Consider the following 116,322-nt stretch of genomic DNA (forward strand, 5'->3'; position numbering starts at 1 on the left):
GTTCTGTTTCCTTGGAGATATTTGTGCTTTTGCTGGGGGTTTTCTTTTGTTTTTGTTTTGTTTTGCCTGGTGGGAGTCTGCCTGGAGTGGCTGTAGGACCACTTGTATGATTTTGGTGGTCCTCCACTAGGTCCCCATGCTTGCACATGTTGAAGGGGTTCAGCTTTTAGTTTGTTTGCTTAGTAGCTCTGAGATAACCGGTTAGCAGTACCTTGCCTGGGCTTTCATTATCAGTCAGCCTAAGGGCCCTGGGAACCCCCTTTGGGGCTCATTGGTTCAATAGAGGAGACCTCTGAATCTCACCTCGCCTTGTGCGAGTCTAAAGGTTGCTCTGTCCCCATGTCCCACGGTGATACTCACCGTCTTTGCCTCCACCATGCTGCCTGTTGGGTCGCTGACACTTTTGACCCGGAGACCTGTGAGTGGTGTTCTCTGTTTCTACTTCAATTAACCTAGTCCACTGAGACTGATATTCAGGTGCATGCAAGGTTTAGGTTGCTGCAACGCACGAGGTTGGTTGCCTTTCCGGATGCCCCACAGCTGCCCCACTTTGGTTATAGGGACCCAGACTTGGGGTGTTAGTCGCTTCAACTTTGGTTTTGTCCATGCCCCCAAGTCCTTTCCCTGCTGTAGCTCCTCCCCCTCCCCCCTCCCTGCTCTCGGCTCCCAAATGTCTGAGGGTTTCTAATTCGGGGCAGGGTTTGCCTGGTGACGAGACTCGGGCGGCTTCGGGGATTACCCCTTCCAGATTGGCGGCGGAGGCATTCTAGCTTGTTCTTCCGGCTGAAGTTTTTAGGTCACGCCAGCGGATCTCCTTTATCCCTGCTTTTCCGGTGGACTCTGCTTTTTTTCTCCAGAAGCACAGGGTTTGGACGACGGCTCGGCCCCAGGTCCTGATGTGGAGGATCCCGGGGCTGGGGGAGGAATTGACTTGGGGGGGGGGGGGGCCTGTTTGACCTCACTTGGGTGTTGGTACCCTCAGCACGGGGCTATTATTACATGGGGGAGGGGTTTTCTATCTTCCCCCCCACTCCCTGTACGATTTTGATATGAGTTCGACTCCTTCTCGGGGTTCGGTTCCGGGTTTCCTTGGGTTCATCGGTTCCCTCCTTCCAGAGGTTTTTGGTTTCTCGCATCCCACCGAGGGAGGTGTGGGAGGCCCTAGCGGCTTACCTCCTGCAAGACCTGGATTACACCTCTTCCTAGCTGGCAGACTGCCCTTTCTTTTCTTTGGGGGCTTGGTATTCATTCTGTCGAACTTGCAAAGACAGCTGGAGCTGTCTTCGGACTAGCTCTCGGAGGATGTGGAGAAGCTGTGTTCCAGGCTGGTGTCCGGAGCGCTTGCCTCAGCAGCTCAGGCGTCGGCTGCATTGTTGAAGTTGTATGTGCCGATTCTGAAGGAGGCAGTGTCTCTGTTCTTTGCTTCTCGCTTCGCCTGCTGAAAGGCGGTGCTCGTTCTCTCTTTGGAATCAGCTTGGGCCCTGACTCTTAGATTTTCATTCCCCTTTTGTCTGTTGCTGTTAGCAGTCTGTGGTGGTGCATTTTCTGCAGGTGGCTTTGTCTAGTTGCCAACCTATGTCAGACTTGTTGGGTCTCCTGGGAGGCCGTGGTGGTCCTGCCTGGAAGGGTCGTGCCAGGGCTCGGAGTTCCATCGGTCGTTGTAAGCCAGTAGTGCCAGATTAGGGGCCAGCCCCTCCTGCGGAGCCGTTGGCACAGTGATTGCTCTGAGTGTCAGCCGGGCTTTGGTAAGGGTTGTCGGCCCTTTCGCAGTTCTCTCCATTGGTGGGGCAATAGGGGGGAGGCTCATGCAGTTTGCTCTCACCTGGTCCCACGATTCGTGGGCTTTTTGGGTCGTTTCCTCTGGCCTGTAATTACACAAGTGTAATTACCCTAAGTGTAGTTACAGGATGAGAGTTAAGCTCATGGTGCCCTGTCTACCCAGCACTCTTTGTCATATAACGCTTTGAAGCTACTGACGGTTTTGGCCTCCACCACCTTCTCAATTAACTTGTTCCAACCGTCTACCACTCTGTTTGCGACAGTGAATTTTCTTATATTTCTTCAGAATCTTTGTTCAGTTAGTTTCAATGTATGACCTCTTGCTCTTGAAATTCCAGGTCTCAGGAAATCTTCCCTATCAATTTTATCAATTCCTGTTACTATTTTGTACGTAGTGATCAACTCTGGTTGATCACTACGTACAACTCTCCTGGTGTTCTGGCAATTCTGTCTCTCCTGGCAACTCTCCTCCCCTCTGGTCAGCGGTTTTTGCATTTTTTTGACATCTAGCCTCAGAACTGGTGTGTGGGTAGCCGGCGTGAGGGTCTGGAGCTTCCCCTTCCCCCTCCCAGGGAGGGGGGGGAGCTGCGAAGACAGCTGCAAAGACAGCAGCGTGGCGATGTAGTGACGTCGTTCTCATTTGCTAGTTTTCATTTGGGGAGTTCTGTACACAAGTTTGGCTCTCGGTAGCAATTCTTACCCAGAATGGGGGTTTGTTTTGGGGTGCTTACCTTTCTGGGTGCCTGACCCAGTTGATGGCAGACATAGAATGCTTCCAACCACACAGGGTTTTTATAAACCATTGCTCCTTGTGCCTCTCTGAGGGGGTCAGGTTCTGGCTCGTGGTCCTCAGTAGGCCTAAGAACTTCATTCACATGACTAATGCCAAAGTCTAATATATCCATATCAGCCTGGATAGCTCCAGGGAGCCTCCCAGGGTCTGACCCAGAAAATAGCATTTCATTACACTCAATGCTGGGTTTTTTCTGGACTCTGTAAAGTGAATAGTACCAAATTCTGCTGTCTGATTGTCCATTATGTCAACATCTATTTCATGGTCCACATACAGTAGTTACAAAGTACCATTTAAACAGGAAGATGGGTTGATAAAATATGCTTTAACTCTCCAGGAAAAAATCAAACTCATATTTCATACATCATATGAGTCGCTGGAATTTTGAATAGGAATCAATCCTACTTTAAGAGAGGCATGGGGATTGACTCGAAACAACCTATAATACTCGCCTATACAATCATAAATCACAATGTAAAATTCTGTGAGGCTAGCCCTAAAGAGTCTGGCCTCCAACATTGGACAAACTGACAGATAGACATTATATTTTATAAATGTAGTTGTTGTTATTATTTGCAGAAAAACAGTGGAAGTAATAGCAGTATTTCATCAAGCAGTGGTCTCATAGGCACCTCAAACACTGAGGAAGTTGATGACAGCTCACCCCGACCTATGCGAAGAGACAGAGGACATACCATCTCCGATATGAATCCTGCTTCTCGTAAATTGCATGGAAGGGCAACAGGTGCAGCAAAGAAAAAGAATTCTAATAAAGACATTAAGGGAGGCATTTCTCCAGGGTAAGCACATTTATCTTCTGCAGCAGATTATCTATCCATGTATTGGATCCAGTTTCTGAAGGAGCTGATTGTTTACATAATTTGGGAAGCATTGCCACTGGTTACTATACTGTTATCTGTTTGGTGCACTCTGCCTTTCTGGTGGTTTTCTCTTGAGCACTGTAGTTGATCCCAGATCTCCAGACTCCTCTTCCTCTATCGAGGAGACTAGATTCTAGCCCTGGTTTCCAATTGACGCTTTTGAATTGATGGAGTCTGGTGCAGTTCTTAAGTATAGTATATTCACTAGAAAGGGGGGTCTCAAGAAGATTACAAGGGGACCCCTCTGAGCATCTAAATTAAAAGTTAAAGGGTGTGAATTCTTGGTTATCACATTATTAAGTGACAGTCTTTATTTAGCTGTGGTTTAGTATCACTTATATTTGCGAACAGATATGTACAGTAGTTAAATTATTTTTTACTTGAATGTTTTGGCAAGATTCATACATGTTTTAAAAGTCATCCAAAGTACTAATATACAAGTTTGCAATAATTCACCAAAACACAAATTTTCAGTTATTTTCTGGGGGAAGCCCCTTCGGCTCACTGGAGCTATCCAGGCTGATAGGTATATCATTAGTCTTTGGCATCAATCAGTGTGAATGGAATTCTAGGCCTACCGGGGACCACGAGCCAGAACCTGGCTCCACTCAGAGGGTCACAAGGAGCAATGGCCTATAGAAATGCATGTGGGATTCGGAGCATTCTATGTCTGCCATCAACTGGGACAGGCACCCAGAAAGGTAGCGCCTCAAAACAAACCCCTATTCTGGTTAAAATGACTGAAAATAGTCAAACAAGAGGACAGAACTCCCCAAATGAAAATGAGCAAGCTAGCATGATGTCACAAGAGCCGCGCTGCATGTCTGCGCAGCTCCCCCTCACCAGGAGGGGAAAGGGGTAGCCCCAGACCCACCACGCCGGTGATCGACCCTTCAGTTCTTCGGCTGATGTGATTGTGGCATGGTTGTGTGGTTTCAGCTCCAGATTCTTCTGTGTTGTGCTGTGCCTGGGGCCAGTACTGCTCTTACGGTGGCATGCGAGCTGAGAGTAATATTCACAGGTACTTGGGCTGCATGTGCTTAGGGTTCCGTTCCCTGAAGTACCCTGTAAGTACCACCCTTGGGGCTAGGGGTTATCTTCCACAAGTCACCTTGGGGCTAGGGGTTATCTTCCACAAGTCACCTTGGGGTCTACCTCTGTTGGCCTCTTGCTGCTCGGTGATTGAACGCCCCGAGTGTGTTGGGGGGTTTCCTCCCATGTTTACCTTGGGGTAAGTGGTAGTTTTTGCGCTGGTAGGGGTGCGGTGTACTGAGCAGCTAGTTTTCACCTATAACAGTGGCTGGCTCTGTTCCTTCTTAGTATGTTGTCCTCTTGCTGGGTTTTTCTTTTCATTTTTGTTTCTGCTTGGTGGGGGGGGGGGGGTTCCATTGTGTCCCCTTCCCCCAGTTATATTAGGGCTTGACCTCCTGTGTTCGGTGGTACCCCCTGCTTGGCCCCTGTGAGTGGACACTTCCTGGGGGGTTGAGGTTTAGAAGTTGGTTTTGTAGACTTGGGTGCCGGTTAGCAGTAGCCTGCCTTGGCTTATCCTTAGCGATACCAGCCTAAGGGCCCCTGGGATACCCCACGGGGGCGCTCGGGGTCCAATAGATGCGACCCCTGGGTCCCCTTTTGCCTTGTGCGAGTTTGAGGGTTGCTCTGTCCCCTCGTCTCAGGGTGACGCTCATTGTCTTTGCCTCTGTCATGCTGCCTGTTGGGTCGGTGACACCTTCAACCCAGAGTCCTGCGAGTTTTGTTGCTAGTTTGACTCAATTCACCCAATCAACTGATGACATTATTTAGGCGTTTCGTGCGAGATATAGGTTGCTGCAATGTGCTAGGTTGGTTGCTTCTCCGGATGTCCCCAAGGCTGCCCCGTTTTGTTTATAGGAATCCGGACTTGAAGGTGTTGATTGCTTCAGCCTTGGTTCAGTAGCTGGCTGGACTTATAACAGTGGGCTTATAACAGGTCCAACAGGGCCTTGGGCCCCGTTGGACCCCGCCTGGGTTTTCCAACCCTCAGAGCAGGGCTTTCTGTTATAAGGAATATGGTTTTCTTTGCCCCCCCTCCTTTGCGTATGAGTTGGATTTGGGTTCAGCTCCTCCCCAGGTTCAGTTCTGTATTCCTGTGGGTCCTTTGGTTCCGTCCTTCTGGAGGTTTTCGGCTTCCCACGTCACGCCTACTGAGGTGAGGGGGGCTATTGCGGCTTACCTTCCCAGGGGCTGACTTTGCACATCTTAATGAGTGCCTTTTTGCTCCTGTTCTTCTGCGGGATGTGGGCGCGATTCAGCTTCACATGCAGGTTCCCTCCCTGTCGGCTGCGCTTGTGACTGAGGACTTGCGCACTCATGGCTGTATGCTACCTCGTGAATGTTCCTGGGCCTAATTGGGCCTGTGTTGCTTTGGGTCAGGTGGTTGCAGCCTGTTATCTCAAATTCGAGTTGAGGTGCGAGCACGAACCGCCTTCTGCGTAAGTCCCTCTAATTTTCGTCTTTAGTGATGTAGCTCCGGGGAGCCAAAGGTGCTTCCCCCAGAAAACCAGCATTGACTGTAATGAAATGCCATTTTCATTACAGGTGAGCCTCTGGTGAGCCCCAGAGGTTCCCTGGCAACCTTCCCTCCTTCTGGTCGGTGTTTTTTTCACAGTGTTTTTGACATCCAGCTTCAGAACTGCAGGGTGGATCGCCGGCATGGTGGATCGCCGGCATGGTGGATCTGGGGCTACCTTCCCCGTCCCGGAGGTGGGGGGGGGGGGGAGAGGTGCGCAGACATGCGGCGCGGCGTGGCTCGTGGGACGTCATGCTAGTTTGCTTGTTTAGGGAGTTCTGTCCACTCGTTTGTCTATTTTCCTCATTTTAACCAGAATAGGGGCTTGTTTTTAGGCACATACCTTTCTGGGTGCCTGGCTCAGTCGATGGCAAACATAGAATGCTCTAAGTCTCATGTGCATTTCTATAGGCCATTGCTTCTCATGCCTTTCTGAAGGGGCCAGGTTCTGGCTCGTGGTCCCCGGTAGGCCTAGAATTCCAATCACACTGACTGTTGCCAAAGTCTAATGATATACATATCAGCCTGGATAGCTCCGGTGAGCCTCCAGGGCTCACCCAGAAAATGGCGTTTCATTACATTTAACTTTTTTTTTTTTTTTTTTTTTTTTTACCATTTAAGAAATGTTTTTGAGTAAATTGTCGGTTTTATAATACAAAAAATTTCTGATGGATTCTAAATGTGTTGTGAATATATCTAGATCAAGGATTGGTATGCACATAAATTAAAACATGTCTTTATTTTTGACAGCTTTGTGTTCCTTCAGCTTTACTATGAAGGGACTCCTGAATATGGTAAAGAATTACCACACTTACTTCCTACTCATCAACCTGAAATACAGCGAGCAATGCGAGTACTTGACCTTATGAGGCATCAAGAAACTCACAAAATAGGGGTATTGTATGTGGCTCAAAATCAAACTTCAGAACAAGAAATTTTAAGGAATTCATGTGGTTCACTGCGTTACATGCATTTCCTTCAGGTAAAGTCCTTGAAAATAAGTGAATATTATGTTGTATTTTTTTAAGCCTTCCAAATACCATTGGCATTTTTACTTTAGTTATTTCCTTTAGTAACCTTTACATTATTGTCTTTGAGCAAAGTTCCCTTGGTAACTTTCCTATCCCTATGCACTGAACTAGGCTACAAAATGGTGTTTCATATCCCTGGAACAATAGTTTTGCAAGGGGCTGTTGCTTTGTTTTTGTTTCATTTATCTTTCTTGATAGTGTTTTATACCCCATATACTTTGTTATTATTATTAAAAGTGAACAAATTAAAAATAAATATTTTTATATATCAAAATTGATCAGATGTTAAGCAAAAGCATCCTCTTGCTTATTAGGCTAAGTAGTGTAGCTCTGGCTAATGGTTACGATATTCATTCATACATACATGAACACATATAATGCTGGATTTGATATTCATCTGAAAAGAAGAAAATATATCTGACATTCAGTATCTTCCTTTCTTGGGCAAGAGTGACCATGTCCTTTAGGAAATAAAATATGCAGTGTGTCATAATGTAGATTATGGGCTTCTTGATGACAGTAGGGGAAATGAATGGGGGAAATGAAACAATAAAAAACTTGATTTTATGATAGGAAAATATGGGGAACTTGACAAGTTCTTTAATGAATATGACTGGAAAAAATTTTTGTTAAGCAAAAAATACATGAGCTGTATGCCATATTTTGTGAGATACATGATGAAAGTACAGTATAAGAAAATGTATATGAACACAGATGGAGAACTAGACAGCAGCATTGTTCAACATTAATTATGACAGGGCCACAGAACAAAAGACGAAAAACTGGAATCAGTATAGGAAGTGGGCTAACTCTCAAACATACCAGGAATTCAAACGCGCAAAGAAATAATTACATGGCAGTGAGAAGAGAGGCAGAAAGAAACTATGAGGAAGGGGTTGTAAATCTGATAAGTGTAAAACAGAACAAGCTTTATTCTATAAACTCATTAAAAACAAATTGCAGATAAAGGAAAAAATTAAGAGACTGAAAATGGAGAATGGATTCATGGAGAATGAATATGTGAAACTCTAAATGAACATTTCTAAAGTGTGATTGTGCAAAATAAAGTTGTTAAAGAACAAGACATAATACAAATTTCAGAGAATACCAGAGTACATAGTCTTGCGATGAAGTTGAACAAATGCTTAGGAGCTAGGTAGAAACAAGTACTGGGCTCAACTGGAGATTCACTTTGGGTTCTCAGAGAATGTGCATTTCAGCTCTGCCTTCCATTTCAAATGATTTTTTATTCACTTTCTGAGGGGGAGAATGAAAAATTTTATTCATTTTTGTATACGTTCTGCATACAAGACATTCTGCATGTTCTTGTATACGTTACGGCATACATTCTATCGGTCCCGCACACTTGAGTGCTGGGAGGCTCAGACGGCATTGCAGGTTTTCCTGGATGGGGAGGAAAGGGCCAAAATTGAGTATCTCAATGTATGCTTGTTCGCCCCTGCCCTTCTGCAAGGATGTTGGTGAGATGCAGTTTCATGTGCAGGTTCCTTCCCTTTCAGCTGCATTGGTCATGAAGGATTTGCATACACGTGGCCTGCTGGCCTTGGCCCTGCATTTCTTCTCCCTCCTTGAGCTGTCCTTGGACTGGCTTGAGATGTATGTGGAGGAGCTTGGGGCCGCCTCTGGGTTTGGTGCGTTGCCCTTGCTGTTTCGCATTTTTTTTGCTTCTCGACTTTCGTGTTGGCAGGATGGTGCTCGCTTCTTCCTTGGAATTCACTTTGGCCTGGCTCTTAAACTGTCTTTGCCTTTTTGTCCATTGCTGTTTGTTGAGTCTGCAGTTGTGCAGTATCTGCAGGCAGCAGACAGAGTGCTCCCAACCACATGGGGGTTTCTATAGGCCATTGCTTCTCTTGCCTCTCTGAGGGGGGGGGCCAGGTTCTGGCTTGTGGTCCTTGGTAGGCAAGAGCTCCATGCCCATTTACTGATGCCAAAAAGCTAATATATCCATGTCAACCTGGATAGCTCCGGGACTCGCCCAGAATATGGCGTTTCATTATATTCAACACTTTTTCTTTTTTTTTCAACATGCAAGTGGCTAATTCAACCTCTCGTTCTTATTTCTCCTCCCTTTGCTCTTTACTATATCTGTTTGCCCTACTAGATCTCCTGGTCATGATCATCAACTGGTCATTCATGCATCTTTATGCCTGTAGGGTCTGGACTTACCTTTCTGTCAGTTTTAGAAGGCGGCTGGTTATATTCTGGTCGCTTCCTTGCCATCTTGACCTTTCATTATCAATATGAAGTGGTATGGAGATCTTTTCAGTACTTCCCTTGCTGTTTTCAAGTGTCTTCTCTCTTGGTGGCTTGCCTCATTATGTGTGTTTTAGTTATTTGATAAGTCCTACCTTATGTCCTTCACCATTATATCATAAATGTCATTTTGCAATATAAGTCTCGTCATTTCAGATATTTTTCAAGTGTGTAATTGTGCACTTACGTGGTGCATATTTCCTGACAAATGTTTTTATACTGTATGAGGTCAGTAATCCGAATACCAGTAACCCAAATCTTCAAGTAATCTGAATGAATTCATGGTCATCATGCAAGGGTAAATGATGGAAGTAAGTAGATAAACGACAAAAATGTGTAGGTAAACAGTGAGAGTGCACAGGTAAATTTAATAATAATAATAATAATAATAATAATTTTTATATAGGGAAAAGTATATACTGTACATACAAAATGAGGGTAATAGAAGAATGTTAGATTTCTAAGTAGGGCAAGTAAGGGATAATTAAATTGAGAACTATGCCTAAAGCCACTAATATGCACAGCATTTCGAGCATACCAGAAATGCTGGGAGTAACTGGGTTGTGGTACAAAAAATTGCAAATTTTAAAATTTTAGTACATTTCTGCCAAGTATTTTGACTAAATGGGGGTGGGCCCCCATATGCTTCAGATTACCAAGTATAGACAGTATATTATTTATTTAGGTACTGTACTTGTGACCAGAAATACCTATGATCATTGTTTTTGGAAAAATGGTAATATTTTGTTTTCATTGTCATTACAGGGTTTAGGTACAGTCCTTGAGCTGAACTCTGTATCACAAGATGAAGTATTCCTCGGTGGTCTTGACACCAAGGGCAACGATGGCAAGCTAGTTTGTATTTGGCATGATGAGGTTATGCAGGTTTGTTTCTGCTGGCTTTTTTTGTTGTTGATTATCATTTTTCAGTGATCAATAGCTCTAAGATGTATGATACAATATTTTACAACACACAGTCACAGACACTCGCACAGTAACAAATAGACCACGAGGGAGGACAACACACCAATATATGATTATTTCAAAGGATTCCCACCATAAGATATAATGAAAGGAGGTTTTCTTGGCAGGTTAGAGATTATCGAGGGAATGCTAAAGAAGTATGAAGATAAAGTAACTGAAATTAGAACAAGACAATGCAATTCTCAGGCATGAGTGTCACAATTTAACCCCTGGGCTGCTCTTGCAGTTATAGCCTGCAACACGCCAAGGCGCAAGAAATAAAAGAAATCACAAAAAAAAAAATTGTCTTATAAAAGTGTTCATTTGTTTCCTGATCATGGGAAAAATAATAAACAAAAATCTTAGGTGGTATATTTTGGCCACAACAGGGCGGAGAAGTCTGGCAAAAAAAAAAACATTTTCTGGGTGAGACCCGGAGGCTTTCTGGAGCTATTTTGGCTGGTATGAATGTATCAGATTCTGGCATCAGTCAATGTGCATGAAGTTCTAGGCCTACTGGGGACCATAAGACAGAACCTGGTCCCCTCAGAGAGGCATAAGTAGCAATGGCCTATAGAAATCCTTGTGTGGTTGAAATTATTCTGTCTGCCATCGACCTGGTCAGGCACCCAGAAAGATAAGCGTACGAAAACAAACCCCCTATTCTGGTGAAAATATTGCTACCGAAAGCTGAGCTAGTGGCAGAACTCCCCAAATGAAAATTAGCAAACTAGCATGACGTCACCACATCGCCGCGCTGCTGTCTGCTCAACCTCCTCCTTCCTGGAAGGGGAAAGAGGGAAGCCCCAGACTCTCATGCTGGCTACCTACCCTGCAGTTCTGAGGTTGGATCTCAAAACATGCAAAATCACCGCCGACCGGGAGAGAGGGAGAGTTGCCGAGGAGCCTCCGGGTCTCACCCAGAAAATGATGTTTCATTACATTCAATGCTGGGTTTTCTGGGGGAGCCCCGTCGGCCTCCCGGAGCTACTTGCCCAAAGACAAAGACAAAGAGGGACTTACCTGGGAGGTGGTCGGCTCTCGCTCCTCAATGTGAAGTCGAGACAACTGGCTGCAACTGCCAACCCAATGCGACACAGGCCTAGGAACATTAATACTTTTGCACGGGGACGACGCAGTATTTCGTCAAAAATTTATTAGACGAATATGTGGTAATGACGCATCGATGCGTCAAAAATTTTAAAATTTTGCCTGCTTTCGGCTTGGCTGCAGGTGGGGCGCGCCACAGGTTTTGTACATTATATGCGTATACTCTTGTAGAGAATTCTATTGTGAACACTTTGATACCAAAATGAAAGACCTAAGACGAGAATTGAAGGTGACCAAAGTGAAAAGAGCATACATATTTTATTGCTCTTGCACGCTCACGGGTAATAACGGGTGGACCAATTTCTTGGTTTGTTGCAGGTGGTAATCCTGGCTTTTGGACTTTATATGCATATACTCGTGTAGAGAGTTCTATTGCGAACACATTGATACCAAAATGAAAAACCTAGGACGAGAATTGATGTGACAAAATTAAAAAGAGTATACACTTTCAGTATTACGGCATGCTCACGTGGATCATCTTGGAGTGGGAGCGCAGGAGAAGAGGCCTGTTCACGCCAATCTTGATCCCCCATGAAGAAAGAAGAGGCCACCGCAGGCTACATGAAACGACCCAAAAGGCCCACAAATCGTGGGGCCAGGCATGAGCAAACAGAGCGAGCTTCTCCCCCCCCCCCCTCATTCCATCTCCCCGTCAATGGGGTGAACCGCGAAAAAACTGACGCACCTTATGAGAACCTAAGCGGCGGTGCACAGATCGATCACCATGCCGACCAGAAAAAGATGGTACCGAAGGCTGTGTTGGCACCAAAATTGACACCTCTGGCTTACCATGATAAGAAGAACCCCAAGCCCTGGCACGACCCTTCCGGGAAGGGCCCCCCCCACATTCCCCCAGGAGAACCAACAAGTCCAACATAGGACGGCAACTAAACATAGCTGCCTCCAGATACTGCACAACTGCAGAGTGCAAAGAGCAATGGACAAAATGGTGAAGACAGCCTAAGAGCCAGGGCCCAGGTGGATTCTAAAGAAGCAAGCACCTGCCGACACGCGAAACGGGAAGTGAAAAACAGTGAAATCGCATCCCACAGGATCGGTGCAAACAACTTCAACAATGCAGACGACACACGCACAGACGAGGGCAATGCACCAGACCCAGAGGCACCCCCAAGCAGCTCCACATCCACCTCAAGCCAGTCCGAGGACAGCTCAAGCAGGGAAAAGAAACGCAAGGCCGAAACCAACAGGACCATTGGTTTCGGGTACAAAAGTGACAGTAGGGAAGACCCCCTTAATTATAGACCTGTATCATTGACAAGTGTAATAGTCAAAATATTGGAAAAAATAATTAAAACTAAATGGGTAGAACACCTGGAGAAAGCGATATAATATCAGACAGACTATGGTTTTCGATGTGGAAGATCCTGTGTATCGAACTTACTCAGTTTCTATGATAGAGCCACAGAGATTTTACAGGAATGAGATGGTTGGGTTGACTGCATCTATCTGGACCTAAAAAAGGCTTTCGACAGAGTTCCACATAAGAGGTTGTTCTGGAAACTGGAAAATATTGGAGGGGTGACAGGTAAGCTTCTATCATGGATGAAAAATTTTCTGACTGATAGAAAAATGAGGGCCGTAATCAGACGCAAGGTATTGGATTGGAGGAATGTCACGAGTGGAGTACCAAAGGGTTCAGTTCTTGCACCGGTAATGTTCATTGTCTACATAAACGATCTACCAGTTGGAATACAGAATTATATGAACATGTTTGCTGATGATGCTAAGATAATAGGGAAGATAAGAAACCTAGATGATTGTCATGCCCTTCAAGAAGACCTAGACAAAATAAGTATGTGGAGCACCACTTGGCAAATTAAATTTAATGTGAATAAATGCCATGTTACGGAATGTGGAACTGGAGAACATAGATCCCACACAACCTATAAATTATGTGAGAAATCTTTAAAGAATTCTGACAAAGAAAGGGATCTAGGGTTGGTTCTAGATAGAAAACTGTCACCTGAGGACCACATTAAGAACATTGTGCGAGGAATCTATGCTACACTTTCTAACTTCAGAATGGCCTTTAAATACATGGATGGAGAAATACTAAAGAAATTGTTCATGACTTTTGTTAGACCAAAGCTGGAATATGTAATGGTTGTATGGTGCCCATATCTTAAGAAGCAAATCAACAAACTGGAAAAGATGCAATGACATGCCACTAAGTAGCTCCCAGAACTGAAGGACAAGAGCTATGAGGAGAGGTTAGAGGCATTAAATATGCAAAAACTAGAAGATAGAAGAAAAAGAAAGAGGCGACAAGATCACTACGTACAGAATAGTAACAGGAATCAATAAAATTGATAGGGAAGAATTCCTGAGACCCAGAACTTCAAGAACAAGAGGTCATAGATTTAAGCTAACAAAACAAAGCTGCTGGAGAAATATAAGAAAATTCACTTTTGTAAACATAGTGGTAGACGGTTGGAACAAGTTAGATGAGAAGGTGGTGGAGGCCAAAACTGTCAATAATTTCAAAGCATTATATGACAAAGAGTGCTGGGGAGACGGAACACCACGAGCGTCGCTTTCATCCTGTAACTACACTTAGGTAATTACAGAAACCCCAGCCAACTCCAAGGGTAGTCAATCAATGAGCAGCAAAAAAGACAGCGGAGGTAGATCCCAAGGTGACTTGTGAAAGGTGACCCCAAGCCCCAAGGATAGTACTTACAGGGCACCTAGGGAACTAAACCCTAATGCATGCAGCCCTTGTACTGAAAAAGTTACTCCTGGCTCGCACACCGACAATGAAGACAGCACCACACCACAAGGCACAGAACTGAAACAATTTCTGGAGCCAGAGGAACACGACCTTGCCAGTATCACATCAGCCTAAGAACTGTAAGGTGGGTAGTCAGCACGAGGGTCTAGGGCTCCCTCTTTTTCCTCCCAGGAATGGGAAAGACAGACAGGCAGACAGCGGTGAGGCAACTTGGTGACCCCATGATAGTTTGCTTGTTTTCATTTAGGGAGTTCTGTCCACTTGTTCGGCTCTTTGTAGCAATGTTTTCACCAAAATAGGGGTTTGTTTTGGGGCGCTTACCTTTCTGGGTGCCTGATCCAGTTAATGGCAGACAGAATGCTTCCAACCACATGGGGGTTTCTATAGGCCATTGCTCCTCATGACTCTCTGAGGGGGCCAGGTTCTGACTCGTGATCCTCAGGAGGCCTGGTCGACGACCAGGCCGTGGGGACGCTAAGCTCCGAAAACACCTCAAGGTTGGCCTAGAACTCTATGCACATTGACTGATGCCAGAAAGCTAATATATCCATATCAGCCTAGATAGCTCTGGGGAGCCAACGGGGCTCCCCCCAGAGAAAAACTTAAGAAAGGGATTGGTGTAGTAACTATTACTGTATGATATAAAAAGAAACTTTTGATATTGTTTTACATTTAGTTAATGGTCTTTGTTTATGTTTTGTAGGTTGTTTTCCACGTAGCTACTATGATGCCAACAAAGGAATCGGATCCAAATTGTAATGGGAAGAAGCGTCATATTGGTAACAATTATGTGACAATCGTTTATAATGAGAGTGGCAAGCCCTACAATATCAACACCATTAAGGTAACCTTGTATCTATTAACATACTATGTATCTTTGTCATGTTGTAGAAACCATTAAAACTTTGGATATTAAATTTATATACAATGCTAAATTTATATACAGTGCTGGGGCTCCCCTTCCCCCTCCTGGGAACCCCAAACCCCTGCGGTGGTGATCCATCCTGCAGTTCTTCGGCTGATGTGAGGCATCACGGTCGAGTGGCTCCATCTCCAGTTTTCTTGTGTTGTGCTGGGCCTTGGTTCAGTGCTGCTCTTACGGTGGTGTGCGAACTGGGAGTAATATTCCTAGGTACTCGGGCTGCATGCGCTTAGGGAAGGAAACTAAGTGCCTTGTAAGTACCGCCCTAGAGGCTTGGGTTTCTTTTCCACAAGTCACCTTGAGCCTACCTCTGTTGGTCTTTTGCTGCTTGGCAATTGACTGCCCTGAGTGTTTTGGGGAGCTTCCACCCTTGTTTACCTTGGGGTAAGTGGTAGTTTTTGCACTGGTTGGGTGCGGTGTACTGCGCAGCTAGTTTTTACCTATGTCAGTGGCCGGCTCTGTTCTTTCTGGGTACATTGTTCTCTTGTGAGGTTTTTCTTTTACTTTTGGTTTTTTGCCTGGTGGGGGGAGGGGGTCTGCCTTGGTGTCTACTACCCCCTGTTATATTAGTGTTTGCCTTTTGTTTGGTGGTTCCCCCTGCTTCGCCCTTTTGAGTGGACACGTCCCAGGGGTTCAGCTTTAGCAGTATTTTTGGTAGCTTGGGTGCCAGTTAGCAGTACCCTGCCTGAGATAACCTTTAGCAGACCCAGTCTAGGGGCCCTGGGAAATCCCGCTTGGGCACTCGGGTCCCCTGAATCCCCTCTCGCTTTTTGCGAGTTTGAAAGTTCCTCTGTCCCCTTTGTCTCAGGGTAACACTCATTGTTCCTCCATCATGCTGCCTGTTGGGTCGGTGACACCTTCGACCTGGAGTCCTGCGAGCTTTGTTGCTTGTCTGTGACTCAGTTCACCCAATCTGATGATGATATTATTTGGGTGCAGGCATCTCACGCATTGCAGGATAGGTTTAGGATGTTGCAACGTGCTAGGTTAGTTGCTTCCTTGGATGCCCCGAGGCTGCCCCGTTTTGCTTATAGGGACCCGGACTTGGGGGGTGTTGGTTGTGTCGGCCTTGTTTCAGTCTGCACCCTCTCGTTTTTTCCCTCCTGCTGTTCATTTGGTCCCCTCCCCCCCCCTCCTCCTCTGCTTCCAGGTCTTAAGCTTCTGAGGGCTTCTGGATCGGGGCAGGGTTTAGAGGTTTCTAAGACTGGTAGTTTCGGGGGTGGCGACGGAGGCATTCGAGTCTGTTCCTCCAGCCATAGCTCCAGGGTCTGACCAGTGGGCCCATCCTCTTCCTGCTATTTCGTCCACCCTGACTTTTTCTTGTAAGGCCAGGACTTTGAAGGACGACTCGCCTACCGGGACATGACATGGAGATTCCAGAGGTTGGGGAGGAGCTGACTTGGGGGCCTTGGGCCCCGTTGGACCCCGCCTGGGTTTTCCAACCCTCCAAGTGGGGCTTACTTTTAATAGGAGTGGGGTTTTCCTTTTTTCCCTTTGCGTACGAGTTGGATTTGGGATTCGGCTCCTCCCCGGGTTTGGTTCTGTGTCTCTGTGGGTCCTTCAGTTCTGTCTTTCCGGAGGTTTTCGGCTTCCCACGTCTCTCCTGCTGAGGTGCAGGCGGCCATCGCGGCTAACCTCCTGCGCGACCCTGAGTATGCCTCTATAATGGCTCCGTCTTCCTTCAGGTTTGAATCTTCGTCTCCATACTGGGTTCGTTATGAGGTTCCGGCTTGCGGGGGGGTGACTTTGCACAACTTAATGAGTGCCTTTTCGCTCCGGCTCTTCTGCGGGATGTGGGTGCGGTTCAGCTTCGTGTGTGGGTTCCTTCCCTGTCGGCTGCGCTTGTGGCTGGGGAAACTTGCGCATGCTGTGCTCGTTGGCTTTGGTCCTGCATTTCTTTTCCCCTCCTTGAGCTGTCTTTGGATTGGCTTGCGAAGGATGTAGAGGCACTTGGGGTCGTTCCTGGGTTTGGTGCCTTAGTCTCAGCTGCTCGTGCATCTTCTGCTCTTTTGAAGCTGTTTGCGCCGATCCTGCAGGATGCGCTGTTGCGGTTTTTCGCTGCTCATCTCGCATGTCAGCAGGTGGTGCTCACTTCCTCTCTAGAATCTGCTTGGGCCCTGGCTCTTAGATTGTCTTTGCCCTTTTGTCCTTTGTTGTTTGCGGCCCTCTGCGGTTGAACAATATATGCAAGCAGCTTCCTCCAGCTGCCACCCAATGTCTGACTTGTTGGTTCTCCAGGGGTCTCGGTTGGGTTCCTTCCAGAGAGGTCATACCAGGGCCCATGGCTTGTCTGGGTGGACCACAGATGCCAGGCCTTCACCTGGCCCTTCGGAGCCGGTGCCGCCTTCAGTGCTTCCTTTGTGTGCAGGTCGGGTTCTTGTAAGGGGCATCGGCCCTTTCGCGGTTCACCCCATTGACAGGGCGATGGGGGGGGGGGGAAGCTTGCTCTGTTCACTCTCGCCTGGTCTCCCAATTCGTGGGCTTTTCGGGTCGTCTCTCGCAGCCTTCGGAGATGTTGGGTGGCTCTTCCTCCTTTAGGAGGTTCGGAGCTGGCAAGGCAGGCCTCTTCTCCTGCACTGTCAGGTCGTCTTGAAGTGGGTGCGCTTGGGCGTAGTCGAAATGACGAAGTTCCTCAGGTGGGTTTCCTGCCTGTTTCCAGTTCCGAAATGGGACTGTGCGGACCTGTGGTTCATTGTGACCTTATCCCGTCTGAACCCCTGGGTTTTTTGCTCCTCCTTTCAGGGTTTTTGCTCCTCGAGGGTCTGTGCGGGAGCCTGAGCTTTGCGATGATGGTCTGCCCGTCGGGTCGAGTTTGGCTTCGTCGGCTGTTCTGGTTCCTTCGGGGACGTCCCTTCCGCCTCTTTCACGATCGCTAGGTTCGACCCCCGGGAGCCTTGCGTCGGCTGCTTCCTCTTCGGGTTTTTCGGGGTTCAGTGCCTTGGTGTCTTCCCGAGCCCTTGTATGATGTGTTCTCGGACACGTCGTCTCTCAGCTGGGGCTTTGTGACCAGTGCTCACCAGGCAGTACAGAGGAGTGAAGTCCGTTCTTCCGTCGGGCCCACAGCACGGTGCGGGAGTTTGCGGCAGCGTGGTTTGCACTTTGGAGGGTTTGGGTCGCCTGAGGATCAACGATCCGGCGCCATTCGGACTGCTCCCCAGTGGTTCATTGCCAGAACCTAGGGGGTTCGATGCAGTCCTTGGCTCTTTGGGGCTGGTCGCTTGTGATGACTTGTCTGCTGAGTTCTCGGGGTTTGACAACCTGGCGGTTCATGTCCCGGGGGGTTCTAACGTCCGGGCCTGGTCTGTCCCGGATTGTTCCCCTGTCCACAGAATGGACAGTCAATGCCTACTCATTCAGTTGGCTCTGCCAGGCGTTCAGGTGCCCAGAGGTGGACCTCTTCATGTTGGTGTGGTCGAGGCGTCTTCCAGTATATGTGGCGCCCTTCCCCAACCGTGAGGCCGTCGAGATCGACGCCTTCCGGCAGGACTGGTTGAGGAGGGAGGTTTTTCCGTGGCTCTGGCTCTTTCAGCATGTCGGCCCAGTCCATTACGAAACTGGTTCGGTCTTCTCCTCCAGTCTTCGCGTTTGGTATTTTTGACTCGAGTTTACCACCATCTGTATGGTGATTAGGTGACTTCCTTGATGGTGTCCCACCTGCAGGCTTTGTCTCGGAAGCAGTATGAAGTTTCCTGGCAGTCCTTCTGTTTTTTTTTTTACATTGCGTCGTTTTACTTCGCTTTCTATTCAGGTGGTGGTGTCCTTTCTCTCATGGTTGTTCCTGGACCGTCATCTTATGCCAAATACTGTTGCCTCATATCGTGCAGCGCTGGCAGAGCCGCTGCAGCTTGCTTTTGGTATCGATGTTACTTTTGCGCCGTATCGCAAGCTGTCTCGTGCATTGTTTCACCTCTGGCCTGCTCAAGAACCTCACGCACCACCTGAGCCGTCCTGGTCTTTGGATAGAGTGCTCTCCTATCTCTCTTCTCCTCAGTTTGTTGTGGCCCCTTCAGTTCAGGATTGTTTTTCTAAGGCTCTTTTTCCTGTTGGCATTAGCCTCTGGTGGTCGGGTCGGAGAGCTTCATGCTCTCCTCCGGCGCAGGGGTTTCTGCTCTTTCGTTCGTCGTGATAGGTTTGTTCCTCTTCAGCCATCTCCTCCTTTTCTGGTGAAGAATGAGACTGCTGCCTTCCGGAGGGGTTCTTGGGTTGTTGCCTGGTTGGTCAGGCCGGGGTGCATCATGTCCGGTTGCGGCCCTCTGCCGTTATTTGCACGCCACGGCTACTGTGTTTGTGGACGCGCTTTCTGTTGATCCGGTTTCCCTTCTTCCCTGTTCACGGGTACGGGTCTCTCAAGTCGTCCACAGGGTTATTAAGTCTAGCCAGCCTGCAGTCTATTCCCGTCCCCATGACGTTTGTAAGTTTGCTGCTTTTACTTCCATGTTTAGTAACATGTCCTAGGCTGACATTCGGGCATGGGGTTTTTGGTGGTCGAACAGGGTCCTGGCGCATGCTATCTCGTTAACGTTCCAACAGCCTCCCAGGTAAGTCCCCTTTTTATTTTTCATCTTTAGTGACGTAGCTCCCGGGAGCCGTAGGGGTGTCCCCAGAAAACCAGCGTTGAATGTAATGAAATGCCATTTTCTGAGCGAGTCATGGAGGTTCCTTGGCAACCCCCTTCCTCCGTCCCTCCAGTCGGGGGTTGTTGCATATTTTGATATCCAGCCTCAGAACTGCAGGATAGATTGCCGGCACGGGAGTCTGGAGCTCCCCCTTCCCGGGAAAGGGAAAGCTGCGCAGACATGCAGCGCGGCTCATGTGATGTTGCTCGTTTGCTATATTTCTTTTGGGGAGTTCTGTCCACTCGTTTGTCTATTTTTGCCGTTTTTAACCAGAATAGGGGGTTTGTTTGGAGGCGCTTACCTTTCTGGGTGCCTGTCCCAGTCGATGGCAGATACAGAATGCTCCTAAATCACATGTGCATTTCTAAAAGCCATTGCTCCTCGTGCCTCTCTGAGGGAACCAGGTTTTGGCTCGTGGTCCCCGGTAGGCCTAGAACTCCACCCACATTGATGCCAAAGTTAGGGATATCCATATCAGTCTGGATAGCTCGTGGAGCCTCCGGGACTCGCCCAGAAAATGGTGTTTCATTACATCCATCACTGTTTTTTTTTTGCATTACATGATTTGATAATGGTCCAGGATGGACTGAAATGTCATCAATTCTACATTTTCAGATTGTAGATTGGGTGTCCAGGTATATATTTTCTAAATATTGTAACTTTTTTCAACAGGGTCAATTCAATCACACAGTTGTAGAAATAGTTCCAGCAGACTATGCAACTAACAGCGTTGGTGTTTTGGGCCGCCCAGAGTTGATGGAATTTGTAGGAGGAAGCAGTGATTCTAGGCTAGTTTCAGATACCAATCTGCCAATCTTAGTGCGACAGCTTGCTCTCCATGCTGATGTAAGTTTAATACTTGTGTACTGGTAACTAATATTTTGCATGCTTGGCTTTAATAAAATAAATATTATATGCTTAACTTTAAAAATTATATTTATTTTCTGGCATTTTAATTTTGTTAGAAATGTGCATTAACCCGCCTAACAGCTGGGTGGACAGCACTTCGGATTCGTAGTCCTGAGGTTCCGGGTTCGATCCCCAGTGGAGGCGAAAACAAATGGGCAAAAATGTTTCTTTCACCCTGATGCCCCTGTTACCTAGCAGTAAATAGGTACCTGGGAGTTAGACAGCTGCTATGAGCTGCTTCCTGGGGGTGTGTAACTTAGCCATCCCCGTGGGGATGCTAAGCTCCGAAATCTTCTCAAGATAACCCTCAAATTGCAGTTATCATTATACAGTACATCAATTCACGAAGTAATCCAGTTATCATCATAAGTTGGTTAAAACTTTTATTATTTGGTTTTATACCAATGATGTTAATATGGATATAATAGCTCTGTATAGATGCAGTGGCATTTACCTAGTCCCATGATAAAACCCAGTGTTGAATAATGAAATGCCTCCTTCTGGAGGAGCCCCAGTGGCTACCTGAAGGTATCTTGCCGATTGCTCCAAACTAAAGGTTCACATCAGCCACAGAAGTTCTGTTTAGCCTACCAGGGACTAAAGCCAGACCCTCTCCCAACCCTCCTCACTGAGGCACAGGAGCGGGTGACAATCCACTACCCCATTGAAAAATGCCTCCAGAACGTTAGCGAAGCTTAACAGACTGGAGGGTTTACAGGAAACGAAGCCCAAACAACTCCACAGGTGATTCACACAGAACAGAAAGATTCACCCAAACTAGCTCAAAACTCATAAGTACTGATAACCGATACCAGGCAGCCTAGTCCCAGCCCTCGGTCAAGTCTCCACCTTAGTTCATTGAGAGTTGATGAACAACTCTCAATGAACTGACAAACCTGAAGTGTTTGTCAATCCAATAATAAAATGTCAGGCAGAGGTGAATTTGTTAAAAAGGGGTTTGAATTTTGATGGTATGACTACAGTAAATGGTGTTTTATCTACTCCCAAAAATATATTATTTCTACTATAAAATACTGTAGTGAGATGATAATGTTTGGATGTAACAAGTTCTTTTGCAGTGGTAGGGATTTGATGCAACTCAATCCATCTGAGTAAGATTCCTCTCTGTATACATGAAGTTACAACCAAGAATAAAGTAACCTGATGATACAAATTTCAAAGAGTATGTGTGTGTGCTTGTTTTTATAAGCATTGGCAATTTCCTTATCTAATCCATTCCATCTATTTATAATATGTTCTCTTGTTCTATTGTTCCTTGTTTTAAACATTGTTTCTCTGTCTACTACGTCCATTTCCTTAGTACCTTGCTGTCATTAATATGTCTGTCCTGTTCCAGGCCCCATTTCTCAGCCTTGGCATATGTTGTAATTGCAAAGGGAAGTGCAGAAAAAAAGTTTATTTATTTAAAATATTTATTATTAATTATTCATAACATTTAAAGAAAAAAAATGTTCCAATAGATATAAATGAAAATATTTTTTTTTTTTACAATGAGTAAGAAAAGATATTACTGCATTTCATTACAACAAATTATTTTTTTACTTTAAGCTTGCATCCACAATCTGGGAGTCGCTGAATCGTCCACCTTTCAACCCATATGCTAGCAATTGGGTGGAAAGGATGAGGAAAATTAGAAAGATCCGCCAAATGGTTGTTGCAGAAAATGAAGCTGCAGCAAACCCAGCATTTCATGGATTTCACTGACTTGACAGACCCAGACAAAGGGGATAAGGGTAGGGGCGGTGGCTCTGGATACTGGCATCAGTTCCTAACTAAAAGTTGAAAAACATTCTGTAGGAAGATCTATTACAGTACTCTTATATTGGCCATATTAACAGAGGTCTGCATAATACAGTGTATGCATGACAGAAAGGAGATACTGGCATTGATGATAAGCATTGGGTCCTAAATTAGAACCCAAATGGCCAATGAATTGTTGCACAAATCTGTTGAAGATATTCACTAAGATTTTATTTACTTACGAAATATGATTTTGTAATTTTGTAGCATAAAATTTCTATCTATCTCTTAAATGGAGTGCGAATTTTAATAACATTTATATGTCTGGAAGACATATTTTATAAATCATTTATTCTACTCTTTTTTTTTTTTTTTATAAATATTATTGAATATTGCATATTTTCTAAAACATTTCATATTCACTGTTTTGTCGCATTATTTTGTTCATGTTTTGTACTGTGCAACTTGTCCACCACTTCAAAATAGGTATTTTGAACTGAAGTTACCACTAGATATTAAAAGTGTGATTATACAGTATCTTAATTTAAATTTATGCTAAACATTTTCACCAAGTAAATATGTTATCTAAATTGGGGGTTTCATTGTCCTCTTTCTTTAGCTAATTTGCAAAGATGTGGATAATTCTTTATTAACGGTTAAGCCTGTGAATGTTTATTGAAATTGAATAATGTAAAAGTAATTTAAAGTCTTCTTGAATGATCATTGATATTACAATACTCTGCCCTTTGTTAACAGAATAGACAATAAATTTATAGGTACTATATTAGGAAGAACATATTTATTAATGTACTCTAAAAAAAACTCAGGATACACAGTTGAACCTTAATAGAACAGCTCCCAGTAGAACAGATTTGTTAACAAAAAACTTGTACTTTAATAATTTATTGAACTTTAACAGAACATAATTGTTAACAAGAAGACCTTATAATTTAATCATTAATTGATTGTGTCAGGGGATAGGCAGCCAGTGGACAGAAATGTCTACTGGCTGCAATACGTTAGGCTTGAATTGAGGTCCCCCCCCCCGTCCCCAGGGTTGAATTACTAACCCTCCCCAGGATGCAATCCCAAAACAAGCTGGCTAACTCATAGGCACCTATTGACTGCTAGGTGAAAAAGAGCTTTAAGTGATAGGAAATATGCCCAACCATTTCTGTCTACCCTACAGTCCTCTTCAGTTCTTACTCTTTTCATTAACTTTGCATTCTGACTATAACCCTTTTCTTCCTGTCTGTCAAGTACTTGCGTACTCAAGTCCAGTGCCTTTCTTGGTATCCCAGCTTCTCTCTCCATCTTTTGTATTAGTCTCTTGTGAGGAACTGTATCTGCCTGAATTTACCTGAGAGCCACTAATGCACTAGTGGCCTCGAAGAGGACAGGAAGCCGATGGCTTGTCAAAGTCATCATACCGGTGGCCTGGTTTTGTACAAAGTACAAGTCACCAGTACAAATCACAAATAGGGTGGATTGTGCACACTTTGTACAAATCACCCTATTTGTACTGGTTATTTTTTCAAGCTGGATTTTAAAATTCAGCAGTGTTGTGCTGTTTACTGCTTTGGAGGGTAGGCTGTTCTCTGAGGTTATAACCCTATGCTGTGATAAAAAATCTCCTTTTGTCCTGTATTGTGACTTGTTAAGCTTGAAACCAATGCTCCTTGTTTATGCTACATCTGACCTCTTGAAGAAATTGTCTGGATCCTCCAAATTATTCAGTATTTTAAAAGTTTCTGAGCTTTTTACCAGTGTAGGAAGATGCAGTCTACCCATCCTTACATGTTTTGTCTTATTTTGGTGACCATGTCATAGAATCCATCCAAGAATTTTAAGCATGATTTTTTTCTCTGGAGCCTCTGTTATAAAATTTATTCTCCCCAAATGATGTACAATCCTTTATCTGATTATGTGTTTTAAGCATCTTGCATGGAATGCATGTTAATGACACCGATTTACAGTTTAGTTCTGGTGCCTGTTCTGGTTCCTTCGAGGGCATCCCTACCGCTGGGTTCGAACCTAGTGGACCTTGTGTCAGGTTGCTGTGTCGCCGGCTTCCTCTTCGGGGTTTTCGGGGTTCGGTGCCTTGGCACCTCCCCGACCTCTCGCTCGTTGTGTTCCTGGATGCATTGTTTTTTTACTTTTTTTTTTTTACCTGTGCTCAATAGACCAGATAAGGACGGTGGGCTCAGCCCTTCCGTTAGGCTCACAGGGTGGTGTGGGAGTTGGCGGTGGTCTGTCCTTAACTGCGGAGGATTTGGGTTACTTGGGGCTCTACAGTCAGGCTCCCTTTAGACTGTGCTCCAGTGGTTCATTGTCTGAATCATGGAGCTCCTTTAGGTCATTGGCTCTTTGGGGCTAATCTCTTCAAGTGCCTCGTCTGCTGGTTTCTTGGGGCTTAGCTCTCCATGCAGTTCGCTTCCAGTGTGTGTCCATCTTCCAGGCAGACAGCCTGTTCCAGTTCCTACCCCTGCCCAAGGAATGGATGGTCAACATCGACTTCTTCGGCTGGCTTTGCTGGTCGCACAGGATCCCGTAGGTGGAACTCTTCGCGTCGGTATGGTTTCGGCGTCTCTCAAGATATCTGGTGCCCTTCCCTGGATGTAGAGCCATCACATTTGGACATTCTTCGTCCTGGTCCTTGGACAGGGTGCTCTCTTTTCTCTCTTCTCCTCAGTTTATGGTGACACCTTCAGTTCGCATTTGCTTCCAGAAGGCTCTGTTGGCGTTGCCATTGGCCTATGGGAGTCGGGTCAGTGAGCTTCATGCTCCCCTCTGGCACAAAGGTTTCTGCTCTTTTGATCCTAGTGGATGTCTTGTTTGGTTGTAGCCGTCTCCTTCTTTTCTGGCTAAAAACGAGATGGCGGGCTTCCGGAGGTGTCTGTGGGTTACTGATGCTTGGTTGGTCCGGCCAGGGGTGCATCATGTATTGGGTTCGGTTGTAGCTCTATGCCTGTTACTTGTGCGCCTCACAGCCTTGCTTTGAGTTGATCCGATTTCTCTTTTCCTGTTACAGGGCTTGGGTCTCTTAGGTCGTTTGTAGGATTATTAAGTCTTGCCAGCCTGCAGTCTACCCTCATGCCCATAATGTTCATAATATGCTGCCTTGACTGCTGTGTTTGGCTACATGTCCTGGGCTGACACTCTGGCGCGGAAGTTTTGGAGGCTGAAAAGGGTTCTGGCCACCCGTTAATTGGTAAATGTTCCTGGTCCCAGTCGATCGTGTATGGCTTTGGGTCGTAGTTTGCAACCAGTCGTCTCATCTTCGATTTGATCCACGCTGTGTGGCCTCCTCACGAGTAAGTCTCTATTTTTACTTATCTTTGGTTATGTAGCTCTAGAGAGCCAAAGGGGCTCCCTACAGAAAACCAGCATTGAATATAATGAAACTCCATTTTCTGGGCGAGCCCCTGAAAGTTCCCTGGTACCCTCCCTCCTTCCAGGTCGGCAATTTCAATTTTTGATGAATTGAGATGCGAGTAGCCGGTGCGTAGGTCCGGGGCTCTCCCCCTCCCATTTCCAGGGAGAGGAGGGGCTGCAGGGGACAAGCAGCGTGACAGCAGTGAGTGATGATTGCTTGTTTGCTCTTTTCCTTTGTTTTTGTTTAGGGAGTTTTCTTTCTCTGTTCGATCTTGGGTTTTTGCAATTTCCTACCATGTGGGGTTTGTTTTGAGATGCCTATCTTTCTGGGTGCCTAACCCCGGTCAATGGGAGACAAGGAATACCCCCAAATACAAGGTGGGGGAGGGGGGTCTCCTTAACCCTTTAACAGCTAAGGGGTCCTTAAGGCTTCCACAGCCCAAGCTCAAGAAAAAAAATTCTAAACAAATTTTGTCTTCTAAAAATGTTCATTTGTGCTCCCTAAGCACAGGAAAAAATAATAAAAAAATTATATTGTACTGTACTTAACAATGACATAAATGAGCCGAGAAGTTCACCAATGACGTGATGGAAGATGATCGCCCAAGCTTGCTGCATCACGGAGCTGTCGCATACGGCATTCAAGAGGCCCGAGTTGCCACAAATTTATTTCCGCTGTATTATTTACAGTATCTATGGCACATTTAACAACAATTTTTTTTGCTAGTATTGTTCCAATTATTGTCACTTGATGTTGAATTATAATACAACTGCTATAAATTCACTTTGCACTCACATATTAGTGTCACAAATACATGCACCAAAATGTTTTATTTTACAGGAAATACACAATGTATTTGTTTTCTTGTTTTTCAACGTATACACTCATTCACTCGATATGTACATGTTTTTACACAAGTATTGGACATTTAGTAGTCCTGGAGACTGTGATACTGTGCGAAACAGTCGACATATAGCACAAAGGGACTGCACACTTTTTGCACCATGTTAACATCAATTTACATTTCGGTGGCCTCATTTTTGTGGTGTTACACACAATGCACCGATGCTGGCCTACTGCACGCAATCCAATTGGTAGTAATTTCTTGATTTGGTGTACCAGAAAGGCCTCCCTGTAAGCGAGCCTGGGTGTGGGAGCATGGTGCAATATTGGGTCCGTAATGGGTCTTTGTATGCCAGGGGTGTTCTTGCCAAACTTACCTAGTAATTGTTTCACAACTTGAAAACTACGGAAATGTGGTTTTCTACCTGTTTTCACAAGATACATGTTGCAACTGTTAAGCATTGTTACATCAACAAGGTGGAAAATCATCATATTGGTCTACTTTACTGTTTTCCATTCACACACTACAGCATCCACCATCATTTCACATTTATCAACTAAACGCATGTTGATATTGTAGTCCATCACACAATCTGGCTTATAGATTATTTGTTTTGTGGTTCTGTTCACCTTGCCACTGTCCACCATTATACCAGGGTGAATGGTGGTCAACGTGTTCACTTCACGTCTGTCTCTCCACCAGACTGGAGAGAAACATACAAAATAACCCCCAGGACCAAAGAAGCAGAACCCCTTGTGTCACAGTAGAACATAAAGCTCCCTAACCCAACCCCCAGAGGCAAAAACCAATGCCAACAAAGCCTTCTGGAAGCAAACGCGAACCGAAGGTGTCACCATAAACTGAGGAGAAAAAAGAGAACACCCTGTCCAAGGACCAGGATGAAGAATGTCCAAATGTGATGGCTCAAGCCATCACATTTTTCAAACCTTGAAAACAAGGTTTTCAGAAAACAATCCCAAACAGAAGGGGGAACCACAACAAAATGAAAGGAGGTAAGAAAAGAAAGCACCGAGTTCAATGACCAAAATGGGGCAAGCGATGCATGAGCAGGCTGGAGGTAAAAAATACACGGGAGAGCTTGTGGAACAGGGGCAGAAGTGATATCTTCCCTGAATACAAGCTGGAACAACTCTGCCAACACCACACGATAAGAAACGACAGTATTTGGCATGAGATATAGTGGTCCAAAAAGTCAAGAAAGGACAAAACCACCTTTACAGACACCAACAACACCCTCCAAAGGGAAAGGAAACGGCGGAAAGATTGCCAGGAGACTTCGTACTGTTGCCGAGATGAAGACTGCAGGTGGGACAACATCAAAGAAGCCACCTGATCACCATACAAGTGGTGATACACCCACGTCAGAAAAACCAGACGTGAAGAGCAGAAGAGTAAGTTGAACCAACAAGGTACCTCAGTGGCCCAACCTGCTGAAAAAGGCAGATCCACGAAAAGACTCCCGGGTTCGGACACTGAGCAAGCAGCGCCTGAAACCACGGCTGGGTCAGCCACCATGGGGGCAGGAGAAGCACCCCTTCCCTGATAGGATTCGAGCCGAGCCAGAACCCAAAGTGCAGCAGGCTGTCTGCCAGGACGCTGGACACTCCCCAAATACGTGCATCAGTGAAACATGGGGACAAGAGGACATAACAGAAAGGGAATTATTTCTCCCAGGATACCATCCACCCTTCAGAAAGGACAGAACAACAAGAGCAGGTGTGATAATGCTGAATGTGAAAGAGAACCTGGATGCAACAAACAATGAGAAACTGAACACCATGAGATCATCAGAGTACCATAGAGTGTATGGTACAACATATTAATTCAAGATGGAAGCAAAATCACAGTGTCAACTACAGGGCTGACACAGTAGTGGCAGAGGAAGTTGCAGATCTGCATAATGTGATCAATGCAGCATCAGAAACCCAAACCCTAATAATGGGGAACTTTATCCATGAAAACACAGATTGGGTAAATCTAACATCACAAGTAGGAGAACAATTTCTAAATCTGGTACAGGACTCCTTTCTCATACAGCATGTGGTAGAGCCACATGCTGTAATATGGAGCGTGTAATATGAAACGCAACATGGGTTTCGTTAATAATAGATCCTGCCTTTCAAATATGCTCGCATTTTTGGAAACGGTAAGCCCTGAAATCATAGCAAGGTAACTGCAAGGTAAGGTAGTTTCTTACCTTATGCTTCAAACTCACATTGTATCTTGTACTACGCACTTACCCAATATTAGTACTTGACATATATCTTCACCAGTGTAATCATCTCACTGGTCAATTTATATTGTAGTTATATGTTAATATAAATTTTGCTACAATGTACCTTTTCATCTTACCTGATATGTTAGATTAAGGACCTGCCCGAAATGCTCTGCAAGTTGCAAAACCAGTGGGGGCTGTAGTACAAAAAAAAAAAACTAATCCCTGAGAACAATTGTGAACTGTAACAAATATACTGTAGCAAACCACCTTAAGCCCATCATCACCCAGCAAAAATCTGCTATCAGAATAATAACTCTGCTTTCAGACAACACTCAGCTCCCTTGTTTAAATCCCTAAACTTGCTAAATATTAACTCCCTCCACACATTCTCTTGTGTCAACTACATTTACAAAACCCTGTTCTTAAATGCAAACCATGCTCTGAAACTTTTCCCTGGACAGATGTAATAGGACCCATTATCACCACACCAGGAATAAATATCTCTTTGATATCCCCAGGGTCGAACTTAATCTGTGTAAACACTATGCAAATTAATTTTAAGGGACCTAGTCTATGGAACTCACTCCCTAGTGAATTGAAAAGCTGTCAAACTTTTGCCTTATTTAAAAGCAAAACCAAAAAGTACCTAATTTCATCTTCTTAGTTTCCTACACTGAGCTTTAAATTTGCTCTGTATGCTTTAAATTTGCTCTGTATCTAGTATTACCCAATCTCCCAATTTTTATGTACTTAACCCAAACAACCTTATCATTGTGTTCATTGCTGTCTTCTTTTATGTGCTAGCCATATGCTGTATTGTGCCTACCAATTTTTGTCAACTACCATTCAAGCTGTCATTGCAATCAATCTGAGCTACCTATGTGCTTTAATATACCTACAATTTTCTCTCATCTTTTTTTTTTTCTTCTTGCCTTGTAACTGTTATCATTTTTTATAAATTTTGCAAATATTTACCTACTTAAAATTTTCTTAGATTAAGGACCTGCCCGAAACGCTGCACGTACTAGTGGCTTTACAAGATTGTAATTACCATATTATGTATCCTCACAATCCCAATGTACCTTCTTGTATATATATAAATAAATAAATAGTTCATACAATGCCTAAAGCCACTATTACGCAAAGCGTTTCGGGCAGGAAAAACACTAAAGGCTAAAACTTAATACTAATTAAGATTAAAGTATAAATTGTGTTGAGAAAATATAAAAATAAAATAGGGGGAACATGGCAGAAAAATAGCAAATATACAATTTGGTCGACAAACAGCATTGTTTAAAATAGCAGACATAGGTTGACATTTTAGAGGTAAGGTAGGTTACAGGGAATTAATTAGGTAGTGCTTAGTTTTTATCTTAAACTGGTTAAGTTCTCTTATGTAAGTACCTTAACCTAAGTACATAAGTACCTTATCTTAAGAACTGGATAGGTACTCGGTACCTAGTTGTGCTTGCGGGGGTTGAGCTCTGGCTATTTGGTCCCGCCTCTCAGCCATCAATCAACTAATGTACAGATTCCTGAGGCTACTGGGCTCTTATCATATCTATATTTGAAACAGTGCATGGAGTCAGCCTCCATCACATCACTGCTTAATGCATTCCACCTGTTAGCTACGCTGACACTGAAAAAGTTCTTTCTAATGACCCTGTGGCTCATCTGGGTACTCAGACTCCACCTGTGTCCCCTTGTTCGTGTACCTCCCGAGTTAAAATGTTTATCCTTATCTACCCTGTCAATTCTTCTGAGAATTTTGTAGGTAGTGATCATGTCTCCTCCTTACTCTTCTGTCTTCCAGTGTCGTGAGGTGCATCTCGTGCAGCCTTTCCTTGTAACTCATGCCTCTTAGTTCTGGGACTAGCCTAGTGGCATACCTCTGAACTTTTTCCAGCTTCACCTTGTGCATGACAGGCACGGGCTCCATGCTGGGGCAGCATACTCAAAAATTGGTCTTACATATCCGGTATAAAAGGTTCTGAATGATTCCTTACACAGGTTCCTGAAGGCTGTTCTGATGTTAGCCAGCCTCGCGTATGCTGCAGATGTAATTCTTTTTTATGTGTGCTTCAGGAGACAGGTTTGGTGTGATATCAACTCCTAGATCTTTCTCTCTGTCCTTTATCTCCTGTTTGGTATCCTGTGTCTGGCCTCCTGTTTCCACTGTCTAGTTTCATTACCTTGCATTTACTCGGGTTGAACATTAGTAGCCATTTGTTGGATCATTCAATCAGTCTGTCTAGGTCATGTTGTAGCGTGTGCGTGTGTAAAAAAAAATAATAACAGTTGATTAATTGACAGCTGAGAGGCGGGCCGAAAGAGCAGAGCCCAACTCCCACAAGCACAACTAGGTGAGTACAACTACTAGTAGATGAATCTAGAGCAGACATCCAGGGGCCGGATTCAGGAAGGTACTTACGAAGGTTTTTCCTCTTAGCTACGAATGTTTTCCTTCTTAGCGCCTTCGTGGCGGCTACGTCGGTATTCAAGTAGCTACACTAAGTGGAAAAACCTTCGTAAGTTCATTCCGGGATCTAAGTGTGGTTTCGACCACTCATAGCTTTACGTAAACTGGATATAACTCAATTTTTCTCTACTACACAACACTGGGATCGATTTTAAGATTTTGGAACAAACAAAAGATTATAAAAATTGTATCTAGTGAAGATGAGTCCTTCGTGTTAGTTATATATGCATTCTCTGCTTGAAACTTAAAGTAAATATGTCTTTTATGATAGTAGAATTAGTTTTATAATAGCAAGATATTATACCCGTAGTTATTAAGTAAATAAACACTGGTGAACATGAAATATGAGAGAAGGTGATGAGCCCTGCCTGATGGGATCATTTACTATCACCAAATGCCCCTGTTCACCTAGTAGTAAGGGTGTACCTTAACTATACATACCCATTTCTAATTTATTTAGTTTGGTTTTATTTTGAAATTAAATCTGGGCGAGACATAAAATAAAAATATGCTGCACAAATGATGTTAGGTAATGAGAAGGGTAAAAATGTCACAAACTTTATTCATTGAATACTAAAGCTATAATTATGACTATATAGACTATTAAAAAAGAGAGGGAAGTAGGTGTCCAAGACCTCTTCCTGTTATACAATTTGGGTGTGGAACAAGTAATTATCAAAAGAAGGCACCATGCCGGGAAGGCTATGTAGCAGTAAGGCAGTGAGGTGAGGCAGCTACTTATTTGAGAAATGCTTATTTTATTTACCTTATAAGCTGAGGCAACTTATTTTATTTGAGGAATACTCAGCTGATTCCTCTACATTTAGCATGGAACAAATTTGTGTCCAAGACCTCTTCCTGTTACACAATTTGGCTGTGTGTAACCAAACTAGAAGTGCTCTACAAATCAAGGGACCCAGAATGTGAATGACCTCCCGAATCATGTCAAAGGCTGTACCTCTCTCAACCAGTTTAAGAGTTAAACCAAGTACTGCCTAATTAACTCCATGTAACCTAACTTACCTCCTAAATGTCAACCCATGTCTTGCTAATTTTTAAACAACGCTGTTCACCAACATGTGCAATTGCTGATTTATGCTAGGTTAACCCCCCTTTTTGTATTTTTTATTCCTTCTTTCAACACAATTTATACCTAATCCCGATTACTATTAAGTTTTAGTCTGTTTTTTCCCCCACACCTTGCCCGAAATGTTATGAGTATTAGTGGCTTTTTTGTGTGTGTACTAGCTCTGTCTATAAATCCAACATTATGTTTGTAAATCAACTGTATGTACTTTTCCTGAATAAAATGTATTTATTATTTATTTTTTAATCAGTAAGTATTAAAAGAAGGCACCAAGCTGGGAAGGCTATGTAGCACCATTGTGTGTAACAATAAACCAATTTTTTTTTTAACAAATAATGCACCTATATGGTAAAACAAATCCTGTCAGCTGTAAAAAATATTGATGCAGTTATTTAAATGAAAAATATAATGAAAGAAATATTACTGGTTTATTTTTATCCTATCTTTTTGTACTGTACAGTATATCCAAGGAAGTGAAAAATTGAGACATAATGCACAATTTAATGAATGATTAGCATGGATTAGCAGTTCAAAAGAAGTATGACTATTACATATCAACATGAGATCTTAATGATCCATGGTCAACATGATTTAATAAGGATAATACAGTACTGAATTTGTAATAATACAAACTATAATTTAAAATCTTTATTACTGATTTTTTGTTATTAAGAAGATTAGGTATACACAGCAATGTACTACTACCCTATTCTATATGGAATATTACACAGTGTAGATAAAAAACTAGCTATAAGTTTATCTAATACTCCCATCTCACAGGATGGTTAGACATACTGTACATGGAATCAAGTTAGAAAATACCAGCCTCAACACAAAAAACAAATCAACTCTGACTAAACAACTCTAAGCAATTTTCACAAGAGGTAAGCACTGAATCATGGAAACATTATATTATAATTACTCTTACCAGTTTCTACCAGACTCCTCTCAAACAATGTATTTTTAAACATGTTTAGGTATACACAGCAATGTGCTGCTTCCCTATTCTGTATAAAGGACCACACAGTGTAGATCAAAAACCAGCTACAAGCTCACCCAACATCCTCACCTCACAGGATGGCCAGTCATACATGGAATTAGGAGAGAACAAAATACTTAATGCTGATCTATTAGCCTCTACTGTCAAAATCTGGGTGCAGCACAAGAATATCTTCCAATATTCCTGAGTGTATGAAGTAATTACAGAGCTCAAAATACCTCATACCATTTGGTATGAAGTCACTGATAACAGGGCAATCACAGATATAGTGTTGGAGAGTATGTTCTCTCAAGTAGGACTGAAAACAGATGTTTTTTTCCACCAAGAGGGCTATAAACCCATGGAACCGCCTACCTTATAAGGTCCTGAATCTAGGTCCTGATTGAGCTTCCACGCTCTCGTCTCGCATCGAGCTCCTCGACTCCGGCGGTCCGTCTAATTACCACAAGCTACACAAGCTTCAGAAAGCTTCCTGGCAATACGTTAGTAATGAATAAATATGATATATTTACTCATTATAATGTTGGTGCTGAACGTACAACACGAAAAAACAATTTTAATCTGAAAAAGTATCTTTTTATAAAGAAATTAGGCGAAAATAAAAAGCTGGTGACGCCAAATCAAGTCGACGATCCAAGCGTTGGTTAGGTTAGGTTAGGTTAAATTAGGTTAGGTTAGGATAGGTTAGGTTAGGTCAGCCTAACCTAACATATCATATTTATTCATTACTAACGTATTGCTAGGAAGCTTTCTGAAGCTTGTGTAGCTTGTGGTAATTAGACGGACCCGGACAAATGGTGGAGGGAATCTTTGACAGACCACTGGGTTCCTGTTCTCCTCGAGTCCACTGAAGTGTTAATGGCTCTCAGGTAAATTCAAGTATTTTGTCTCGATGACTCTCCCTCCCTCCATTAAATCCCGCACTATCTGTTTCTCACTCTCCCTCTCACTCCTTGACACAATATATTCTTCCACGAACAAAGATCACATTCACTCTAAACATCTACCACTTACGGACTACTCATGCCCGTTCCACGTCTTGGGTGGTTTTAATCATAATCATTCAATCAAATAATTCTTGACTATATTCGAAATTGTGACGCGAGACGTGCTCCGTTCATTCACTTGCAGCTCGGAACTGGATAAACACTATTCTAAATCAGTTTCCACAGAATCTAACTTAATACGCTAATATGCGTAGGCCCGGGCCGCAATCATATAAACCCACAATACGTAATAATAGTGACTGACATTAGAGAAATCTCTTGTCAGGAACTACGAAAGCAACGAATCTTAATTCGAAACTTGATATAGTTTACGATCCAGAGTGAACCATCCGGGGCCGGGTGAGTGGCCAAGGTGACGGGTCAGTGCACCACACACACTTGTCCGTCGTTGGACGTGTGCTGCTCGGCTGGTGGTCATAGGTGACTTATTTGTTGGAGTTCTTGATAAGTTGACATATAGATTTGTAATGGAGATACATGCTTAAATCAGGTCTCTACGCTACACGGGCGTGCATAAAATTGTGTTTTAACTTCAGTAATGGGGAATAACATAATTAACAATGAGGACATGAATGTGCTCAAATAATAATGATTCAAAAGATTGTATGCAAGAATGAGTTAAGGACAGGTGTTACATATTAATAGACCATCATTACGCATTGAGATAATTCCAGAATTAAAGCTCTTGGCCCCCCCCCCCCCCCCCACCTCGTTGCAAACTGAAATGACCGATTTTAAATTTGGTATGTAAAAATTTGCCAATCCTTAACTGTAGCCTCTGTTCACCCAACAGTAAAATGGGTACCTGGTTGTTAAACCATTTGGCGGATCGTATTCTGGGAAAACTATGATTAATATTTATATTACCCGGAATACGACCCACCAAATCGTTTAACAACCAGGTACCCATTCACTGCTAGGTGAACAAAGGCTACAGTTAAGGATTGACCCCCAGTAAATCCTCCCCGGCCAGGATACGAACCCAGGACAAAGTGCTGGAAACGCTTTGTCCTTTGTTACTAATTAAATTGCAGCTCTTGACACATAAATACATCCTGCTAGCATGGAAAAAAACTAAAAGTTGACAGATAAATTGATTGCTTCCATGCAGCACTCTTTATTTTAACTCGTATCTCAGGGCCACTATAGCTAAATGGTTCATTTAATTACCCAAAGCTTCCTAGCATTATGAAAGTAATGAACTGAGGTATATTTACTCACTATAATGTTGCTGAAAGTAGAACATGGAAAAAAAAATTTACTGACATATAATTTTCTTATGAAATTAAATGAAACTGACAGGTAATGCCACAGGAAGTAGCTGCTCAAAGCAACAATGTTGTGGCTTGGGTAATTAGATGGATCCAATTTTGTTATAAAATTATTTGAGTAAGTTTTTTTCACGTTCTACATTTAGCATCAACATTATAGCGCATAAATATATCATAGTTCTTTACATGGGTAATGCTAGTAAACTTTGGGTAGCTTTGGGTAACTACAGACCCCAGCTAAACCACAATCCCAGGCAGGGCAAGACATACAGTATGGGAAAGTCTCCTTACACCCATTGCCTCTGTTCACCTAACAGTGATTAGGCACCTGGGCGTTAGTACTGTTGTGGGTCACACTTGGGAAGTGGTCAAATGCTGCATATATCAGGAGGTACTGTACATTCTAATTTCCCACAAACGCCGCAAGGCTTAGCATGAGTAAAATAGCCGGAAGGCTATACATGAAATATGCTGTAAAGCAAAGAAACTAAGAGCCACAAGGCAAAGAGTAGGCCGGAAAGTTAGTCCAAAAAAGGGTTCACTACCAAACTACTGCAAGAGGTGATTCTTTTTAACCTGTATTTTTGTACTTCCTGGATGCAAATTAACAGTATGGAGAAAAAAATAAATTTTTTTCCCAGAATATTTTTGTGCACCACTGGGTTTTGAGCTACTGTATTAACAGGTGTGCAGCCCAGGGGTTAAAGAAATTGGGACGATATAAAATATTTAGGTGATACTCGATTATATATTGAGTATTTAAAATTTGCAATCACAGCAAAAATGTGCATTTTTATACCCAGGCACAGATACTGTAGGCAAAAGTTTGTAGTTGTTACCATGGCACTTTTTACAATTTGTATATGGCAATTTAAATTTTGTCTGAACACATTGCATTCCCATCTATACTGTTCTAAATTTGTTACTTTAAATTGATTGGTGGACTTGTTTCCAATCATTATACTGTAGAATACTATTTTCAGTTTTAAATGCAAACTTGTTTGAAGTCGGCCACAAATGTAATTTTGGGGGGGTCCTGTATTCTCATTCTGAATAAATGGGTTAGCATTTGAGAAAAATGGTTATTTAATTTTCCTGTTGTATTTTGGTAATTCTTTTTATATAGCTAAAAAGTTTATCAGGCATGCTTTTTTTTCCTCTTTATCAATGATACATCTCTAATAATCAAGATACTGTACTTTATTCATAACCTGATTGCTTGTTTGGTTCATAAAATTTATAAATATATACTGAAGTAATTTTTAAATAATTTCACCAATATTTACAATAATAGCAATTTCACTGTTTAATAAAAAATACTTGCCAATTTTTTTCAGTTCAATGAAGTCAGTATGAGTCGAGGCAACAGAAAGAGCTTTCCCGACCGATTAAAGAGATGGTTAAAATTAGACTCTGGAAATGTGTTACCTGATCAAAGAATTTCTTTGACAGAAGAACTTAGTTGTGAACTTGGTGTAGAATCCCCCACACCTACTAGAATGAAAGCCATCAAAGAACTCGATGAATTACTGTCAGTGAAGATTCTGGAGGAGGTGAGTATATTGGTCTTAATTTGAAGTGGCAAAGTTTATTTTTAATTACAGGTATAGAATTGTTAAACAGAGAAGATGGAAATGGGCGATTTGTCCAGCAGGCATCTGGATAGCGTTATTAAAAAAAAAAGAATAGCTAGGTTACATCGGTTCCTATATTATGTAAATGTTGCAGCAACTTATGCCAAGGTACAATACAGTGTATTTATAAAAGTTTGACATTAAAAGTGTTTTAAAAATTAGCTTGGTTGCTAGTTTTTATCATTTTAAAAGGTAAATGAGAAATATTCATGCACACAAATGCCATGGAATTTTCAACAGGCCCTTTGGAATCTGTTGCCTTCTTTAAATTAATATAATTTTAAAGTATGTTGAATATGAACAATTGTAGGTTTCGAAAGACTGTTCATTACATATAACCCATGTGGTATTTGCTGGCAGTGGAGGATTTTTTACATTTATTACTTAACAGTAAGTCATACTACTATTGTCTATATCCCAATATAAAATGAACAATAACTGGTAAAACTTGTACAGTGGACCCTCCAAACAGTTTTGTAGTTGAGCTGGATTTGCAAGCATGTACTTGCCTAATTGTGCTTGTGGGGGTTGAGCTTTGGCTCTTTAGTCCTGTCTCTCGACTGTCAATCAACCAGTGTATTGACTCTTGAGCCTATTGGGCTCTATTATATCTACATGTGTTTCCATATATGTGCCTGTCTTTTATTGGTTATCACCAAATTTTCTAGGTTTTATTGCACCTCACTAGTTTCATAAGCTAGGTGCATAGTGCTGTTCTTGAATCATCATACATCAAAATTAGTTATGGCTGTGGAGAGAAGGAACCCAACTAAAAAATGACCGAAGTGGCCAGCCATTTTACATATCTGGGATGTATGTGTAAAAATTTGTTATGGTCGGTTATGAGTTGGGTCAGAGTAAGTAACTGTTGGAATTAAAGCTCTTGTTAGCCCACCCCCACACCTACCCACTAAAGAAAAAACAGGATACAAATGGAGCAAAAGGTCTGCATGAAGACATGGTGATGCCAATTATGCATGGTTGTGAGACAGGTATGAATATGGAAAGTAAATTAATGAAAATGAGAAATCTGGAGTGAAAATATTGAAATGAGCATACAAAAATGGTTTGGACCGTGTTGAATAAATGGATGATGGTAGACATGAAAAGAGCAAGTAAATTTAAGGGTAGGAAAAGGCAAGCTAACATGGAGTGTAAGACAGCATTAGGTACGGTAAAGGATATGGTAGAGTGGAAGCAGTTTATAAGGAGTGAATATATAGTACTACTGTACTGTATTTCTATCATATGTGAATTAACATTTTAATTGCTCTATATACTGTATGTAGCTTTTTAATGTGGTTGTGATGTGGATAATTTGAATAGATTGTCTAATTTCCCTTCTAACAGAGTATTGAGCACATTATGATACAGTAGTAGTAGGTGTCCATAAGTCTTGGGAGACTATGGAGTTGCACTCTGGTTGTCGGTCTGGAGTGGCCTCTTAAGGGTGCAAAGCCAGGGTAGGTTAATACAGAGGAGCTGTTGTATCAAATATATACTGTATTTGATATAACAATGGTTACAGTAGTTTGATGTGTGGCACGGTCATAAGGGAAGGCTGTAAAGTACAGGTGGTGGCTCAGACCATGGCTGGTGGCAGGGTCTGTAAGGTGCAGCTATAGACCATCAGTCTGAGACTGCTAGGTTAAGGCAGGTTAGTGATACTACTACTGGCTGTTCTGTGGTAATGATCTGATGCTATGGTCAGGTGGTATGTAATTGTCCTCCGGCTCAGCTCGGACCAATCCTGCTTGTTAGTTAGCAGTTAAGGGCAAACTGCTTGGTTCTTGGAATTGTGTAGACATTTGTGTAGTTCTAACCACAGAGGGCATTGGGTGCTTTGTTAGTGTCATACTCAAACGAATAGAATTCCAGCATTCCTGCTTGCTGAGGATCTTTCTCAGTGGGAGCATACCAAGTCTGTTCTGCTGGACTGATCTGGTCACCTTATAGTGTAGCACAGCAATATTCTAAAGTTCAATGAGCCTTGGAGGTGTAATACGTATTGGGCATCAGTCTTTATCAGGTTATAAGGGCAAGATAGCAAAACTGCTAAATCTGAGATTTGTCATCCATAACTGACAGTTGATATGCTCTGAAGTAAAGCCAGGCTGTTAAAACCAAACCACTGACAGATAGCCCTGCTAGTCTAAAATCTCCATAATCTGCATCAACCAACTTGGTCCTATTTGGGCTGCTGAAGCCAGTAGCTTGAATACTTTTAAAACTAAAGCTGCCATCATCTGCAACTGTGATACAATGCTTTCTAAAATTTTTCACCTTGAACATTGTGCACTTGATGCAGTCACTTGCCAACCACAAGATTTTCATACTAAGTGTGGCAAGTTTAAAGTTTGTGAGAATAGTGATTGGTACTGATGTTAACATAAGCCTGGAAGTTTACTTGGTTCTTGAACATTTAGTTGCCAGGTGCTATCTTATCCGATATAAAGGTATATTTGCTATCCAGTTGGTAAATAGCAATGCAGAGACTACATAAAATACTGTACTTGGACACTGTTACCTAGATTACTCTTATGCCCCCCCCCCCCACCTTTTATGCATTACCCAGCAAGTAAAATGTGACTGCCTGATATACAAATTCAGTGATATAAATTTGTCTGCTTGTCTTACATAGGTATATATATTGTATCCTAGAAATTGTGCAGTCTCTATGATGTGGATTATTCTTGAATACCCATCAAGGGTGATATTATCTAAACTGTAAAGATTGCTGTAGCATGATGGGAAAGGGGGGGGGGGCATTATTTCATATCTTTTAGTCATTGTAAAATCAGTTGCTTTATCCAGTGTTGCATTCCATCTATGCCTTGGGACTTGCATAAGGTAATAAATTGACTTTTGTATGTAGATAGTTGCAAATAAACTATTGAAAACAATTTGAGACCCTTAATGCCTGTTGCAATTCGGATTGTTAAACATCTATTTAATTGTATTCTACTAATGATCAGTTAGAAATAGTGCTAGTTACTGTGTAACAGTCCTTCATCTACAATGATTCATTTAGACAAGTCCATGAACAGCTAAGAAGGCATCAGTGTCAATCATTTAACTTCCCTCAAGGTTTAAGATGGGTGTAAGGCTTCAAACTCTGGATTGGCTATTGCCAGGCTATTGTTTTCTTGATTATACATAGATGCAAGATGACCATGATTTAAAATTTTCATGGTTTCTTTAGAGTTGAAGTGGTCTGTAGTTTAATATCTGCACGTTAAATTCATAAAGGCAAGTTTCATATCTGGCACTACTACCTACATAAAATCATTTTGAGGGAACTCAAAAGCACTGCAAACTTCACACCTGAAGGTAAGAGAATCGACAACCCTATGAAGTTAGTGTAATGGCACTGCAGGTTTGGAATTGGAATAACTGATTACCTACAGTTCACTAGCAAACATAAGGATTTCTGCTAGAGTTCCCAGGTGTTTTGCTTGTCTTGGACTTTGCCATGTTTGGGACCCCATTTGCATGTGTAGTAACAGTATTTAGTGTTTACTTCATGTGTGGGTATTTATAAGCCTCACTAGTGTGCACTTTGGATTCTATTAATCTCGAACTGCATGTGCTTAAGGCAGCCCTTCCCTAGGTACTTGTAGATGTTGCTCCTACTTTCTTGGTGGGTATGAGTTTGCCATAAAGGCTGGCCTACTTCTCAGTGACTTGCCCATATTGGTGCAAGGAGTTATCTCCTCGTCAAAGCTCCAAGGGTTGGTGTCATTCAGGGGGTTCAATGATTGAGGTGCACTAGGGTTTGTATGCTTGTACACGAAACATGCTGCAGATGCCTTTTGCAGAATTTGAGCTATCTTCAATGTCTGCTCATCTGGCAAACATCCCTAGTGCCTGGTGTCCTGCTTTGGTCCTTCCCTACAGTCCCTGGCAAGCTCGGTGGGCCTTTGGTGTGGATGACTGTTGATTGGCCACCGAACCTGCTCTCGTTGAATTTGAGGAATGTCCATATGTTTTGATAAAAATAAATGTTCATTTGTACAGTCTTTATCTGCTGCCTGTTGAGTGCTTATTACCCTCAAGCATGTGGTCTGCAATGATTGGAATTGCCAATCTCTAGTTTTAACTTGAAGCCTCTGTCTAACTTCTTGGTTTACAATTTTTTTGTTTAATTTTAATTAAATTTGTAACAGGAGGGAGATTTCTCGGTTCTTTGCCATTCTCCTTCTGCTGCGTATCTAAGTCAGTGGACCTGGTTCTTCCCCTTGCTCTGCTGTGTGTGTGTGTGTGTGTGTGTGTGTGTGTGAATCAGGGCTGCTATTAGCTGTAGATGTTGCTTGGCCTTCTCCAGTGATTGCCCCCCCCCCCCCTTCCATGTCTTCACCAGAGATAGTCGAGCTATTGCTCCTATGGGACCTGTTGCTGTCCCTTTTTGGGTAGGGGATGTATTTAGCTCTGATCCTTTGTGTGAAAACACTTCATAATAACTTTTTGGTCCAGGCATCAGGCATGGAACTCTACTTTGCTCTGGGGTTGGGGAGGTGGGTTCCTGGTTGTCTTAACTTGTCCTGGTCTCTAGTTCCCTTAGCAGGTAGTGGTGTTTTTCAGGACAGGTGGAGTTTTACTTGACCTCCATTACTATGTGGTTCCTTGACTGTTGCTATCTGGAGCATACAAAGCAAAGCCCACACAAGAAGCCAGATAGGAAACATGCATGTGAAGCAAAAATTAAAATATAGAAAAGTATACAAAGCAAATGGCCACCGCAGGAACAAGTCTAAGGACAGCTGGCCCTTGGCAAACCCGTCTGCAGGTTGTATAAAAGGCCCAGAATACTGTCCAGTTGAACATCAGCAACAGAACTTGGTAAGGAAGATGGCTGCACACAGCTGAGCTGCCTGATGGTGACATTTGTGCTGAGTTTTGCTATAATTTTGAATGTTTCTTCAAATGTGTCATTTGCAGACTTGTTTGGCAGTTTTAAGGCTAAAGTCTGTTAACCCTCCAGTTGTCTGGAAAGTTTCAATGACTTTCTGGATGCTTACCCAGTGTGGTGGCGCAGCAGTCACTCATTCATTGGCCTCTGGCTTTGTGAGGCAGAGGTTGGGGTGGGTGCCCACATCTTGTGTGGCCAATTAGCATGGAGCAATCTTGGCAAGATAGCTTCAGGGAGTCACTGGAGGGGTTCCCCAGATTTTTTATGGTTATAAAGTATGCTAGTAAGGTAACCATAATATAAAAATTTTTACCTTGACCCAGTACGGGTTCATGACCAGTACACTGAAGAACCTTGGCTCTAAAGGGATCTGCTATAAGGCAGTCCAAATTTTAGAGGTTTTATCAATTTAATGCCTATATGAATCTGAATATTCAAAATTCTTATTGGATTGCTCCTCCAGAAATTTAGTGGTGTATTATACAGATTTTGGAGGTTACAATACAGCATTAATTTTTTTGGAGGCTGCACAACAATTTAAGACCCTTTACTGCATTTGCATGGCATTTCTGATTTACTGAACGTAGTGATACTGTACCTTCATTTACGAATTTAATCGGTTCCTAAAGATGGGGTCGTAACTCAAATTCGTGACTCGAAACTAATATTCCCATAAGAAATAATGTAAATTGAATTAATCCGTTCCATATTCCCAAAAATATTAATTTAAAAATACATTTCATACATATGGTACAAAATGTTTGTGTATTATGTAAGTTATAGCTTGCCTTTATTGATGACTCTTGTTGGCGTATGGATGAGGATGAGTTGGAGGAGGATGCCTGGGAGGATTAGGATGCCTGGGAGGATTAGGATGAGTGGGAGTAGGAGGATGAGTTGTTGTAAGGGACTCCCCTTACAACATCAGGCAGTGATGACTTCTCTGGGGTACTCTTCTACATTTTGCAGGCATACCACTAGGACCTGGTTGTGGCTCACTGCTTGCTTGTCTAAGAATGTCTAAAGACACTAGTTTTTCCCTACATTTTAACACTTGTCTGTAGTGAGACATCACATTGGCATTTGAAAGGTCAAGGTAACAGCCTGCTACAACTTTATCTGGGCGAGTTTTTTCAACAAAACTTTGCAGTTCTTCCCATACTTCACACATTTTCTTAATGAGGAAGAGACATTCATCTACTGCCTCTACTCACAAATATTTTCTTAGGTTGAACCTTACCACTGACTTCCTTGGGACCCATTGTGTGATGTAGTAGTAATCTGTTGAAAAAAAAAAAAGCATCAATGAAATTCTTTACTAAGAATTAAAGATGCAATAGTCATTAAGCGGGCGGCTCTGGTAAACTGAAGCGTAATCCCCAGTGCCTACCAGGAACCACGTGCTTGGTCGACCCATGTGTATCAACAAAGTCGTAAGTAGAGGCAAAAGTCGTAAGTACAGTAGTCTAATTTTCCTGATGAAATTGGGGCAACTTCGCAAAATTCATAAGTAGGGGCATTCGTAAAAGTCGAGGTTCCACTGTACAGTACTTCAAATTAGAACTCTTAGAGCTATCAGAACAGTATCTTAAACAATTTGGTTGCATCTCTAAAGTACATTTGTATTTGGCATTAGTACAACATTGTAGAATTTTGAAGTTGAGTACAAAATGTAATCCATGACTGTTTAACCTGTAAGGAATTGTTAGTGTTGCATGGTATTTGTGCCTTGCTGCTTATGCTTGACTGCTGACTTGGTTTGTGTACTTTCACTAATGCTTGGGTTACTATTCTAATGTGTGCAAGAACTATGAAACTGTTGGTAATACTTGTAAATGTCAACAAAGGGAAGAAGTTGCATATTTACTGTGTGTTGCATCACTAGATGCATCACTAGATCAGTGGTGGTATTACTAGATTGTTTAAAGTGTAGGTTAGACAAGTATGAGTTTGGGTGGATATAAATGAGCTAACTGATGGTGGAGGATAATTGGCATTATGCAGTTTCCTATATTCTTGTGTTTTTGTGTTTTCAGTTTGGAATAGAGAAGGTTTGGTGCCTGGTAAAGGATCTGCTTTCAGAGATGTGTCCAGCTGAGCAACGTCACACCACACTGCAGATGCTCACCACTCTAGTGTCAACTCATGAAAACTTGGGGGTGATGCGTCAGGTGTTCTTCGAATACATATCGAAGAATTATCAACATGAGGAAATTGAACACATGTATGGTATACCTTTTTTGTGTTGGACACAACTTCTTGGCATGAATTAGTCAGGGTATTGCAAACTAGTAACAAATTGGAGGTGTACTCACTGTATCAGAATGTGGAAATGTGATTACATTTTAAATGCTCTAGGAGCTTCTCATTCTGCTCGGAGATTCAATTGTACAGTATAGTACTATAAAGTTAATTGATAATTTTAATTGTGGAGCCATATCAGTTTACTATTTTTTTATTAATAAAATTTTCATTACTGCTTGGATAAATTTTAAATTTCTTTGGTTTATTGCAGTGTTTAACCATTTAATTTATTTAAACTTTCATCCATCATATAGTGCTTCTAAATATTGTGAAACTTTTTATTTTCTCTAGTGATGGAAATTTAATTTTGAATGGATGTCCTATGACATACACAAGTGACCCTTTCCTTGTCCTTCTCATGCTTTTCTTTCTGCCCTCTTTTCTTTGATGTAGGTTTGATAAGGAGAGCTCAAATATTTTCACTTTTTCTGCTCTTCCTTGGTCTCTCTCTCCATCCTTATTCACCACAGCTTACCAGATGCTGCCCACTACTCTTCCTTGCTGTGCCTTCTGTGGCACACCAAAATGTGTTCCTTGGTGGAATACTGGATCTGCTCATGCTGTGTACACACACACACGCACGCACGCACACGCTCGCTTGCAAACACTTGTATTGTTTTGGAATTGGTTTTCTATAAAACCATTGGTACAGCTATAAGAGTTGGCTGCTTATTTCAGCATTACTGTTGACTCCCTTCTGCCCATATTTGCAAGATCCCTAAGATTACAGGGTAAATTTATCCTTCACCTATCCTTCATTGCCATGGTTATTGCAGATCCAGTGTTGGTTGTGAATAAACTGGGATTGCATTTCTCGGCAGCTAGTTAACATGTAACACTAGCGTGACTGAAGATATGATGACTGAACCACAAATCGGAAAATGAAAAGACGATGTTTTGGTCCATCCTGGACTATTATAAAGTAGTTAACCACATGACATGATAAAGTTCCAGAATGGACCGAAACTGTAGTTTCTTCATTTTCTGATGTGTGGTTTGGTTATATCTTCAGCCACAATAATGCGACTCGTTTACATGATACGGTTACATGTCAGAGCAAGCTTGGTTAGGTGGCCTTAAGTGTAAATGGTTTTTCTTGGTAATTTCATCTGACTAAATTAACCGGTGTACTGTGGTGTTATTAAATATGACAAGCCTCCAAAAACTATAGTACAGTATTCCCAAAAAAGTTTTTCTTGTACATGTATTGTTAAAATACATTACCCGATCATGGGGAAACTTAAAAATAAATAGTATGTGACATACTTTGGCCATGATGGAACAAGTCCCAATATTCAGGCACTGAGACACCATTTGCCAGCTGGGTTCTCACTCAATCCTGGTGTGTGGCATGGGTTGCCACAAATATATTTTTATATAATTCAATGTGAATGGATTTTGTTTAGCATTTTGCAGTAATAATTGTGGAGATATGTGGATAAACTAAATATTTAAATGCTAGTGGACTGTATGACATGGGATAAATATAAATCTTTGGCACAATTCCCACAGTAAGGAGTTTTAAGTTAGAATTAAAATAGAACATTAATTTTAATTTAGATTTATATTAAAGGCTAATATAAATTGAATTATGTGAATTATATAAATTCCCTGCACTATCTGAATGGGATTAGTAAATGAATTTTCTTAGCTGTCTAGGTGACTTCTTAAACAGCCTAAACCTTGAATGGTCATCCATAGAAGAGCTGTCTTCTAGGTAGCTGGCCACCTCAAGTCTGGCACAGTAATACAGATTTAAATTCTCCTGCTGGTGAATCAATCATTAATATCAAAACTTAAAAATTTGATTATTCATTAATATTCAACATGCACTATGAGCCTGGGTTCTTTCTTGGGCTTGTGGATTGTTGCTGTCCTTTTTGACCTGAAAAAAGGCTTCAGACACCACCTGGAGATACATATTCTGTCCCAACTTCGTTCTTTTGGCCTTTGTGGTAATCTCCCTCTTCCTCCAAAGCTTCCTCTCATCATTCCTTTAGCGAGGCTTGGTGCCACTCTCTCTGCCTCTTTTCCGCAACACTGAAGGTGTACCCCAAGGTAGTTTTCCGAGCACTACTTTTTCTCTGGTTGCCCTCAATGGTCTTTTTTCCTCCCTTCCTTCTGGCGTCTTCTCCTCTCTGTTGACGATCTTACCTTTTGCTGTCGAGGTGGTGATTTGCCTCCTTCAACGGCGGCTTCAACTTGCGATTGATGCCGTGTCGTCTTGGCTCGCCAATCATGGCTTAAAGTTCTCTGCGACTAAAACTTTTACTCGGAAGCAAGTCGTTCTTCGTTCCTCTTTGTCGCTTTATGATCATCCCCTTGTGTACAAAGATTTTGCTAAGCTTTTGGGGTTACTCTTTGACACTAGTTTGTCTTGGTCACCACATATTTCTTACCTCCGAGTTGAATGCTCAAAGGCCCTTAACCTACTTAAGGTTTTGTCCAATACTACTCGGGGTGTGGATAGGCGCACGCTCCTCTTTCTATTCCTTTCTCGTACTGCCTAAACTCTATTATGGTTGCCCTGCTTACTCGTCTGCTTCTCCTACTCTTTGCCATCTCAATGCTTTGCACCATACTGGGTTGCACCTCAGCTCTGGTGCCTCTCATTTGACTCCTACCCTTAGCTTGTATGTTGACACTGGCTTTGTCTTTCCAGGACCGCCGTGATTGCTACTGTCTTCACTACCTTGCGTAGGTCCTTAAAACACTCCCTCACTTTCGCCTATGTCGTGCTTTGACTTTTACCCCTCCTATAGTTCCTGTTCCCCCTTCACCACCTCCCTGTTTGTCTGATTCTCACCTGCAAAATTCTCTTTCGGTTAGTATTACCAATATTTCTCCTCGTGTTCTGTCCTTGCCCCTGTGAAGGGTGCCCCTTCCTAAATTTTGTAAATCCCTGACCCATATCACTAAAGATTTTACCCCTCCTACTGGTCTGAAATGCCTTTTCCTTGAACACTTTTCACACTTCTGCTCCATTTCCATCTTCACTGATGGATCAAAGTCTGCAAATGGTGTAGGAAACTGTTTTTCCTGACCACACCTGTGTCTCACCTGCCTCAGGAGACTAGCATGTTCACGGCAGAACTTTATGCTATTCTCTCTGCTCTTCGTCTACTGCTTTCTTGTCAATCCTCCTTTGTGGTTGTAACTGACTCTCACAGTGCCTTCATGGCTCTGGAATCCTTTAATCCAGTCCATCTGGTGGTAGTAGATTCAACATTGGCTGTTTATCTCCAGTATATTTAAAATGGTAGTTTTGCTGGGTTCCCAAGGCATATTGGTCTCTCTAAATGAGCGTACGGATGTTGCCGCTAAGGAAGTTATCCGCACTTGTCCCATCTCCCGTAAAGGTATTCCTCATTCCGACTTTTACCCAGTTATTTCCTCCATCTTTGCCCGTTGGCAGGGTTGTTGGTCTTGTTACTGGTAACAAACTGCGTACTCTTAAGAGTAGTGTCCCTGTGGCCTTTCTCCTACCACCGTAACCGGCGGTGGGAAACAGCAAGGTTGAGTTATTGGCCATGCACCCTTAACTCAAGAACACTTAATGGAGTGCCGCCCTGCTTCTTATTGTCCAAACTGCATTGTCCCTCTTAGTCGTGCATAGCCTTGTTCAATGTCTCAACTTCCAGGATGAGCGTGTCTTGCTTTCCGACCGTCCCTCAGTCACTTGTCCCTCGATAGAATTCTTGGTGAATCGGATACTTTTGATGTCGTTTGCCTTGTGTTTCTCATATTGGCATCCTTGGTGATATTTAGCGCCCTATGATTATTCTTCACATTTGATGGTGCTACATGGCCTTCCTAGCTTGGTGCCTTCTTTTGATAATTGCTTAAATAGCTGAATCTCTTCCAGAATGGCAGAATCTCTTCCAGAATACCTTACAAAGTGATCTTTTTCAAGACTACATTAGAAATTTATCTTTTTCCTATAATCTTTTCAAGACCACCTTACATTTCACAAACTTGTTTACATACTACCTACAGGTATTAAAACCAAGGGTGTACGCGAGTGCATTATTTGCAAGCACACAGAACTGAAGAAACGGGAAGGAAAAATGTTTGTACCTGGTGCGTAGAGCGAAGTTGCACTGTACCATGAACTGCTTCATTGATTAATCACTCTTCTGAAGTACTGTGTGTAATAGTGTACGACTGAATAGTGTGTAAAACTGTAAATGTTCAAAATTCACTAAAATTTCAATAAATAATATTGGGACATTTATTGCGCTGCACATTACTCTCACGTGTATTAAGTTCCATGGAACATTATGAATGTTCTACCACATAAATATTGTAAAGGACACAAATAGTGTATTTGACCAAAGAAAAAAATAATGCATTGGAAATACATAGAACGAATAACTGAAAATATATTTGTGGTAACTTACGGTGCTTGAATGGCCCACGCGACCCTCTGGGAGTCCTAAGGAGCAGGATGAATCCTGTGTACCCATGGGAATTAATGTGCTGCTATGTTCATTTATAGCTGTAAAAGGATCTTATATTATACTAATATTCATTTTTTAATTTTGTTTTGTTTTTCAGGTTTAGATTCTTCTGTGCCGTCATAGGCAAAGGAAAGAAAATTGAACACATAGAAGAATCAGTTGGCATGTTTCTCTTAGAATGGCTTCCAGCTGTTTTAGAAATGCCCCAGGCTGTGGATGGTCTAAATCTTGTGAATACTCTAGTAAAGTTCAATTCTGCCTTCCTGGATGAACCAGTGGTTGTGGGTTTTGTCATGTAAGTTCTGTAATTGTTGATTTCATTTTGCTTTTGTATTTGGATGATTGCTTAAAGATGTTATGCAAAATTTTAAAACATAATTACATAAAAAAAATGTACAGCCAGTGGGCACACTATCCAAGAGCAAAGCTGAATCAACATTGAACCAAGGCCAAGCTTGGATATTGTACCCGCTGGGCAGTGGCTCCTTGCTCAAATAAACCTCTTCACAGAATTCTAGGATCCGAACAGCGTGGTTTTTTGTAAGTTGTTCAATGGGACCAATAGTGAGGATTATTTCCAAAGCTGCTGCCATGCCAAGCCATGGTATTGCAGCAGTGTTAGCAGCCAACCTGATCTACTTGTAAACTATTGTACAGTGAATGAAATCTTTTAAGCAGACTTAAATGACATAATTTAGAAATTCAGATATTACAAATTCCTGAACCACATGGCTTGTCCATGCACAAATGAGCTTGCTCAGTGTTGCTAAAATAATACATTGTGTTGGGACAGGCAGCCAATGTAAGTGTTAGGCTTATCTCGGTAATCCAATGGTGGAATTACTGACCATTCCTAGGATGCAACCCCACAAGAAGCTAACTCTTGGGTACCTTTTACGTCTAGGTGAACAGGTGCATTACGTGATAGGAAATGCACCCAACTATTTCTGTCCAACCCAGGGTTTCAGCACAGGATTCTTGATTGTGAGTCGAGAACTAACCCTGATTGTACTGTCGGCAATGGTAAAGTAAATAAAGCAAATAAACCCCCCCCCCCTTTCCCACTTCAAGTAGTAAGGTAATTTCACCACCCCACTGCTAGGTGGCAGCACCAGGAGCTGAAGGGTCAGGCAGTGAACCACTTCATTCTTGAGGAAAATAAAGCAAATTGAAGGGAAGGAAGGGTCTAGAGAGAGCTACCTTGGACCAACCATGAAGAGGCATTATGGTACATAACACTTTGAAAATCTAGTTTACTGTGCATTACCGATCATAAACTTTCAGAGCATCAACCAGGTTGATGTTGTTCACAGGCCACTCGGTGACTGCTTGAAATGTTTACAATCATTTTACATTTTTGCAGTCATTTAAGAACTTTATGGTTATACCCTGTCAATGTTCACAAATGAATTCTCTACAGAAACTTCAGTAACCAAAAAATGTATTTATAATAGCTTATGCATGAGTGATGACTAAGTGTGTTTATGAATAGTAATATACATTTTAGCATCATTGGACTGTGACAGTATTAAACATAGTATCTGGAGAGGGTCCAAGATGGCTGTTGCTATCACACCAGAGAACAAAAGCATGTGTCAGGAGATGAGGAAAGTAGCAGTGTATAATTACCTAGAAAGGGAGATTAGGTTTAAGCGACCTAAAGCCACACAGACCACTTAGTCCTAAACTTCGCATGCAATTTAATCTAGTCAGAGTTCTGACCAGGGAGGATTGCCTAGTCCCCAGTCCTTAACTGTTCCTCCGTTCACATAGCAGCAACTGGGGTACCGGATTGTGAAGATTGAATGGTTGGGTTCCAAGGAAAACTAGTAGGTAAGGAAAACTATGGCTATGGTAAGGGGATGCTCTCAGCCTGCTAACATGAGTTGGAAGTAGTCTGTTCCTTTACCCACGTATGTACGAATACGTTTACATATGTACACATACAATTTTTTGTTTAAATTGTATCTGTAAACTGAACTCTTAAGATAATTGTATTTGTTTGGTACACTGCAGTGTTATTTATGGTAATGTTCATTATTCATTCCATACGCCCTAAATACAGTAGTGTTATTGGCCTTGTTTATACATAATGTTGGTAATTTTGGTAGGCGTGTTGTGAGTCGGCTGCTTCAAGCCAGGGATGAAGAGGAGGCAGTGTTGTGTCTGCAGGTTCTGGAGTCTATTATTGCCTACAGCAGCCTTCCTTCTTCTGCTCTTTCTCATATCATTTATGCTCTCACTAGGCTTGTCAATGTGCCTCAAATCACTAAATTAACATATAAGGTGAGTATACTTATTTTAGTGCTAATAAATATTCCTACAGTTTTCACAAATGTATCTTGAAGAGGTTTAATTCTGAGAATGCAGTTAATAATATTGAATGTTGCAAAGTCTACTGAATCTTTCAGATCTTGATCCAACTGTTTGGGACACACCATGGCAGAAATGGTTTGTATGTTTTGTGCCAGATGATCCATAAAATGAGTGATCCTCATATTGTGCGAGGTGCAATTTTCTTCTTGGCATCAGTTTTATGGGGAAGTAATAGAATTCCTTCACTGGACTGCAGTCCAGCTGTAGTGCTTCCAACGTTTTACCAGGTTAGTTGAACTGTTTTTGTATTGTAATTTTTTCAGCTGAGTATTCAGTCCTGAACAGCTGAACTAGATGGGTGATCTTGGGTCACTAACTCTTATGGTTTTTATCAGAAAAGCATTGTTATTTTTGCTTTGCACTAGGCTGTGGGGTGATGTTAGTGTTTTAAATATCCATAATACAATTTATGTTGGTGATATGGCAGATCTCTCCTAAAGTGAGAATGAAGGTAATTTTAATATGCTCCATTGAAAAATAGTGTAAATACTACACAGTGTGTGTAAAAGCTACGAAGATATGGCATACATTTCAAATATTAACACTTTGGCAGTCAGACCTCTTCGTGCAATACCCACCATAAATGTCAAGGGCTCCTCAAGCCACTTGCTTAATAGCTCAGCAATGTAGAAAGTGGTTTTTAATCACCAAGTTTTCAAAGTTATTCAATTTTTGTTTAATGGTTATTTTGTTTAATGGTTAATTCAGCCATTGGCTTAATACATAGATTTTTTCCTGGACATTTGATGAGCTTAGTGGCCAAAAAAAAACAAACAAAAAAAACTTTCAATTATGAAAGGATTCAGTTTATAATCAGTCAAGACTACCTTGACTTAGGAAATAAGTACTGTATGTAGAGAAGTTTAATGACACCAATGAATACATACAAAAATGAGTAATATAATATTAAAAATGTTAATTTTTCCAGATGTACTTGGCAGAAAAGTGATAAATGCTTTTTGTTTACATCACTGTTGGCAGTGATGTGCAGAACCTGAAAGAGGAAGTTATCAGTGAATATATAGCTTTGGTTGGGGTGTAATGGCTGAAGTCTTTTTTTTTTTTTTTTTTAATTACTCCTTGCACCATAAGTTCTTGCATAAAAGCCTAGCCTAAATTATTACCGGTAATAAATATAAACATTAAGGAATGCCATATCAAGCAGGGTATACTCTTTAGTTTAATAACTATATATATTGAAGAATGTATAGATATAACTACATTTTCAATAACTACACCTTGAAAAATGTAAAACTATACGTTGCTTATAGTAATATTAGTCACACAAGTTTTATTTAGTGCCAGTCTAATGCCATTATATTGTTTGTAATAATATTTTACAAAATTGTGATCTGTTTTGGCAGGTTAGTCAAAACAGCCATATATTAGTGGTGTTTGAGGTCGTATTGAGTATCCAGAAGTTATTGGCTGTGAAGGCAGACGACATGCATTTGTCTTCCTGGAGCCAACTGTTGGGAACCCTGGCCAATGTATTTAGGCATACAGGTAAGACTGCTCCAGAATATCCATAATTTATATTGTATGATCATGCTGGTAGTTTTAGACAATTCAGTTATTCTCTGAAAGGAATAGTTTCATTTGTTCCTTTCCTAGGTGTAATTATTTATGAAAATTTGTCATTGAAGTTTAAATGAATCTATCCAAGTAAAGGGAATACAGGTATCGAGTCATATTGAACAACTTGGAGCACAATGTAAAAGTGTAATTTTACACCGTATTGTACTTGAACTTAATTGAAAACATTACATTTTTCACCCTCTTGAATATTACATTTAGCATAATGGGTATTTAGCAAGTTATTTGTATTTTTTTTTATAATTGGTTTTGGCACTTGCCATTGGTTAATAGCATTACCTAATAGCCAAATTTTAGTTTGTATAGCTTTATAAAAAAAAATTGCATTTTATTTTACAGTTTGTCTGGAAGATGGGGAAGAGAGAGATACTATTATGAATATTCTCTCAAACATTATGGACTACATTGAAGAACTTGTGGATACCGAGAGATATTATGGTTTAATTGAAGAGTTTCATGTATTGGTTACTACGTATGCTCAATATCGACCTGTAAGTTGGGAAATAACAATCGGGCAGTGGCTAATGCAATGTATTAATTTCTTGGTACATATACTGTGGTCCTGTTTTTAAATACTGTATTTTACTTGCAGGTAGACTCGGTCCTCAAAGTGCTGAATTATCAGGCAAAGAACATTCTTCCTGTTGATCCAAACTGGCAGACAAAATTGGGGACACTATTTAGTGTTCATTACCACCAGGGCCAGAGACTCGGAATAAGGATGAAGGCATTGGATATATTGTCGAAGGTTTTCATTCACTACAGGTTATAAATTTTTTTAGACTGTGAGCTTTTCACTGTGATTAAAGCTGCCATAATTTATACCTCATAATTATCTTCATTTATTCACAGTAAAATAATTTGATGTAGGGGTTTGCATAAATGTTGATATATCCTTCATGTGTTAATCTGCACCTCTGGTTAACTAGGTTTAAATGAAACTTAAGAAAATTACACCATTTCTTTGTAGTAGGTATGTGCAGTACTGTACATCTTTATATGGAGAGGGTTTCAGGGGTTCTTCTCCATATGCCCAGCTTGGGGCCAGGACTTGTGAAAGTTAGACTGTGCTTCTGACATTTTGTTTGCACTACCTACTTGAACATTACAGTCCTTTATCCATGTAATGTAATGAAATCCACTTTTTATTCTTTTTTCATTAGAGATAATGATTATTAAATGCAGCCAGATTTCATTTTAAATCATTTTTATTTAGGCATGTAGTTTAAAGTGTAAAAATGTTTCAATGATTACATAAATACATTTTGTATTGAATTTAAGCAGGTGTCGAAGATGTGACGTGGTAGCTGAGGTGTCTTTAGGCCATTGCTCCTCGTGCCTCTCTTGAGGGGACCATGTTCTGGCTCTGGTCCTCGGTAGGCTTAAAACTCCTTAGATTGATTGTTGCCAGTCTAATACATACGCATCAGCCCGGTATAGCTCCAGGGAGCCTCCGGGTCTCGCCCAGAAAATGGCGTTTAATTATATAAAACGCTGGTTTTTTAAAAGGTGCTTTATAGTGAAAGTGTGTGTGTGTGAAACTCGCCAAGGCAGAAGCTCGCCTGCATCATGCACAGTAGGCACATTCACTACGGGTGAAGCGTCCTCTTTAAATAGATATAAGTAACTGTGTGGGGTGTGGTGGCGATACTGAGGGGGAAGCAAAACAGTTGACTTGCATCCTTGTCGATTGGAAACACTTTTACAATGTTTGAAGATCACGATCGCTGTAATCTTTACATATTGGTGCAGCATGGTATGTGATACTTTTTTCCAGAATAGTGTAGGATTGGTAGTTTTTTTATGAATGTCCTTACTAACCCTAGCAATGTTTTGATCCTAGCCTCCAATGTGCTGAATGCTATAACCTCTGTGGATTTTATATGTATGTTCTATAGCGATTCTGAATTGTTACATAATCGTCATATTAGATCCATTCTGCTATGATTATTGTCACCCTTTTTAATGTCAGTTAAGTGTTACCTACTCCTTTTTAGTTCTTTTGGAACTTTGGTTGGCTAGTTTGGGAAGTATTGTTATACTGATTGTTCTTGTTGACCAAGTCCTGATTTCTGCCAGACAATTTTAGTTCCTAATTTAGAAGTCATTCAATTGTGAATGCTGTGCCTCTGTGAGGTGGGGCTAAGTTTATTAGGCCAAACAGGACTCCTACATCAATGTGTACATTTGCATGGAGTACAGTACTCTCAGCAAGGTGTTGGGAAGCCACTGGAAGTCTTCCCCCAAAAATGCTGGGTGTTAATTTACCCAAGGATCACCATCTATTTAGTGGCCATGATGGGGACTGGAAACCGGCGGCTTGTCGAAGGTCTCACACCTTCTACCCCATTTTTTCCGAATTATTTTTCCCAGCTTGACTTTGAACTGCAGAAATGTCATATTATTTATGGTTTTGGTGGTTAGGTGGCTCCATGGTTTTTTAATCCTATGGGTTTATAACTATGGGTGAAAAGCATCTTCTGTTTTGTCCTACATTGACTAGTTTGTTTGAAGTCATTGTTCCTTCTAAAAGTTACATCTGACCTTTTAACCCCTGCACTGCACACCTTTTTTGGTAAAAATTTCATGGTGCAGGTGTTAAGGACACTTTTTTTTTTTTTTAATAAGTGTTGACATCAAAATATTTCCAAACTAGACCATTTTTGTTTCAAATCAGTGATGAAAACATTAAAGAACATTAAAATATGGCCTAATTTAAAAAAAAAAAAACCCTCGGAGCAGCTTAAAGCTCTCTGCACAATTGAGTAGTTTGGTGGTTTGGATCAATATCCTCTAAATTGTCCTTTCTTTCATTTACTTGAAGCAAGTTGCAAGCCTTAGCAAGGAAGAGGAGGCAATAAGTGTTGCTAGCCAAGGAGATATCAAATTGTAGGTCAGGTGCTATAAAATGAAATGGAATTGTTGTGCTAAGCATTCCTACAGGACTTGCCTTCATCTACATTGGATTGAGGTACCAGAGACCAGGAATCTGGTGAGTGTTCATGGTGCATCTTGCAGAGGTTGTATAACCCTCCACAAACATTGCTATAGTCAATCAGCAGGTGTCTGAGGGCTCTGAACTAGAGAGAGAACCTGTGGGCGAAAGAAAATGGTGGGTAATGCTGCCAGAGGTGGAGTTAGGACTCGTTTCTGTGGGTAAAAGTGTGTGGGAGCAGCAGCTAGGATAGGCAGGGCTATAGATGTGTAGAAATATGCAACCTTAACTATTAATATGGACAACCACTTTTAACATTCTGATGGTAGTTTGTGATTGGTTGCTTAGTCCTCTGATAAAACTGTTGGCTGGGAGATGCTCTTCAAAAGGTAGTGGCTGCCCTATATGTAGTAGTAGTTGAGGCTACTCATCACTCAATTTCTCCATGGCTCATCACATGCCATCACTTTGCAGGGTGTAGCTGCTGACACTGCAAACCTACACTTAGTAATATGGAAACAGTTGCTACTACTAGCATCTGAACCAATGTGACTAGATAAAGAGAGTTTTCCACATATTCATGGCATAAAAGAACAGCAGGGCAACACAGCTGGTGATATGGAACTCTGGGAGTGGTGTTGACCTGGGACATGGCAGAGGTTGTGTAATCCTTGCAATAGACATGCTCACTCATTTTCTATCACTAATATCCAATTTTTGTTGGGTCATTATTGGGTCTTGGATAGTCAACATCACTATCAGTCCTGTTCACACAATATCTCGAGTATTGAATCGTCTGCAAGAAATTTTTCTACCACCATACCCCGTGTAAGATGTGTGAAAACGCGAGTTGCCAGAATTCAAGCCGAATGAAAGGCAACAAAAGGGGTAACCCAGACTCCCCATAACAAAACAGCCAGTCCCTAAATCTCGGATTAACCAGGATGTGCCAATACTTGTCCTTGAGGTCCAGGGACACCATCAAAGCCTTTGGCTCCAACAGAAGACGAACATGGGGATAGAGTAGTCATTTGAAAAGAGGGGCAATAAACAAAGTTCAGACAGGGACAAGTCCAGTATGAACCAGAGGGCTGTGTAGTCTCATTTTGGAACTGGAATAGGCGGGGAAACTAACCTGAGGGATGAGATCATTTCGACCACGCCCAGGCAAACCTCGTAGCCTGGTGGATAGCGCGCAGGATTCGTAATTGTGGCGGGGGTTCGATTCCCGCACGAGGCAGAAACAAATGGGCAAAGTTTCTTTCACCCTGAATGCCCCTGTTACCTAGCAGTAAATAGGTACCTGGGAGTTAGTCAGCTGTCACGGGCTGCTTCCTGGGGTGTGTGTGTGTGGTGTGGGAAAAAAAAAAAAATATAGTTAGTAAACAGTTGATTGACAGTTGAGAGGTGGGCCGAAAGAGCAAAGCTCAACCCCCGTAAAAAAAAAAAAAAAAAAAAAAAAAATAGTAAACTCAGATGACCCGACAGAACGCAAGAGAATAGGCCTGCCTTGCTAGCCCTGAAACCCCTGAAGGAGCCACCGCCACCCAACGCCACTGCAGGCTGCAGGAAAAGATTCAAAAGGCCCACAAATCGTGGGACTAGGCTTGAGCAAACAGAGCGAGCCTCCCCCTGATTGCCCCATTAATGGGACGAACAGTGAAATGGGTGGATTGCTGGCCCAAGAACTGAAGAGTAGGATTGCTGGCCCAAGGGTCTGGGGCTTCCCCCTTCCCCCTCTCAGGAAAGGGTGGAGGGTTGTGCAGATAGCGGCGTGGCAATGTGATGACGACATGCTAATTTGCTAATTTTCATTCGGGGAGTTCTGTCCACTTGGTCGTATTTTGGTACAGTAACAATATTTTCCCTAGAATAGGGGGTTTGTTTTGAGGCGCCTACCTATCTGGGTGCCAGACCCAGTTGATGGCAGACATGGAATGCTCCCTACCACACGGGGGTTTCTATAAGCCATTTCTCCTTGGGCCTCTGAGGGAACCCAGGTTCTGACTCGTGGTCCCCAGTAGGCAAGAACTCTATGCACATTGACTGATAAATGTAAATATGCATGTACGAAAATATGTAGCTGTAAGTAACTGATTCAAACCTTTCCCCAGGGATCAGCATGGCATAGAGCTGGTGAGAGATGTTGTTCTGGTTCATTTAGATGGAGTTGAAAGAGAGGCACAGGTGAAAATAAGAAAAGCTGCTGTCAAACTGCTTTGCAAGATTGTTATGAAGCTTCATTCAGATATTACCTTGAGTGTACTTTACATGTTGGAAAAAGTAAGTATATATATTTTTATTGCTCTTAAATGTGTATTCTTTAACTAAAGTTGTGTGCACAGAATTCATACTGTTAGTGGGCACTTTCCATATGTGTAACCCTTAAACCCACTCAATACATCTATAGCTGGGGTGAGTAACTATTGCAAGATGGGACCACAGCTATGCATGGTTGGGAGTACCACGTAAGATTTGTTCTGTGGCTACACGGGATTTCACATCAGCTTCCTCGGGGCTCTTGTAAACAGACGCCATTTTAAAAATCATTGGCAACATTCCCGAGTGTGAGCGCCTCAGTACTGAGTTAGCAATCAAGGCTGGTGCACGCAGCATAAGCTAACAGCACTACAGTTCAGCTTGTGACCACATCATTGCCTGAAAATGTAAAAAAAAAATATATATATATATATAACTGATATTTAGCCATAGTATTACAGAAGAGCCTGATTGTGATAGACTGTACAATGTTCAGATATCAGTGAACACAATGCTGTTAACCCTTGTTGCTCTGGGCTAATTAGCATTTGTCACCCAGACACATACCCAAAAAAAAAAAAAAAAAAAAATCTAAACCTGTTAATTTGTTCTGATCATGGGAAAAATAATAAAAATAAATCGTAAGTAGCATATATTGCCTGCTATAGGGCGGGGAAGTCTGGCAAAAAACAGGCGCCGACTCAGCATGCGTCCCAGATGGTCTGTTGCTCCTAGCTGTCAGGCAGGTGTGCCCACAAAGATAATTAATTATCTAATTATTTCAATGTGTGTGATTTTTCATAGTGTTTTTGCTGTAATATTATTCAATAGTGTAGTGATATATTTATATAACGAGTGAATCATCGCTGTATTAAAAAATATGGTGTGCATATTGTTGATTCAATTATGTTCATCAAATAGTGAACAGATACTTTGTCGGTTATTACACTATATACACAGGTTATATATAAGTATCTGCATGTTTTGTTCACCATAACGAACCACTAAGTTAGTATTATGAGTCAAAAAGCAATGAGTGACCGCCACACACCAGCCAGCCACTTGCTGCCACTCACTCCCTCAACATCTCACTCGCCCACATTCTCCTCCCACCATACTGTTTTTGCTTTTATTCACTATATACAGACGTTATATATAAGTATCTACATTCGTGTTCACCATAGCAAACCACTAAGTTGGCATGCTGAATGGCAGTAGTAGCCAGTAGCGGCTGCTTTCCCTCACACATTCAAGGTCAGACGCACTAAAATTTCACCCCCAGCAATACTGTTTGTGGTGTTATTACCCTATATACAGACGTTATATATAAGTATCTACACGTTTTGTTCACCATAACTGTCCAACTAAGCCGGTATAATGCCCAAAGAGCATAGTGGCCACCCCTACCAACATGACAAATCATGCAGATGTTGCCAGACCCATCACCAAAATGACTTCTCCCCCACACTCCTTTTACTGTTATTACACTGTATATACACGTTATATATAAGTATCTACATTCGTGTTCACCATAACGAACCCCTAAGTATGCTGAGTGGCAGTGGCAGCCCGCCACTGGCTGCCACTCCCTCCCTCCCTCCCTCCCTCCCTCCCTCATCTCACCTCACTTCACTTGACTCTCTACCATTCTCCTCCCACCATACTGTTTTTCCTTTTATATACAGACATTATATATAAGTATCTGCATGTTTTGTTTACCATAGCGAACTACTAAGCTGGTATAGTGAGTTCAGACAGTAAAAGGTGGTCACACAGTCAGCAGACAATGCTACCTTCCTCCCCATCATGATTACTCCTCCCACTACAGTGCTAATTATCACAACAATTCTGCTATTATCAGAATCCTGGTCATTTTTATCAGTCAGGGCCCCCCTCCCTGTTCAGCTCGTTGTTGTCATGAGGGGGGGGCTTGGTGGGGGAGCTGCCGGAGTGTGATGCTCCTTGGGACAGTCCTCTGTCTTTCTGTAGCCTTGTGCTCCTGCTGCTGTCCTCTCTAATTGTGGTGAATGTCTTTTCCTTCTGTTTCGTTTTTCTCCTCCCCTCTTCTCCTATCTGCTTGTCGTTTCCTGCTGACCTTTTGCTTGTTTTGGTTATTCCTTTGGACTTCTTCTATTTTGATGCCCGGGTGCTTGAGGAGGCATACTCTTGCACCCATAGAACTGTAGTACCCAACGTCTCGAGCGAGGGGAAACTTTTATTGTCAATCCCCCTTTCATCACTGAACCCGATCTCAACGGGTTGTCTATGATGCCTATGACAGATGACTCGGAAATGGGAAGCTACCTCAGGGACAGCTTCAGGGAGCCACCAGGGCTCACCCAGGAAGGAAGAATTCAATTTCATTTTTTTTTCTCTTCTAAACCTTTACTTGCTCATAATTTATAATTCGTTGCTTCTAGGATTTGCTTTGCACATTTCCAAATCATTCCTGCCAAGGATCCTCCATTCTCTTCTGTTGTCTGTTCTTGGGCAGGTTATCTTTGTGTCATTGCTACTGGAGGATGTGAATCATTAATGCCAAGGATGTTCCTCTTTATCTGCCTCCTACGCAGCAGCTAGGTGGGCATTACCCATTTTCTTTTATTAATGTGTGCACAATCCTCTTGACTTGTTTTAGGGAGCATCTTGGTGGTAGCTTAAAAAAATCCTTGTTTGTATTTCTCCCACAAGGTAGGCCAATTGGCAATTAGGTAGTGGCTGGCAGTCACAATGGTAAACAATGCTTGGAAAGGCTTCGTTTGAATGATCCTTAGGGAAGTCTCTTTTGGGCTAAACAGATTCGGTGTATTTCTAGCACTTAGTATGACCTGGCAAAGACATTTAAAATGATACCTGCTGTGTCATTACAGTGTCATTCTTGGTTATCTATAATCCTGTTTAATACAGGTAACTATCCAGTCTCTGTACCTAATGCCTACTAATTCAACTGATGTTACCTGACATAATCCTTTCCCTTAAAACAGTCTAGTGCCCTTGAGGAGATACCAACTCTAATTTACAAAAAAGCCTCCAGATCTTTAGCTCCTGCCATTGCATTGCTCTTCAACAATTCCCTTGAACTCCAAACCTTTCCAGATATACTAAAAAAAGTGAGAGTAACCCCTGTCCACAAATGTGATTCCACTGTTGTCAACTTCAGACCTATATCAATTCTGCCAAACTTGTCAAAAATATTTGAAAAACTAATCTACAAGCAGCTTTACTCTTATCTAGCCAAACTCAATCTACTTGACTCTTGTCAATATGGCTTCAGACCCAAAAAAAGTACTAATGATGCACTTATTAGTATGATTAACTTGATACATGCAGCTCTTGATAAAAATGAGTTCCCTGTTGGGTTATTTGAGGACCTGCGTAAGGCTTTTGACACTGTTAACCACCAAAACCTTCTTCTTAAATTACAACATTATGGAGTCAGAAGTCACTCCCTGCAATACCTCAAGTCTTACCTTACTGACAGGCTCCAGTATGTTTCTGTGAATAATTAAATTTCTCCCACTCTACCCATCAACAATGGTGTTCCTCAGGGAAGCATACTTGGCCCTCTCCTCTTTCTCAGCTACATTAATGACCTTCCAAATGTCTCCCAACATCTCAAACCAATTCTATTTGCTGACAACACGATCTTCATTTACTGCAGTCCTGACCCCCTTGCTCTAAGTGTCGGTAAATACTGAGCTAAATAAAGTCCACCACTGGCTAACTGCCAACAAACTCACCCTCAATATTGACAAAACCTTCTATATTTTGTTTGGCAATAAATCCTCAAATCAAATAAATCTCAGGATAAACAATACCCAAATTTGTAACATTAGGTAGAAGGCAAATTCTGTGGCGTTCTCATTGACCGCAAGCTAAATTTCCAGGGACGCATTCTAAATATATAAAAAAAAGTTTAAAAACTGTTGGCATTCTTCTAAGATCAGATATTATATACCTCGCCCTGCCCTGGTGACTCAATTAGTCTCATCTCTCCTTATTTCAACTAAGGTATTTCAACTATTTGTGCTTGGGGTTCAACTACCCAAAATCATTTACATCCTCTAATTACTAAATACAAAGCTGCTATTAGGACAATATCTAACTCTGGCCCCAGACATCACCCAGTACCCTTACTCAAATCTCTGAATGTTAGATATTAAGTCATTGCATATCCTCCTGTGTATTTTATATATATATATAATGCTGAACTGTAATGTCAATCCTGACCTTAGAAGCTTCCTAGAAGGTTGTAACAGATCCCATGAGCACCACACCAGAAACAAATACCTATTTGATATTCCAAGAATACGACTTAAACTAGAAATGCTTTGCAAATCAAGGGACCCAGAACGTGGAATGACCTTCCCAATTATGTTAGACTGTACCTCTCCCAACCAGTTTAAGATAAAACCTAAGTACTACCTAATTAACTCCATGCCACCTACCTCGCCCCCAAATGTCAACCCATGTCTTCTATTTTAAACAATGCCGTTTGTTGACCAAATTGTTTCTTTGCTTTTTTTTTTCTGCCATGTTTCCCCCCCCCCCCCTTTTTTTTTTCTCTCAAACACAATTTATACTTTTATCTCAATTAGTATTAAGTTTGTCTTAGTGTTTTTCCTGCCCGAAATGCTTTGCGTAATAGTGGCTTTAGGCATTGTATATACTAGCTCTTATCTAATAAATCCAACTTTTGTATCTCACCTTGTATGTATGTACTTTACCTGAATAAATATTTGATTTTTTATTTGATTTGAATAGGACTAGAAAGGATGTTTATCTTGACTAGCAACTTGTACATTGTGACACATGCATTAAAAGTAAAAGCCTCGTTTTATTTTTAGGTTATGATGGCACCATATAAAAGAGGGAACTCGGTAGTGCTGGAGAGCGAAGCTGCTGACATTGTCGAAGCCGTTGATAATTTGGTATTGGCATTAAAAATAAAGATGTGGGAATTGCCATCATCTCATGCTATTTATATTTTTAAGATATTGCTTTCATGTTTGGAGCACCACTACCAGAACAAAATTCTTCAAAACACCACGATAAGGTTCACAGTAAGTGTTTTCAGTTGATAAAAAAAAAACCTGTATGTATATATATAGTATATCCTTCCAAATGGCATCCATCATTCTAGGACCTCTCATTTTTATTTATCAGTGGATTACTTAACCACCACTCTTAACTAATGAAATCTTCATTTTTCTGATACTACCCAGCCAGCACCCTTTGATAGTCAATTTAATATAAAACTGTACTAATCTGTTTTTGTGCCATTGCTCAACTCATTACTCGGCATTTCCTGTAGATGTACAACTTGATATAATTTTTTTTTTTTTTTTATAAAGATCCTTGAAATGATACTGGAGATGAGAATAAATGAAAATTATCAGATTGGCTTTATAAAAAATGAACTACGTGATGTTGGTAGGAGCCCCTCATCAATTTCAAAATATTCTCCATTCATTATTTTGGATCACATACACAGTAAGTATTTTCAGAGATTCGGAATTTGCAAAAAAAAAAAAAAAGGTATGTGGAACATTCGCCTTAATAAAGTAAAAACTATACACACTTTTCTCTAATAATGGGAAGGCACTATTCTGGTACTGCTGTAATCAGTAAGGCAGCTGGATTTGAATGTATGTGTATGTAATTAACTGTGTAGTTACAGGATGAGAGCTATGCTCATGGTCACATTTTCCCAGTACTGTATTGTCATTCAACACTTTGAAATGGTTTTTGGGCCTTCTACATTCTTAACTTGTTCCAACCATCTACCACTGTTTGCAAAAGATAACCTTATATTTTTTGGCACCTTTATTCTGGAGGTGGCTCCCTGAAGCTATCTCACTGAGATAGCCCTTTTCTCCTGTCTACTTGTTCACATTATTGGTAGTATTTCTATTTTGCCTACTAGAACCTGGGCCCCGTCAGAGGCAGAGCAAGCAACATTCCACCATCCCACCAGAAAAGTATCCAGAATGTCAGCGAAGCATTATGGACAACTGCAAAGTTGATCCAATTTCTTTGGTTCCCTATTGCAAAGCTCTCATTTCTTAGGTCATTTGCAGTATTAGAACTAGTTATCCTGTGGTTTACCTACATGCCTAAGATTACAAATAAACTGTTCTGGTAGCAGTTTTAAAAAATGTCCTGGCCTGAAGTTTAGATGCTGAGTTTTGGGAGTCTAAAAGAGTCGTCATGGCTAGTATATAGTCAATGTCTCTGGGTCCAGTCATTCCTGTTTTCCTGGCCTTTTGTCTATTTGCCTTGGTACCTTTTGTCTTTGACTTCCTGGTAAGTCACTTGCTTATACTATTTGCGGCTAGGTAGCTTCATGGAGCCACCAATGGGCTCCAGAAGATTGCATTGAATGTAATGAAACTCCTTTTTTGGATTGAGCCCTGGGGGCTATTGAACATCCATCCATCTATCCATCCTTCCTTCCTAAGTTTGCCAGTTGGTGGATGTAGATTTCCTCCAGAACCGAATTGGAGGGCTGTAACCCTGGACCACCTGGTGGCTGTTTGCTACCAACAGGTTTAAGATAGTTTAAGAAGATTAGATAAGTTTCATTTGAATTATTTGGAGAGTTGTTTTGAGGTTTTCGAGGCTTCAGTGCCTGTGAACCTTGCAGTGGTTCGTAACGTTTTGCTGACTCTTGGAACCTTTTCCAGTAGGGTGGCAGACGAAGCACAAAGCAATGTTTGATTATTTTGTGCTTCTGTGAGGGAGGGCCAGGTTCTGGCTTTGGTTCATGGTAAGCCAAACAGGCTGTTGTGGCTTGGTACACAGGAGCAATCTCAGAAAGAGCTTCAGGGAACTAGTGGGGCTCAATCCAGAGACAGGTCACTACATTTAACACTGTATTTTTTCTAAAAGATACATTAATTTGGCAAGTATATACAGTATAGTCATAATTTAGTAAACCTTCAATTTATATTTGGTTTTTGTCTAGCAACATACTATTAATAAGCATTTTTTTTTTTTTTTTTTTTTTTTTTTTGTGTGTACTACAGTGCTTGACTTCATTAAACATTTCAGTATTCAGTTTTCTACATGCTTTCACAATAACTATAGTCCTACATGCACATTTTATTATGCTCCCTATATCTAAGAATTTTTAATATATATTAATACTATAAATAGAATTTGTTTGTACTGCCAAATTTATATATAGTGCTGATCTGCTTGCTTATAACAATCACATAACAGGTACAGATTTGGAAGAGGAAACCCTGCAGGCAGCGGCAGCTATGTCCCTTGAAGAGAATGAGACAACCCCTTTGTCACTCGCCCAGGCAACATCACTTCTTGTTACTGCTCTCAAGAAAGAAAAGGGTAATTTTTTATCCAAATTTATCTTTACCCAAGTACATTGGAGCCGCGATATTCGAACAGCTCCCAAATCGACCTTTTTGACATTTGGACGCTGTTTGTGTTTGGTATTTAAGTTTACTCGGCATTCGCAAATGTGTATTTGCAAATGCTGAGCTTTCAAATAGTGTAGAGGGTTCAGTGCACAACCCTCTACACTTTTTGGATACTTTTATATTTTTAATATTCTTAGGCAACATGGCGATTTACACTTAAGTTAATGATAGCCAAGCAAAAATTAAAAAGGGTTAAAACCATAATAGAGATGAAGACCTCATAGCTAAAAATGAATGGGGTGCTTGTTTAGTCTGCTCTTGTTACCGAGTTTGGTATGCCTTAAATAAAGTTCTCCAATAAATGAAATGTGTGCAAAATGTGGGGGAGGGTGGAGTGGAGTGGAAAGTTTTTTTTGACAAAAGTATCATCCTGACAAAGCTGTAAAGCTGTTAGCATTGTCATTCAACAGGTTTGTCTTGCTTTAGAAACACTTTAAAGCACAGGTAAAATCAATCAATCCTTGGACAAGTTACTTGCAAGAAAAGCATCCAGTGAGTCTAAGAGAAACACAGAAAAGAAAGAGAACCCCAGAAGCACAACTACCAGAAGTTATAATGGTAGGGAACTTCCCCACCAAATAACATCTCTTCCTCTGCCTTCCACAATACCATCAACTCTTCTAAGTGCAGATAAAGTGCAAACCATTAGTGTTTATTTTATTTAGTTGTTGCATAAATATATAAAATTTTGTGGTCCGGAACGGTTTAATCCAACTTACATTATTCCTCGTGGGAAAAAATTGTTCAGTATTCAAACATTTTGGCATTCATCCCACCTTCAGGAACCAATTAAGTTCGAATACCAAGGTTCCACTGTACATGGATGCAAATGAATTTGGCTGCAAGTTTCCATTTGGTATATTTAACCCTTAGTGGAGCAATCATAAAAATTGTCACCTTTGCCTGTGAAAATAATTATTTTACTTACAAAATAAGTTTATAAATAAAAAAATTTGTAAGTAGGGTGGAGTTTGTATTAAAAAGTATGAAAAACTGTATCATTATTTGTAGCTGGAAAGTAATACATTCATCAGCATTGTTGTGGAGGTAGCAAAGGCCAAACAAAAATATCCTTACTTAACTGCTGTCCTCTCAGGACTGAGTCCACGACAGTTGCCCAACTCCTGAGTACCTATTTGCTACTAGGTGAACAGAAGCATTTGGTGAAAGGAAACTTGCCCAAACACCTGCCCTCCTGAGTAATTATATCTAGGACATTTTTGTTGTGATCAAACTACTTTTAGCACTGTTACCTTGGTTAAATACATTAGAAAATGTTGAATTTAGTTATTAAAAACATTTTCTGTGGAGAGCCCCTTCAGCTCCCCAGAACTATACTGTGTATATATTAGACCTGTGGCAACAGTCAGTCAATTGAGTTCTAGGCTTATCTGGGACCAGATCCAGAACCTGGCCCCCTCAAGAGAAGCATGAGGAACAATGACTTATAGACACCCCCGTGTAATTGGAAGCAGTCTTTGTCTGCCATCTACCAGGTCAGGCACCCAGAAAGGTTGGAATTCCAAAACAAACTACAGCTGATAAATTGCAAACCGAAAGCTGAACTAGCAAACAGAACAAACAGAACTAGGATGAGAGCTATGCTTGTTGGTCCTGTCTTTCCAGTATTATGATGCTTTAAATCTATTGAAGGTTTTGTTATCCACCACCACTTCACTATATTCAACAGACTACCACAGTTTGAAAGAGAACTTCAGTTTAATTTTATGGTATTTTTGTTTCCTTTGCTTGAATCTATGACCTCTTGCTCTTGTAGTTGCAGGTTTCAGGAATTCTTTTGTATTACTTTCATTATTAAGTATTGGTCATATTGCCTCTTCTAGTTTGGTATATTGAGCACCTCTAGTCTTTCCTCATGAGCTTTTTCAGTTCTGGAAGCCATTTAATAGGATGTCTTTTGCACCTGTTCCAGTTTGTTGATGTGCTTCTTGATATTTGGGCACCAAACAGCTGCTCCATAATTTCTTAAATATTTCACTATCAGTGTATTAAAAAGTGATTTTGAAGTTGGAAAGCACAGCATTGGTTCCTTACACAATGTTCTTAGTGTATTACTGGATATTAACATTATTTGCTGAGAATGGTTCCCATCTTTATAAAAGAGACTGCCTTCAAAATGCTTTTTCTTTCTTCAGCATTTTTTTTTTTTTTGGGCGATTTTTTTTTTTTTCTAACAATGTTCCTTTTGCCTTTGAGCACGAGCACAGAGGCCTGGTAGTTTTGTGGAGATCTGTGGAACTTGGAGCACAATAAAAAGCTAATGAAGGGGCCTAAAAGGGTTTCATTATACAGTATTTAAAATTGCAAGGGTATGCAATCATACTTTCTGTTAATGGATTTTATTATACACCAATATTTATTTTCCAGATTGGGCGATACTCTCTCTAATACTTAAGAAATTGAGTAAAGCTTTGCAGAACAAAGTTCTCGTGATTGGTCGAGACAGAAATGAAATAGTGCGTCTTATATCTGCACTCATTTCCATGGTTAGTAATCCTGTTCTGGTTTCTTAATATTGTACTATTATAAATGTGACATTGTACATAATCACTGTTAAATGTTAAAAATAATCAGAATGATGATTTACTCCTTTGAACTGAATGTGTAGAGCACGAGGTTGTGGTGGTAAATCGGCAGATTTACTGAGGATTTGGTTGATGATCCAAGTTGACTGCATGGGCTTCAATTAGCTCCTGGGGTGTTGTGCTTCATTTTTCATCAGCTGTGTTGCTCTTCACAACAACCTTTTCTGCTCATACCATAGCTGTTTTTGTTGTAACAAATCCTACTCATTACAGTCTACAAAAGTGGCAGCAGGGAAGACCCCCTCAATTATAGACCTGTATCATTGACAAGTGTAATAGTGAAAGTATTGGAAAAACTAATCAAAACTAAATGGGTAGAACACCTAGAGAGAAATGATATAATATCAGACACAGTATGGTTTTCGATCTGGAAGATCCTGTGTATCGAATTTACTCAGTTTCTATGATCGAGCCACAGAGATATTACAGGAAAGAGATGGTTGGGTTGACTGCATCTATCTGGACCTAAAAAAGGCTTTCGACAGAGTTCCACATAAGAGGTTGTTCTGGAAACTGGAAAATATTGGAGGGGTGACAGGTAAGCTTCTATCATGGATGAAAAATTTTCTGACTGATAGAAAAATGAGGGCAGTAATCAGAGGCAATGTATCAGAATGGAGAAATGTCACAAGTGGAGTACCACAGGGTTCAGTTCTTGCACCAGTGATGTTTATTGTGTACATAAATGATCTACCAGTTGGTATACAGAATTATATGAACATGTTTGCTGATGATGCTAAGATAATAGGAAGGATAAGAAATTTAGATGACTGTCATGCCCTTCAAAAAGACCTGGACAAAATAAGTATATGGAGCACCACTTGGCAAATGGAATTTAATGTTAATAAATGTCATGTTATGGAATGTGGAATAGGAGAACATAGACCCCACACAACCTATATATTATGTGAGAAATCTTTAAAGAATTCTGATAAAGAAAGAGATCTAGGAGTGGTTCTAGATAGAAAACTATCACCTGAGGACCACATAAAGAATATTGTGCAAGGAGCCTATGCTATGCTTTCTAACTTCAGAATTGCATTTAAATACATGGATGGCGATATACTAAAGAAATTGTTCATGACTTTTGTTAGGCCAAAGCTAGAATATGCAGCTGTTGTGTGGTGCCCATATCTTAAGAAGCACATCAACAAACTGGAAAAGGTGCAAAGACATGCTACTAAGTGGCTCCCAGAACTGAAGGGCAAGAGCTACGAGGAGAGGTTAGAAGCATTAAATATGCCAAAACTAGAAGACAGAAGAAAAAGAGGTGATATGATCACTACATACAAAATAGTAACAGGAATTGACAAAATCGACAGGGAAGACTTCCTGAGACCTGGAACTTCAAGAACAAGAGGTCATAGATTTAAACTAGCTAAACACAGATGCCGAAGAAATATAAGAAAATTCACCTTCGCAAATAAAGTGGTAGACGGTTGGAACAAGTTAAGTGAGAAGGTGGTGGAGGCCAAGACCGTCAGTAGTTTCAAAGCGTTATATGACAAAGAGTGCTGGGAAGACGGGACACCACGAGCGTAGCTCTCATCCTGTAACTACACTTAGGTAATTACACTTAGGTAATTACAGTGGTACCTCGGAATGCGAGTGTCCCTGTATGCGAGTTTTTCGGAAGACGAGCAGGATTTACTCCAAAAATATGTCTCGGAAGGCGAGGGTTACCTCGGGACGCGAGTTTGTTGATACGTGTACAGGCCGACTGGCGCGTGGTGGCATGGCGATCGCGCCTCAGTTTACCAGTGTCTCGTGTCCAGTGACTATCCCACCTGAATTCTTCACAAGGATTTAGTTTTTTATCGGTTTTTTGGCCATTTGAGCATAAAAGTTGTCATTATATATCTTGCCATGGGTCTCAAGAAAGCCATTGGTAAGGTTCAACCTAAGAAAATAGCTGTGAGTAGAGGCAGTAGAGGATGTCCCTTCTTGATTAAGAAAATGTGTGAAGTATGGGAAGAACTGCAAAGTTTTGTTGAAAAAACTCACCCAGATAAAGCTGTAGCAGGCCGTTGCATTGACCTTTTAAATGATAATGTAATGTCTTATTACAGACAAGTGTTAAAATGTAGGGAAAAACAAGTGTCATTAGACAAATTCTTAGTAAAACAAGCAAGTCCTAGTGGTATGCAGGCAAAATGTGCCAGTGTGCATACCAGTGAAGTCCTCGCTGCCTGATGTGATAATGGAAGGGGACTCCCCTTCCAAACAGTAACTCCTCTCTTCCTCCCACCTCCTCACCATCTTCCATACGCCTACAGCATTCAACAGCAAGGTAAGTAATAACTTGAACATAGTTTTGTAGGTTTATTTAGATGAATTAGGTATAAAAATTTAGTTTGATGTGGGGTTTTTGGGGTAGTCAGGAACGGATTAATTCATTTCCCTTTATTTCTTATGGGGAAATTAGCTTCGGAATGCGAGTTTTCGGAATACGAGGCGTCTCCAGGAACCAATTAAACTCTTAAACTGAGGTAGGCCTGTAGTTATGAAAAAGCACCTTCGTTTTATAATTGAAATAATTGAATCGAAAACTTTAGTTATGGCTATTAATGTCATTAGTTATTCAGATACTTTACCTGCTTTATAATTTGGTATACTGTACAAATATTTGATGATTACATGTCACATTATTTGCAAAAGTCATGTTTTGTTCAATTGTTTCTGGGAGGATTTCTGAATTTAACCAGTATCTAAACATATTCAATGAAAATCTGCATTACTGCCTATATATGGTGAGGCTTCATGGATTTTTTTAACTGTTGTGTGCTGATGTTTTGACATTTTCTAATTCATTATGTTCATATGTAAAAGGTCTTCAGTTAAAATCTGATTTGTTAATTTATTAAGATTCTTTACAATTGTGTGAACAACTATTGTTTTGATCATAACTGAAGCCTAATTTTATCAGCACAAAATTGTAACATTATTGATAATTTTTTCCAGATTGATGATAGGTGCCTTGATCTTCCAGCTTCCTTGTACAACACACCAGCCAAATTTAATCAATCACTTTTCCAGAGAAATATTTTTCAAGTGTTGGCAAAGCTAGTACCACATCACATGCATTTTGATTACAGTATCCAACGAAAGGTATTTTAATTTAATTGTTTAATAATAAATTTGTTAGAAATTTGACTAGAAACAATGATGTACTTGTCACTATTGTTAATATTTGAACAATTTATCACGTATGCTGTCAAATATAATATCCACTTCAGTTCCAAAAACATTAAGATTCAAGGTATGCAAATTAATGTTTACAACCTGTTTTAATAAGTAGTGAAATAATACAAATAGTGTAGGCTTGTTTAGTTTAGTAAATTATAGTAATAGATGTTTTTCTAATAGTAAGTTGTTCATGTGATGCCAAAATGGATTGCTTAAGATTGGTTGACATATTGATGATCTTGTATTTGAAAAATATTACAGCAAATCCTTAAAATTTTTATTAAAGAAAGGAATGGAAATGTTTGAAATAATGAATAACTTTGAATTTAATAGAATTTTTTTTTTCAGGTAATCAGATGCTTATCAGTGGGAGTAATAAATCAATATTCAGGACCATTATGCATTAGTACTATAACTATGTGTGTATTGGAAATGCAGGATTCTATGCTCAAAGTCGTGGCTAGTGTCATAAATAGCTTTTCAAGAATGTCTGCTACTGTCCCAAGGGCTAGGGCAATGATGGAATTTCTTTCAAGTAAGTAGCTAGTCATTTTGTTGATGTATTATGACCTTGCTCGAACGGATTTACGTGCACTGGAATCCTTGGTTACATGAAAAGAACCGGCTAACGTATTAACTTGTAATTATATGGAATATGGTGTCTGCTCCACCAAGCTATCTTGGTGTAGGGTAAACAGACCCAACTCAAAACATTCTCTGGAAATTTTTTTTTTTTTTTTTTTTAAGTGTCAAAAACCCTTCCCTCAGTATGGGTATGTCAAAAAAAAATTTGAAACTGTGCTTACTTTGACTGTTATGGGGTCTGTAAGTTGGCGCGTGACGTCATCATTACCCGTTCGCCCATGACGTATGCTCCTGGGGCCAGTAGAGCGCCTGGGGCAGGGCACGCGAGTTGCCGCGAATATATTTGTTCATTTTTTGCACACGGTTCCAAATACATTTAATTTGTTTTTACGTGCTAATCCTTGTATAATGAACATGTGCACTATATTATGGCAGTAAAACATCTGTACTGTCCGAAGACACTGTTACATGCATGACATTTGTGTACACATATGTTGCACATATTTACCATGTATCATGCTAATTTATGTATATATACAATCTATTTACACACTATACATTGTCACACACTATATACATTCACCATGAACACATTCAGAACACCGCGAGTGTGAGTTGTCACACCCAGCCAGCCCTCCCTCACTCCTCCAACATCTTACTTGCAAACATTGCTCCTCCCACCATACTGTTAGTGTTTTTATTACACTATTTACACGTTATATATACCTATCTACACGTTTTATTTACCAGAACTATGCAAGTAAGCCGGTATTGTCCAAACAGTACAGTGGCCACCATACACTGCATGAGAAATCACACAGCAGACGACGCTACGATTACGTCACCTCCCTCACCAAAATAGCTCCTCTCAACATACTCCTGTTGCTGTTATTACACTATATACACACACACTGTATATACCCATGTACATGTGTGTGTTCCCCATAGCAAACCACAAAGCTAGTATGGTGAGCAAAACAGAGTGGCTGCCCCAAACACTGAGGCTACTTCAATTCTCTCCCTTCCTCACCAAAATTCCTCCTTCCACAATACTACGCACAATGCTAATTATAACCACAATCCTGGTCACTAATTCCTATAAATGAATAATTGACCAAAAGTTTATTTTGAAAAGGAACTTTAGAAGTCGTTTGAAGATTCCTAGATGGACGAAATAATACTGTGGTGCTGTGGCTAGCGCTGTGAACATCGTGAACAGCATTGAATTACTGATATTTGAACATTGTACCCAATCATTATCACTCAGGCTCTTCTATAATACTATCATGGGTAAATAATACAGGTTATATATATAATTTGACATTATTAGGCGATGCTGTGGTCACACGCTGAACAGCAGTGCTGTGCGCTCATGCTGTGAGCACCAGCCTTGGTTGCTCACTCACTACTGAGGCTCTCACCCGGGAATGTAGACCACGATTTTTTTTAAAGATGGCATCTGTTTACATGAGCCCTGAGGAAGCCGATGTGAACCCCCATGTAGCCACAGGAGTTTTGAATGGAACATGAAAAATACAAATACCCGGAGGTGCATAGCGCACCCCAGACATGGACCTGCAGGCGCATTGTGCAGTTAAAGGGTTAAAAAAAAAAAAAAAACATTTTCTGGGTGAGACCCGCAGGCTCCCTAGAGCCATTCTGAGCTGATGTTGATAAATTAGTGGCAACAGTCAATTGGAGCTCTAGGCCTACCGGGGGACCAATGCCAGAACTTTTCCCTCAGACGAGGCACAATAGCCTATAGACCCCCCCCCTCCTGTAATTGAAAGCAGTCTGTCTGCCATCTACCAGGTCAGGCACCCAGAAAGGTAGGAATTTAAAAACAAACTACCGCTGGTTAAAAAATTGCAAACCGAAAGCTGAACTAGCAAATAGAACTCCGTAATCGAAAACAAACGAGCATGACATCGCCACAGCTGCCCCGCTGCTATCTGTACAACTACCCCTTTTCTGGGAGGGGGAAGTCCCAGACCTTCGGCGCTCGCTAGCCAACCTCAGTTCAGAGGCTGAATATCAAAAACGTGAAAAAAATGCCAACCAACCGGGAGGGAGATAGGGAGGGAGGGATGTTGGGGGAGCCTTTTGGGTCTCGCCCAGAAAATAGCGTTTCGTTACATTCAACTCTCGTTTTGTGGAGAGCCCCTCTGGCTTTCCGGAGCTACCTAACCAAAGATAAAGGGTAAAAGGGATTTACCTAGGAGGCAGCTGCCACTTGCTTCTCAACTCGAAGTAGAGACAGCTGGCTGTAATCTGCGACCCCAGACTACACACACCCGAGAAGGGCCAGTAACATCGAGGTACCATGCAGCCAGGACCCTGTTTGACCTCCAAATGCCCCGTGCCTGAATGTCAGCCCAGGATATATTATCAAAAAAGTAGCCAAAGCCGTGAACTTGCACACGTCATGGGCACGGGAATAGACTGCAGGCTGGCTGGACCAAATAACCCTGCGAACGACCTGGAAGACCTGCACCCTGGAACAGGGAAGAAGGAAAATCGGGTTAACCCTAAAGTGCATCCCCAGCCATGAGGGCTGTGGTGTGCAAGTTAACTGCGAAGAGCTGCAACCAGACACAAATGATGCATCCCTGGCCAAACCAACCAAGCATCAACAACCCAAGGACCCTATCGGAAAGCAGAAGTCTCATTCTTCGCCAGGAAAGGAGGAGACAGCTGCAAATGAACCGACTACCAGGACCAAAAGAGCAGAAACCCTGCGCCGAAGAGGAAGCATGAAGCTCCCTGACCCGACCCGACCCCCAGAGGCCAATGCCAACAAGAGCTTTAGACAAACAGTTCTGAACCAAAGGGGCCCACTACAAACCGAAAGGGGGGAGAGAGCACCCGATCTAAAGACCAGGACAGCTCAGACAGGGCATGAGCAGGCCGTAGGTGAAAAAACGCTCAAGAGAATTTGTGGAACGGAGCAGAAGTGACATCCACCCTGAATGCAAGCAGAAGCGACTCTGCCAGCACCGCACGATATATAGCGACAGTATTCAGCATAAGAATGATTGCCCTGAAACTAAGAGAGGACAAAACAACCCGATTAGAAAATGAAGACAACCTATGAAAACAGTGCCGAAAGGACCCCCAGGAAACTTCATACTGCTGTCGAGACAAAATTCGCAGGTGGGACACCATCAGCGAAGCCACCTGATCACCATACAAGTGGTGATAAACCCGCATCAAAAAGACCAGACGCGAAGAAGATCGAACCAGCCATGTACTGGACTGGACAATCTGCTGAAAGAGACGGAGTCAGCGGGAAAACTCTCGGGCTCGGACACTGAGCAAGCAGTGCCTGAACCAGGGTTGTGCCGGCCACCAAGGTGCCAACAGGACTACTCTTCCCTGGTGAGCCTCCAAGCGAACCAGGACTTGGACCAACAACCGAACCAGTAGGAAGAGGTACAGGTAACCCCATCTTGACCAGTCCAGTCGAAAGGCATCGACCCTCATGATCTCAGTCTGGGAAGGGTGCCCACAGATACTGGAAGACGCCTCGACCAAGCAGACGCGAAGAGGCCCACGTCTGAATGTCTGGCAAAGCCAATGGAAAGTTTGCATCAACCATCAAGTCCGTGGGCAGCAGGACTGAAACAAAACAGGCTGTCCACCAGAACAGTGGACACTCCCTGGACATGAACCGGCAGGAGAGCCAAACCCTGAGAACTCGGCAGACAAGTCATTTGAAGCGACCAGCCATAAAGAGCCAAGGACCTGCATCGAACCCCCATGGTTCAGAATGAACCACGGGAGCAGTTCAACTGGATCCTGATCATTGATCCACGAACGACTCACTCTTTAAAGAGTGCCACACCGCCACGAACTTCCTCACCGTGCTGTGAGCTGGACGGAAGGATGGACCCCACCGACCCTGGCAGGACTAGAGCACTGGTCACAAAGCCCCAGCTAAGACGAGGCATCCGTGTACATGTTGAGCGAGGGCTCTGGTAGGCGCCACAGCACAGAACCCCGAAAAAACTGAGGAGGGAGCTGTCGACACAGTAGCCAATGCAAATCCCCCAGGGTCTGTACCCAGCGATCCCAACCGCGGCAGAAGGGATGTCCCCTAAGGAACTCCGAACAGCTGCCTAAGCCTGATCCGACCCTACCGGTAGACCAGTACAGTGAGGTTCAGATTACCACACAGCTGCTCGAACTACTGACGTGTGGACCCGGGTGCCCTCCAAAACCAGCCAAAGGCAGGACCACAGCCTCATCAACGCTGTGGGAGGGAGAGAAAAGGAAACAGTCTGAGTCTGACACAAGACCCTGCCAAGTCAGAACCTGAGAGGGACCTCCTACAGTTCACCAAGAACCCGAACCTGGCGAGCTTGGAAAGAACCAAATATCTAGCGAGTAGACACAAAGACTGGCTGGGGAGCCCAGACCAGCCAGTCGTCGAGGTAAGCCAGAACCCGAACTCTTAAGAGGCAAACAAGTCACCACAACCCGGGTAACGTATGTGAACATGCAAGGTGCCAGATTTAAGCCAAAAGGAAGGCAAATAAAACAGGTAAACCTGTTGCCCCACGACAAAAACCAAGCCAGTACCTGAACCCAGGATGAATTGGGATGTCAATGTGTATCCCAGAGGTCCAGGGACACAAAGTGCTGGACTCCAAAAGCAGCCGGACATGGAACAGAGCAGTCATCCAAATGGAGGGAGCAAAAGACCCAGGGGTTCAGATGAGAAGTTCAGAATGAACCACAGGTCTGCACAGTCCCATTTCAGAACTGGAAACAGGCAGGAAACCCACCTGAGAGGCTGTGGTTTCGACCTCGCCCGAGCAAACCAACTCCAGGATGACATGACAGTGTGCATGGGAAGAGGCCTGCTTCACTAGCCCCGAACCCCCCAGAGGACTAGGAGCCACCCTACGCCACCGCAGGCCAGAGGAAACAACCGAAAATGCCCACAAATCGTGGGACCTGGCGAGAGCTCCCCCCCCCCCCCTGGTGCCCCGTCAATGGGGCGAACTGTGAAAAGGCCAGCGAGCCTTAACCACTGCACTGCGCAAAGCGCCTTTAGGCGCTCAGAGAGTTGTGCTTTTTGCTTTTTAATTTGGCTATATTTTAATGTTTTTTAATGTTTTCATTACTATTTGTGTTTTGAAATGGAAATATTTGACTTTGGAATTAAGAGAGCCCAACTGACGCTTAGTGATCACTGCGCTGACCAGATGGCTCCTCAGGAGGGGCCAGCCCCAAAACTGGCACAATTGGCTTACGACGACCGAAGGAACCCCGAACCCTGACACGACCCTTCTGGGCATGACTACCATGGCCCCCTTCATATTCCCCTTCCCCCTGGAGAACCAACACGTTCGACATAGGCCGGCAACTAGGCAAAGCTGCCTGCAGAAAATGCATTACCGCAGACTTCAAACAGCAATGGACAAAAAGGGGACGAAAATATAAGAGCCAGGGCCCAAGCAGATTCTAGAGAGTGGATGAGCACCGCCTGCTGGCACTTAAGGCGGGAAGCAAAGAACACGTACCGTTTCCTTCATTATTGGCGCACACACCACCCCATTAAGGAAGCAGACGCCCGTGCTGCCAAGGCAAGCGCACCAGACACAGGCCCGGAACCTAGCTCCTCCACATCCACCTTGAGCCAGTCCGAAGATGGTTCCAAGACTGAAGCAAAGAAGAGCAAGACTGAAGCCTAATGCCCACGGGCAAGCAAATCTTTGGCCATCAGGGATGCCTGAAAGAGAACCTGCCCATGAAGTTGCACCTGACCTGATTATCATGAAGCACAGGGATGAACAAGCACGCATTGAGGTGCTCAAACTTGGCCGCCGCCCCCCCCCCCCCCAGGTATACTGTACTTCAATGACTAGTCAACTCTCGCCATTAAATTGTGCGGGTCCGACAAAACGCATGCCATGCCCTGAACGAAAAGAAAGCGCAATCTGCCAGCCAGGGAGACTCAGGTACCTTGTAACACACAAAGGAAAAGATGTCAAACTCGAAAGGATTCAGGACACGTAATCCGGGTCTTACGGGAGGTAAGCTGCAAGGGGCCTCCAACACCTTCCTCGGTGGGATGCGGGAAGCCAAAAACCTCCAAGAGGAGGAATCTGAGGAACCCAAGGGAACCTGGAACCGAACCCTGGGAGGAGTCGAACTCGTATCAAACTCGTACAGGGGGAGAGAGGGGGGGAGGGATAGGAAAACCCCTCCTGCCTGTAATAGCAAGCCCCACGTCGAGGAGGGTACCAACACGCAAGTGAGGTCAAATGGGACCCAAGCCCCCCCCCCCCCCCCCCTCCCCCAAGTCAACTCTTCCCCAGCCCCGGGATCCTCGACATCAGGACCTGGGTGCCGAGCCGTCCTCAAACCAATAAATCATGAGAAATGTCAAAACTTTTGAACTGTAGTCCTTGGTATAACTTTAAAAAAAATAAGTGTTCCCTATTAGTCCGTTCGAGTAAGGTGCCTCTGTATAAACATTGTGATTGATTCAAATGTTAGATTATAAATGGTAGTTTGTAAGTATTGCTAATTCATATAAAACACAACTGCTGAATATTGCAATATATTAAACATAAGTAGATAATTTTTTAGTGAATTAAAAAATGGAAAATAATGTAGAAAGCTCATTATGACAGTTGGCTTTGTATTTATTACATGTTTTTTGCAATCGACTTTTTACAAAACAGTTTATATTTCTAGTTATTTATTTTTCTGGGGGGAGCCCCTACGGCTCCTTGGAGTTATCCAGGCTGATACAGATATCCCTAACTTTGACATCAGGCGATGTGGGTGGAGTTCTAGGCCTACGAGGGACCACATACCAGAACCTGGCCCCCTTCAGAGAGGCACGGGGAGCAATGGCCCATAGAATGCACATATGATTTTGGAGCATTCTATATCTGCCATCGACCAGAACAGGCACCCAGAAAGGTACTCCCTGTGCTTCTCTGAGGGGAGCCAGGTTCTGGCTTGTGGTCCCCAGTAGGCCTAGAACTCCACCCACATTGACTAAAGCCAAAGTTAGGGATATCCGTATCAGCCTGGATAGCTCCGGGGAACCTCCGGGACTCGCCCAGAAAATGGAATTTCATTACATTCAACAGTTTTATGTTTTTTTTTCCAGCTCTTCTCCATTTTCCCAATGTATATTCAAACTTTGTGGCAAATCAATACAAGTTAATCTTTGCAATTGCCATACATTACACAAATCCTACCAAGTTCAACCACTACATTGTATCCTTGGCCTACCATGTCATCGCCATGTGGTTTCTCAAATGTAGATTGCCATATAGGATAAGTTCTGTAACATTTATAACTCAGGTAATGTGATCAAAAGGTTTTTGTTTTATATTTATATATATAATCTTTTCTGGGCTGGCCCCTCAGTCAGCCTGTCCTCCTAAGGTTCCCAACATAAAGAAAATTATCAGTTTATAGTGTCCTCTCAACTTATCAGGGGACCCAAAACAGAAAACGAGGCTATACAGTCACTTTCATGAGCCAGTTCGTTTCAATTACAACAGTTTTTGCCCTTGTGTAATGCATACGATCGAAATGCGATCTTCTTCGTAAGAGGACAGGTTGCCTCAGTAGCTTCCCAGTGCATTGGGCTTTGGTTGTGCAATTCCAGAGGCTTGATATAAACTATTAGGCTTCTGGAATTGCACATCCCTATGAAACGCACCAGAATTTGGTGTGATTCTTTTGTTGATTCTCAAGTTGACGATCATAGTTTCAAGATGAAGAGTTCGCTTTCCACCAATGCCAGCTCCAGCTTGATTGATAACTTCGTCTTGGACCAGTAATCCTAACTCTATTCTCAATGTGCTACAATTTATTTTGACCCATAAATAAATCTTAGTGAATGATCAATTTGGATGAAAAATTGTGTACAGAAGTGAAAATAAACCTAATATCTCCATTTTACCAGGGTTTGTGAACTGGAAAAAATTCCACCTGTGGTGGACTCACCCCTATGTCATCACCAAAGATCAGTCACCAACACGCCTGCCTTGACCTTGAATGTTAAGAAGATTTTTATACAATGTATATACAATGTATCGCAAGCTTTCTCAGGCGTTGTTTCACCTCCAGCCTGCTCATGCGCCGCCTGAGCCATCCTGGTTGTTGCACCAAGTGCTTTCTTTTCTCTCTCCTCCTCTGTTTGTCATGGCCCCCTCAGTTCAGGACTGTTTTTCTATGGCTCTTCTTGTTGGCATTGGCCTCTGGGGGTTGGATCAGAGAGCTTCATGCTCTACTCAGTCGCAGGGGTTTCTGCTCTTTCGGTCCTGGTGGTCATTTCTTCGTTTGCAGCCATCTCCTTTTCTGGCAAAGAGTGAGTTTGCTGCTTTCCGAAGGGATCCTTGGGTTGTTGATGCTTGGTTGGTTCGACCGGAGGTACATCATGTTTTGTCAGTTTGTGGCTCTTCGCTATTATAATATAATGGGTTTGCAGTAAACAGAGAAAGAAAACCCGGACCTGACTGTGAACGTCAAGAAAAGAAAGGAGGGAATTAGATTATCATTCAACTTTGAAATAGATGGAAGGAACCAGGTTATAAAAGAGAGAAAAGGCTGGAAAAGACTAAAGGTCATGAGGCCATAACGCAAAGATAACAAATAATGATTAAGGCAGCGTCTGGGATGCTCTCGGACGCAAGTTCGAATCCTCGTCACGGCCCTTGTGGATTTGTTCAGATATCAACATAGCGAAGCCAGAGAGAGGGACGAGTGTCAACAGAAGGAAGAACAGTTTCATAGTATTCCTATGTAGAGATTGGCAAGAGGGAGAGAGTGGGAAGTGGGAGAGGAAGAAGGGTTCCCACTCTCCCCTGTTCTTGCCAATCTTTACATGGAATGCTTCGAAACTGTTAGTTGTTCCTTCTATTGATACTCGTCCCTCTCTCTGGCTTTGCTATGTTGATGACATTTTTGATTTACGGCCTCATGACCTTAGTCTTTTCCAGCCATTCCTTTCCTCTCTTTACAATCTGGTTCCTTCCATACATTTCAAAGTTGAATGGGAATCTAATTACAGTACCTCCCTTTTTCTTGACGTTCACATTCACAGCTCTGTCTGGGTTCTCTCTACAGCAAACCCATGCATAGTGGCATGTACATTCACCACTTTTTCCTACCATCCTCATGTTAAGAAGTGTCCTCGTGTGTCTTCCTCCGTGCTCTACGCATCAGTGACCCTCGGTTTCTTGATTCTGAAATTTTTGTCCACAAATCTTTCTCTCGCCTTGGTTACCTTTTACATTTTATCAACTGTGCCTATTCTCAAGCTAAACAAAATTTTTTCATCCTAAATCTACTTCCAACACCAGTAGCACTGTGCTCTGCCTTCCCTTCATATCTGAATTCAAAACTCTAATACCTTTCGTCCTCTTGACATAAAGCTCGCCTTTCGACAAACACTCTTCGTAGCAATCTAGTTCACACTGCTGGTGTCTACTCTATTACCTGTTCATCTTGTCCTCTCCAATACTTTGGTGAAACTGGCCGTACACTTAATGACATGCACAAGGAACACAAGAAATGTTAAGTCTGCAGACACAAACCATACTCTGTCATGGTAGGGATTCTAATCATCCTACTGATTTGTCTTCCTCTAAAATAATCATTCCTGCCTCTACTCTACAGATGCCCTCTTGTCAAATCGGCTCCGATATACAATATGCCCAACATGAACCAGAATCCTGGCTTTGTTGCTCTTGACTCTTCCCTTTCACAGTATATACTTGAATGTTCTGAACTTTCTAACAAATGTGACCTAACATAAGCCTACCCTTCCTTTATCTTTTTCTCTTGTTCCCTTTCTTATTCCTATTATTACCCCCCTTTATTACACCTTACCTTTTGTATCTTTTTCTTCCTCTAAGATTTCCTTCTCACCTCTTGTCTATTAATTACCCTTGCCACCTTTGTCTCATCACAATCGACTTGATAATGTTCCAGGACGGGCTGAAATGTTGCTGTTTCTTCACTTTCTAGTGTGTGGTTTAGTCAACACAATCTTCATGGTTTGTCTTGGTTCAGTCGAGGTCCGTCATGTGTATGTCTTGGCCATATTTATAGTTGCATCTCGTGCCTAATACTGCCTGGTTATCACTCCCCACTGGCAGAGCCTTTTTCAATTGGCATTGACTCTTCCTTGGTGCCATTTCACTATTCTTATGCATTTGTTCACCTCTGGCCAGTTTTTCTCCTAAACCATTCAGGTCTTTTGACCGTGTTTTGGTATCTTTTCTTGCCTCATTAGGTTTCCCGTTTGGCTCGTAATATCATTCTCAAATTTGTGTTTTTGTTGGCACTAATGTCTTGTTGTAGGATTGGAGAGCTTCAAACTCTTCTCTGGAGGTGGGGGATTTTATTCCTTTGGTCCTTGTGGCTGGTTTGTTTGCAGGCTCCTTCTCTTTTGGCAAAGAATAAGTTGGCTAGCTTTCAGTGGGGTCAGTTGGTGATTGATGCTTGGTTGGTCTGACTGGGGATACATCACTTGCTTTGTCCACCTTTTCACCGCTTCCTAAAGGTCACCAGTTATCTTGGTACATGCACTTTTTGGTTGACCTTTTTTTCTTGATTCCCTGATCCAAGGCCTGAATTTTTCAGGTTGACCACAGTTATAAAATACAGCCAGTAGGTGATCTATCCTTAGGCCCTGTGATGTTACAAAGTATGTTGCATGGGCAGTCTTCTCCAATATGTCCTGAGCTGATATATGGACTCTGATTTTGCAATTCCAAAAGGGTATCATCCACCCTGTCTCTGGCCACCAGTACCCCCCACTAGTCAGCTGCCACTGGCATTGAACAGAAAAGCGCTTCCCAATACAATGTACTGTAGTGTACACATCACTATCTCCGGCCACAATACTACTATCAGAATTCTGGTCATTAAATCCTGAATATAAATAATTTTTCATATGCTCATTTTCTAATGGAAGGTGAGGTTGTTTGTGTTGAATAACCAGATATGTACTGCCTGTTTTAAACTTTTAGATTTGTAAATGTGTTAAATGATTTACCAATTAAAGGTATATGAGCAAAGCTTCATGAATTTTCTCAGCATTAAGAAAAAGCTAATAAACTCTTTAAAATTCATAAACCTTCTCGGCTTATTCCAATTAGACCAAACAAAGGACCTTTCGATAGTATTTTATAGAAATGTGCTCTAATGAAGCAAGTAAAAAAGTTATTCATTTCATTCTCATTTATGAAAATAAATATAAATCTTAGTTTAGCCAAAATTTAATATTGTACAAGTTTTCTTAAATTTGTTTTATTTACAGCACTTAAATGCAATTCTGAAGAATATGGCAACTATTGAAGTGAAGACTTCCAAGGATTCAAAGCCAACAAAGGTAGGCAATTACAGGCATTTTGGCTTTGAATTCATTTTAACATTTGAGGAAACTAAGGCTCTAATTCATTATAGGTTGTATGGTACAGTGGCCTGCATTCTAGACTCTTAATCAATGATTCCAAATTTGGTCACCAGGAGTTACAGAAATGGGGAAGTTCTCTTCTTGCCTGATGCCATTATTACCAAGCAGTAAATAGGTACCTGGCAATTGTTATGGGTTGCATCCAGAGAAGGTCGGTAGTTGACCTGGGTGACCTCGGTAAACTCAAGTACAGTATAGGCTTCCTGTCTCTGACAACAGGAATTATAATGGCTGACTGTTAATTATATAAAGTTATGAAATGTCTAATGAATATTGGTGTTGGCACTTTCAACTGTAATAGATGTAGTTTAATTACCTGAGTGTAGTTACAGGATGAGAGCTATGCTTGTGGTATCCTGTCTTCCCAGTACTGTCATGTAATGCTATGAAACTACCGACAGTTTTGGTCTTCCACCACCACCTCACTTGTTCCAACCATCTACCATTGCAAAATAAAACTTTTTAATATGTTTTGGCACCTTTGTTTCCTCAGCTTGAATTTGTCCTTGTTCTTGAAGTTGCCAATTTCAGGACTTCCTCTATCAATTTGTAGATAACTGTTATTATTTTGTAAGTGGTGGTGATATTGCTTCTTTTTTTCTTTTATAGCTTTGGCATGTTTAGTGCCTCTAGTCTCTCCTTATAACTCTTTGTTTTTAAGTTCTAGATGCCATTTTGTAGCATGCATTTGCACTTTTAATTTATTGATGTGATTCTTGAGATGTAAGCACCATACAACCTCTGCATATTCCAATTTTGGTATGTCATGAACAATTTCTTTAGTATTTCACCATCAATGTAGTTAAACCGAGTCTGAAGTTGGAAAGCGATGAATACGCTCCTCACACAATGTTCTTTGTGTTCATCTGGTGAGTTTGCTATCCAAAATCCTAATAGGATTAGAAGGCCTACACTCAAAGGAAATTGTCAGTGATTTTAGAAAGATACGAAAATATGAGAGATAAGAACTGACTCTTAAGGGTGATGTTTCATGGAGAGAAACATATGACAGAAGGTGCTTAGAAATGCAAGGAAATTGCATTGTGAATGAGGATGGCAAGCTTTGGTCAATGTGAGAACTCTCCAAGGAAGATGGAGAAAAGCTGAAAATGAACCTCACTGCAGCAAAACATCTAAATGGGGATAGAAATTGCCAAATTCTTTTTTCTACAAAGTGTTGGAGACTGGAAGGTTAGTGAAATGGTACATAAAAACAAAGCAACAAAATCACTAGAGGAAGGGGGAAGTAAAGAACAAAGGGAAGGGGAACATGTTCCTGAAAATAGTATATACCAAAATAGATGAAGTGAGGTAAAAAAATATTGGAGCTGAAAGGTATAATTCAGCTTAAGGTCCCAGATATTGTAGTATTAACAGATGAAACTTGAAGAAAATATTTTAAATGAGGTGGTACTAGTATTCCCAAGAGGTGACTGTGCTGGTGAAAGAACACCTGAAGGTAAGTGTTAATACTTGACAACCCTCGAAATTGACATGGCATTGCAGGTCTGGAATCGGGATGATAAACTGGTAATTGTAACTCCCAACAGCCCACCAGCAAGCAACACATAGATAAAGGAAGACCTGGATGACAAACAAGAGGGCCTCATAATAGTCCGAACCCGAAACGCTTTGCGTATTAGTGGCTTTAGGCATTGTATGTACTAGCTCTACCTATAAGTCTACCAATCCTTGTAAAAATTTATTGTATGTATGTACCTTACCTAAATAAAATTGTATTGTATTGTATTGTATTGTATAGTCATGAGAGATTTTAAAAAATGCAGATAAAGATGAGTCATTATGAAATTGAAATAAGTTTAATGAGGTAAAATACACACAAAGGGATGAGGTAGCTCAAGCTATTCTCACCCCGTTCAGTACATCGTGTTAATACATAGTCATCATTGTTGGTACTGGTGAACTTCAATTTCAGAGCAATAGACTGTGAGTCCTACGAAGAAGAATGGAGGACATTTGGACAGGCAGATTTATAAACCTCATTCTGAACACAGGAATGTGTCAATACGTCAAGTAGGCCACAAAAATGAGGGAAGGGGATGTTTCGTCAGTACTGGATCTAATATTCACCAGGAAAGGAGAAGATATTTGACATCCAGTAACTTTCTTCCCTAGGAAAGTGTGATCATGTCCTGTTGGACATTAAATATGCTTTGAGATACTAAAGAAAATGGGGACATTGAACAGTTGTTAAACTTAATTTCAAGAGAGGACACTATAGGGACCTTAGAAAATTGTTTGAGTATAATTGGACAGACTAGTTCCTAGGCAAGGAAGTAAATAAGATCTATGCCAAAATTTTGTTAAATATTCAATGAAGGGACACAAACATTCATACCCAAAGAGATGCAGACCTAGGAAACAGGATTGGTTCAACATATTGTGAGAGGGGTCAGAGACCAAAAGACACACAAATGAAATCAATATAGGAAGAGGCCTAACCCTCAAATATACCAGCGATACAAAGATGTGAAAAACTACTACACGGCAGAGAGGAGAGCGGCAGAAATAGATTTTGAAAAAGGGATAGTGGACAAATTTAAAATAAAACCTGGCCTTTTCTATAAATTCATAAACAATAAATTGCAGGTAAAGGATACTATTCAGAGGTTGAAAATGGAAAACAGATTCACGGAAAAGGGAATGTGTGAAACATTAAACGAAAAGTTCCAGTGTGTGTTTGTACAAAATGGAATCTTCAGGGAACCAGACACGATAAGACTTCCAGAGAACAACGTAGTGCACAGAGGTGTTTAGAGACAGTGGAGAAACTGCTCAAGGAGCTCAGTAAGAACAAAGCAGTTGGCCCAGATGGAGTTTCACCTTGGGTTCTGAGAGAATGTGCACCTGAGCTCAGCATTCCACTTACACTGAATTTTCAGGCATCTGTGTACAGGAGTCATAGCAGATGTGTGGAAAAAGGCTAACATAGTTCCCATCTACAAAAGTGGCAGCAGGGAAGACTCGCTCAATTAAAGTCTTGTATCGCTGACAAGTGTAATAGTAAAGATATTGGAAAAAATAATTACAACTAAATGGGTAGAACACCTGGAGAAAAATGGTTTATCAGTCAGTATGATTTTCGATCTGGAAGAGCCTGTGTGACGAATTTACTCGGTTTCTGTGATAGAGCCAGAGATTTTACAGGAGACAGTTGGATTGACTTTATCTATCTGGACCTAAAAAAAAAAAAAAAAAAAAACTTGACAGTTTCACAGAGCTTGTTCTGGAAACTGGAACATATTGGAGGGGTGATGGGTAAACTTCTAACATGGATGAAAAATTTTCTAACCAATAGAAAAATTAGGGCAGTAATCACAGGAAATGTATTGGACTGGAGGAATGTCACAAATGGAGTACCACAGGGTTCAGTTCTTGCACTGGTAATGTTCATTGTCTACATAAATGATCTACCAGATGGGATACAGAATTATATGGACATGTTTGCTAAGATAATAGGGAAGACATAACTTTGAAGTGTCATGCCCTTCAAGATGACCTGGACAAAATAATTACAACTAAAAATTTGGATAATTACAAATAAAAATTATATGGAGCACTACTTTGCAAATGAAATTCAATGCAAATAAATGCCATGTTATGGAATGTGGAATAGAAGAACCTAAACCCACATAACCTATAAATTGTGAAATGTTGACCAAACCACTCTTAAATTTTTAGTGTGGTCTGGTAAACATTTTTCAGGCACGTTATTGTGACTTCATCTTCATATGTCAAATCTTGAAAGAATTCTGATAGAGATCTAGGTGTGGTTCTGGATAGTTTTCTATCGCCTGAGGATCGCATAATGTTGTGCTATGGGCCTATGCTGCATAATGTTGTGCTATGGGCCTATGCTGCATAATGTTGTGCTATGGGCCTATGCTACTTTCTAACTTCAGAAATGCTTTTAAATGCATAGATGGCAAAATACTAAAGAAATTGTTCACAACTTATGTTAGACCAAAGCTGGAATATGCAGTGGTTGTATGGTTCCCATATCTTAAGAAGCGCATAAACTGGAGAATGTGCAAAGATATGCCACTAAGTGGCTCCCAGAACTGAAGGACAAGAGCCGAGAGGAAAGGTTAGAGGCACTAAATATTCCAAAACTAGAAGATAGAAGAAAAGAGGAGATATGATCACTACGTACAAAACAGTGACAGGAATTGATAAAATTGATAGGGAAGATTTTGTGAGACCTGGAATTTAAAGACCAAGAGGTCATAGATTTAACTAGCTAAACATAGATGCCAAAGAAATATAAGAAATTTCACTTTCAGCAAACAGTGGTAGACAGTTTGAACTAGTTAGCTTGAGTAGATAGTGGAGGCCAAAACCGTCGGTAATTTCAGTGTTATACGACAGAATACTGGGAGGACAAGACACCATGAGCGTAGCTCTCGTCCTGTAATTACACTTAAGTAATTACACGTATGTAATTACTTGTATACTATAAAGATATCTTTGTATTTGCCTTTAAGCACAATGTGTTGGTATTTGAATGCACTATACTGTATTGAATGTTGTTACAGTGAATAAGAAGGCATTTTCATATTTTTCAAGTCATTGTGTCAGGAGACAGGCAGCCTGTGTGATATATATACGTGTGTGTGTGTGTGTGTAATTACCTAAGTAATTACCTAAGTGTAGTTACAGGATGAGAGCTACGCTCGTGGTGTCCCGTCTTCCCAGCACTGTCATATAACGCTTTGAAACTACTGACGGTCTTGGCCTCCACCACCTTCTCACTTAACTTGTTCCAACCGTCTACCACTCACAACTATCTACTCACTACTACCACATACAACTGTGTGTGTGTGTGTGTGTGTGTGTGTGTGTGTGTGTGTGTGTGTGTGTGTGTGTGTGTGTGTGTGTGTGTGTGTGTGTGTGTGTGTACTCCCCCTATTTGTACTTGCGGGGGTTGAGCTCTGGCTCTTTGGTCCTGCCTCTCAACCGTCAATCAACTGGTGTACAGATTCCTGAGCCTACCGAGTTCTATCATACCTACGTTTGAAACTGTGTATGGAGTCGGCCTCCCACATCACTGCCTAATGCATTCCACCTGTTTACTACCGACACTGAAGTTCTTTCTAACGTCCTTGTGGCTCATTTGGGTACTGTTTCCACCTGGTCCCCCCTTTGTTCGCGTACACCCGTAGTAAACAGTTTATCATTATCTACCCCTGTCAATTCCCCTGAGAATTTTAAAGGTAGTGATCATGTCTTCCCTTACTCTTGTCTTCCAGTTTTGTGAGGCGCATTTCCCGCAGCCTTTCCTCGTAACTCATGCCTCCTAGTTCTGGGACTAGCCTAGTGGCATACCTTGAACTTTTGAACTTTTTCCAGCTTCATCTTGTGCTTGACTAGGTACGGGCTCCATGCTGGGGGCCGCATACTCCAGGACTGGTCTTGTATATGTGGTATACAAGGTTCTAAATGGTTCCTTACACAGGTCCTGAAAACTGTTCTGATGTTAGCCAGCCTCGCCTATCGCTGCAGATGTAATTCTTTTTATGTGGGCTTCAGGAGACAGGTTTGGTGTAATATCAACTCCTAGATCTCTCTGTCCGTGTCATTAAGTACTTCATATCCTATTCTGTATACTGTGTCTGGCCGCCTGTTTCCATTGCCTACTTTCATTACTTTCCATTTATTCGGGTTGAACTTTAGCAGCCATTTGTTGGACCATTCATTCAGTTTAGGTCATTTTGTAGCCTCCTCCTATCATCTTCTATTTTAATCTTCCTCATAATTTTTGCATGATCAGCACACAGTGATAGGAATGATTCTGTACCCTCTGGGAGATCATTTACATATATTAAACGGTATAGGTTCTAGGACAGACCCCTGCGGGACTCCACTAGTGACGTCTTGCCAATCTGAGACCTCACCCTTCAGTGACTTGGTTTTCTGTTGCTTAGATACTCCCTTATCCAGTGGAGTACCTTCCCTTTCACTCCTGCCTGCATCTTCAGCTTTTTCACTAGCCTCTTGTGTGGTACTGTCAAAGGCTTTCTGGCAATCCAAAAATATGCAGTATGCCCACCTCTCTTTCTTGCCTGATTTTTGTTGCCTGGTCGTAGAATTCATTTAATCCTGTGAGGCAGGACTTGCCATCCTTGAACCTATGTTGATGCTGTGCTACAAAGTTCTTCTGCTCTGGATGTTCCACTAGCTTTTTTTGCACAATCTTCTCCATCAGCTTTGTGTGTGTACTTGTACTTGCCTACTTGTGCTTGAGGGTGTTGAGCTCTGGCTCTTTGGTCCTGCCTCTCAACTATCAATCAACTAATGAACAGGTTCCTGAGCCTACTAACCTACTACTAAAAATCGGAAATTCCCAATTGAGAGTCTAGAACAGACCCAACTTATGAAAACTAATTTTAATATCGCATATAATACATGTTATGTATTTTAAGAATTTTTATTAAACACTGTGAACATTTACAGTTGCATATTTTGCATGGTACAGTATTACAGAAATATTACTGTCCACTGATTAGTTATATAATGCATTCCTACTTTAATTTTTGGGCAGGTTAAAGGCAAGAAGAGTGCTCAGGGTAAGGTGCACACAAGTGAAGAAAATAAACACAAAAATATGGAGTTTTTCAGTGATCTAAGAGAGACGTGCCTTGACCTCATGTCCAGATATACATATGGATCGTGTCCATCATTTCAAAAAAGGCAAGATGATTTAAGTTTTTAACGTTGGAAATAGGTGTCTTGGTTAATTTATAGTATTTTATATTTAACCACCGCACTACGTGCCTGCTTTCGGCAAAAAATTTCATAGTTCAATTTTCAAGGTCATATTTTTGTTTTCATAAATATTCAGGTAAAGTTAATGTAAAAATGTTAGCAAACTCAACCATTTTCATTTCAAAACAGTGATGGAAACTTTAAAAAACATTTAAAATATAACCTAATTTAAAAAAACAACAACATAACTCTCAGAGCGCCTTTGGGTGCTCTGCGCAGTACAGTGGTTAAGCATAATTTTCAAGTACAATACTTTAAGGTCTCACTATGGTGGTATTGATGGGTACAGAAAGCCAGAGGATTGTCAATGTTCTTCCTTATTTTCATAATTTTTTCAAATGGGATTTTAAACTCCAGTATTATCTTGGCATTTACGGCTTTGGCAGGTAGTTCGATGGTTTTATAACCCTGTGGGTGTAAAAGCGTGTGTTGCCCTGCATGGTGACCTGTTGAGCTTGCAGCTGTTGCACATAGTATTCATTATACTTTTAATTTAAAAAAAAAAATGATGTGGCCCAATAAATCCTCCCCGGCCTAGCATACGAACCCATGACAAAGCGCTCGCAGAACACCAGGCGAGTGTCTTGCCACTACACCACGGAGACTGGCAAAGAAAATTTGAGATAAAGGTCACACAATCATATTACAAGGGGTAATGAAAGTGAAATTAATTGCACAACTAATATTTCTTACTCTCTTAAACTGGTTTGTGTAGTTGGGTTGGGATACATTTAACTTTTAATTACATTTGGAAGGTCATACCACAATTTGGAATGATTTTGATTTGCACGGCATTTGTGATTTGGTTGTCTCGCTCTAGGAATATCAGGATTTCTCATGTGGTGTCAAAGAGTTCTATTACAGCCCTATATGAAGTGCCTTAAGGTTAGGATGGCACTGTTGTTGTTTTATAGATAGTACAGTATGTGCAGCAACTTGATGTTTAACATGTTTCAAGATTTCAGTAAGAGCAGAGTGGGACTGGAGTTTATTATTGTTCTCATTGCTGATTTTTGTAATTAGGAGTCGGAAGTAATTAAACCTTGCAGGGTGCAAATCATGTATTTATGTAATTTTGGTCTACCTGCCTCGGTAGACCAAAGATACCTGCCTGGTAGACTGGTAGATACAAAGCTGCTATTAGAACAATATCTAACTCTGGTCCCAGACATCACTCGGTACCCCTACTCAAATCTCTAAATATGTTAGATATTAAGTCACTGCACATCCTCTCATGGTACTCTATATATTTAAAACTCTGAACTGTAATGTCAATCATGACCTTAAAAGCTTCTTAGAAGGTTGTAACAGAACCCATGGGCACCACACCAGAAACAAATACCTATTTGATATTCCAAAAGTACGACTTAATCAAACTAGAAATGCTCTACAAATCAAAGGACCCAGAATGTGGAATGACCTTCCCAATCATGTCAAAGGCTGTACCTCTCTCAAGCAGTTTAAGATAAAAACTAAAAACTTCCTAATAAATTCCATGTAACCTACCTTACCCCTAAATGTCAACCCATGTCTTACTATTTTAAACAATGCTGTTTGTTGACAAACTTGTATAATTGCTATTTTCTGCCATGTCCCCTCCCCCCTCTTTTTTATTATTATTATTATTATTATTATTATTATTATTATTAAAATATTTTCAAGAATCATGCACTTAATTTTCATCTCTGAAGTGTTGGGTTTAAAGTTAAACATATCCACGATTTCCTTACTATGGCCTGCTTACAGGTGGAACTAGGTTTTCTTTGCTATTTATGACTTTCTTTGGTTTTGTTAAAATTACTATAGTACGAAGATTTAACAAAAATATCTTTGACTTAAATTTCAGAATGAGTACAGCTGACATGTGGATTTCAGGTCAAAGTCGGTCATGGTTAATGGGTACCAAGATAATAACCATTAAAACATCTGGATGTGAACAAATTGCAGTTCAGAATGGACTCTGCATTAAATGTCTTCAAATATGCTGTGCACAAAATTGTAAGTAATATGTCACACTTTAAATGGTTAAATGAAATTGTGTAAAATTGCCTTAGTGTAGTTAAAATATGAGATACACTCGTGGTGTCCCATCTTTCTAGTGCCATCATATGATGCCTTGAAACTAATGGCAGATTTGACATACATCACTGCCTCACTTGTTCCAATCTTCTTCCATTCTGCAAAAGGGAACTCTCAAATATTTTCTGGGGGGAAGTCCCGAAGGCTCCCTGCCTCCGGGGCTCAACCCAGAAAATGGCATTTCATTACATTCAATGCTGGTTTTCTTGGCAGCTTTTTTCCCTAGTTTTAGTCTCTGCCCTCTGTTCTTGAAGTTGCAATTTTCAAGAATTCTTTTAATTTTTTATTATTATTTATATAACCATTTACTTATAACTTAAACTGATAAAACCATCTAATTTCAAAAGTCAATGCTTTGGTTGATTATATCAGGAGTTTGAAATTACAGAATAAATTGCTGAAATTTTTATTTTCAATAGTGCTAGCTTATGCAAATCGGGCAAGGGACTTATTAAATCACTCAATCATGGAATAATTACCTGTTCTCTTAAAATTGTCAGTTTCTCGCCCATCAGCTGTGTACTCGGGCTCAAAATCATTGGCTCGAGCAGTATTGTCAATACCCAAACTCTCATTTTGAGCCAACATTACACCATGAAGTGTCTATTTCAATGCTATTCAGTTCCAGAGTCATCTAGAAGCTGCAAATCAACATCAGATAAATTGGCATCAGAGTCAAGTTGCCTGGAGTCTGTATCATCACCAGGATCCTCAGGCTTGTCAGTCACCAATTAGTCCAATTTCGGATCTACCACATAGCAGTTTGGCCTCGGATTCATTTCCTACTTCACCTCTCAATCGAGGAGTAAGTTTCCTTTGTTTAAACAAATACAATTATATATCTACTAGCTGTACCCAGCCATGCGTTGCTGTGGCTTGGCCACAGTAACCTCTTTCAAACCCGTCCTCCCCACAAATCTTTCCTGCCCCCCCCCCCCTGTCCTCCCTACCATTCTCCCCTGTCCTCCCCACCATTCTCCCCTGTCCTCCCCACCATTCTCCCCTGTCCTCCTCACCATTCTCCCCTGTCCTCCCCACCATTCTTCCCCATCCTCCCTTCCCCCCCCCCCCATCGTCCCCACCATTCTCCCTTGTCCCCATTACCATTCTCCCTTTCCCCACCCACTATTCTCTCCCATCCCCCAGCACCCACCATTCTCCCTCCCCCCCCCCCCCTCCACACTTTTTTTTCTAAAAGCATGTTTTTTACCTGTCACAGGTGTGGCATGTATATAGTAGATATTTAAAAACATGCATGTATTCAAATGCATTGTTGTCAAAATTTCAAAGCAATCGGTGAAGAACTTTCAGTGATTAGCAATTTTGAACAAACGAACGTTTACATTTTTACTTATATAGATAATATATAATAATGAAAGTCCTTCAATAAAGAGAGTCCTTGCAGGATCGAGCATTGACTCTTGGATCCCACCTTTCTAGTTGCAGTTATTTATAGCAATGACTCCTGTCCTATTTCCCTATCATACCTAGTTTTAAAATTGTGAATAGTTTGCTTCTACAACCTGCTCCTTAAGTTCGTTCTTTTTTCCACTACTTCTCATGCTAAAAGAACTTCCTAATATCTGTAACTTGTCCGAGTTTCCAGCTTCCACCCATGTCCCCTTGTTCTGTTAGTATTCATGGTGAACAGTGTCTATTTCCACACATGTCAATCACCCTAAGATTTTTGTTTTTATCACATCCCCCCCTCTCCCTTCTATGTTCTAGTGTCATCAGATTCAGTTCCTTTGGTTGCTCTTTATGCCCCATCACTTGTAACTCTGGGACGAGCCTCGTCGCAAACTTCTGAACCTCTTCCAGTTTCCTTGTTTCTTCAGGTGGAGAGACTATAATGGAGCAGCTCTCATGTAGGCACTGTAAAGTGCCCTAAATGCCTCCTTCCTTAGGTTTCTGAATGATGATCTCTAACTTTTGCCAGCATAGAGTACAGTACGCAGATGTAGTTATCCTATTTATATGTGCCTCAGGAATTAGATTAGGTATTACGTCCACTCCCAGGTCTCATTCTCAAATTGTCACAGGTAGGTAGTTTCCCTTCATTGTGTACTGTGACCTTGGTCTCCTGTCACCTAATCCCATTTCCATAACTTTACATTTGCTAGTGTTGAACTTAAGTAGCCATTTCTCTGATCATCTCTGCAACCTGTTCAAGTCCTCTGAGGATCCTGCAATTCTCATGTCACAACTTGTCTCATTAATTTTGCATCATCCGTGAACATACAGGACTACTCCTGTAGACATGTCATTTTCGTATATTAGAAATAGACCTGGTCCCAGCAAGGATTCTTCAGGTATTCTACTTGTTACTGTTTGCCAGTCTGACTTCTTGCCCCTTATCGTTACTTTCTGGCTCCTTCCTGTTAGGTAGTTCCTTACCCATGCTAGAGCTTTCTTGCTTCCAGAACTGGAAAAAACTATGAAGAGTTTAAAGATGTAAAATATCAAAGCTAGAAGATAGAAGAAAGTGGTGATATGATCACTATATACAAATTGACAAAGAAGCATTCTTGTAACATGCATCTTCAAGAACAAGGTCATAGACTCTAGCAAAGGAAACAAAACTTCCAAAAAAAGGTTAGAGTATCACATTCAATACTTACAGCAGTCTTCACACTATAGTGGTTAGACATTCTATTATCCAAACAAATGTTTGAAGGAGATGAAAAGAATGAATTAAAGGATGTTCCAATAACATGTGACATAATCAGGAAAAGCATTGACACTTGACTCAAAAGCCCCTGGTATGGTTGGAATTTAATCCAAATTTGTAAAGAAATTTGCAGATGAAGACCTCTACAAGGTCATGGAGAGAATACTAAGGGAGATAATTATTCACCATCTCTGAACAATCTAGTAAAATAAATGCATGGGTTTCTTAAAAAAAAAAAAAAAAAAAAAAAAAAAAAAAAAACTGCATTCCAAAAATGTGAGCTGGTTTGTAAATGGTGACTGCTCTTCAGATAGAACTTCTAGTAGATGTTCTATACAGTGGTAGCTTAGTTTTCAAATTTAATCAGTTTCCAGAGATGGTTTGTAAACTGAAACTAATTTTCCTCATACAAAAGTGTAAATTGAATTAATCCATTGCACACTCCCAAAATTTTAATTTAAAAATAAATTTTATATACTACTACTACTACTAGTGCATACTGTAGTACAAAATATAAGCATAACTTAACTTTAATGAGGCCTCTTGTTGTATGGAATACGGTGAGGAGGACAGGTGTTAGTGGTTGGAAGGGGAGACCTCTTCCATTATAACATCAGGCACTGATGACATTTCTGGGGTACTCTGTTTTTCAGGCATAACACTAGGACCTGGTTGTGGCTCGCTGCTTGCTTGTCTTACCAAGAATGTCTAAAGCTGCTTGTTTTTCCCTACATTTTAACACTTGCCTGTAGCGAGACATTACATTGGCATTAAAAAGGTTAATGCAATGGGCTGCTACAGCTTTATCTGAGTTTTTCAGCAAAACTTTGCAGTTCTTCCCATACTGCACACATTCTTAATGAGGAAAGGACATCCTCTACTCAAAACTGTTTTCTTAGGATGAACTTTATCACCAACTTTCTTGGGACCCCATGGCGTGATATATAATTTTGTTCAGAAAGCAAAATCATTTAAATTCTTCACCAAGAATTCAAGTGCGATTGCCACTAGACGAGACACTGGTAAGCTGAAGTGCACCTTGCCCATTCCACCGTGAACCACATGCTACGTTGACTCGTATGTGTATCAACAAACTTGCCAAGCGAGGCTAAGCTTGTATACAGAGTCAAATTTTACGAAGAAATTGAGCTTGTAAACCGAAAAATTTGCAAAGAGGGGCATTCGTCAACCGAGGTTCCACTGACTTCGTTTAAGGTTTTGATAAGGTACCATGTGAAAGACTACCAAGGAAATTACAAGTGCATGGCATAAATGGTAGAATAATAGAATTGTTGAAACAAAGAAACCAAAGGGTTGTCCTAAATGGAAATTAATCTGACAAATGTGTTGAGTAGGGTACTGCAAGGAGTTCATTTTGGGGCCAACACCTTTTTGTCATGTGCATCAATAAGGACAGATAAGGATATTACAAACCACATCATCAAATTTGCAGATACTGTTCAAAGATTTATGGTAAAATAGGAAGTCAAAATGATATTGGTCTTGCAAAGATGTCTACATGAACTACACAAGTGGTTTGAGGACTGGTAAATGCTGTTTAAGGGGCCTTAACACCTAAAAATGTAATAGATGAAAACTGGTTTGAAATCAGTCTAACTTAGCCTAGTTGTATATGAAATTGGCTTCAACTGGTCCAAGTCTCGGCATCATAGCATAAATAGGAAGGGAGAGAAAAAAATGTCAAATTTTCCAAAATGGTAAAAAATTAACATCAAACAAAAGTATCAACTGAAATCATGTCTGACTCTAAGCTATCACAATAGCATATAATAAAGTATTTTAATAATTAGTTTTATCCCCAAAAAATTTAGTAAAAAAAAAAAAAAAAAAAAAAAAAAAAAAAAAAAATAATTGGGCAATTTGCATGAAACTTAGGCATATGTTCAGTAAGGTCTCTATCTGTAAGGGGGTGCCAATTTTGGAGGAAATTGGTTTTCAACCTCAGCCACAGGTGGCAGAATCTTTGACTTCATTTACTATCAAGTAACATAAGTGACTACATTTTCATTTTTTATTCAATTTACATGAAACTTACACCTTATATGTAGAGTTTGTGTCTACAATCTGACACTTTATTCCTAAGTTCATTTATTCATTTTGTAAATATTTATAAACATTAAATATTTGCATAAATTTTTGGGTAACTTTGACTATTTGTATTAGTAAAACTAAACTGTATTTTGGAAAATCATGCTTGGAAAAAATCCTTTATTATATGCTAATGTGATAGATGAGTGTCATAGAAATGATTTAATTTGAAAATTGTGGTTGTAGAGAATTATTGAAATGTGTAAAATTTGTTGAATTTTTTTCTTCTGCTTAGGCTGCGATATTGGAACTTGGAACAGTTGCAGCCCTTTTCATATACAACTAGTCAAAAAAAAAAAGATTGGTTGACATTGAACAACTGTTAATATCCGGTGTTAAAGCCCTTTAACATTAAAAAGTAAGATCTTGCATGTGTGGTACAACACTGCGGCAAATTGATGAAGAAAAGGACCTTAGTCAGAATCCACCATTCACTGAAGTTTGCACAAGTGGAAGCTGAAGGGGGGGATGGGAAAGGTAACCGAACCCTAGGAATAATCAAGCAAACCTTTAACTTCAAAGAAATGGTAGTTATTCAACTGTGTAAATCTCAGGTGCACCCCACTTGAATTATTGTAACAAAGCATGGAGGGATCATTTTCACACACACACACCTGCTTTGGAGAAAGTCTAACACCTGGTGACAAATCATTCCAGCTGAGTCTACTCATGCCAGAAAAGATTGAGGACCACAGGACTAATACTGTATACCAGACTAAGACAGTCCAGCATGTCTGGTCTGATCATGTAAAATATTGAAAGATTTGGAGTATACTGACCCAGACAATTTCTTTAAAAGGTCAGCTGTAACATTAACAAGGAGCAACAGTTTCAAGCTCAAAAAGCCACAATGTAGGACAAGACAGGAACTGCTTCTTCACCCATAGGGTTATAAACCCATGCAACCACCTACCCACCAAAGCCATAAATGCCAAAAGAAGTGCTGAATTTCAAACTCAAGCTCTATAAAACCACCAAGCAAAGTGGGACCTTTTGGAAAGCTACTGGCTTGCATTCCTCAAGACCACTAGATATGATGGCCCTTGTGTAAACTCGGGTAAACAAATGTTAGAAAAGTTGTAGTTTGCAAGCAGTGGTAGACAGTTGGAACAAGTGAGGTGGTGGTGGTGGTGGAGGGTGCCAAAACCTTCGGTAGATATAAAGCTTCATATAATAGTACTGGAAAGACTTAACACCATGAGCATCCAGTAACTATACTTGGGTAATTACACACCTGTACGTGTACTTACATTATAAAGATAAAAATTTATTAAGATGTGTATTCAAAGTAAGGGAAAACAAATCTACATTTGGGGTGGCCTAGTGAATGAACACTACCAATTTACATTGCAGCTAGGACAAAAGTTAGACATGCATTCCTCATTATGGCTCTAAGGTGAACTGCCATCTGGGTGATGCATTGATGTCTGCTGATTGCAATTAAATCCATTTAACATTTCATGACATTCAAACACTGGTTAATGTAATTCTTCAAATAGATTTTATGTGCATCAGGAATGCAGCATGCCACAGAGGACATCGTACTTTCCATAATTGTAAGAATTACAGATCATGATGGAAGCTTTAATGAAGTAATGATGAATGTCCTAATGAAATCATGGTGTCCTTTACATAATTGTGCAGCACATGAATGGTTTCTTGATTACGGCATTGCCTGAGCATTGATTCATATTCACTCATTCCAAGATGGTTACTATGGGCTTAAAAGCACAAGGTAGTTTTAATGCTGTATCTTCTAAAAAGTTACAAATTTACATCTTAAATTAAGGTAGTGTGTTGAGATTAACGTGTTTATTCTAATTTCAGGCTAAGAGCAAATCAAGTTCGATGTCACTGTTCTCGACCAGTGAAGGTAAGGTAGCTGCAAGTGAGGGAGATTGGGTGAGGGGAAGGGGTTGAAGAATATATGCAAAGGAGAGAGCCACCAGAAAAATATGCCAAACCAAAATAAGCAATGGCAAGATAAAATAGCAAGAAAACAAAAGGAGAGGAAGGGAAATTCTAAAAAATAGTAAAATCAAACGATAGAAAATAGGCAAACCAGTAGGCATCCTGTTCTTTTGGCTGACTATCTTGAGCTGCAGGCCACATGGCAAGGCCACCCTTAATCTTGGTACTATGAGGTTCCCATTTGGGCTCTTTAGTCCCAATTGTTAGGTAAATTAGAGGAAGTCTTTTGAACTTCTGCGAATATCCCTGTGACTTCCCTGTGAATATCCGAAAGACACGGGTGCCAGTGTTTCTAGTGTTCAGAGTTGGAGAAATATTAGTCGAGCAATTTCTGTATTTGTCCATGGGGAAAAGCCATCAACACGTAGAAAAAGCAGAATGGGTGGCCAAAAGTATGTAGAGTACACTTCCTCGTACTATTACATGTATCTTCCAATGTCATAATCCTTATCTAGAGGACACGGCTAATCCTAGTGATTCAACCAAATGACACAGTTTAGAACAGTACTTAAAAAAAAAAAAAAAAAAAAAAAAAAAATGTAACTAGACCTACCCCATTTAAACTAGCAGGTGTTTGTTGAATCATAATCATTTAAACTTGTTTAATTCTGTGGAAGTCTTCACAACCTCTATTGAATTTTTAGGATATTAATATTGTAATTTACTTCATTCTACAGGTAACTTATCCTTAATATCAGAACTTGCAGGAGATGGAGTGTCTCCCTCTAGTGACCATCAAGTGTTCAGCCAAAGTGAAACTGCTCAGAACTCTAGTAGCCTGCCCAAACCTACAAAGTGTGTGTGTTGGTGCCAAGGATGGGCTGAAATAACAATCAAACAACCAACTGGTCAGTAATAATAATTTTATATTACGTACACTTGTGCAGCGTCATATTGGCATTATTTATAGTTTTCAGATTTGAAACCAAAGTATGGTGTACTTAGCTTTGTAGTCTCAATTCCAGTAGTAGTAGTAGTAGGCATCCATCAGTCTCGGGAGACTAGTGGAGTTGCGCTTTGATTGTCGGTCGGTCTGGAGTGGTCTCTCCAGGAAGAAAAACTAGGGTAGATTGATATGTGGGAGAAGCTGTCACCCCATGCAACAGGTCCCCCCCCCCCCATCTCCACAGCACCAAAAGTCTCCAATGGAAAGGCAAACGCCAATACGATTGGTTCCACTGCCGTCACAGGAACTGTCAAAGTGAGGTTGAAGGTCACATCGAACTGCCCCTATCTTGAGGTTATCTTCTTGAGGTTATCTTGATGATTTCGGGGCTTTAGTGCCCCCGCGGCCCGGTCCTCGACCAGGCCTCCACCCCCAGGAAGCAGCCCGTGACAGCTGACTAACACCCAGGTACCTATTTTACTGCTAGGTAACAGGGGCATAGGGTGAAAGAAACTCTGCCCATTGTTTCTCGCCGGCGCCTGGGATCGAACCCAGGACCACAGGATCACAAGTCCCGCGTGCTGTCCGCTCGGCCGGCCGGCTCCCCTAGGGACTCCAGCTCCAGAGATTAACTCGAAGTTGGTAAAAGGCACAGTGACTCCAAACCTGGACACCGCTGTGGTCAGGGCTGGAGAAGAACCACCCCAGCAACAGCAAGAATGACCCCAACCTCTTGAAGCAGAGCCTGGGATGCACGAGCCCCCTGGAGGTGGCCATCAGAGTCGTGCACCTACCGGCTCCAGACAGAGATCGTCACAGCCCCCTTTCACCTGAGGCCGGCTTCCTTCAAGACCAAGCAGAAGGAAGAGTAATAATTATTAATTACAATAATTATTATAACAGGGGCATGAGGGGTGAAAGAAACCCTGCCCATTTGTTTCCACCTTCCCTGGGGATCGAACCCGGAACCTTAGGCCTACAAATCTTGAGTGCTGTCCACTCGACTGTCAGGCCCCTTTGACACTCATTATATCACTCATTACTAATTATTTAAGTCTCTTAAATGTAGCATATCAAACTTTCCTTCTCTAAATAATTTTGCTTCGTGTATATTTTATTTATTCATATTTCATTCCTCACAACCTTTGGAACCTGCCTTTACGTTTTGGGGCCTGGGCACATACAGGCTTCTGATAAGAGTATTTAAACCTTGAGTGAGAAAATTTGAGATGGGTCCCCCAGTTCATTTTCTACACCCTTATAATAGTGTAGAAAATGGACTGGGGGATCCATCTCAAATCTTCACTAAAGGAAGATTCCAAAAGTTGAGGAATGAGATATGAATAAATAAAATAAAACCTTCCCTAGTTTAGATTCTGGATTCAGAGGGCAAGTTGGGTAAAACTTGAATGGAAAAAAAACAAAAAAACTTCAGTTACAGTAATTGAAGGCTCATCAATTTACGACTTTGGTCTTGTACTGCTGCTTATTACTTTCATAGGATTTTGAAAGTCGGTCTAGTCATTGAAGATAGGTTCATATATTTATTGGTTAATGCATTCTCTTGTTCTGTAGGTCCATAAAATTCATAATTTATTTTTTTACTTCAGGAAATACATCTTGGATGGTGCGTGTACAAAGTGAGCAGCCAACTTTGACTACTGACAGTGAAGTTTTCCTATATGATCAAAGTGAAATGTATCCACCACCCAGTGTGAAAGATAAGGTAATATTCTTGTAATGTGTGCATCCATCATTAAAATAAGTGATACAAGTGAGGAACTGTCATTTTCCACTCAATGAAATGTTAACACTTGATGAAACTTGTGCAGTGTTTAACTTTGACTTCAAAGTGTCACTACGTATGCGAGTTATGGCCCCTCAGTTGCTAACTTGAGCCAGCATCCTATGTAGGTTCACAAACACATTCTGCCCATCAGGCCTGAAATAGTCATTCACCATGAGCAGTAACATTTAAAATAGTCTGATCACCTTGTTCGAAACAGGAGACTTGCTTGATTATATAAAATGACAAACATATGACACTAGAAATTCCCTTCAAACAAAAATATTAATCGCATAGTCAATTATAATTCAAACTACCAGCTAGTAATCCGCTGCTATCCTGACCTCCACCAGTGGCTGGGAAACGCATCCCTGGGTAACACACAATTGACGAGCACCAGGCAAAATGAAAATGCCTAATCATCTTAACCTGTTAGTCTATCAAAATCCCTGTATCTGAATATCTGTCCAGGACTTAACTGAAAATGGCATGTATGTATGTATAGCACGAATTAGAGGGGGCAATTTAGAAATACCATATATATTGGTTTGACTGTATAAATTTGTGCTTCTTAATTTAATGATTTATTGCAGAAAACGGCAAGTAGGAGGAGCGGTAGTATGTCAGGCACCCCCTCTGCTGGCTCTAGTAATGCTGGGAAAGATGAAACAATCCCTTCAATGCCTGCACAGCGAGAGAGGGGGTACACAGTGTCTGGCATGAGCCCTGCTTCCCGTAGAGGGCAAAGCATAAATTTAGGTGCTTCCAATGATCCCAAAACAATTTCAGGAGGCATATCACCTGGGTAGGTACATAACTTTATAATTTGCTAAGTCCTTTGTGCATGTTGGAAAAGGGGAAGAAATGGTTGCATTCCTGAAAACTGCATAAATTACATTTAGTCAAGTCAAATATGAATGCATTTTAGACTATAAAAAGGCTAAATATTTTCCTTTTGACAAAATGGAAAGTAAAAATATTCATACCTGTATTCCCTGGAGAGGAGCAAAGATTTCTGTAGCTGTCATAAAATTGATTTAAGTTTACAATACTGACAATGGCCTCTTAATTCTTCAGCTGCACATAGTGACCAGGGTCACTTCATCATTGGTGTGAACAGCAACCCGGGATGCTTTTAGAACTAATGTAAGATTTAAAAATCCAATGGATACACAGGGCTTGCATCCTTTAGAAAATACCTTGGGGAAAATTATTCATATTCATAATTTGGTGACCAGGAATCTGATGATAGCAGTGTTGTAGCTAGAATTAGTGATGTGCATAGTATATTTGGGGAATTTTGCTGTGTCTGGTGGCATCAACTGATGTTTGCATGTGGCGTTTATAAATGTACTGTATTTCATAACCACATCCACCAGAACTGTTTAGTGGTTCTTTATTGTGCATAAAAAGATATAATAATGTATAATATGTGAGTATTATAATAGAAAAAATACTATGCTCTATTGTTCAGAGAATTATAATACAGTATTGTGCGCATATTAGCAACCCTCAAATATATCTGCAAGTACCCATGTTCTACATGTTCTGTGATAAAAACAGTATTGACAGCCCAGTGCATCATTCTTAAAAAAAAAAAAAAAAAAAAAAAATTACAGTAAATTGTTCAATGTGTGTATATAGAACTTAACATTTTCACTCGGTAAGGACTCGGCATTGAGTCCTCCATTAAAATATTTGCCAAAAATCCGATTTTGATCCGATTTTTGGGGGGTTTGGTTTTAAAATGCGTGCCAAAGCACCACACGCTGCTTTTGTTAGGCCATGTGGCACCCAGGCTGCTCAGCCCACGCCGTAGGCCCATTGTTTATGCTCCACTGTTGTGACCGGTGTCTCCTCCCCTCACGTCTCGAACGTGTTAACTTTTCGGCTATTTTCCGTGGCTATATTTCTTAGTGCAGCTTTAGATACGATAAAACTGAATGTTAAACCTTTGGTCATTTGCTCACTGTTAAATCTTGGCAATTTTTGTTTTTTTTAATTTATATCACAGCATTAATTTCTTACAGATTGTGCAATTGAAAACCAAAACAATTTGTACAATGTCTCCTCAGGTTTGTGTTTCTCCAGTTGTATTTCCATGGTCAGTTTGGGAACATTGACGATCGTCCGATTCTGCTTTCCACTGATCAAGTTGAGATCACCCGTGCTCTGGATTTAATCGACTATATAAAGCCTCAAGAGACTCACAAAATAGGGGTGCTGTATGCAAGAAAAGGACAGACTACAGAACGAGAAATTCTAAGCAACACCTTTGGTTCCCTCAGATACATGTATTGTATTTCGGTAATATTGTTAAGGAGAAACTATTTTAACTGTACTGGATATAATTTCATTAATATAAAATTGTTAATTATATGCTATAGTAAATGTTGCATGATTGGAGAATTTAATACCCATATGTAGCCTGTATTAAATCTAGATTTTAAATTTGTCAATACTTTTTTACATTTTTTAAATTACTCTTTTATCGTCTTCAAAATTATTGCAAGGTATATTCCTTAAGTTGTAGTTTACATACTGTAGGTAAAGAATAAATTTTGAGGCATTCTTATTCTTACAATTTTTGTATGTACTCTTAAGAGCTGTAATAATTGGTAGATTCTGTTGGCAAATGTTCATGTTCCCATGGCTGTAAGGCTGGTAGACATTCTATAATGGCACAACAGGGATATTTTCAAATATGTTAATTGAGTTTGTAGCATACTCAATCCAGCCAAGGGAACTTCATGAGAGCTTGTTAACAGTACTAAATAACAGTACTTTTTCAAATAGTAATTATGATTTTAATGTGGTTGAGATGTTGAAAGACTGGGGCCATGCCTTACCAAACTTTCCTAGTGGGAATGAGTAAAGTGATTTGGATTGTCATATTGTAGGGATATTTTTTGTTTTTGTTATAAACATATTAATTTTTTTTTCATTTTACAGGGTATGGGAGAAACACGTGACCTAAGAAATGTGTCTAAAGAGGAAGTGTTCCTCGGTGGCCTTGACACAAATGGCCGCGATGGGGAAGTAGTTTACGTATGGCATGATGATGATATGCAGGTATGTTCTCAGTATTTTATTTTGTATATTGAACTGTTTTAAGCCAAGATTAATTTTATGCTTGATCTATGATCCTTGATAATTGTTTAACCCTTGTGCTGTGCGAATTGTATGTACTGTATAAAATATGAGTAAATGTCGCTGAACTGCGCTCATCGCATGCGTGTGTGTGTAATTACCTAAGTGTAGTTACAGGATGAGAGCTATGCTCGTGGTGTCCCGTCTTCCCAGCACTCTTTGTCATATAACGCTTTGAAACTACTGACGGTCTTGGCTTCCACCACCTTCTCCCCTAACTTGTTCCAACCGTCTACCACTCTGTTTGCGAAAGTGAATTTTCTTATATTTCTTTGGCATCTGTGTTTAGCTAGTTTATATCTATGACCTCTTGTTCTTAAAGTTCCAGGTCTCAGGAAATCTTCCCTATCAATTTTATCAATTCCTGTTACTATTTTGTATGTAGTGATCATATCGCCTCTTTTTCTTCCGTCTTCTAGTTTTGGCATATTTAATGCCTCTAAACTCTCCTCGTAGCTCTTGCCCTTCAGTTCTGGGAGCCACTTAGTAGCATGTCTTTGCACCTTTTCCAGTTGGTTAATGTTCTTCTTAAGATATGGGCACCACACAACTGCTGCATATTCTAGCTTTGGCCTAACAAAAGTCGTGAACAATTTCTTTATATCCCCATCCATGTATTTAAAAGCAATTCTGAAGTTAGAAAGCGTGGCATAGGCGCCTCGCACAATATTCTTTGTGGTCCTCAGGTGATAGTTTTCTATCTAGAACCACCCCTAGATCTTTCTTTATCAGAATTCTTTAAAGATTTCTCACATAATATATAGGTTGTGTGGGGTCTATGTTCTCCTATTCCACATTCCATAACATGGCATTTATAAACATTAAATTCCATTTGCCAAGTGGCGCTCCATGTACTTATTTTGTCCAGGTCTTCTTGAAGGGCATGACAATCATCTAAGTTTCTTATCCTTCCTATTATCTTAGCATCATCAGCAAACATATTCATATAATTCTGTATACCAACTGGTAGATCATTTATGTAGACAATAAACATCACTGGTGCAAGAACTGAACCCTGTGGTACTCCACTTGTGACATTTCTCCAGTCCGATACATTGCCTCTGATCACAGCCCTCATTTTTCTATGCCAGAAAATTTTTGTGTGGTGAACCCCGTGTATCCGCGGGCCATTTAAATCTTGCGTAGTACTCCAAAGCATCACATGATGCGATGCGCAATTTACTGCAAGTCGGTCAAAGCATCATATTACTGCAAGTCGGTCAAAGCATCATATGATGCCATGCGCAACTTAAGGTTATTGTGACGATACAGGGCTGTTTTGGAAAAGATTGCCTAAGAGGACATACATTACCAAGGAGGAAAAATCCTTGCCCGGACACAAGCCTATGAAAGATAGGTTTACGCTTGTGCTGTGTTCTAATGCGAGTGGCAATTTGAAAATTAAACCCTTGAAAATTAAACCCATTCTGAAAATCCAAGGGTTTCAAACAGTATAAAGTGCAGAAAACCCAAATTTGTGTGATGTGGAAGTCTAATAAAAAGGCATGGGTGACTAGGATTATTTTTTCGGAGTGGATGAATGAAGCGCTGTGCCCTGCCATAGAAAAATATCTGCAGGAGAAACATTTGCCACTCAAGGCCCTGCTTCTCCTCGACAATGCCCCTGCTCATCCTCCAAGATTGGAAGATGAATTGATGCACAGATACAGTAAATTTCTCACAATAAAGTTCCTCCCTCCTAACACCACTCCTCTAATTCAGCCTATGGACCAGAAAATCATAGCGAATTTTAAGAAACTGTATGAAAGGGCGCTTTTCCGGAAATGTTTTGAAGTGACTGAAGCCACAAACCTCACTCAGTTCTGGAAAGATCATTTTAACATTTGTAGTGCTTTAAAACTCATTGACAAAGCCTGGCAAGAAGTGACTCAAAGAACCCTGATCTCTGGCTGGAGAAAATTGTGGCCTAAATGTGTGACAGAACTAGACTTTGAGGGGTTTGAGCCTGTAAATGATGCGCCTATTGTTGAGGAAATTGTTACTCTGGGCCGGCAAATGGGCTTGGTATTGGATGGTGATGTGGAGGAGTTGGTGGAAGAACACAACGAAGAACTGACCACCGAAGAACTCCAAGCCCTTCAAAAGGAACAGCAAGACGACCCAGCTGATGATGTTTCTCCAGTGGAGGAGGATGTGGTAGTAGTGAATGTCCCTTTTGCACAAATTAAGGTGGTGTCAATGTGGGAAGAGATTCAAACTTTTATTGAAAAGACTCGCCCAGAGAAAGCTGTAGTAGGCCGTTGCCTTAATCTTTTCAATGACAATGTGATGCCTTACTACAGAGACAGCTTGGGAAGAAGGGAAAAACAAGCTTCCATGGACAGATTTGTTGAGAAAATTGAGCAGTGAGCCACAACCAGGACCTAGTGGTACTCAGGCAAAACGTGCCAGGGAGTGCACACCAGAAAGGTCCTCACTGCCTGATGATAATGGAAGGGGACTTCCCTTCCAAACAGTAACACCTCTCCTCCTCCCCCCTCCTCACCATCTTCCATACGCCTACAGCATTCAACAATAAGGGTAAGTAATAACTTGAACATAGTCTTGTAGGTTTATTTAGATGAATTAGGTATAAAATTTAGTTTGAAGTGGGTTTCACACAAATGAACACTTAAAAGAAAGAATTTTGGGGATTTGTTTTTTTCTTGTGCCTGGCAATGTTGAACCCCTTAAGGCCCATAGCAGCATAAGGTTTAATAGCTGAGCAGCTCAGGAGTTCAACCAGCTCAGCTCTGGTGCCTTTTGTTACACTCCTGCCCTCAGCTTGTATGTTGACACTGGCTTCCCATCTCTTCAGGACCGCTGTGATCGCTACTGTCTTCGTTATCTTGCGAGGTCCTTACAAACATCCTTACTCTCGCCTCTGTCATGCTTTGACATTTACCTCTCCTGTAGTTCCTGTTCCTCTTCACCACCTCCCTCTTTCTGTCCAGTTATCTCGCTTACAGGATTCTCTTTAGATTCGTATTACTTATGTTTCTCCTCATATTGTTCAGTCCTTTTCCCCATGGAGGGTCCCCCTTTCTAAATTTTTTGCATCCTTGACCCGTATCTCTAAAGTTTTTACCCCTCCTACAGTTCTGAAAAGCCTTTTTCTTGAACACTTGTTTTCACACTCCCACTCCACTCTTTTTTTTTACACTCCACACTCTATTCCCTAGCGGCAGCGTGCGGACGCTGCTGCTAGGGAAGCTGTCCGCTCTTGTCCCATCTCCCGTAAAGGTATTCCTTATTCCGACTTTTACCTAGTAATTCATTCCTCCATCTTTACCCGTTGGCAGGATTGTTGGTTTTCTGTTACTGGTAACAAACTGCGTACTCTTAAGAGTAGTGTGTACTCTTGGCCTTCCTCCTACCACTGTAACCGGCGATGGGAAACGGCTCTGGCGAGATTGCTTATTGGCCATACACGCTTAACTCATGGTCACTTAATGGAGTGCTGCCCTGGTTCTTATTGTGCAAATTGCATTGTCCCTCTTAGTCGTGCATATCCTTGTTGAATGTCCTGACTTCCAGGACGAGCGTGTCTTGCTTTCAGACCGTCCCTTGCGGTCGCTTGTTCCTCGATAGAATTCTTGGTGAATCAAATACTTTTGATATCGTTTGCCTTATGTGTTTCTGTTCTTGTATTGGCATCCATGGTAATATTTAGCACCCACTGATTATTCCGCACATTTAATGGCGTTACATAGCCTTCCCGGTTTGGTGCCTTCTTTTGATAATTACATACATGCTCACGGGTAATGCTCAGCCAATTTTTGAGTTTGCTGGTGGTGGCAAGCTGGGATTTTAACCTCGTATGCATATATTCCTTTATGGAATTCTATTGGAAACAAATTGATACCAAAATTTACAACGTAGCACAAAAATTGAGGTGAGAAAGCTGAAGAGTACACACATTTTAGTGCAGGTGCATGCTGACACAAAATGCTCGGTCCACATTGTGGTGTGCTGGGCGGTGCGTGCTGGTTTGGGCAGTATTAATTGACTAGTTAAATGCGGAGTTGTGTGGTCAGCCTGATAGGGCGTTATAGTGCTTTCATGAGAACCGTAACGTTATTTCTTAGTTAACATGGACTAGCCCACTTTCTCTTGCTTGGTGCCTTCTTTTAATAATTACTTTGCCAACATGGTCATAAAAATATAATGCTTTTGAAGAACGTAATATTATGATGTACAGTTCATTTACCAGTGCTGCTTTGTTCTTTGTGGGTTGCCCTGAATAGCTCCTCTTGGGTATCCATGAGTGAATCTTCACCTAGGCTTGAAACTAACAATGATCATTAAATTGTACATGGTTCCATTTCTCTCCAGTTCAGAGGATCTTTTCAGTGCAGTCGCAATTGGAGTTTTTTTTGGACTGTGTTGCAGTGTTCGCTCTTGTAGCAGTCATCTCTGGTTCCCAGTCCTGTTCACTTGTCTTCGTCTGGTTCCCTTAGACTGAACTAATGAGAGGTGAACTGCTTCACCTCTCAAAAGATCTTACATTTCAATACAGTATTTTGAAACCTGCTGTATATCTTTACTTCACACACCCTTTGAATTCACAATTTTAGCACCCTTGAAAGATCGTTACATTTTCGTGTTTGAGGTTAGAAACGGCTCTGCATCTGGAGTCTTGTGCCTCTTCCCTAGAATCTTGTATCTTGCACATCTTGGTCATCTTTGTTTGCTGTGCCCGAGAATGTTGTTTGACTTCCTACCCTTAAACTTGATAATGTTTTAAGAGCTATTTGGTGCATTTAAATTGCTGTTTTTCTTAGCTTTTTGGATGTATAGATGCTCACATTTGCCAAATTTTTGTCTGCTGCTCTGAGAATGTGATGTTGATCTCCAGAATTTTAAAGTTTTTTTTTTGTTTCAGGTTGTCTTCCATATTGCTACTCTTATGCCAACTTTACAAAATGATCCAAATTGTAACAACAAGAAACTCCACATAGGCAACGATTTTGTTACAATTGTATTCAATGAAAGTGGTGTACCATACAATATAAACACAATGAAGGTAAGTAAATTATACTTATTAGATTGTGCATGTGTGTAGATTATAGCCAGTGTAATTTTAGTTTTAGTTTTCTGGGATGGCTCTATGGTTGGCTTTTATTGGCTTCCTGTTGCAAGCTGCCTAGTACCTCTATCCAAGTTTTCACACAAGGTTCTAGAATCCGTAAGTCTACCAGACACCAAAACCTGGCCCATTCATAGGTGCAGAGAGTAGGGGGATGCTAGATCGATCACCCTAACAGAAATAATCCCTAAGACAGGTAGAGCAAAATAAAATGGGCAACAGCAAGGAAAATCTAAACAACTCTGAAAATGAGGCACAAGGTAGTTAGGTTGTTGACGCCACTAGTGAGGTCCCCTTCCCTCTTCCCCCCCCCCCCCCCTCTCGGTAGGTGACAGCACCAGGAGCTCCTGGACTGAACCATCAGTCACTCGCCTGTTGTTGATCAATATACAAGTGCTTCTCGTGTCAGTCTACCCTTCAGAGGTCTCTTTTTTTTCCAAATGAGTGTTGGTCATACTTTGAACTCTAGTTTTGCTAGGAGCACCTGCTTGTTTCTTCAAATTCTATGATAACTTCACATGCTTTTATTTATATGCCTCGCTTGCTATGTGTACCACGAGTAACTGTTTGCCTCGAGTTGCACGAGCTCTTTAAAGCTGTTAGCTGGTGTTGCCTTTCAGTCATTCCGTGCCTATAAATATCTGGTCTTGTAAATCACAGCAGCTCCCAACCGAACCATCTCAAATTTAATTTAAATTTGGTAGGATGTTGAAAGATCATGAATTAACAAGACAAATTTTAGCCTTCTGTGATGCATGATATTCATATAGCAGGGTTACCAATGTAATTAAAAAAATACATAATTCTTGCATACAAGCTCAACAAAAGTTCATATCTTTGCTTCTAATTGAGGTACTGTACAACCATCATATTTGACTTGCAATTTTAGGTTTGCATAGTTTTACAGTTTTAAGTTTTACTTTCAATATTGATATTTTTAAACATGACCTGACCTTGAATATATGAAAGGTGCATCTTTAACTTTTTGGATTTTTTTAATACAGTTAAATGCATTTTCTTCTTGGTACAAGTAAAATATGATTAAAAGTATAGGCTTATAGTAGTTAAACCCTTCTTGCACCAAACATGCATCTGGCAAGTTCATACCTCTTTCTTTTTCTTTTTTCTCTCCCCAGTTTTACATAGGTCCTAATTTATGATCAAATTCTCTGTACAGCTATTGTAACAGACATTGTTGTTGTAACAGAACCCATGAGCATCACACCAGAAATAAATACAGTTTTGATATTCCTAGAGTACGACTTAATCAAACCTAGAAATGCTCTACAAATCAAGGGGCCCAGAATGTGGAATGACCTTCCCAACCATGTTAAAGACTGTACCTCTCTCAACCAGTTTAAGTTAAAAACGAAGCTATACCTAATAAATTCCCTGTAACCTACCTTACCCTTCTATTGTCAACCAATGTCTGTTTTTCTTTAATGAGCGCTGTTTGTCGACTTAATTGTATTTGTGCTGCTTTTTCATCTATGTTTTCATTTCTTTTTTCATTCTACTCATTATGCTCAATTAGTATTAAGCTTGTCATTTAAGTTTATCATGCCCGAAACGCTTTGCGTAATAGTGGCTTTAGGCATTGTATGTACTAGCTCTACCTATAAGTCAACCAATCTTTGTAAAAATTTATTGTATGTATGTACCTTACCTAAATAAACATTTTATTTTTTATTTTATTTTACATAAAAGCTAACACATGGATGATTGTTTTGTGTTCAGAGTTGGACTAAGCATCAACTTGAAACAAAATTTTAAACTATTGCTAAGAAATTGAGTGCTATTTGAAAATTTTCATTTGGCATCACTTTTGTCTTGTCTATACCACAGAAGCTTTAACAAGTAGTGGAAGGGACTGGTACAATATACCTGGACAGATGCATCTGTAAATACTTTAGTGATAACTTAATAATGTGACAATGGATAAGAAATGCATAGTGCTGCAATTCATTTGATATTGAAGAGCACAGCAGCAGTAGAAAATAATAAAGGAAGGACTACCATAGACAAAAAAAAATGGCCACATAAATAGTGAACAGTGTGGCAACTGTAGGAAAAAATTTAAATGGATTCCGTTAGTGAGGAAGGCTCAAGCACATAGATTGATAAAGTGCCATGAAAGGTGGACACACACACAAGAGTGAATTGGCTATACAATCATTAAATGAAACTCTAAGATTTGGAGTATCATTTGTGAAGAGAAAGAGAAGGATGGATGGACATACTGCAGACAAAAAGCGACTAAAATTGCAGAAGTTGTAAAAGACGAGATATTCCACATGACAGTGGAACCTATATCATTTGAAACCAGTAGGCATGGCAGGATGTGCAAAATAGCCCCATTGAAAAGCAGAGGTGTAATAGGTATGCTGAGGTAGAACTCTCAACATTGAGCCAAAGACTTTTCAACACTCCTGCTACACACAAGTGGCATAACTGGCCAACCTCCATGTTCGAGAGAACTCGACAAATGCCTCCAATGAATACCTGATCAATCAGGCTGCGATTCATACATCAGGCTGTGAGCAGCAGCGTCCAACAGCGTGGTTGACGAGATGACCAACCGGGAGACCAAGCCATTGATCCCCTGAACCTCCACAAGGTAGGTAGGGCTTTGTGGACTAGGTTTCAAAGTCTCTTGTGCTCAAGGCGGGCACTTGGATGATCTCCCTTGATCTTTGGTATGCGTATTGGCACTCCACTGTTCAGGGATTTGTTAGACCGGCAGGTTTACCACTTTTGGTAAACTCGTTTTAGCTCAATCTAGCTTCATGGGTGTTTGTGCTTGGCTCAGGTTGTGATGGCCTGTCTTCATTTGCTTGGTGTTTGGGTTTTGGCCTACCTCAACAAATGGCTGGTGTGGCCTCCCAGACAATCCACATGTCTGCTAGCCAGGGATCTGGTCCTTTCAATACCTCTTGTACTTATATGACAAAATTATGGCCCAAATCAAATTTGCAAATGACTTCCCAAGTGATACCTAAACTCATGATTCTAGATATTGAAAGCGCTTACCTATTGGTAATTTACTGTGTGTCATTTGCAGCAGTTTAAATGTAGCAGTGTGTGATAAATTATGTTGAAATGATGCATAGCTAGGGCTAATATGACAGAAGGGTGGCCAGTAAATTATTTAAGCAGTTAGCAACCTTTTGGAAGAGGTTATAGTTTTTTGGATATAATCAACAAATGAATTCTCGCTTAAAAAAAAGCAAAAAGTTTGTTTCTTTTAAGTATAGTTTACTTTTCTAACTACAGTACTGAACATACCATAACACAAGTTTATTCTTTGTTAGAACCACCACTACTAAAAATACATGGATATAAACTTCATCCTGTAACTGCAAGTAATGTAAAGACATCTATGAATATAATGTAAAAGGAGATTTGTTTCGAGAGTATCATCATAGTACAGTTTTTAGTCTCTTTGCTTTCATTTTTAGGGACAGTTTAACCACACTGTTATTGAGGTGGTGCCTGGTGATCATGGCTCCAACTGCGTCTCCGTCTTGTGTCGACCCGAGTTGGAAGAGTACGTCAAAATTGATAATCCCAGAATTGTATCCGATGCTAGTCTACCTATCTTGGTGCGGCAGCTTGCTCTCCATGCTAATGTGAGTTTGTGCAAATTCCCAATTTTATATAAAATTAAATATTTTAACAATCATTTGCCAAACATGTACAGGACTAAATGGTCTTTTTGTTCTTTAAGTTTATACAATGTAAAGAATTTTCCTAAAATGCAGGGGTTACTTTATGCTTTTTATATGCAAACTGATCTTGTAATTCTAACGCTGACATTTTTAAAATAATGGTCTTTATGGAGAAGCATTTTTGACACTGGGATATTCATATATTACAGTTTGCTTCACTTGTGTGGGATTCGCTGAGTCGGCCACCCCATACCCCATTTGCAAGTAACTGGATGGAGAGACTGAGAAAGATCAGAAAACTTCGCGAGAAAGTGCTCAATGAATTTAAAATGTGTGATAAAGGATTAAGTCCTCTAGAACTGGTGGATTTTACAGATTTGATAGATACATCTGTCAGGAAGAGGACTGGTGTATATTCAATGCATTTTATGCATTGACCTGGGAGGACTGTCCATGAGGGTGGTGAAGATTGAGTATTATGAACAAGAAAGATTTATAATTAGAGAAGTAGAAAAAATTACTTGCAGGTTGAGGTGGAACATGAAAGAATGATAGGGGAGGTGTAAGAATGATGAGTTGTGGTGAGGGGGGTTAAGAATGGTAGGGTGAAGGAAGAATAAAGAATTGGATTAGACTACTATGAGAGGTGGGAAAATAATTAGAGGGTGAAATGGAGTAGGTTGGTGGATGGGACAGGAAGTATCTTAATGTAAAACATGAGAGAGTAATTGTCAATTGCTGTGTGCCAACAGTACTTTGGCAAGTCACCAGTTCCTATGCATATTACTTCAGTAAATGTTGTGAATTATAGTTGTATGTGGATGTATTTTGGTGGTTTAAGATTTACATAGTTTTACTAGAATTAAGTTTTTAAAATTTTTATTGTATGATAAATGTAGAGATTAATTATTGTTATTGTATGTTGTATTTTATGCACTTAGAATAGATAAGTTTTGGTGCCTTATTAATATATAGTTTCCAGAGTTATATAATGTCATTATTTTTGAGAAATGAAAAGCATATTTTGATAAGAGTATTAATTACCTTCTTAAAAATTACACTAAGGGCCATGTGGTATATTTTCTGGGCAAGCTTCAAAAACCTCAATGCCATGTAATGAGAAACTTCCTGGCTACCACCCCTCCCTTTCTGGCCCGTTGTCTTCGTGAGGGAGCTTGGTAGGTGGCTGCCAGTGATTCTCGATGGGTCAGTCCTCTGTCTTTTTGAAGCCTTATGCTCCTGCTGCTGTCTTCACCAATTTTGCCAGAAATATTTTCCTTTTCCCCGTTTAATTTTTCTCCCTCCTTTCTAATTATTTCCTGCTGACCTTTTGCCAATCTTGATTATTCTTTCGGACTACTGTACTTCTGTTTTGATGCCCGGGTGTTTGGGGAGGCATACTCTCACCCATAGAACTGTAGTACCCAAGGTAGCGAGTGTGGGGTGTATACTCACGACGCACCCCTAGGGGTCCCCGGCAAGACTGGCAACATGTCTCTTGTTGGGTGTCCTATCCTCTAATTGTGGCTGTGGTGGGAACGGGGGCACATTCATGAATTAAAGTATTACCTCTCGTTTTCATATCGCTAAATACTGTTCCTCTTATTACTTCTCAGGCTTGTGGGGTGGGCAACCATGCCTCCGAGTCGAACTGTGTTGGAAAACCGGGCTCTGTAACCTCTGCTACAATGGGCCCAGACCTAGCTCCTCCTTTGACCCTCCTGACTACCTCCCCCCCCCCCCTTGGCTCCCTTCCCCTCCTCTGTGGTTGGGTCGAGCCACACGTCCCCAGCGGTGACCACCTGGTTCCCTGGCACAGCTCTCTCATTGTGACTACTACGCCTTTTAACCCCTCTGGGGGTTCTCAATGCCGTCCCCACCACAGCCACACTCGCACGATCCCTTCCCATATTAATACGTACCAAGCCTTGTTTGGTCCTGCTTCGTGGGCTAAATACTTTGATCTCCTCCCTCTGGATTTTACACCACTTGACTATTTCTCCCTCCATAAATGCCTTGTTGATTCAGTGGATGCCTCCTGTTACTTTTAACCCCAGCCATTTTGGTATATGTCATCGCTGCTCCTTCACCGATGCAGCTACCCGCTTAGCCGCATTGTCCTGCATTGGGGAGACCCCTGTTCGGGTCTCCAAAAATGCTCGGTTAAATGCCAGTGTTGGCACTGTTCTCCTCCCGCACCATATTGCAACTGGTGTTAGGGACCTGAAAGACTGCCATAAGGATATTAATCACTGTGATGTGCCGAGTTTGTGAAATTCCCCTGTGCGCGTGAAAGTGTCCCCCCCCCCCTCTTTTTTTTTTTTTTTTTTTTTTTTTTTTTTTTTTTTTTTTTTTTTTTTTTTTTTTTTTTGTAAAATGATAAATTCCCTTCCCTGAATGTCTATGTAAAAATAAATACCAAATTCCACTTACTTTGGCTGTGGGGACAGTGGACAAGGTGTGCTGTGACGTTATCAAGGGCTGGTCGCCTGTGTATGAAGCTCCCAGACACGGTCGCGCGGGCCATTCAAGCATTGGGTGTTGCCACAAATATATTTTCAATTATTTGTTCTATGTATTTCCAATGCGGTTTTGTTTTTTATCGTACTGTATATGATGCATATTTGTGTCCTTTACAATATATATTCAGTAGAACGTTCATAATGTTCCATGAAACTGTGATACATGTCAGTAATGTGTCCACAATAAATGTTTGTCCCAATATTACTTGTTAAAAA

At 41.1% G+C, this 116,322-nt stretch overlaps 2 protein-coding genes across 5 annotated transcripts in view; both read left to right on the forward strand.

Annotated features, from left to right (window-relative positions):
* LOC123760744 (tuberin) overlaps nucleotides 1-22,926 on the forward strand; it is a 151,633-nt gene extending 128,707 nt beyond the window's left edge. Inside the window, exons 31-36 of the mRNA XM_069328680.1 lie at nucleotides 3,152-3,372; nucleotides 6,749-6,980; nucleotides 10,069-10,188; nucleotides 14,832-14,972; nucleotides 20,339-20,512; nucleotides 22,145-22,926. Coding sequence (XP_069184781.1) covers nucleotides 3,152-3,372; nucleotides 6,749-6,980; nucleotides 10,069-10,188; nucleotides 14,832-14,972; nucleotides 20,339-20,512; nucleotides 22,145-22,300 — 1,044 coding nt within the window. The 3' untranslated portion in view covers nucleotides 22,301-22,926. The remainder of the gene's footprint in view (nucleotides 1-3,151; nucleotides 3,373-6,748; nucleotides 6,981-10,068; nucleotides 10,189-14,831; nucleotides 14,973-20,338; nucleotides 20,513-22,144) is intronic.
* An 11,706-nt stretch (nucleotides 22,927-34,632) lies between these two features.
* On the forward strand, nucleotides 34,633-99,803 carry LOC123760615 (tuberin). Of its 4 annotated transcripts, none has more exons than XM_045746341.2 (23): nucleotides 34,633-34,788; nucleotides 36,977-37,192; nucleotides 44,219-44,406; nucleotides 49,044-49,241; nucleotides 51,058-51,232; nucleotides 51,358-51,549; nucleotides 52,687-52,828; nucleotides 53,258-53,409; nucleotides 53,511-53,683; nucleotides 57,968-58,136; nucleotides 62,960-63,175; nucleotides 63,467-63,605; nucleotides 65,337-65,462; nucleotides 67,943-68,061; nucleotides 71,122-71,268; nucleotides 71,695-71,881; nucleotides 79,064-79,260; nucleotides 83,234-83,305; nucleotides 89,952-90,100; nucleotides 92,022-92,173; nucleotides 92,877-93,059; nucleotides 98,862-98,907; nucleotides 99,713-99,803. In XM_045746341.2, exons 2-21 carry the CDS (start codon nucleotides 36,992-36,994, stop codon nucleotides 92,987-92,989), a joined length of 3,207 nt encoding a protein of 1,068 aa, XP_045602297.2. In that variant the 5' UTR covers nucleotides 34,633-34,788; nucleotides 36,977-36,991; the 3' UTR covers nucleotides 92,990-93,059; nucleotides 98,862-98,907; nucleotides 99,713-99,803. The 4 variants fall into 4 exon arrangements, with proteins under 4 accessions (XP_045602297.2, XP_045602296.2, XP_045602295.2 ...); XM_045746340.2 differs by having other exon boundaries at nucleotides 99,704-99,797; XM_045746339.2 differs by having other exon boundaries at nucleotides 99,683-99,776.
* Nucleotides 99,804-116,322: the final 16,519 nt, after the last annotated feature.

Source organism: Procambarus clarkii, chromosome 21 (assembly GCF_040958095.1).
Source record: "Procambarus clarkii isolate CNS0578487 chromosome 21, FALCON_Pclarkii_2.0, whole genome shotgun sequence".
Lineage (NCBI taxonomy): Eukaryota > Metazoa > Arthropoda > Malacostraca > Decapoda > Cambaridae > Procambarus > Procambarus clarkii.

Excerpts from the sequence above, each read along its gene's own strand:
- LOC123760615 (XM_045746341.2), top strand. The coding sequence starts at position 36,992 with ATGAGTCGAGGCAACAGAAAGAGCTTTCCCGACCGATTAAAGAGATGG. Across the intron at positions 53,684-57,967 it reads AAGGTTTTCATTCACTACAG|GGATCAGCATGGCATAGAGC; the intron begins GTTATAAATTTT and ends ACCTTTCCCCAG. Across the intron at positions 83,306-89,951 it reads AGGATTCAAAGCCAACAAAG|GTTAAAGGCAAGAAGAGTGC; the intron begins GTAGGCAATTAC and ends ATTTTTGGGCAG.